At 43.5% G+C, this 120061-nt stretch overlaps 1 protein-coding gene and 87 non-coding genes across 88 annotated transcripts; 87 read left to right on the top strand and 1 right to left on the bottom strand.

Moving 5' to 3' along the window:
• The first annotated feature begins 20184 nt into the window (after window positions 1-20184).
• On the top strand, window positions 20185-20256 carry trnae-cuc (transfer RNA glutamic acid (anticodon CUC)). The gene has a single exon. It is a non-coding gene; the product is annotated as a tRNA-Glu (tRNA).
• Window positions 20257-20499: 243 nt separating this feature from the next.
• trnae-uuc (transfer RNA glutamic acid (anticodon UUC)) lies at window positions 20500-20571 on the top strand. The gene has a single exon. It is a non-coding gene; the product is annotated as a tRNA-Glu (tRNA).
• Window positions 20572-21030: 459 nt separating this feature from the next.
• trnae-cuc (transfer RNA glutamic acid (anticodon CUC)) lies at window positions 21031-21102 on the top strand. The gene has a single exon. It is a non-coding gene; the product is annotated as a tRNA-Glu (tRNA).
• A 459-nt stretch (window positions 21103-21561) lies between these two features.
• trnae-cuc (transfer RNA glutamic acid (anticodon CUC)) lies at window positions 21562-21633 on the top strand. The gene has a single exon. It is a non-coding gene; the product is annotated as a tRNA-Glu (tRNA).
• A 459-nt stretch (window positions 21634-22092) lies between these two features.
• Window positions 22093-22164, top strand: trnae-cuc (transfer RNA glutamic acid (anticodon CUC)). The gene has a single exon. It is a non-coding gene; the product is annotated as a tRNA-Glu (tRNA).
• Window positions 22165-22407: 243 nt separating this feature from the next.
• Window positions 22408-22479, top strand: trnae-uuc (transfer RNA glutamic acid (anticodon UUC)). The gene has a single exon. It is a non-coding gene; the product is annotated as a tRNA-Glu (tRNA).
• Window positions 22480-22938: 459 nt separating this feature from the next.
• trnae-uuc (transfer RNA glutamic acid (anticodon UUC)) lies at window positions 22939-23010 on the top strand. The gene has a single exon. It is a non-coding gene; the product is annotated as a tRNA-Glu (tRNA).
• Window positions 23011-23384: 374 nt separating this feature from the next.
• Window positions 23385-23456, top strand: trnae-uuc (transfer RNA glutamic acid (anticodon UUC)). Its single transcript has one exon. It is a non-coding gene; the product is annotated as a tRNA-Glu (tRNA).
• A 459-nt stretch (window positions 23457-23915) lies between these two features.
• trnae-cuc (transfer RNA glutamic acid (anticodon CUC)) lies at window positions 23916-23987 on the top strand. The gene has a single exon. It is a non-coding gene; the product is annotated as a tRNA-Glu (tRNA).
• Window positions 23988-24230: 243 nt separating this feature from the next.
• Window positions 24231-24302, top strand: trnae-uuc (transfer RNA glutamic acid (anticodon UUC)). The gene has a single exon. It is a non-coding gene; the product is annotated as a tRNA-Glu (tRNA).
• A 459-nt stretch (window positions 24303-24761) lies between these two features.
• trnae-cuc (transfer RNA glutamic acid (anticodon CUC)) lies at window positions 24762-24833 on the top strand. The gene has a single exon. It is a non-coding gene; the product is annotated as a tRNA-Glu (tRNA).
• Window positions 24834-25076: 243 nt separating this feature from the next.
• On the top strand, window positions 25077-25148 carry trnae-uuc (transfer RNA glutamic acid (anticodon UUC)). The gene has a single exon. It is a non-coding gene; the product is annotated as a tRNA-Glu (tRNA).
• Window positions 25149-25606: 458 nt separating this feature from the next.
• On the top strand, window positions 25607-25678 carry trnae-cuc (transfer RNA glutamic acid (anticodon CUC)). The gene has a single exon. It is a non-coding gene; the product is annotated as a tRNA-Glu (tRNA).
• Window positions 25679-25921: 243 nt separating this feature from the next.
• On the top strand, window positions 25922-25993 carry trnae-uuc (transfer RNA glutamic acid (anticodon UUC)). Its single transcript has one exon. It is a non-coding gene; the product is annotated as a tRNA-Glu (tRNA).
• A 1521-nt stretch (window positions 25994-27514) lies between these two features.
• trnae-cuc (transfer RNA glutamic acid (anticodon CUC)) lies at window positions 27515-27586 on the top strand. The gene has a single exon. It is a non-coding gene; the product is annotated as a tRNA-Glu (tRNA).
• A 773-nt stretch (window positions 27587-28359) lies between these two features.
• Window positions 28360-28431, top strand: trnae-cuc (transfer RNA glutamic acid (anticodon CUC)). Its single transcript has one exon. It is a non-coding gene; the product is annotated as a tRNA-Glu (tRNA).
• Window positions 28432-28674: 243 nt separating this feature from the next.
• Window positions 28675-28746, top strand: trnae-uuc (transfer RNA glutamic acid (anticodon UUC)). Its single transcript has one exon. It is a non-coding gene; the product is annotated as a tRNA-Glu (tRNA).
• Window positions 28747-30267: 1521 nt separating this feature from the next.
• trnae-cuc (transfer RNA glutamic acid (anticodon CUC)) lies at window positions 30268-30339 on the top strand. Its single transcript has one exon. It is a non-coding gene; the product is annotated as a tRNA-Glu (tRNA).
• Window positions 30340-32175: 1836 nt separating this feature from the next.
• On the top strand, window positions 32176-32247 carry trnae-cuc (transfer RNA glutamic acid (anticodon CUC)). Its single transcript has one exon. It is a non-coding gene; the product is annotated as a tRNA-Glu (tRNA).
• A 243-nt stretch (window positions 32248-32490) lies between these two features.
• Window positions 32491-32562, top strand: trnae-uuc (transfer RNA glutamic acid (anticodon UUC)). Its single transcript has one exon. It is a non-coding gene; the product is annotated as a tRNA-Glu (tRNA).
• Window positions 32563-34266: 1704 nt separating this feature from the next.
• On the top strand, window positions 34267-34338 carry trnae-cuc (transfer RNA glutamic acid (anticodon CUC)). Its single transcript has one exon. It is a non-coding gene; the product is annotated as a tRNA-Glu (tRNA).
• A 243-nt stretch (window positions 34339-34581) lies between these two features.
• On the top strand, window positions 34582-34653 carry trnae-uuc (transfer RNA glutamic acid (anticodon UUC)). Its single transcript has one exon. It is a non-coding gene; the product is annotated as a tRNA-Glu (tRNA).
• Window positions 34654-35111: 458 nt separating this feature from the next.
• trnae-cuc (transfer RNA glutamic acid (anticodon CUC)) lies at window positions 35112-35183 on the top strand. The gene has a single exon. It is a non-coding gene; the product is annotated as a tRNA-Glu (tRNA).
• Window positions 35184-35426: 243 nt separating this feature from the next.
• On the top strand, window positions 35427-35498 carry trnae-uuc (transfer RNA glutamic acid (anticodon UUC)). The gene has a single exon. It is a non-coding gene; the product is annotated as a tRNA-Glu (tRNA).
• Window positions 35499-35956: 458 nt separating this feature from the next.
• On the top strand, window positions 35957-36028 carry trnae-cuc (transfer RNA glutamic acid (anticodon CUC)). The gene has a single exon. It is a non-coding gene; the product is annotated as a tRNA-Glu (tRNA).
• A 2019-nt stretch (window positions 36029-38047) lies between these two features.
• Window positions 38048-38119, top strand: trnae-cuc (transfer RNA glutamic acid (anticodon CUC)). The gene has a single exon. It is a non-coding gene; the product is annotated as a tRNA-Glu (tRNA).
• A 243-nt stretch (window positions 38120-38362) lies between these two features.
• Window positions 38363-38434, top strand: trnae-uuc (transfer RNA glutamic acid (anticodon UUC)). The gene has a single exon. It is a non-coding gene; the product is annotated as a tRNA-Glu (tRNA).
• Window positions 38435-38892: 458 nt separating this feature from the next.
• trnae-cuc (transfer RNA glutamic acid (anticodon CUC)) lies at window positions 38893-38964 on the top strand. The gene has a single exon. It is a non-coding gene; the product is annotated as a tRNA-Glu (tRNA).
• A 774-nt stretch (window positions 38965-39738) lies between these two features.
• Window positions 39739-39810, top strand: trnae-cuc (transfer RNA glutamic acid (anticodon CUC)). The gene has a single exon. It is a non-coding gene; the product is annotated as a tRNA-Glu (tRNA).
• Window positions 39811-40053: 243 nt separating this feature from the next.
• trnae-uuc (transfer RNA glutamic acid (anticodon UUC)) lies at window positions 40054-40125 on the top strand. The gene has a single exon. It is a non-coding gene; the product is annotated as a tRNA-Glu (tRNA).
• Window positions 40126-40583: 458 nt separating this feature from the next.
• trnae-cuc (transfer RNA glutamic acid (anticodon CUC)) lies at window positions 40584-40655 on the top strand. The gene has a single exon. It is a non-coding gene; the product is annotated as a tRNA-Glu (tRNA).
• A 243-nt stretch (window positions 40656-40898) lies between these two features.
• On the top strand, window positions 40899-40970 carry trnae-uuc (transfer RNA glutamic acid (anticodon UUC)). The gene has a single exon. It is a non-coding gene; the product is annotated as a tRNA-Glu (tRNA).
• Window positions 40971-41213: 243 nt separating this feature from the next.
• Window positions 41214-41285, top strand: trnae-uuc (transfer RNA glutamic acid (anticodon UUC)). Its single transcript has one exon. It is a non-coding gene; the product is annotated as a tRNA-Glu (tRNA).
• Window positions 41286-41744: 459 nt separating this feature from the next.
• trnae-cuc (transfer RNA glutamic acid (anticodon CUC)) lies at window positions 41745-41816 on the top strand. The gene has a single exon. It is a non-coding gene; the product is annotated as a tRNA-Glu (tRNA).
• A 243-nt stretch (window positions 41817-42059) lies between these two features.
• Window positions 42060-42131, top strand: trnae-uuc (transfer RNA glutamic acid (anticodon UUC)). Its single transcript has one exon. It is a non-coding gene; the product is annotated as a tRNA-Glu (tRNA).
• Window positions 42132-42589: 458 nt separating this feature from the next.
• On the top strand, window positions 42590-42661 carry trnae-cuc (transfer RNA glutamic acid (anticodon CUC)). The gene has a single exon. It is a non-coding gene; the product is annotated as a tRNA-Glu (tRNA).
• A 243-nt stretch (window positions 42662-42904) lies between these two features.
• On the top strand, window positions 42905-42976 carry trnae-uuc (transfer RNA glutamic acid (anticodon UUC)). The gene has a single exon. It is a non-coding gene; the product is annotated as a tRNA-Glu (tRNA).
• Window positions 42977-43219: 243 nt separating this feature from the next.
• trnae-uuc (transfer RNA glutamic acid (anticodon UUC)) lies at window positions 43220-43291 on the top strand. The gene has a single exon. It is a non-coding gene; the product is annotated as a tRNA-Glu (tRNA).
• Window positions 43292-44065: 774 nt separating this feature from the next.
• trnae-uuc (transfer RNA glutamic acid (anticodon UUC)) lies at window positions 44066-44137 on the top strand. Its single transcript has one exon. It is a non-coding gene; the product is annotated as a tRNA-Glu (tRNA).
• Window positions 44138-44596: 459 nt separating this feature from the next.
• Window positions 44597-44668, top strand: trnae-cuc (transfer RNA glutamic acid (anticodon CUC)). The gene has a single exon. It is a non-coding gene; the product is annotated as a tRNA-Glu (tRNA).
• A 773-nt stretch (window positions 44669-45441) lies between these two features.
• Window positions 45442-45513, top strand: trnae-cuc (transfer RNA glutamic acid (anticodon CUC)). Its single transcript has one exon. It is a non-coding gene; the product is annotated as a tRNA-Glu (tRNA).
• Window positions 45514-45756: 243 nt separating this feature from the next.
• trnae-uuc (transfer RNA glutamic acid (anticodon UUC)) lies at window positions 45757-45828 on the top strand. The gene has a single exon. It is a non-coding gene; the product is annotated as a tRNA-Glu (tRNA).
• A 459-nt stretch (window positions 45829-46287) lies between these two features.
• Window positions 46288-46359, top strand: trnae-cuc (transfer RNA glutamic acid (anticodon CUC)). The gene has a single exon. It is a non-coding gene; the product is annotated as a tRNA-Glu (tRNA).
• A 773-nt stretch (window positions 46360-47132) lies between these two features.
• trnae-cuc (transfer RNA glutamic acid (anticodon CUC)) lies at window positions 47133-47204 on the top strand. The gene has a single exon. It is a non-coding gene; the product is annotated as a tRNA-Glu (tRNA).
• A 774-nt stretch (window positions 47205-47978) lies between these two features.
• trnae-cuc (transfer RNA glutamic acid (anticodon CUC)) lies at window positions 47979-48050 on the top strand. Its single transcript has one exon. It is a non-coding gene; the product is annotated as a tRNA-Glu (tRNA).
• A 2004-nt stretch (window positions 48051-50054) lies between these two features.
• On the top strand, window positions 50055-50126 carry trnae-cuc (transfer RNA glutamic acid (anticodon CUC)). Its single transcript has one exon. It is a non-coding gene; the product is annotated as a tRNA-Glu (tRNA).
• Window positions 50127-50369: 243 nt separating this feature from the next.
• On the top strand, window positions 50370-50441 carry trnae-uuc (transfer RNA glutamic acid (anticodon UUC)). Its single transcript has one exon. It is a non-coding gene; the product is annotated as a tRNA-Glu (tRNA).
• A 459-nt stretch (window positions 50442-50900) lies between these two features.
• Window positions 50901-50972, top strand: trnae-cuc (transfer RNA glutamic acid (anticodon CUC)). Its single transcript has one exon. It is a non-coding gene; the product is annotated as a tRNA-Glu (tRNA).
• A 243-nt stretch (window positions 50973-51215) lies between these two features.
• trnae-uuc (transfer RNA glutamic acid (anticodon UUC)) lies at window positions 51216-51287 on the top strand. Its single transcript has one exon. It is a non-coding gene; the product is annotated as a tRNA-Glu (tRNA).
• Window positions 51288-51745: 458 nt separating this feature from the next.
• Window positions 51746-51817, top strand: trnae-cuc (transfer RNA glutamic acid (anticodon CUC)). Its single transcript has one exon. It is a non-coding gene; the product is annotated as a tRNA-Glu (tRNA).
• A 243-nt stretch (window positions 51818-52060) lies between these two features.
• Window positions 52061-52132, top strand: trnae-uuc (transfer RNA glutamic acid (anticodon UUC)). Its single transcript has one exon. It is a non-coding gene; the product is annotated as a tRNA-Glu (tRNA).
• A 2535-nt stretch (window positions 52133-54667) lies between these two features.
• Window positions 54668-54739, top strand: trnae-cuc (transfer RNA glutamic acid (anticodon CUC)). The gene has a single exon. It is a non-coding gene; the product is annotated as a tRNA-Glu (tRNA).
• Window positions 54740-54982: 243 nt separating this feature from the next.
• On the top strand, window positions 54983-55054 carry trnae-uuc (transfer RNA glutamic acid (anticodon UUC)). Its single transcript has one exon. It is a non-coding gene; the product is annotated as a tRNA-Glu (tRNA).
• Window positions 55055-55513: 459 nt separating this feature from the next.
• Window positions 55514-55585, top strand: trnae-cuc (transfer RNA glutamic acid (anticodon CUC)). The gene has a single exon. It is a non-coding gene; the product is annotated as a tRNA-Glu (tRNA).
• Window positions 55586-55828: 243 nt separating this feature from the next.
• trnae-uuc (transfer RNA glutamic acid (anticodon UUC)) lies at window positions 55829-55900 on the top strand. Its single transcript has one exon. It is a non-coding gene; the product is annotated as a tRNA-Glu (tRNA).
• Window positions 55901-56358: 458 nt separating this feature from the next.
• Window positions 56359-56430, top strand: trnae-cuc (transfer RNA glutamic acid (anticodon CUC)). The gene has a single exon. It is a non-coding gene; the product is annotated as a tRNA-Glu (tRNA).
• A 243-nt stretch (window positions 56431-56673) lies between these two features.
• On the top strand, window positions 56674-56745 carry trnae-uuc (transfer RNA glutamic acid (anticodon UUC)). The gene has a single exon. It is a non-coding gene; the product is annotated as a tRNA-Glu (tRNA).
• A 2536-nt stretch (window positions 56746-59281) lies between these two features.
• trnae-cuc (transfer RNA glutamic acid (anticodon CUC)) lies at window positions 59282-59353 on the top strand. The gene has a single exon. It is a non-coding gene; the product is annotated as a tRNA-Glu (tRNA).
• A 243-nt stretch (window positions 59354-59596) lies between these two features.
• trnae-uuc (transfer RNA glutamic acid (anticodon UUC)) lies at window positions 59597-59668 on the top strand. The gene has a single exon. It is a non-coding gene; the product is annotated as a tRNA-Glu (tRNA).
• Window positions 59669-60127: 459 nt separating this feature from the next.
• On the top strand, window positions 60128-60199 carry trnae-cuc (transfer RNA glutamic acid (anticodon CUC)). Its single transcript has one exon. It is a non-coding gene; the product is annotated as a tRNA-Glu (tRNA).
• Window positions 60200-60442: 243 nt separating this feature from the next.
• On the top strand, window positions 60443-60514 carry trnae-uuc (transfer RNA glutamic acid (anticodon UUC)). The gene has a single exon. It is a non-coding gene; the product is annotated as a tRNA-Glu (tRNA).
• A 458-nt stretch (window positions 60515-60972) lies between these two features.
• trnae-cuc (transfer RNA glutamic acid (anticodon CUC)) lies at window positions 60973-61044 on the top strand. The gene has a single exon. It is a non-coding gene; the product is annotated as a tRNA-Glu (tRNA).
• A 243-nt stretch (window positions 61045-61287) lies between these two features.
• On the top strand, window positions 61288-61359 carry trnae-uuc (transfer RNA glutamic acid (anticodon UUC)). The gene has a single exon. It is a non-coding gene; the product is annotated as a tRNA-Glu (tRNA).
• A 459-nt stretch (window positions 61360-61818) lies between these two features.
• trnae-cuc (transfer RNA glutamic acid (anticodon CUC)) lies at window positions 61819-61890 on the top strand. The gene has a single exon. It is a non-coding gene; the product is annotated as a tRNA-Glu (tRNA).
• Window positions 61891-62664: 774 nt separating this feature from the next.
• On the top strand, window positions 62665-62736 carry trnae-cuc (transfer RNA glutamic acid (anticodon CUC)). The gene has a single exon. It is a non-coding gene; the product is annotated as a tRNA-Glu (tRNA).
• Window positions 62737-63510: 774 nt separating this feature from the next.
• On the top strand, window positions 63511-63582 carry trnae-cuc (transfer RNA glutamic acid (anticodon CUC)). The gene has a single exon. It is a non-coding gene; the product is annotated as a tRNA-Glu (tRNA).
• A 243-nt stretch (window positions 63583-63825) lies between these two features.
• trnae-uuc (transfer RNA glutamic acid (anticodon UUC)) lies at window positions 63826-63897 on the top strand. Its single transcript has one exon. It is a non-coding gene; the product is annotated as a tRNA-Glu (tRNA).
• Window positions 63898-64140: 243 nt separating this feature from the next.
• Window positions 64141-64212, top strand: trnae-uuc (transfer RNA glutamic acid (anticodon UUC)). The gene has a single exon. It is a non-coding gene; the product is annotated as a tRNA-Glu (tRNA).
• A 459-nt stretch (window positions 64213-64671) lies between these two features.
• Window positions 64672-64743, top strand: trnae-cuc (transfer RNA glutamic acid (anticodon CUC)). Its single transcript has one exon. It is a non-coding gene; the product is annotated as a tRNA-Glu (tRNA).
• Window positions 64744-65517: 774 nt separating this feature from the next.
• trnae-cuc (transfer RNA glutamic acid (anticodon CUC)) lies at window positions 65518-65589 on the top strand. The gene has a single exon. It is a non-coding gene; the product is annotated as a tRNA-Glu (tRNA).
• Window positions 65590-65832: 243 nt separating this feature from the next.
• On the top strand, window positions 65833-65904 carry trnae-uuc (transfer RNA glutamic acid (anticodon UUC)). Its single transcript has one exon. It is a non-coding gene; the product is annotated as a tRNA-Glu (tRNA).
• Window positions 65905-66879: 975 nt separating this feature from the next.
• On the top strand, window positions 66880-66951 carry trnae-cuc (transfer RNA glutamic acid (anticodon CUC)). Its single transcript has one exon. It is a non-coding gene; the product is annotated as a tRNA-Glu (tRNA).
• A 774-nt stretch (window positions 66952-67725) lies between these two features.
• trnae-cuc (transfer RNA glutamic acid (anticodon CUC)) lies at window positions 67726-67797 on the top strand. The gene has a single exon. It is a non-coding gene; the product is annotated as a tRNA-Glu (tRNA).
• Window positions 67798-68040: 243 nt separating this feature from the next.
• Window positions 68041-68112, top strand: trnae-uuc (transfer RNA glutamic acid (anticodon UUC)). Its single transcript has one exon. It is a non-coding gene; the product is annotated as a tRNA-Glu (tRNA).
• A 1704-nt stretch (window positions 68113-69816) lies between these two features.
• trnae-cuc (transfer RNA glutamic acid (anticodon CUC)) lies at window positions 69817-69888 on the top strand. Its single transcript has one exon. It is a non-coding gene; the product is annotated as a tRNA-Glu (tRNA).
• A 243-nt stretch (window positions 69889-70131) lies between these two features.
• Window positions 70132-70203, top strand: trnae-uuc (transfer RNA glutamic acid (anticodon UUC)). The gene has a single exon. It is a non-coding gene; the product is annotated as a tRNA-Glu (tRNA).
• A 715-nt stretch (window positions 70204-70918) lies between these two features.
• On the top strand, window positions 70919-70990 carry trnae-cuc (transfer RNA glutamic acid (anticodon CUC)). Its single transcript has one exon. It is a non-coding gene; the product is annotated as a tRNA-Glu (tRNA).
• Window positions 70991-73425: 2435 nt separating this feature from the next.
• trnae-cuc (transfer RNA glutamic acid (anticodon CUC)) lies at window positions 73426-73497 on the top strand. The gene has a single exon. It is a non-coding gene; the product is annotated as a tRNA-Glu (tRNA).
• A 468-nt stretch (window positions 73498-73965) lies between these two features.
• Window positions 73966-74037, top strand: trnae-uuc (transfer RNA glutamic acid (anticodon UUC)). Its single transcript has one exon. It is a non-coding gene; the product is annotated as a tRNA-Glu (tRNA).
• Window positions 74038-74496: 459 nt separating this feature from the next.
• Window positions 74497-74568, top strand: trnae-cuc (transfer RNA glutamic acid (anticodon CUC)). The gene has a single exon. It is a non-coding gene; the product is annotated as a tRNA-Glu (tRNA).
• A 243-nt stretch (window positions 74569-74811) lies between these two features.
• On the top strand, window positions 74812-74883 carry trnae-uuc (transfer RNA glutamic acid (anticodon UUC)). The gene has a single exon. It is a non-coding gene; the product is annotated as a tRNA-Glu (tRNA).
• A 459-nt stretch (window positions 74884-75342) lies between these two features.
• On the top strand, window positions 75343-75414 carry trnae-cuc (transfer RNA glutamic acid (anticodon CUC)). Its single transcript has one exon. It is a non-coding gene; the product is annotated as a tRNA-Glu (tRNA).
• Window positions 75415-75649: 235 nt separating this feature from the next.
• trnae-uuc (transfer RNA glutamic acid (anticodon UUC)) lies at window positions 75650-75721 on the top strand. Its single transcript has one exon. It is a non-coding gene; the product is annotated as a tRNA-Glu (tRNA).
• A 459-nt stretch (window positions 75722-76180) lies between these two features.
• On the top strand, window positions 76181-76252 carry trnae-cuc (transfer RNA glutamic acid (anticodon CUC)). Its single transcript has one exon. It is a non-coding gene; the product is annotated as a tRNA-Glu (tRNA).
• A 461-nt stretch (window positions 76253-76713) lies between these two features.
• On the top strand, window positions 76714-76785 carry trnae-cuc (transfer RNA glutamic acid (anticodon CUC)). Its single transcript has one exon. It is a non-coding gene; the product is annotated as a tRNA-Glu (tRNA).
• Window positions 76786-78101: 1316 nt separating this feature from the next.
• Window positions 78102-78173, top strand: trnae-cuc (transfer RNA glutamic acid (anticodon CUC)). The gene has a single exon. It is a non-coding gene; the product is annotated as a tRNA-Glu (tRNA).
• A 461-nt stretch (window positions 78174-78634) lies between these two features.
• trnae-cuc (transfer RNA glutamic acid (anticodon CUC)) lies at window positions 78635-78706 on the top strand. Its single transcript has one exon. It is a non-coding gene; the product is annotated as a tRNA-Glu (tRNA).
• A 4132-nt stretch (window positions 78707-82838) lies between these two features.
• On the bottom strand, window positions 82839-103717 carry rybpb (RING1 and YY1 binding protein b). The gene is made up of 5 exons (XM_053442282.1): window positions 103559-103717; window positions 102793-102918; window positions 86589-87065; window positions 86400-86498; window positions 82839-86070 (listed from the first exon to the last, which is right to left on the bottom strand). Exons 1-5 carry the CDS (start codon window positions 103582-103584, stop codon window positions 85821-85823), a joined length of 978 nt encoding a protein of 325 aa, XP_053298257.1. The 5' UTR covers window positions 103585-103717; the 3' UTR covers window positions 82839-85820.
• Between the last annotated feature and the right edge of the window lie 16344 nt (window positions 103718-120061).

Genomic DNA, 120061 nt, shown 5'->3' on the forward strand with positions numbered 1-120061 from the left:
AACATTTCCTAACACGTAATGGTTGCAAAACTGAAAAAAGAAACACTTCATAAGATAGAGGACATAAATTTGCAAGTTTTCAGAAGATTTATGAGTTTAATTTCGACATCTGTAAAAGCAGCAGCCACAGAGGTGCTGCAACTGTACATTGGCATCAATTTTCCCCCCCATATGGAAAAAGAGGAAAGGTCCTGTTTTCAGCACTTCATTATCTCATCTTCATCTCAAACACCCAACAGCGGAGTGGTCAAACTGTGTTCTTCGGGGCTCAGTATTCTTGTTGACGTGACGGAGAACATTTTAGAGAAACAGTTTGACCTCAGAGTGGATTCCTTTTGATCCACTATAAAATTGGAATTCCAAGGAAAGGGCGGGGGGGGGGGGGGGGGGAGAGATCCTCCTGCACTCCAGCATCGTCCAAGAGAATGAGTTCACGTTAGCCCAACTCCAGTTCCCTGGCTCACTCATTAGGAGCTTGGCACTCAGAGATTTGTTTGGATGGCTCCCAATTGGAAACACACGTTTGGAGCTGGGCCAAGCTGTCAGCCTCGCGCATGATTTCCAGCGTGAATGATGGCCGACTACTTGGATGGAGCTGTCCTCCGGGGCTGTCAGAGGAACAAACTTTGCATCCAACAACTTTGAGTCAATCACTCAGAGCAGCTTGTTCTGACTCAAGTGAGTGTTCAAATGTGACCCAAAAACAACATGTGAACATAAGGTTTTTCAAATACTGTAGGAGTTGTAGGAGTTGAGAAAAGCAATATCATAATTAATATGATAACAAATGCACATTTTCACTATTTAGAAGCCTGTTTAGAGCTAAGTCTGTATGCACATACAGACTCAGTAGAATGCATACCTCCACAAGTGTATAATCTTAATTGTCCACTTAAATTCAATGACGCGTCATCAAATTGCACAAATTAAGAGATATGACTCCCCTCAACATTCCAGTTTTTTTTCCATCAAGATTGATCAAATATTGCCTAATTATTCCCTGAGAAATCTTGGAAATTGTTAAAGGTAGTGGAGCAGGAACAGATTAAGTATCATATCAAATTTTACTTAAGTAAATTAACTTTCACGGAAAATCAACTATCTGAAGCCTTCAGTATATCATCTGTATTAGTTATCAGCAAGTCCCTCACGGATCACTATAGTTTCTGGTAACAGAATAAAAATGCTCATTAAACAGACATTTTGAACTGCAATTTTTGCAACAGCATCAAGGTTTCATGCAAAACTAACTAACTAATAACTCTTATTGAAATTCAGGGTTTATACTTGCTAACAGCTAATTCTGCACTCAGCATCGGTGGGGGCTGGATGGGGTTCCTCCTTTGAATACAGAATATTTTCCAGCATAACTTCTGAATATGTCAAGTGTATGACAAAAAAAAATTACTTCAGATTTTGATCTGCTGATAATAACACCTTTATATGACCCTTGTGCTAGGAATAAATACGTGGAATAGGTGGTTATTCCAACGAAAGTCATTTTATAATTCCATAAATTAATTTGAATTTTTTGTACAGGACAATGTATTGTTGTCTATCACATTTTTTGATAGGTGTCTTCCTGAGCTCTCGTTGCTTCATCTTGGCTTCATCCTCTTCCTCTCCTCTGACTGGGCTGTGAAACCGCAGTTATGGGAGCGCCAATTAAATGGATGATGCATCCAATGCAGTTTGGTCCTATTAATAATCAAGCAGGGCGAATATCGTACAGTTCACATACTTAAAACATGGAGTTCAGTGAGCAGGTCAAGACTGATTACAAAATGCAGGCTGACAGGCAGTGAGAAACCATTTGTTCAGCAGTAATTTGCCTAAATGATTAAGCAATGCAAGACAGAGGAGTTAGGAGGAAACTGAAAGAACCAAAACAACACATGCAGCAGCACAGATCCGAATTTAATTTTTGTATGGCATATTCTCCTCTATACTGTGTTTACTCTTGATGTTAGAAAATCAATCCTGAGTGGAAGAAAGACCCATCCAACCAAATAAACCTGTGGCAGTCCTGTTTAATCGATTCATGATCTAAGTATGATGTCTAAATGGTGTCAGAACACAGCTAGCAGGGCCCTGAGGGCAAGTTGTGACAGATATCAGAGGCTGAGTTTCTGACCTCTCAAAGCTCCAAGATTCATCAATAATTTACTGCACCGCCGGTGATGTTAACACCATCCTTACACATGCTCATTATGTAGGCTTCATCTATGCCCACATTCAACGTGCATGACCACACTCAGACATTTGTTTAATACACACACAGATAAACATACATAAACAGTGAGATACAGTTATAAAATAGCCCTCATTATCTTGAATCATCTTGACGAGCTACAGATAATAACAAATAGCTATTTGTATACAAATAGCTATTGCCATTTGTATTAAAAGTCAAATATTCCAAGATCTACAGGACTGTCTGAGGACAATTTCTCCATTTTTTGTTTAGCTCTTAACACAACATAGGAAGAAAATATGCAGCAGAGTGAAAGGTAAAAAGTCCTCCCACATACAGGCTGAAGAAAAAAAAGAGGTAGAGTTCTCCACAGAGATTTACTGTTCCACTTTATGAGCGCTGTGGCTGCTGCTCGATAAATTCTTTATCATTCTGTCTTGAAAGTTGCATATAGGCCTAAATTCCTTTTAACCATCAAAGACAAACATAAAGTGCTTAAGGTTGAACTGAATGACTGAGTGTCATTCTCAAACAGGAATGTTAATGTCAAAGAATGTCATTCTCGAACGGTATTTTGCCTTTGTAACGTTAAGTGTCGAGAATGCGGATGCGCAACTTATGTGGAGCCAAGGAGGACCTGTTCTTCCAGGCTGAAGTCATCAAAACGATCACTGAAGTTTCCAATCAGTTTGTGTATGAACTCAACATGAGAAGAAATATCTCTCTCACCCTGAATTTGCTTCATTGCTGGAAAATGTGTAAAGTTCTCTTAGAGATCCACTTTGAAAATCTCCAACTTCCGCTGGAGAGACGGGACAGCTGCTGGCCAATCACACACAGAGTTGATCATGCCCTGCAGTTTTAAATTGAGGTCATTTAGGTGTGAGGTTATGTCAACTAAGTAGGCCATAAACCTTTTTTTCTCTCTCATCTTCCAAAAACAGCTATCTAACTGGCTTTATGATTCTTCTGTGGTTCCAGGAACATTTTTATTTCATTTCGAATGGCCCAAACGCGTGCTGTAACTCTGCCTTTGCTCAACCATCTAACATTGCAGTGTAGCAGTAGGTCATTTGAATTTGCACCAACTTCCGTCAGGAATTCTCGAAGGAGGCTATGTTTATGTAATGACGATACCCTGAGAAAGTTGATAAGTTTCATCACAGTATTCATAACCTCTGCATAATGTTCTGAAAGAGTACAGAACAGACTGGTGGATAATGCAGTGGTATGAGGAGAGGTCTGGATTGTCCTCTCTCATTCGAGTTACTGCTCCTTTTTCTTTATCCGTCATAGAAGGAGCTCCATTGGTGGTGATGGACAAATCCTTCATACTGATACCTCTCTGTGTTAACATTTATTTTATAGCGAAGTATATGTCTTCCCCTCTGGTGTGCGTTGTAAGTACTGTGATGCCTAAAATGTCCTCATAAAAATCGTTCCTCTCTGCGTGGTAAAATCTGACATATACCAAAAGTTGAGCATTGTCACTAATATAAGATGATTAATTAACTGCTAAGGCTATGCAAGGTGCACTCATAATAGCAGCAGTGAGCTGTGACTGAACATCCTCTCCTAATATTTCTGTGCGTCTTCTGGCTGAGAGGGTGATTTGTTGAATTTTTTCTGTCAGTTCACGTCTTTCTTTTCCATCCAGAAGTGTTTGGGACACAGCATTCATGCACTCTTTAACGACGCTCCCATCTGTGAAGGGCTTTTTATTGATCCCAAAATCCACTGTTTTCTCAGTGAACACTCGTTTGTCCGCTGTTGTGCGGAGAGGGAATGAGAGAGGACCTGCATAGATCGCTCATATTAGGCTTTGAGCTCATTTATTTTCCGCGTCCTTACCTCGGACTGCTGCGGGTACGAGTCTTCAAAGTGTCTGTGTTTAGTTTCATAATGGCGTTTTATATTGCCACTTTTGACAGCCACAATAGACTCAAAGCAAATGAGACGCACCGGTCTTGTTGAGCTCACTGCAGGAAGAACAAACACATACTTTTCTGTCCACACTGGTCGGAAGACTCTGTTTTCAACGTCAATTTTCCTAACTTTTGATAAAGCCATATTTCACTTTCATCCGTGTGTCTCTGTCTGCGTGCTTCTCTCTACCTAGCAACCTGGCTACACAGTATAGGATAGCAACACATAGGACCCAAGTGGCTCCAATGGGTTGGCGTCATTATGCCTGATTAAAAGTCTCTTAAAAGTCAAACAAGGCCGCCGATGTATTTATACTTTTTTCTTTTTAATGGATTTGGACTAGAGTCTGCCAGTTGGTGACCCCTGATTTAGAGTATCAGGTCTACTTGCTGGATGTTTCAAGCATATACAGAATCCTTGATTGCTGCCTTCCAGTGGTCACAGTTGAGAACTAACTGTATTAAAATGATTTATTTGTATTATTTTGGATTTTTATTATTCATCTTTTTTCAGTGTCAAGGAAGGCATAACAGTTATAATTCTTAGAATAATGTAACCATGGAGGTCTGTAATGAATATTTTAATCACAGATTAATTGAGAAAATAAGTGGCAATAAATCAACAAGTAAATCCATCAGTAAGCAAATTCTGTGACTTGTAAATAAGTCTTAGAAAATAGTAAAAGCGCCCAATAGATTTTAAGAGCCCAAAATTAGATCTTAAAGCTGTTGATCGGTAAATCCAACACAGAAAAATTACCTGTGTGAATACAATGAAGCGTGTGAACAGGGATATCAGCAGACAGGAATCCACACGGTGTGAAAACCCCTTTGATTTCTTTCATCATCCTCTGAAAGTGTTTTGGTAAGGTGAGCTGGCTATTTGTGCCATTGCATCAAGTCTTTTGTGCCATTGCTGGCAAACATCAATTTTTCAAGCCACCTATCCTTTATAAAGTCACAATCAGAATAATTATTCATCTGAAGCTTTACTACAGCAATTAACATTAAAGACGCTAATTAAATCATCAGTAATCATTATCTTCTTTCCTGATGGAACACAGAGATGAAGAGTGCGAGGAGGAGCTGGCAGAGAACTGCTTTTAAAAGCTCCAGATGCTGCCACTGTCAGGGGCTGGCAGAAGTGGCAGGCGTGGACCCAAATGCACGACACAGAAGCAGACTTGGATTAAGCAAAGTTCTTGGTTTATTACTAAGCAGAGGTCAGGATCCAGGCAGACAGTCCCATGCAAACAAAACCAATAGGGAGTAGACGAAAGCGGAATCCAGAAAACAGAGCCGAGGTCAGGAGCCAGGTGGTCAGTCCAAAGCAAACAATGTCCGACAGGGAGTAGGCGAGAGGAAGGTCCAGAGAACAGGCAGGTAAATCACAAGGAGGTCAGGCAGGCGATCAGTAAGGAGGGTAACGCTGGAAGGTAAGGTACTAAACACTAACGATCTGGCAGAGGGCAAAGGAAACTAGCAGGCAGATATACAGGGGAGAACTAATGAGTAGATAGAAGGCAGGTGTGTATGTGGGTGGAGCCGATGCAGAAGTGCAGAGCAGGAAGGGAGTGGCCGAACTCTGAAATGACACAAGAATTAGTAATTGAAAATATGACAAGTGAAAACATTAATAGGAGGGTTAATTTGTGACAGAACCCCCCCCCCCCCCCCCCCCCTAGGGACGGCCCCTGACGTTCCCCCAGGCTGGTCAGGATGGGACCTATGGAACTCTCTGATCGGACATGAGCTCCGCCGTCTCCTTGGCAGATGGCAATTTAGGTAATGGAATAAAATGGGCCGATTTGGAGAACCTATCAACAACAGTGAGTATGGTGGTGTTACCGTCAGATGATGGAAGTCCAGTGACGAAGTCCAGGGAGATGTGCGACCAGGGGCGAGTGGCTGGAGCAGACCAGCAGGGGCGTGACGGGCACTCTTGTGCTGACTACGGCAGGCAGCGACAAACTCCTTTGTGTCCTCTTCCATGGACCCCCACCAGAAACGTTGCCTCACCAGAGCTAAGGTGCGCCTGACCCCTGGGTGGCAGGCAAGGCGGGAAGAATGTCCCCACTGGAGAACTTGAGAGCGCAGGTTAGCAGACACAAAGAGGCGATCTACAGGACAGGCACTAGGTGCTGGGTGATTAGCCTGACCCTGTCTCACCTTATCCTCGATGTCCCAGGTGACAGCGCAGATGACCAGCTCGGAGGGGAGGATACTTTCGGGTACAGAGGGCCCACCGTCTGCATGGAACTGCCGGGACAGGGCATCAGGCTTGATATTGTTAGATCCTGGGCGGTAAGATAAGGCAAAATCAAAGCGGTTAAAAAAAATAGAGCCCACCTGGCTTGACGGGAATTCAACCGCTTGGCAGACCGGATATATTCAAGGTTCTTGTGGTCGGTCAAGACCACAAACGGTTGCTCCGCCCCCTCCAGCCAGTGTCTCCACTCCTCCAAAGCCATTTTTACCACCAGCAGCTCTCTGTTCCCAATGTCATAATGCTGCTCGACAGGTGACAGCTTACGTGAAAAAAAGGCACACGGGTGCATCCTCTGATCCTCTGCCGACCGCTGAGAGAGGACTGCTCCCAACCCCGGAGTCCGATGCGTCCACCTCCACCAGAAACTGACGCACCGGATCTGGAAAAACGAGAATGGGAGCAGACGAGAATCTAGATTTCAATTCACAGAATGCCTTATCAGCAGCAGAGGACCACTGAAAGGTGAGTCTAGGAGAGGTGAGAGCAGTAAGGGAGGCAGCTACAGAACTATAATTGCGGATGAAGCGCCGATAGAAATTAGCAAACCCCAGGAACTGCTGCAGCTTCTTCCGATTGGTGGGGATTGGCCAATCGGCCACTGCTTTAACTTTAGCGGGGTCCATCAGGATCTGACCAGGTCTGATGATTAAGCCCAGAAAAGTGACCTCAGAAGCATGAAATTCACATTTTTCTGCCTTCACGAAGAGCTGATTCTCCAGGAGCCTCTGGAGAACACTCTGTACATGCTGGACATGCTCTGATTCAGACTTAGAAAATATTAGGATGTCGTCCAGGTATACGAATACAAAGCTGTTGAGGAAATCCCGGAGAACATCATTAACCATGGCCTGGAAGACAGCAGGAGCATTAGTGAGACCAAATGGCATAACACGATATTCATAATGTCCACTGGGTGTGTTGAATGCCGTCTTCCATTCGTCCCCCTTCCGGATACGAACCAGGTGATAGGCGTTACGGAGGTCAAGCTTAGTAAAGATTGTCGCCCCTTGCAATAGTTCAAAAGCAGATGAGATGAGTGGAAGGGGATACCTGTTCTTAACGGTGATGTCGTTCAGCCCTCGGTAATCAATGCAGGGGCGGAGGGTCTTGTCCTTCTTGTCCACAAAGAAGAATCCTGCTCCTGCAGGGGATGACGACGGCTGGATAATACCCGCCGCCAACGAGTCATTGATATATCTCTCCATGGCCTTGGTCTCAAGAGCAGACAGGGAGAATAATCGCCCTCTGGGTGGTGAGGTCCCAGGAAGGAGATCGATAGCGCAATCATACGGGCGGTATGGAGGAAGCGAAGTGGCTCGTGATTTGTTAAACACGCCCTGTAAAGCCAAGTAGTCAGATGGAACTCCTTTAAGATCCGTAACAACATTAGACTGAGCGGGGCCGGAGGCAAGCTATGATGCAGACCTGAGGCAGACAGCATGACAGTAATTACTCCACTGAAGAACGGAACCAGAAACCCAGTCAATATGTGGATTATGTCTCTTTAGCCAGGGGTGCCCCAGGATAATAGGCTGTTGAGGTGTATGAATGAGGTGAAATGTGAGACGCTCAGCGTGGTTACCTGACATGCCCAGGTGGAGAGGAACGGTGCGGTGGGTTACCGTGCATAGGAGACGGCCATCCAGGGCAGTGGCTTTAATAGGCTGGCACAGGAGCTCCTGTTCAATGCCAAGCTGTTCAGCAAGCTCATGGTCCATGAGGTTAGTGTCGGCCCCAGAGTCAATAAGGACAGAAACAGTGTTAATCTGTCCCTTGTAGAAGAGCTGGGCGTGAATAAGGGGCCGAGAGGGCTTTTCTGAACTTGTAATGTGACTCACCAGCGCCCTCGGAATCTCTGGTGAGCCTGATCTTTTTACCGGGCACGATGACACAAAGTGACCTCCCTGGCCACAGTACATACAACAGTTCTCCACCAGGCGCCGCTGTCGCTCCACCGATGACAGCCGGGTCCTGCCGAGTTGCATTGGCTCTGCTGGGGTGCTGCGTGCGCTCGGGATAGATGCCGGGGAGAATTCTGGCGGTGGTGAAGGTAAACGGCCACCTTGACTGCTCGTCCCCGTCCGCTCGTGTCTCCGTTCCTGGAGGCGCCCATCAATGCAGATAGCAGTAGCAATGAGCGTGTCCAGATCCGCCGGAGGATCACGTGCCGCCAGTTCATCCTTGATAACATCAGAGAGCCCGTTGTGGAAAGCGTCTCTCAGTGCGGAGGCATTCCACTCGCTCCCCGCTGCCATCGTCCGGAAGTCGATGGAATAATCCACCACTCGTCGAGTCCCCTGAGACAGGTTGGGAAGGCCCCGAGCCGCCTCACGGCCGGGGGTAGCATGGTCGAACACCTTCCGGAGCCCCTCAGAGAAGGCAGAAACGGAAGAGCAGATCGCCGACTGCTTCTCCCACTCGGCGGTTCCCCACTCCCGTGCTCGTCCCGACAGCTGGGTGATCATGCACGCCACTCTCGATCTCTCGGTGGGATAAGTGAGCGGCTGTAACTCAAAAGTCAGGGAGCAGAGTGTGAGAAAGGATCGGCAGGTACCGGGAGCTCCAGAGAATCGGTCGGGAGCGTTCAGACGAGGTTCCGGACCGGCAACAGCACGAGCAGGAGGACTGGCCGGCTGCGACACCGCCGGTGGTTGACAGATCTGAACCAACTGCTGGACCTGGTCGTTGATGGCCTCCAGACGTTGTTCGTGGCGTGTGGCAGAAGCTTGAACGGCCTCCGCCATGGAGGTGAGTTGTCACTCCTGTTGTTTCAGTGCATTGGCGTGTGCAACCACCTCCTGGTAGAGTCTCTGGGCGTCGGCTGGGTCCATTGTTGGCCAGATCGTTCTGTCAGGGGCTTGCAGAAGTGGCAGGCGTGGACCCAAATGCACGACACAGAAGCAGACTTGGATTAAGCAAAGTTCTTGGTTTATTACTAAGCAGAGGTCAGGATCCAGGCAGACAGTCCGATGCAAACAAAACCAATAGGGAGTAGACAAAAGCGGAATCCAGAAAACAGAGCCGAGGTCAGGAGCCAGGTGGTCAGTCCAAAGCAAACAATGTCCGACAGGGAGTAGGCGAGAGGAAGGTCCAGAGAACAGGCAGGTAAATCACAAGGAGGTCAGGCAGGCGATCAGTAAGGAGGGTAACGCTGGAAGGTAAGGTACTAAACACTAACGATCTGGCAGAGGGCAAAGGAAACTAGCAGGCAGATATACAGGGGAGAACTAATGAGTAGATAGAAGGCAGGTGTGTATGTGGGTGGAGCCGATGCAGAAGTGCAGAGCAGGAAGGGAGTGGCCGAACTCTGAAATGACACAAGAATTAGTAATTGAAAATATGACAAGTGAAAACATTAATAGGAGGGTGAATTTGTGACAGCCACACTATCTTCACATTATCAGTCTGATAAAAACGAAGCTGATCACGCACATCCGTATGGGGAGCAAAAGTGCTGCACAGAACAGCTATTCCAAAGAGAAGGCTAGTAGAGCAGAGGTACAATCTAGAATTATTTATTATAGTGCATTTATCAGCTGCTGACAAGATGGGAAAAAAAGCATGGCCTTTAATCCAGTCTTTCAAAAAAAAATCTAAAAGTGCATCGAACCGAAGGCACTGAAAAAAAAAAGTTTCAGTTTGATAAAGAGGGTACACCCCTCCCCAAGCTGCGGATTAAGGTGCGCGCTGTAACTGTTTTTAGCTTTCGCCCCGTGCAACACCCTCCAATGGAGGTCTGCTGTCCGTCTTTTCATGGCCATCTTGCACCAGGACCGCCAGCCACCTTCCGGAGAAGCTTCTGACTCCAACAGCCAGTCCACCTCGACTCTCCCATCCCTTCCAGAGAGGGCAGATAGCGAACCTTTACACCGGTCTGATACACCGAAGGTTTCATCCAGGAAACTGTTTATCTCTTCCAGCGTATAGAGAGAGGTACTCCTAGCTGGGGTCCCAACAGAAGATACACTCTCTATATCTGACTCATCCTCCAAATCTCCACATGCAGCCTGACTGCCTGACTGACCCTGTCCCTCACTGATGTTATCAATGTGCTCTGTGGCATCTGAGGGACCTGCCTCCTCAACGTGTTCTCCTGCCTGTGACAATTCTGCAGCTGCAGACTGGGAGAATTTTTTTACCTCCTCAATCACACTTGATTTCCTTTTCTGACCCTGCATCTCTTAAGTCTCACCTCCAGGCTTTGTATCTTCCCCCCCACTCAAGGCATCCCCACCACTCAAAACTCTACCGCAAGTGGACTGTGCCACTTCGGCGCGAGGAGCGTCCACCGATGCGGTGGGAGCAGACTCCTCCACCTCAGCGCTATGGGCAGCCGCCGGTTCGGCGCCGGGCTCTGCCGCGGCACTTGAGCCGCTGAGTGCAGCCGCAGTATCTGCGCTAGGCGCTGCCGCTGCCCCTGAGCCCTTAAATACAATTGCCGGTTCGGTGCTATGCGGACCTGCCGCCTCTTCGCGAGCGGCAGCGGCAGCCGATCCGCTGCCGTCACCTGCCGCTTCACCTGATCGCTGCTTATGCGGGCATGAGGAACGTTTCTGCCCGACATCCCCGCATTCAAAGCACTTGAGGCTCCCGGAGCTGGCGTACACCATGTAGTGGCCGTCCCCGTGCTTCACTCTGAAGGAGACCTCCAGAGTGTTCGTGGGGGACTCCAGGAACATGAACACCTGCCGCCTCAGGGACTGCACATGCCTCAATTTAACATCTTTGCAGCCCAAACTTAACGTTCTGAACCCGCTTGAAAATTTACCAAACCTACTGAGCTCGGCTCTTAATAAATCATTCGAAATAAAAGGCGGAACTCCGAATACCGTGATCCGAGTTGCGGGGACCGACAGCGGGTTCAATTGTACGAAGCGGTCCCTAATGAACAGGCCACTCTCAATTAACTGGTGGACCTGGCGTTCCTCTTTCAAAAAAAACACCACCGCTCTGCTCATTCTTGAGGCGCAAAGTAATCAAAATATGCGCGACATGCAGAACACTGCACAGGGAGCCACTGCAGAGCGGCTGAAGAGCCGCGGGTTGTCGACCCCTGGCTACTGCGAAAGAGCGCTTTGTTTACTGCTCCGCCGTTAAAGAGATGCGGACGTCAAAACATTAGTTCGGCTATAATATTAGTTCCACCTCGCATTTTCCCCTCCCGGTCGCGTGTGGTGATTTTCCACAAAAAGGGAATTGTAACTTTCGAACGTTATTTTGCCCTGTAAGACTGCTTTATTTTCAAATAGACACAACAACGATCGCAACGACTTGGTGCAATTTAGACAGCGGCTCTCCTCCAGAGAAGGAAAACATTCCGTAACGTTTTAGCTAGATAATACCTCAGATAATATGAACATGTTCACCGTTCAAATTCATTATTTGTCATTAAGTTGCGTTCAGTTCAACGTTCTCATAAAAATGAACGTGTTTAATGAACGTGTTTAATGAACGCGTTCTTTTCGAACAACACTGCCTGAAACTCAATAGCCTACTGGCCTACCTGCCTCGGCCGCCTGCAAGCGACTCTTCGGCTGTGCTGGATGCTGTTCACTGCTGTTCAAACTCAACAAGAGTTTGTAGACTAGTGCTCTAAAGGTGGACCAAAGTTTAACCAAAAGTTTAAATATGCAGTGGGACAGCGGCATTTTAACTTTTTTATTTTAGCATGTGGTTCATGTCTTGACATGTCCTCCCAGAACTTCTTAAATGTTGTGTTGCCATGTTAAATGTTTAGTGTTTGACATTTTTTATGTCATTGCACTTATATATGTAAAGATTCTCCTTTAATTAAAAATAACTGTTTTTGGATTGGATTTATGACCCCTTGTCCTTTTTGCACTGTATAGGAGCGGCCTCCATCAAGTTGTTGGAAGTAACTAAGTAACTTTTACTTAAAGTACATTTTAAATGAACTACTTTTTACTTTTACTTGTACTTAAGTAAAATTTCATCAAAGTAAAGGTACTTTTACGTGGGTACAATATTTCAGTACTTTTTACATTTCTGTGGTTCACACACATGGACATTCAAATAAAATCAGTGTGGGTTAGCAAATGGCAGATTCCTACATTCGGGGTCCCAAGGTGGCTGCTCTGATGATGACAACGATGAGGATGGTCAGTGTCAGCACCATTGACAGGAAGGACATCTGTTGTTTTTTTTTTTAAACTAGCAATTTAGTAGCACTTAAATGGCACTTAATTATAGCACTATGTAGTTTCGCTCAATTTTTGAAGAAATTGTACTTTCTTGATTCTTGTTGTTCGGGGTTTGTACCCTCGGGTACCCTTGAATGCATTGATTGTAAACCGCTTCGGATTAAAGCGTCAGCTAAATGAATTGTAATGTAATGGACTATTGCCCACTGTATTGTACTTCTCAGTTTAGACACTAGGTGGCGCCCATCTCACCCCTGACCTGCCAGCTGTCCCTCAGAACGCCGCCATGCCCCCTGCCTTGAGCGACGCAATCGAGGCGCACTGTCAACGGTCCGCTCCAGGGCAGGGGGGCGTGGCAGCGTAAGTGGCCCAGACCTTCGAATTTTTTTCTGTACGTGGCCCTCGGGATAAAAAGTTTGGACACCCCTGACCTAAACACTGCCGGCCTAAATCCTATTATTTCAACACTGTATCCAACTAGTGCTAATTCAGCTGACCTCTGGGAAATAGGTTGTACTTACTTGATGCCAAAATATGGATAAATGCAAGTACAATTAAAGTTATTGGAGGATTTATTAAAGGATTCTTCTATGAAGCTGTTAATAAAAATAGAAAGACCTTCTGTGCAGGCACGCAAACGATTAAAGAATAAGGAAGGAGCTGCAAATATTGTGTAAGCTACAGACAGAAAAAAACAAGTTTCTCACAATGAGAAATGCTGTTTGCCTTCAAATAATGAAATGCTTGCATCAAATGATAGAAAAAGGATATTTTAATACTTGTTTATATTTTTCCATACATAGCTGAAAATATAAGGAAACTAGAGATCAACATCAGATTTCATTTTTTGTTTCCCTAAACAAATTCCTGTATTGATGAGTTTATTGGTATATGTGTTTAATGTCCACACTGTATTGACAAGGGGTATCACCAATACCACTCGTCCTCCGGGGCTGGACCGTCCAGCAGCTCCTTCGAACTGGTTCCCCTGGTCAACGGAACAGGCTGAGAAAAAGCAGGCGCATTGTGCAGCAGATTGTAGAGGCGATTCCTGCGATTCCTGTTCTTATTGCCTCTTCTGCGTGGGGGACGAATAAACAAAGAGTCAGGAAGGATGGCAGTGTAAATGAGAAACTCTGAATATCAAGCTTTTCCACCAATTTGGAACCTACTACAAATTATTATCACTGACCTAAACAGATGCAAAACAAAACCCTAATAACAGAACTGATTTATTTTTGAATTAATGGATTCTAGTTAATCAAAGTTAAAATATCCTGCTAGCAGAAAAGATAAATATCAAAATCACAGAGACACTCCTCAAGTTTCAGAGAAACCTAACACCAACAGGATCCTTCAAATCAGACAGCGTTGTCATCTCATACCTTCCGTCGAAGTCTGCCTTCTCTTGAGCAGGGGTGGAGGGTTGTGGTGAGGGGCTGGACTGCAGCGCTGAGAAGCAGTTGAGGGCCGCAGAGATGAAACGTTAAAAGAGAGAAAAGTGAAAAATAACGATTGTGGGTGATCAGAGTCAAGGTCCAGTCATTAAGAGGAAGATGCTTCACCTGACTCCGTGTACAGGATATGCTGTAAGTTACTGTTGTATATCAGGGTTTCATCAAGTTAAATTTAAAACCTTTTAAAGAACATAATGAAGGAAATTCTGGTAAAATGTAATAGATATGAAAGACTATCAGACTCTCAGATTTCTAACAAGCTTCATATCTTAGATGAATCAGTGACAACTACAGCTAAACAGAGCGGAGCAGCCGAAACATTGTGAAGTGAGTGACACCCTTTCAGGTTTGAAAGTCATGTGGTGTGACCTCACCTGAGTCACCGACCTTGGCTCCTCCACCCCAGCCCTTCACCAAAGAGACCTGAGCCCAGGGGCCCTGCTGGATCTTCTCGTCCATTTGAGGCTGCACTTTTCTCGGCTCCTCCTTCTCTTTAATCTTTGCCTCCTTGTGGACAATGGTGATCGGACCCTGCTCGGGTCCTCTGGACACCCAGTTGTTCTGAAAAAAAAAAATAAAATACAGAACCACATAATAACTCCTTAACAACAGCAGTGTAGATATTCACTGAACAGAATATGTAGTATCATGTTCCTGGTCATCAGACAGATCGGGGGGAAATAAATCTCTGTGGTAAAAATCCATCTTACTTCGAAGAATTTGAATGTTGGACTCTTTACAATTGTGCAAATGAAAGAAAAATCGCAAAGACCAACTCACCAATCTCAGTTCTATGATATCCTGCAACATGACCCGTATCCGAGTCGCTATCTTCCCCTCTCTGACGATTTTTTTAATCTGTTTAAAATACTGATCCATCCAAGGCTGGTGAGAGGGAGAGAGATGGTTAATTTGAGACATGAAGTTCATGTTCAGCATGTCTCCATTCAATCTACCAGACAGCAGGTTGCAGATATTATTATTCTACAGAGTTGACCAATTGTCCAGTTTATCACTTGGAACAGTCCCGACCGCCCGAGATGAACTTTTCTCTTTTATGTCTTGGAAACTGTGTCCATGTAAATCAGAATCAGCTCTTAAATCACTTATTGGACACTTTCAGAAGAATACATCTTGGTGGGATGAAAGCAGAGACATGAACTGATCTTCGGCGGCACTAATGTCAAAAACACTGCTATTGAAATGTTCACATCACATCTTCATCCCTGCAAACAACGCATTTCTCTTAATATTTAGTTTTAGAAAGGGAAACAAGACGCATATTATCCTCTAGATTATATTCTAAGCTTTCAATCTGCAGCCCTTCAGACCTTTTCTAAAACTGTAATAAAAGAAATGTAAGATTTATGTCAAATGTACTACTTCCAGCTCACCTTGGCCTCCTCTAAGTGAAGGACCTTGCCCATGGTGGTGAGCAGGCTGCACAGACACTCTGTAGACTCTTCGTCTTGGTGGTTCAGCAGCCTGACCACGCAGTCATGCATGATGGCCGCGGTTTGCATCTTGAGCTCGAAGATTTTGCCGATGAACTTGATGTTTCAAACGAAATGCCGCCGGATAATGTCCTCGGCCTTCTGCAGATTAATCAAAAGTCGGGGACGATCCGTGTAATGGGACCAAGGAATCAAACCTATGGACAGAGTTGAAACCAAAACTAAAAGACGTTTCGGGAAAGATCCGGCGTCACACTTAAGTCAGGTAAATCAGGCTTGAAACAATCATTGAAACATTTAGTGTAACCAATGACACTGACACGATATGCAGATCTAGTTGCTTTCAGCAAAGTACATGAGAACTGAAATGTCTGTGTCAGTTGCTACGGACACTGTCTGGAACTTTTCCAACCGGTTCCTGAGGAAAATGTGCAGAAATGTTGATGACGTTTCTAACATGAAAAACATATATACAAGTCAGGATGCAAAAGAAATGTAATAGACGTGGAAGACGCCATTAAAGACATCAGGGCCAAAGCCTGTGCTGTGTCGTTTCTTGATATATCACTCAGCCCTTGGACTTAAGTGGATAAAGATCAGAGCCAAAGTTTGCAAATAGAACAGGGAGCTAGGCAATAAAACGATATCAATAATTATCATTATATAATTCTCATCAATAGCTGAATAAGTAAAGTCAGTCCCTTATATCTTTATCTTCTAACACTGGGAAAATGTACGGTTACACAGACAAAGGGGTGGATCCAGGGAGTTATTTTGTCACTGTCTTTTCACATTGTGGGATAGGATTTTTTAAAAGTTTTACCAATAACCAGGGAATAATTTGTGGATCAGGGCTTCAAATCAGAGACTTTAGGCCCCTGGTGAAGCCTTTTTTGCAAGCAGGTACCAGCAAACTATTATGATGATGATGATGGTGGAAGAAGAGAAGCAGGAGGGAACATACAGTTGGGTGAATTACCTGATGATGCGTCTGTCTCGGCTCCGTAGCAAACTTGTGGGTTTTGAGGAGATGTCCAGCAAGGTAAGAGAGGAGGGATGACAACTAAAGGTCAAGAACTTCAAAGCACATTATAGGACCGGAGCATCACTCATTTTGATTAAAGGCATTAAATCTCCCTTGAAACCATTGCGCAACATCCTGGAAAAGCTGCAGTCCACTGTATGGCCACTAGTGGCCGGCTCCATGTTAAAAAGCCTGAATTAATATTCAAGGTGATAATCTCCCACAGAGCTGTTGATAACAGTCCACATCATGTCTCTCCACTTCTCTGTGAAAACATAATTATATAATGAATAATAATAATAATAAATACACCTGTGTATTGATTTTTGTGAAGATCGGTCAATGTGAACACGTTCCGGGGTCTCGGGGTGCACCATTCAGACATTTTGTGACACCCATTGAAAATTCCTCCAGAATAAGTACATTTTCACCACAGACGTAATGCTACTTTAAACAGCTGCTCTTAAAATGCAGATGTGACTTTAAATACTCACGTTTCAGTTGATCACAGTAAATCTGTTTCTGCAGAATAATAATCTGTGTAACGTAGTCAAGTCAAATGGTTTGGCTTGACTACTATCATTAGATATCTTACGTGGTGGAGCGTATCCTCCAAACACACTCAACTCTAACACTTTCCCCCGCTGGGTGGACCGGATCATGTTGGTTCATGTCGGGTCAATAACTCCGTACGGTCCCGTTAGCATCGCCTGCAGGCTAGCGGAGCTAAACTAGCAAACCATGTACAGGTACCTGCTCATCACTACTAACACATAAATACTAGGGATGCACCGATATGGAAATTCTTGGCCGATACCGATACCGATATTTAAAATAACAATCTGGCCGATAGCCGATACCGATATTTGTTTATTTTCTTTTTGTTGTTATTTATTCACCCTTTTTTGCCAGAAAAATAATTATATCATTATTTAGAAAGCACTATTTAAAAAAATTTCAGCCCTTCATCACTCTTATCTTTTAATGAGCACAGATTGAATCAGATTTATGAAACAATCTTTGATTTAACTAAACTTTATTTAACAGAGACATATTATGCCCATTTTACCGCAAGTTGAAATGGTTCCTTGGGATCTTAATGAAATGACTGTAACATATTTTGGTCAAAATACCACAAGGGTAATTTAAAACAGTACCTTTTCACCCTGTCTAAAACAGCCCTGTTAAAGTATCATTATAGAGAACGCTCTTCTCACTGATTTACGGTAGCAGTATTGCCCGTTTATTAGATGTGTTACGGCTTCTGTGTGTATGACATATGTTGTCAATTCCCTTGTTACCTGTGCATGAGAAGGATGAATAGAGCCGGTGCACATGAGAATAAAGTACTTAAACAGACGCTACGCTCATACTTTTTACACCAAGTTACACTGCGTGAGTCAAGATGACTTAACAAGCCCTCCTCAGTTTTACCTGTTTTGAGTGTCGGGCAGAAATCACATTGCGTCAACACCCACGCAATGAGACCGGGCCTCACGTCACACCGGCCCTACGTCTTTGCGTGTGTCTTGCAGCTATAAGAGAAATAATACAATTTTTTTTTTTTTATTATTATTATTACTGCGCAATAGTCTTCTTTTTCTTCTCCTTCTCCTTCTCCTTCTCCTTCTCCTTCTCCTTCTTCTCATCACCGAGCAAGAACAGGCTCGAGTACGCGACACTGACAGCCGGGTCGGTCCAGTCTAAGGGTCTAAGGGGACCCCGACCGACAAGCGACCGGCCTCATGTCACACCGGCCCTACGTCTTTGCGTGTGTCGTTCAGCTATAAGAGAAATAATAAAAATGTGTTTCTTTTTTATTATTATTATTACTGCGCACGAGTCTTCTTTTCTTCTTCTTCTCCTTCTCCTTCTCCTTCTTCTCCTTCTTCTTCTTCTTCTTCTCATCACCGAGCAAGAACAGTCTCGAGTGCACGACCCTGGCAGCCGGGTCGGTCCAGCCTCGCGAGTCATTCAGCTATAAGAGAAATAATACAAATGTGTTTCTTTTTTATTATTATTACTGCGCAGGAGTCTTCTTTTTCGCCATCTTCTCATTCTTCTCACTCTTTTTCTTCTTCTTCTTCTTCTCCTTCTCATCACGGAGCAAGAACAGGCTCGAGGACACGTCGCGGGTATCCGGACAGGCCCGGCTCCGTGAGTCTCAGGGTCACAGGGACACCGATGGGAGAGACGGCCCTCAACGCGAGCGGCCGCGCAAGCCCCTCAGCGCGAGCCTTCGGGTCTCAGAGACCCAGGTCGATGAGACTCGCCAACGCGGGCATCCCAGGGGTCCTACGTCACACCGGCGCGCAACTTGGAGCGGGTGTGACAAATACATCTGCAAGGGCTGTTCGCTTTTCTATTGCCCTTCGTGCGCGTGCTGATGTGTGGTGGGCTGTGCGTGTGCACGAGTGCGCGTGCGTCTGTGTGTTTGAAGCAGGGTATCGCAAACAAGCGTTAGTCAAATCGCTACCCAAACGCTCACAGCCAACACTATGGGGAAGCAGGGACAACACGAGGTTTAAGTCAAGCTGTGAAGGGCTGATGATTGCTGTAAGTCATAGACCTATCCTGCTTTTTTATGAGAAATTAGGTCCACAGAAGTTGCAGTGTAGATGTTTTGTGAGCTGAATTGGGAGACAACACAACAGTGCTTGCCTGTAGCTTGATGAAAGTCCATGTCTTAAACAGGCTCCTCTTTTACATGTTGTTATATCAGGTCAACAAAGATGGCCTCTTTCACTCCCTGCTTCAAACAATCTCTCTTCTCGTTAGTACTTCTTTAACTCATCAGATGATGGTACTTCAACTCCTGTTCATTTTAAAGGCGTGAGAATCCTGACCAGGTACCTTTCGAACATGTCCCCGATTGTCTAGTGGCTAGGATTCGGCTCTCTCACTGCCGCGGCCCGGGTTCGATTCCCGGTCAGGGAACTAAACTATTAAAAACTGTCAATTGGAACCAGATTTGTGTACATAGGAGAGTATCATGTTGAGAATCAATCAGACGGAGGATGTTACACAATCCAAATCAGTTCAGTTAAATATGCTGGTCCTGAGTCAAGCTATGAATGGCTGATGGTACTTCTTTGAGTCATGAGATTGTGCGCCTTCATTTCCTGTTCCTTTTAATGGCCATGTGCCTTCCAAACCAGGATAAATGTCCCTGATGGTCTAGTGGCTAGGATTCGGAGTTTTCACCGCCGCGGCGGGGGTTCGATTCCCGGTCATTGAACTGTTCTATTGAAAAATCTAAATATGTGCCAGATTTATTTCCATATGAGAGCATCATATTGAGAATGAATCAGACAGAGATTGTTACACATTCCATATCAGTTCCATCAAATAGGCTTGCCTTAAGTCACGCTGTGAAGGGCTGATGATTGCTGTAAGTCATAGACCTATCCTGCTTTTGTATGAGAAATTAGGTCCCCAGAAGTTGCGGTGTAGATGTTTTGTGAGCTGAATGGGGAGACAACACAACAGTGCTTGCCTGTAGCTTGATGAAAGTCCATGTCTTAAACAGGCTGCTCTTTTACATGTTGTTATATCAGGTCAACAAAGATGGCCTCTTTCACTCTCTGCTTCAAACCATCTCTCTTCTCGTTAGTACTTCTTTAACTCATTAGATGATGGTACTTCAACTCCTGTACATTTTAAAGACGTGTGAATCCTGACCAGGTACCTTTCGAACATGTCCCTGATGGTCTAGTGGCTAGGATTCGGTGCTCTCACCGCCGTGGCCCGGGTTCGATTCCCGGTCAGGGAACTAAACTATTAAAAACTGTCAATTGGAACCAGATTTGTGTACATAGGAGAGTATCATGTTGAGAATGAATCAGACGGAGGATGTTACACAATCCAAATCAGTTCAGTTAAATATGCTGGTCCTGAGTCAAGCTGTGAATGGCTGATGGTACTTCTTTGAGTCATGAGATTGTGCTCCTTCATTTCCTGTTCCTTTTAATGGCCAGAATTCCCTGAACATGTGCCTTCCAAACCAGGAAAAATGTCCCTGATGGTCTAGTGGCTAGGATTCGGCGTTTTCACCGCCGCGGCCCGGGTTCGATTCCCGGTCAGGGAACTGTTCTATTGAAAACTCTCAATATGTGCAAGATTTATGTTCATAGGAGAGCATCATATTGAGAATGAATCAGACAGAGATTGTTACACTTTCCATATCAGTTCTGTTAAATAGGCTGGGGTTAAGTCAAGCTGTGAAGGGCTGATGATTGCTATAAGTCATAGACCTACCCTGCTATTGTATGAGAAATTAGGTCCACAGAAGTTGCGGTGTCGATGGCTTGTGAGCTGAATGGGGAGAGAACATTACAGTGCATTTTAGCTTGATGAAAGTCCATGTCTTAAACAGGCTCCTCTTTTACATGTTGTTATATCAGGTCAACAAAGATGGCCTCTTTCACTCCCTGCTTCAAACAATCTCTCTTCTCGTTAGTACTTCTTTAACTCATTAGATGATGGTACTTCAACTCCTGTACATTTTAAAGCCGTGTGAATCCTGACCAGGTACATTTCGAACATGTCACTGATGGTCTAGTGGCTAGGATTCGGCGCTCTCACCGCCGCGGCCCGGGTTCGATTCCCGGTCAGGGAACTACACTATTAAAAACTGTCAATTGGAACCAGATTTGTGTACATATGAGAGCACCATATTGAGAATGAATCAGACAGAGATTGTTACACATTCTATATCAGTTCCATCAAATAGGCTTGCCTTAAGTCACGCTGTGAAGGGCTGATGATTGCTATAAGTCATAGACCTACCCTGCTATTGTATGAGAAATTAGGTCCACAGAAGTTGCGGTGTCGATGGCTTGTGAGCTGAATGGGGAGAGAACATTACAGTGCATTTTAGCTTGATGAAAGTCCATGTCTTAAACAGGCTCCTCTTTTACATGTTGTTATATCAGGTCAACAAAGATGGCCTCTTTCACTCCCTGCTTCAAACAATCTCTCTTCTCGTTAGTACTTCTTTAACTCATTAGATGATGGTACTTCAACTCCTGTACATTTTAAAGCCGTGTGAATCCTGACCAGGTACATTTCGAACATGTCACTGATGGTCTAGTGGCTAGGATTCGGCGCTCTCACCGCCGCGGCCCGGGTTCGATTCCCGGTCAGGGAACTACACTATTAAAAACTGTCAATTGGAACCAGATTTGTGTACATATGAGAGCACCATATTGAGAATGAATCAGACAGAGATTGTTACACATTCTATATCAGTTCCATCAAATAGGCTTGCCTTAAGTCACGCTGTGAAGGGCTGATGATTGCTATAAGTCATAGACCTACCCTGCTATTGTATGAGAAATTAGGTCCACAGAAGTTGCGGTGTCGATGGCTTGTGAGCTGAATGGGGAGAGAACAATACAGTGCATTTTAGCTTGATGAAAGTCCATGTCTTAAACAGGCTCCTCTTTTACATGTTGTTATATCAGGTCAACAAAGATGGCCTCTTTCACTCCCTGCTTCAAACAATCTCTCTTCTCGTTAGTACTTCTTTAACTCATTAGATGATGGTACTTCAACTCCTGTACATTTTAAAGCCGTGTGAATCCTGACCAGGTACCTTTCGAACATGTCCCTGATGGTCTAGTGGCTAGGATTCGGCGCTCTCTCCGCCGCGGCCCGGGTTCGATTCCCGGTCAGGGAACTAAACTACTGAAAACTGTCAATTGGAACCAGATTTGTGTACATAGGAGAGTATCATGTTGAGAATTAATCAGACGGAGGATGTTACACAATCCAAATCAGTTCAGTTAAATATGCTGGTCCTGAGTCAAGCTGTGAATGGCTGATGATACTTCTTTGAGTCATGAGATTGTGCTCCTTCATTTCCTGTTCCTTTTAATGGCCAGAATTTCCTGAACATGTGCCTTCCAAACCAGGAAAAATGTCCCTGATGGTCTAGTGGCTAGGATTCTGCGTTTTCACCGCCGCGGCCCGGGTTCGATTCCCGGTCAGGGAACTGTTCTATTGAAAACTCTCAATATGTGCAAGATTTATGTTCATAGGAGAGCATCATATTGAGAATGAATCAGACAGAGATTGTTACACATTCCATATCAGTTCTGTTAAATAGGCTGGGATTAAGTCAAGCTGTGAAGGGCTGATGATTGCTATAAGTCATGGACCTACCCTGCTATTGTATGAGAAATTAGGTCCACAGAAGTTGAGGTGTCGATGGCTTGTGAGCTGAATGGGGAGAGAACATTACAGTGCATTTTAGCTTGATGAAAGTCCATGTCTTAAACAGGCTCCTCTTTTACATGTTGTTATATCAGGTCAACAAAGATGGCCTCTTTCACTCCCTGCTTCAAACAATCTCTCTTCTCGTTAGTACTTCTTTAACTCATTAGATGATGGTACTTCAACTCCTGTACATTTTAAAGCCGTGTGAATCCTGACCAGGTACCTTTCGAACATGTCCCTGATGGTCTAGTCGCTAGGATTCGGCGTTTTCACCGCCGCGGCCCGGGTTCGATTCCCGGTCTGGGAACTGTTCTATTGAAAACTGTCAATTGGAACCAGATTTGTGTACATAGGAGAGTATCATGTTGAGAATGAGAATAGTGGCTAGGATTCGGCGCTCTCACCGCCGCGGCCCGGGTTCGATTCCCGGTCAGGGAACTAAACTATTGAAAACTGTCAATTGGAACCAGATTTGTGTACATAGGAGAGTATCATGTTGAGAATCAATCAGACGGAGGATGTTACACAATCCAAATCAGTTCAGTTAAATATGCTGGTCCTGAGTCAAGCTGTGAATGGCTGATGGTACTTCTTTGAGTCATGAGATTGTGCTCCTTCATTTCCTGTTCCTTTTAATGGCCAGAATTTCCTGAACATGTGCCTTCCAAACCAAGAAAAATGTCCCTGATGGTCTAGTGGCTAGGATTCGGCGTTTTCACCGCCGCGGCCCGGGTTCGATTCCCGGTCAGGGAACTGTTCTATTGAAAACTCTCAATATGTGCAAGATTTATGTTCATAGGAGAGCATCATATTGAGAATGAATCAGACAGAGATTGTTACACATTCCATATCAGTCCCGTTAAATAGGCTCGGGTTAAGTCAAGCTGTGAAGGGCTGATGATTGCTATAAGTCATAGACCTACCCTGCTATTGTATGAGAAATTAGGTCCACAGAAGTTGCGGTGTCGATGGCTTGTGAGCTGAATGGGGAGAGAACATTACAGTGCATTTTAGCTTGATGAAAGTCCATGTCTTAAACAGGCTCCTCTTTTACATGTTGTTATATCAGGTCAACAAAGATGGCCTCTTTCACTCCCTGCTTCAAACAATCTCTCTTCTCGTTAGTACTTCTTTAACTCATTAGATGATGGTACTTCAACTCCTGTACATTTTAAAGCCGTCTGAATCCTGACCAGGTACCTTTCGAACATGTCCCTGGTGGTCTAGTGGCTAGGATTCGGTGCTCTCACCGCCGCGGCCCGGGTTCGATTCCCGGTCAGGGAACTAAACTATTCAAAACTGTCAATTGGAACCAGATTTGTGTACATATGAGAGTAACATGTTGAGAATCAATCAGACGGAGGATGTTACACAATCCAAATCAGTTCAGTTAAATATGCTGGTCCTGAGTCAAGCTGTGAATGGCTGATGGTACTTCTTTGAGTCATGAGATTGTGCTCCTTCATGCCATGTTTTTTTTAATGGCCAGAATTTCCTGAACATGTGCCTTCCAAACCAGGAAAAATGTCCCTGATGGTCTAGTGGCTAGGATTCGGCGTTTTCACCGCCGTGGCCCGGGTTCGATTCCCGGTCAGGGAACTGTTCTATTGAAAACTCTCAATATGTGCCAGATTTATGTCCATAGGAGAGCATCATATTGAGAATGAATCAGACAGAGATTGTTACACTTTCCATATCAGTTCTGTTAAATAGGCTGGGGTTAAGTCAAGCTGTGAAGGGCTGATGATTGCTATAAGTCATAGACCTACCCTGCTATTGTATGAGAAATTAGGTCCACAGAAGTTGCGGTGTCGATGGCTTGTGAGCTGAGTGGGGAGAGAACATTACAGTGCATTTTAGCTTGATGAAAGTCCATGTCTTAAACAGGCTCCTCTTTTACATGTTGTTATATCAGGTCAACAAAGATGGCCTCTTTCACTCCCTGCTTCAAACAATCTCTCTTCTCGTTAGTACTTCTTTAACTCATTAGATGATGGTACTTCAACTCCTGTACATTTTAAAACCATGTGAATCCTGACCAGGTACATTTTGAACATGTCCCTGATGGTCTAGTGGCTAGGATTCGGCGCTCTCACCGCCGCGGCCCGGGTTCGATTCCCGGTCAGGGAACTAAACTATTGAAAACTTTCAATTGGAACCAGATTTGTGTACATAGGAGAGTATCATGTTGAGAATCAATCAGACGGAGGATGTTACACAATCCAAATCAGTTCAGTTAAATATGCTGGTCCTGAGTCAAGCTGTGAATGGCTGATGGTACTTCTTTGAGTCATGAGATTGTGCTCCTTCATTTCCTGTTCCTTTTAATGGCCAGAATTCCCTGAACATGTGCCTTCCAAACCAGGAAAAATGTCCCTGATGGTCTAGTGGCTAGGATTCGGCGTTTTCACCGCCGCGGCCAGGGTTCGATTCCCGGTCTGGGAACTGTTCTATTGAAAACTCTAAATATGTGCCAGATTTATGTCCATAGGAGAGCATCATATTGAGAATGAATCAGACAGAGATTGTTACACATTCCATATCAGTTCCGTTAAATAGGCTCGGGTTAAGTCAAGCTGTGAAGGGCTGATGATTGCTATAAGTCATAGACCTACCCTGCTATTGTATGAGAAATTAGGTCCACAGAAGTTGCGGTGTCGATGGCTTGTGAGCTGAATGGGGAGAGAACATTACAGTGCATTTTAGCTTGATGAAAGTCCATGTCTTAAACAGGCTCCTCTTTTACTTGTTGTTATATCAGGTCAACAAAGATGGCCTCTTTCACTCCCTGCTTCAAACAATCTCTCTTCTCGTTACTACTTCTTTAACTCATTAGATGATGGTACTTCAACTCCTGTTCATTTTAAACCCGTGTGAATCCTGACCAGGTCCTTTCGAACATGTCCCTGATGGTCTAGTGGCTAGGATTCGGCGCTCTCACCGCCGCGGCCCGGGTTCGATTCCCGGTCAGGGAACTAAACTATTGAAAACTGTCAATTGGAACCAGATTTGTGTACATAGGAGAGTATCATGTTGAGAGTCAATCAGACGGAGGATGTTACACAATCCAAATCAGTTCAGTTAAATATGCTGGTCCTGAGTCAAGCTGTGAATGGCTGATGGTACTTCTTTGAGTCATGAGATTGTGCTCCTTCATTCCATGTTTTTTTTAATGGCCAGAATTTCCTGAACATGTGCCTTCCAAACCAGGAAAAATGTCCCTGATGGTCTAGTGGCTAGGATTCAGCGTTTTCACCGCCGCGTCCCGGGTTCGATTCCCGGTCAGGGAACTGTTCTATTGAAAACTCTCAATATGTGCAAGATTTATGTTCATAGGAGAGCATCATATTGAGAATGAATCAGACAGAGATTGTTACACATTCCATATCAGTTCTGTTAAATAGGCTGAGATTAAGTCAAGCTATGAAGGGCTGATGATTGCTATAAGTCATAGACCTACCCTGCTATTGTATGAGAAATTAGGTCCACAGAAGTTGAGGTGTCGATGGCTTGTGAGCTGAATGGGGAGAGAACATTACAGTGCATTTTAGCTTGATGAAAGTCCATGTCTTAAACAGGCTCCTCTTTTACATGTTGTTATATCAGGTCAACAAAGATGGCCTCTTTCACTCCCTGCTTCAAACAATCTCTCTTCTCCTTAGTACTTCTTTAACTCATTAGATGATGGTACTTCAACTCCTGTACATTTTAAAGCCGTGTGAATCCTGACCAGGTACCTTTCGAACATGTCCCTGATGGTCTAGTCGCTAGGATTCGGCGTTTTCACCGCCGCGGCCAGGGTTCGATTCCCGGTCTGGGAACTGTTCTATTGAAAACTCTAAATATGTGCCAGATTTATGTCCATAGGAGAGCATCATATTGAGAATGAATCAGACAGAGATTGTTACACATTCTATAGCAGTTCCATCAAATAGGCTTGCCTTAAGTCACGCTGTGAAGGGCTGATGATTGCTATAAGTCATAGACCTACCCTGCTATTGTATGAGAAATTAGGTCCACAGAAGTTGCGGTGTCGATGGCTTGTGAGCTGAATGGGGAGAGAACATTACAGTGCATTTTAGCTTGATGAAAGTCCATGTCTTAAACAGGCTCCTCTTTTACATGTTGTTATATCAGGTCAACAAAGATGGCCTCTTTCACTCCCTGCTTCAAACAATCTCTCTTCTCCTTAGTACTTCTTTAACTCATTAGATGATGGTACTTCAACTCCTGTACATTTTAAAGCCGTGTGAATCCTGACCAGGTACCTTTCGAATATGTCCCTGATGGTCTAGTCGCTAGGATTCGGCGTTTTCACCGCCGCGGCCAGGGTTCGATTCCCGGTCTGGGAACTGTTCTATTGAAAACTCTAAATATGTGCCAGATTTATGTCCATAGGAGAGCATCATATTGAGAATGAATCAGACAGAGATTGTTACACATTCTATAGCAGTTCCATCAAATAGGCTAGCCTTAAGTCACGCTGTGAAGGGCTGATGATTGCTATAAGTCATACACCTACCCTGCTATTGTATGAGAAATTAGGTCCACAGAAGTTGCGGTGTCGATGGCTTGTGAGCTGAATGGGGAGAGAACATTACAGTGCATTTTAGCTTGATGAAAGTCCATGTCTTAAACAGGCTCCTCTTTTACATGTTGTTATATCAGGTCAACAAAGATGGCCTCTTTCACTCCCTGCTTCAAACAATCTCTCTTCTCCTTAGTACTTCTTTAACTCATTAGATGATGGTACTTCAACTCCTGTACATTTTAAAGCCGTGTGAATCCTGACCAGGTACCTTTCAATCATGTCCCTGATGGTCTAGTGGCTAGGATTCGGCGCTCTCACCGCCGCGGCCCGGGTTCGATTCCCGGTCAGGGAACTAAACTATTGAAAACTGTCAATTGGAACCAGATTTGTGTACATAGGAGAGTATCATGTTGAGAGTCAATCAGACGGAGGATGTTACACAATCCAAATCAGTTCAGTTAAATATGCTGGTCCTGAGTCAAGCTGTGAATGGCTGATGGTACTTCTTTGAGTCATGAGATTGTGCTCCTTCATTTCCTGTTCCTTTTAATGGCCAGAATTTCCTGAACATGTGCCTTCCAAACCAGGAAAAACGTCCCTTATGGTCTAGTGGCTAGGATTCTGCGTTTTCACCGCCGCGGCCCGGGTTCGATTCCTGGTCAGGGAACTGTTCTATTGAAAACTCTCAATATGTGCAAGATTTATGTTCATATGAGAGCATCATATTGAGAATGAATCAGACAGAGATTGTTACACATTCCATATCACTTCTCTTAAATAGGCTGGGGTTAAGTCAAGCTGTGAAGGGCTGATGATTGCTATAAGTCATAGACCTACCCTGCTATTGTATGAGAAATTAGGTCCACAGAAGTTGCAGTGTCGATGGCTTGTGAGCTGAATGGGGAGAGAACATTACAGTGCATTTTAGCTTGATGAAAGTCCATGTCTTAAACAGGCTCCTCTTTTACTTGTTGTTATATCAGGTCAACAAAGATGGCCTCTTTCACTCCCTGCTTCAAACAATCTCTCTTCTCGTTACTACTTCTTTAACTCATTAGATGATGGTACTTCAACTCCTGTTCATTTTAAAGCCGTGTGAATCCTGACCAGGTCCTTTCGAACATGTCCCTGATGGTCTAGTGGCTAGGATTCGGCGCTCTCACCGCCGCGGCCCGGGTTCGATTCCCGGTCAGGGAACTAAACTATTGAAAACTGTCAATTGGAACCAGATTTGTGTACATAGGAGAGTATCATGTTGAGAGTCAATCAGACGGAGGATGTTACACAATCCAAATCAGTTCAGTTAAATATGCTGGTCCTGAGTCAAGCTGTGAATGGCTGATGGTACTTCTTTGAGTCATGAGATTGTGCTCCTTCATTCCATGTTTTTTTTAATGGCCAGAATTTCCTGAACATGTGCCTTCCAAACCAGGAAAAATGTCCCTGATGGTCTAGTGGCTAGGATTCAGCGTTTTCACCGCCGCGTCCCGGGTTCGATTCCCGGTCAGGGAACTGTTCTATTGAAAACTCTCAATATGTGCAAGATTTATGTTCATAGGAGAGCATCATATTGAGAATGAATCAGACAGAGATTGTTACACATTCCATATCAGTTCTGTTAAATAGGCTGAGATTAAGTCAAGCTATGAAGGGCTGATGATTGCTATAAGTCATAGACCTACCCTGCTATTGTATGAGAAATTAGGTCCACAGAAGTTGAGGTGTCGATGGCTTGTGAGCTGAATGGGGAGAGAACATTACAGTGCATTTTAGCTTGATGAAAGTCCATGTCTTAAACAGGCTCCTCTTTTACATGTTGTTATATCAGGTCAACAAAGATGGCCTCTTTCACTCCCTGCTTCAAACAATCTCTCTTCTCCTTAGTACTTCTTTAACTCATTAGATGATGGTACTTCAACTCCTGTACATTTTAAAGCCGTGTGAATCCTGACCAGGTACCTTTCGAACATGTCCCTGATGGTCTAGTCGCTAGGATTCGGCGTTTTCACCGCCGCGGCCAGGGTTCGATTCCCGGTCTGGGAACTGTTCTATTGAAAACTCTAAATATGTGCCAGATTTATGTCCATAGGAGAGCATCATATTGAGAATGAATCAGACAGAGATTGTTACACATTCTATAGCAGTTCCATCAAATAGGCTTGCCTTAAGTCACGCTGTGAAGGGCTGATGATTGCTATAAGTCATAGACCTACCCTGCTATTGTATGAGAAATTAGGTCCACAGAAGTTGCGGTGTCGATGGCTTGTGAGCTGAATGGGGAGAGAACATTACAGTGCATTTTAGCTTGATGAAAGTCCATGTCTTAAACAGGCTCCTCTTTTACATGTTGTTATATCAGGTCAACAAAGATGGCCTCTTTCACTCCCTGCTTAAAACAATCTCTCTTCTCGTTAGTACTTCTTTAACTCATTAGATGATGGTACTTCAACTCCTGTACATTTTAAAGCCGTGTGAATCCTGACCAGGTACCTTTCGAACATGTCCCTGATGGTCTAGTCGCTAGGATTCGGCGTTTTCACCGCCGCGGCCAGGGTTCGATTCCCGGTCTGGGAACTGTTCTATTGAAAACTCTAAATATGTGCCAGATTTATGTCCATAGGAGAGCATCATATTGAGAATGAATCAGACAGAGATTGTTACACATTCTATAGCAGTTCCATCAAATAGGCTTGCCTTAAGTCACGCTGTGAAGGGCTGATGATTGCTATAAGTCATAGACCTACCCTGCTATTGTATGAGAAATTAGGTCCACAGAAGTTGCGGTGTCGATGGCTTGTGAGCTGAATGGGGAGAGAACATTACAGTGCATTTTAGCTTGATGAAAGTCCATGTCTTAAACAGGCTCCTCTTTTACATGTTGTTATATCAGGTCAACAAAGATGGCCTCTTTCACTCGCTGCTTCAAACAATCTCTCTTCTCGTTAGTACTTCTTTAACTCATTAGATGATGGTACTTCAACTCCTGTACATTTTAAAACCATGTGAATCCTGACCAGGTACATTTCGAACATGTCCCTGATGGTCTAGTGGCTAGGATTCGGCGCTCTCACCGCCGCGGCCCGGGTTCGATTCCCGGTCAGGGAACTAAACTATTGAAAACTGTCAATTGGAACCAGATTTGTGTACATAGGAGAGTATCATGTTGAGAATCAATCAGACGGAGGATGTTACACAATCCAAATCAGTTCAGTTAAATATGCTGGTCCTGAGTCAAGCTGTGAATGGCTGATGGTACTTCTTTGAGTCATGAGATTGTGCTCCTTCATTTCCTGTTCCTTTTAATGGCCAGAATTCCCTGAACATGTGCCTTCCAAACCAGGAAAAATGTCCCTGATGGTCTAGTGGCTAGGATTCAGCGTTTTCACCGCCGCGTCCCGGGTTCGATTCCGGGTCAGGGAACTGTTCTATTGAAAACTCTCAATATGTGCAAGATTTATGTTCATAGGAGAGCATCATATTGAGAATGAATCAGACAGAGATTGTTACACATTCCATATCAGTTCTGTTAAATAGGCTGAGATTAAGTCAAGCTATGAAGGGCTGATGATTGCTATAAGTCATAGACCTACCCTGCTATTGTATGAGAAATTAGGTCCACAGAAGTTGAGGTGTCGATGGCTTGTGAGCTGAATGGGGAGAGAACATTACAGTGCATTTTAGCTTGATGAAAGTCCATGTCTTAAACAGGCTCCTCTTTTACATGTTGTTATATCAGGTCAACAAAGATGGCCTCTTTCACTCCCTGCTTCAAACAATCTCTCTTCTCCTTAGTACTTCTTTAACTCATTAGATGATGGTACTTCAACTCCTGTACATTTTAAAGCCGTGTGAATCCTGACCAGGTACCTTTCGAACATGTCCCTGATGGTCTAGTCGCTAGGATTCGGCGTTTTCACCGCCGCGGCCAGGGTTCGATTCCCGGTCTGGGAACTGTTCTATTGAAAACTCTAAATATGTGCCAGATTTATGTCCATAGGAGAGCATCATATTGAGAATGAATCAGACAGAGATTGTTACACATTCTATAGCAGTTCCATCAAATAGGCTTGCCTTAAGTCACGCTGTGAAGGGCTGATGATTGCTATAAGTCATAGACCTACCCTGCTATTGTATGAGAAATTAGGTCCACAGAAGTTGCGGTGTCGATGGCTTGTGAGCTGAATGGGGAGAGAACATTACAGTGCATTTTAGCTTGATGAAAGTCCATGTCTTAAACAGGCTCCTCTTTTACATGTTGTTATATCAGGTCAACAAAGATGGCCTCTTTCACTCCCTGCTTAAAACAATCTCTCTTCTCGTTAGTACTTCTTTAACTCATTAGATGATGGTACTTCAACTCCTGTACATTTTAAAGCCGTGTGAATCCTGACCAGGTACCTTTCGAACATGTCCCTGATGGTCTAGTCGCTAGGATTCGGCGTTTTCACCGCCGCGGCCAGGGTTCGATTCCCGGTCTGGGAACTGTTCTATTGAAAACTCTAAATATGTGCCAGATTTATGTCCATAGGAGAGCATCATATTGAGAATGAATCAGACAGAGATTGTTACACATTCTATAGCAGTTCCATCAAATAGGCTTGCCTTAAGTCACGCTGTGAAGGGCTGATGATTGCTATAAGTCATAGACCTACCCTGCTATTGTATGAGAAATTAGGTCCACAGAAGTTGCGGTGTCGATGGCTTGTGAGCTGAATGGGGAGAGAACATTACAGTGCATTTTAGCTTGATGAAAGTCCATGTCTTAAACAGGCTCCTCTTTTACATGTTGTTATATCAGGTCAACAAAGATGGCCTCTTTCACTCGCTGCTTCAAACAATCTCTCTTCTCGTTAGTACTTCTTTAACTCATTAGATGATGGTACTTCAACTCCTGTACATTTTAAAACCATGTGAATCCTGACCAGGTACATTTCGAACATGTCCCTGATGGTCTAGTGGCTAGGATTCGGCGCTCTCACCGCCGCGGCCCGGGTTCGATTCCCGGTCAGGGAACTAAACTATTGAAAACTGTCAATTGGAACCAGATTTGTGTACATAGGAGAGTATCATGTTGAGAATCAATCAGACGGAGGATGTTACACAATCCAAATCAGTTCAGTTAAATATGCTGGTCCTGAGTCAAGCTGTGAATGGCTGATGGTACTTCTTTGAGTCATGAGATTGTGCTCCTTCATTTCCTGTTCCTTTTAATGGCTAGAATTCCCTGAACATGTGCCTTCCAAACCAGGAAAAATGTCCCTGATGGTCTAGTGGCTAGGATTCAGCGTTTTCACCGCCGCGTCCCGGGTTCGATTCCCGGTCAGGGAACTGTTCTATTGAAAACTCTCAATATGTGCAAGATTTATGTTCATAGGAGAGCATCATATTGAGAATGAATCAGACAGAGATTGTTACACATTCCATATCAGTTCTGTTAAATAGGCTGAGATTAAGTCAAGCTATGAAGGGCTGATGATTGCTATAAGTCATAGACCTACCCTGCTATTGTATGAGAAATTAGGTCCACAGAAGTTGAGGTGTCGATGGCTTGTGAGCTGAATGGGGAGAGAACATTACAGTGCATTTTAGCTTGATGAAAGTCCATGTCTTAAACAGGCTCCTCTTTTACATGTTGTTATATCAGGTCAACAAAGATGGCCTCTTTCACTCCCTGCTTCAAACAATCTCTCTTCTCCTTAGTACTTCTTTAACTCATTAGATGATGGTACTTCAACTCCTGTACATTTTAAAGCCGTGTGAATCCTGACCAGGTACCTTTCGAACATGTCCCTGATGGTCTAGTCGCTAGGATTCGGCGTTTTCACCGCCGCGGCCAGGGTTCGATTCCCGGTCTGGGAACTGTTCTATTGAAAACTCTAAATATGTGCCAGATTTATGTCCATAGGAGAGCATCATATTGAGAATGAATCAGACAGAGATTGTTACACATTCTATAGCAGTTCCATCAAATAGGCTTGCCTTAAGTCACGCTGTGAAGGGCTGATGATTGCTATAAGTCATAGACCTACCCTGCTATTGTATGAGAAATTAGGTCCACAGAAGTTGCGGTGTCGATGGCTTGTGAGCTGAATGGGGAGAGAACATTACAGTGCATTTTAGCTTGATGAAAGTCCATGTCTTAAACAGGCTCCTCTTTTACATGTTGTTATATCAGGTCAACAAAGATGGCCTCTTTCACTCCCTGCTTCAAACAATCTCTCTTCTCGTTAGTACTTCTTTAACTCATTAGATGATGGTACTTCAACTCCTGTACATTTTAAAGCCGTGTGAATCCTGACCAGGTACCTTTCTTTTTTTTTTTTTTTTATATTTTTTTTATTTACATTTTCCATTTAAAGAAAAAACAGACATAACAAAAACAACAACAATAATAACACCCCGGCTCAGACATGTAAAATGAAATTGAAAAAGAAAAACAGCTGTGACTTTTGTAAGCACACATACACAGAGATGAGTGCATAGACAAATATACAGTAAGGCTACCAGTTACTTGTCATCTGTCCTGGTTTCGTCCAGGTAGGCAAGGAAGTGGCCCCAAATGGCCAAAAATTTTCCAATTGAATTAGTCCTTGTGAACCTGAGTCTTTCCATTTGTATGGTTGATGCCATGTCAGCCAACCACCTCCGAAAGCAAGGGGGAGACATCGACTTCCACTCCAGTAAGATTAGCCGTTTTGCAACAATCATCCCCAGCATCAGAGACTGCTGCATTGCTGCAGGTAGGCACGCTGTAGTCTGTGAGCAGCCAAAGACTGCAAGTTCAGCCTCCGGTTGGAAGAGTCTCTTATAGGCCTTGGAGAACCAGTCAAATATCTTGTTCCAGAATTCAGTCAACAAGGGACAGAGCCAGAAGGCGTGAGACAGTGTGCCCTCCGACCCCCTACACCTGTCGCACAGCGGTGAGACAGAGGGAGCGATCCTGTGCAGTTTGACTTTGCAGTAATGAAGACGGTGAACAACTTTGAACTGAATCAGCTGATGTCTGCTGCTACCAGGTCCCTTTCTAACATGTCCCTGATGGTCTAGTGGCTAGGATTCGGCGCTCTCACCGCCGCGGCCCGGGTTCGATTCCCGGTCAGGGAACTAAACTATTGAAAACTGTCAATTGGAACAAGATTTGTGTACATTGCAGAGTATCATGTTGAGAATCAATCAGACGGAGGATGTTACACAATCCAAATCAGTTCAGTTAAATATGCTGGTCCTGAGTCAAGCTGTGAATGGCTGATGGTACTTCTTTGAGTCATGAGATTGTGCTCCTTCATTTCCTGTTCCTTTTAATGGCCAGAATTTCCTGAACATGTGCCTTCCAAACCAGGAAAAATGTCCCTGATGGTCTAGTGGCTAGGATTCGGCGTTTTCACCGCCGCGGCCCGGGTTCGATTCCCGGTCAGGGAACTGTTCTATCGAAAACTCTCAATATGTGCAAGATTTATGTTCATAGGAGAGCATCATATTGAGAATGAATCAGACAGAGATTGTTACACATTCCATATCAGTTCCGTTAAATAGGCTCGGGTTAAGTCAAGCTGTGAAGGGCTGATGATTGCTATAAGTCATAGACCTACCCTGCTATTGTATGAGAAATTAGGTCCACAGAAGTTGCGGTGTCGATGCCTTGTGAGCTGAATGGGGAGAGAACATTACAGTGCATTTTAGCTTGATGAAAGTCCATGTCTTAAACAGGCTCCTCTTTTACATGTTGTTATATCAGGTCAACAAAGATGGCCTCTTTCACTCCCTGCTTCAAACAATCTCTCTTCTCGTCAGTACTTCTTTAACTCATTAGATGATGGTACTTCAACTCCTGTACATTTTAAAGCCCTGTGAATCCTGACCAGGTACCTTACTACATGTCCCTGGTGGTCTAGTGGCTAGGATTCGGCGCTCTCACCGCCGCGGCCTGGGTACGATTCCCGGTCAGGGAACTAAACTATTGAAAACTGTCAATTGGAACCAGATTTGTGTACATTGCAGAGTATCATGTTGAGAATCAATCAGACGGAGGATGTTACACAATCCAAATCAGTTCAGTTAAATATGCTGGTCCTGAGTCAAGCTGTGAATGGCTGATGGTACTTCTTTGAGTCATGAGATTGTGCTCCTTCATTTCCTGTTCCTTTTAATGGCCAGAATTTCCTGAACATGTGCCTTCCAAACCAGGAAAAATGTCCCTGATGGTCTAGTGGCTAGGATTCTGCGTTTTCACCGCCGCGGCCCGGGTTTGATTCCCGGTCAGGGAGCTGTTCTATTGAAAACTCTCAATATGTGCAAGATTTATGTTCATAGGAGAGCATCATATTGAGAATGAATCAGACAGAGATTGTTACACATTCCATATCAGTTCCGTTAAATAGGCTGGGGTTAAGTCAAGCTGTGAAGGGCTGATGATTGCTATAAGTCATAGACCTACCCTGCTATTGTATGAGAAATTAGGTCCACAGAAGTTGCGGTGTCGATGGCTTGTGAGCTGAATGGGGAGAGACATTACAGTGCATTTTAGCTTGATGAAAGTCCATGTCTTAAACAGGCTCCTCTTTTACATGTTGTTATATCAGGTCAACAAAGATGGCCTCTTTCACTCCCTGCTTCAAACAATCTCTCTTCTCGTTAGTACTTCTTTAACTCATTAGATGATGGTACTTCAACTCCTGTACATTTTAAAGCCGTGTGAATCCTGACCAGGTACCTTTCGAACATGTCCCTGATGGTCTAGTGGCTAGGATTCGGCGCTCTCACCGCCGCGGCCCGGGTTCGATTCCCGGTCAGGGAACTAAACTATTGAAAACTGTCAATTGGAACCAGATTTGTGTACATAGGAGAGTATCATGTTGAGAATCAATCAGACGGAGGATGTTACACAATCCAAATCAGTTCAGTTAAATATGCTGGTCCTGAGTCAAGCTGTGAATGGCTGATGGTACTTCTTTGAGTCATGAGATTGTGCTCCTTCATTTCCTCTTCCTTTTAATGGCCAGAATTCCCTGAACATGTGCCTTCCAAACCAGGAAAAATGTCCCTGATGGTCTAGTGGCTAGGATTCAGCGTTTTCACCGCCGCGTCCGGGGTTCGATTCCCGGTCAGGGAACTGTTCTATTGAAAACTCTCAATATGTGCAAGATTTATGTTCATAGGAGAGCATCATATTGAGAATGAATCAGACAGAGATTGTTACACATTCCATATCAGTTCTGTTAAATAGGCTGGGATTAAGTCAAGCTGTGAAGGGCTGATGATTGCTATAAGTCATAGACCTACCCTGCTATTGTATGAGAAATTAGGTCCACAGAAGTTGAGGTGTCGATGGCTTGTGAGCTGAATGGGGAGAGAACATTACAGTGCATTTTAGCTTGATGAAAGTCCATGTCTTAAACAGGCTCCTCTTTTACATGTTGTTATATCAGGTCAACAAAGATGGCCTCTTTCACTCCCTGCTTCAAACAATCTCTCTTCTCCTTAGTACTTCTTTAACTCATTATATGATGGTACTTCAACTCCTGTACATTTTAAAGCCGTGTGAATCCTGACCAGGTACCTTTCGAACATGTCCCTGATGGTCTAGTCGCTAGGATTCGGCGTTTTCACCGCCGCGGCCCGGGTTCGATTCCTGGTCTGGGAACTGTTCTATTGAAAACTCTAAATATGTGCCAGATTTATGTCCATAGGAGAGCTTCATATTGAGAATGAATCAGACAGAGATTGTTACACATTCTATATCAGTTCCATCAAATAGGCTTGCCTTAAGTCACGCTGTGAAGGGCTGATGATTGCTATAAGTCATAGACCTACCCTGCTATTGTATGAGAAATTAGGTCCACAGAAGTTGCGGTGTCGATGGCTTGTGAGCTGAATGGGGAGAGAACATTACAGTGCATTTTAGCTTGATGAAAGTCCATGTCTTAAACAGGCTCCTCTTTTACATGTTGTTATATCAGGTCAACAAAGATGGCCTCTTTCACTCCCTGCTTCAAACAATCTCTCTTCTCGTTAGTACTTCTTTAACTCATTAGATGATGGTACTTCAACTCCTGTACATTTTAAAGCCGTGTGAATCCTGACCAGGTACCTTTCTTTTTTTTTTTTTTTTATATTTTTTTTATTTACATTTTCCATTTAAAGAAAAAACAGACATAACAAAAACAACAACAATAATAACACCCCGGCTCAGACATGTAAAATGAAATTGAAAAAGAAAAACAGCTGTGACTTTTGTAAGCACACATACACAGAGATGAGTGCATAGACAAATATACAGTAAGGCTACCAGTTACTTGTCATCTGTCCTGGTTTCGTCCAGGTAGGCAAGGAAGTGGCCCCAAATGGCCAAAAATTTTCCAATTGAATTAGTCCTTGTGAACCTGAGTCTTTCCATTTGTATGGTTGATGCCATGTCAGCCAACCACCTCCGAAAGCAAGGGGGAGACATCGACTTCCACTCCAGTAAGATTAGCCGTTTTGCAACAATCATCCCCAGCATCAGAGACTGCTGCATTGCTGCAGGTAGGCACGCTGTAGTCTGTGAGCAGCCAAAGACTGCAAGTTCAGCCTCCGGTTGGAAGAGTCTCTTATAGGCCTTGGAGAACCAGTCAAATATCTTGTTCCAGAATTCAGTCAACAAGGGACAGAGCCAGAAGGCGTGAGACAGTGTGCCCTCCGACCCCCTACACCTGTCGCACAGCGGTGAGACAGAGGGAGCGATCCTGTGCAGTTTGACTTTGCAGTAATGAAGACGGTGAACAACTTTGAACTGAATCAGCTGATGTCTGCTGCTACCAGGTACCTTTCTAACATGTCCCTGATGGTCTAGTGGCTAGGATTCGGCGCTCTCACCGCCGCGGCCCGGGTTCGATTCCCGGTCAGGGAACTAAACTATTGAAAACTGTCAATTGGAACAAGATTTGTGTACATTGCAGAGTATCATGTTGAGAATCAATCAGACGGAGGATGTTACACAATCCAAATCAGTTCAGTTAAATATGCTGGTCCTGAGTCAAGCTGTGAATGGCTGATGGTACTTCTTTGAGTCATGAGATTGTGCTCCTTCATTTCCTGTTCCTTTTAATGGCCAGAATTTCCTGAACATGTGCCTTCCAAACCAGGAAAAATGTCCCTGATGGTCTAGTGGCTAGGATTCGGCGTTTTCACCGCCGCGGCCCGGGTTCGATTCCCGGTCAGGGAACTGTTCTATCGAAAACTCTCAATATGTGCAAGATTTATGTTCATAGGAGAGCATCATATTGAGAATGAATCAGACAGAGATTGTTACACATTCCATATCAGTTCCGTTAAATAGGCTCGGGTTAAGTCAAGCTGTGAAGGGCTGATGATTGCTATAAGTCATAGACCTACCCTGCTATTGTATGAGAAATTAGGTCCACAGAAGTTGCGGTGTCGATGCCTTGTGAGCTGAATGGGGAGAGAACATTACAGTGCATTTTAGCTTGATGAAAGTCCATGTCTTAAACAGGCTCCTCTTTTACATGTTGTTATATCAGGTCAACAAAGATGGCCTCTTTCACTCCCTGCTTCAAACAATCTCTCTTCTCGTCAGTACTTCTTTAACTCATTAGATGATGGTACTTCAACTCCTGTACATTTTAAAGCCCTGTGAATCCTGACCAGGTACCTTACTACATGTCCCTGGTGGTCTAGTGGCTAGGATTCGGCGCTCTCACCGCCGCGGCCTGGGTACGATTCCCGGTCAGGGAACTAAACTATTGAAAACTGTCAATTGGAACCAGATTTGTGTACATTGCAGAGTATCATGTTGAGAATCAATCAGACGGAGGATGTTACACAATCCAAATCAGTTCAGTTAAATATGCTGTTCCTGAGTCAAGCTGTGAATGGCTGATGGTACTTCTTTGAGTCATGAGATTGTGCTCCTTCATTTCCTGTTTCTTTTAATGGCCAGAATTTCCTGAACTTGTGCCTTCCAAACCAGGATAAATGTCCCTGATGGTCTAGTCGCTAGGATTCGGCGTTTTCACCGCCGCGGCCCGGGTTCGATTTCCGGTCTGGGAACTGTTCTATTGAAAACTCTAAATATGTGCCAGATTTATGTCCATAGGAGAGCATCATATTGAGAATGAATCAGACAGAGATTGTTACACATTCTATATCAGTTCCATCAAATAGGCTTGCCTTAAGTCACGCTGTGAAGGGCTGATGATTGCTATAAGTCATAGACCTACCCTGCTATTGTATGAGAAATTAGGTCCACAGAAGTTGCGGTGTCGATGGCTTGTGAGCTGAATGGGGAGAGAACATTACAGTGCATTTTAGCTTGATGAAAGTCCATGTCTTAAACAGGCTCCTCTTTTACATGTTGTTATATCAGGTCAACAAAGATGGCCTCTTTCACTCCCTGCTTCAAACAATCTCTCTTCTCGTTAGTACTTCTTTAACTCATTAGATGATGGTACTTCAACTCCTGTACATTTTAAAGCCGTGTGAATCCTGACCGGGTACATTTCGAACATGTCCCTGATGGTCTAGTGGCTAGGATTCGGCGCTCTCACCGCCGCGGCCCGGGTTCGATTCCCGGTCAGGGAACTAAACTATTGAAAACTGTCAATTGGAACCAGATTTGTGTACATAGGAGAGTATCATGTTGAGAATCAATCAGACGGAGGATATTACACAATCCAAATCAGTTCAGTTAAATATGCTGGTCCTGAGTCAAGCTGTGAATGGCTGATGGTACTTCTTTGAGTCATGAGATTGTGCTCCTTCATTTCCTGTTCCTTTTAATGGCCAGAATTTCCTGAACATGTGCCTTCCAAACCAGGAAAAATGTCCCTGATGGTCTAGTGGCTAGGATTCTGCGTTTTCACCGCCGCGGCCCGGGTTTGATTCCCGGTCAGGGAGCTGTTCTATTGAAAACTCTCAATATGTGCAAGATTTATGTTCATAGGAGAGCATCATATTGAGAATGAATCAGACAGAGATTGTTACACATTCCATATCAGTTCCGTTAAATAGGCTGGGGTTAAGTCAAGCTGTGAAGGGCTGATGATTGCTATAAGTCATAGACCTACCCTGCTATTGTATGAGAAATTAGGTCCACAGAAGTTGCGGTGTCGATGGCTTGTGAGCTGAATGGGGAGAGACATTACAGTGCATTTTAGCTTGATGAAAGTCCATGTCTTAAACAGGCTCCTCTTTTACATGTTGTTATATCAGGTCAACAAAGATGGCCTCTTTCACTCCCTGCTTCAAACAATCTCTCTTCTCGTTAGTACTTCTTTAACTCATTAGATGATGGTACTTCAACTCCTGTACATTTTAAAGCCGTGTGAATCCTGACCAGGTACCTTTCGAACATGTCCCTGATGGTCTAGTGGCTAGGATTCGGCGCTCTCACCGCCGCGGCCCGGGTTCGATTCCCGGTCAGGGAACTAAACTATTGAAAACTGTCAATTGGAACCAGATTTGTGGACATAGGAGAGTATCATGTTGAGAATCAATCAGACGGAGGATGTTACACAATCCAAATCAGTTCAGTTAAATTTGCTGGTCCTGAGTCAAGCTGTGAATGGCTGATGGTACTTCTTTGAGTAATGAGATTGTGCTCCTTCATTTCCTCTTCCTTTTAATGGCCAGAATTCCCTGAACGTGTGCCTTCCAAACCAGGAAAAATGTCCCTGATGGTCTAGTGGCTAGGATTCGGCGTTTTCACCGCCGCGGCCCGGGTTCGATTCCCGGTCAGGGAACTGTTCTATTGAAAACTGTCAATTGGAACCAGATTTGTGTACATAGGAGAGTATCATGTTGAGAATCAATCAGACGGAGGATGTTACACAATCCAAATCAGTTCAGTTAAATATGCTGGTCCTGAGTCAAGCTGTGAATGGCTGATGGTACTTCTTTGAGTCATGAGATTGTGCTCCTTCATTTCCTGTTCCTTTTAATGGCCAGAATTCCCTGAACATGTGCCTTCCAAACCAGGAAAAATGTCCCTGATGGTCTAGTGGCTAGGATTCGGCGTTTTCACCGCCGCGGCCCGGGTTCGATTCCCGGTCAGGGAACTGTTCTATTGAAAACTCTCAATATGTGCAAGATTTATGTTCATAGGAGAGCATCATATTGAGAATGAATCAGACAGAGATTGTTACACATTCCATATCAGTTCTGTTAAATAGGCTGGGATTAAGTCAAGTTGTGAAGGGCTGATGATTGCTATAAGTCATAGACCTACCCTGCTATTGTATGAGAAATTAGGTCCACAGAAGTTGAGGTGTCGATGGCTTGTGAGCTGAATGGGGAGAGAACATTACAGTGCATTTTAGCTTGATGAAAGTCCATGTCTTAAACAGGCTCCTCTTTTACATGTTGTTATATCAGGTCAACAAAGATGGCCTCTTTCACTCCCTGCTTCAAACAATCTCTCTTCTCGTTAGTACTTCTTTAACTCATTAGATGATGGTACTTCAACTCCTGTACATTTTAAAGCCGTGTGAATCCTGACCGGGTACATTTCGAACATGTCCCTGATGGTCTAGTGGCTAGGATTCGGCGCTCTCACCGCCGCGGCCCGGGTTCGATTCCCGGTCAGGGAACTAAACTATTGAAAACTGTCAATTGGAACCAGATTTGTGTACATAGGAGAGTATCATGTTGAGAATCAATCAGACGGAGGATATTACACAATCCAAATCAGTTCAGTTAAATATGCTGGTCCTGAGTCAAGCTGTGAATGGCTGATGGTACTTCTTTGAGTCATGAGATTGTGCTCCTTCATTTCCTGTTCCTTTTAATGGCCAGAATTTCCTGAACATGTGCCTTCCAAACCAGGAAAAATGTCCCTGATGGTCTAGTGGCTAGGATTCTGCGTTTTCACCGCCGCGGCCCGGGTTTGATTCCCGGTCAGGGAGCTGTTCTATTGAAAACTCTCAATATGTGCAAGATTTATGTTCATAGGAGAGCATCATATTGAGAATGAATCAGACAGAGATTGTTACACATTCCATATCAGTTCCGTTAAATAGGCTGGGGTTAAGTCAAGCTGTGAAGGGCTGATGATTGCTATAAGTCATAGACCTACCCTGCTATTGTATGAGAAATTAGGTCCACAGAAGTTGCGGTGTCGATGGCTTGTGAGCTGAATGGGGAGAGACATTACAGTGCATTTTAGCTTGATGAAAGTCCATGTCTTAAACAGGCTCCTCTTTTACATGTTGTTATATCAGGTCAACAAAGATGGCCTCTTTCACTCCCTGCTTCAAACAATCTCTCTTCTCGTTAGTACTTCTTTAACTCATTAGATGATGGTACTTCAACTCCTGTACATTTTAAAGCCGTGTGAATCCTGACCAGGTACCTTTCGAACATGTCCCTGATGGTCTAGTGGCTAGGATTCGGCGCTCTCACCGCCGAGGCCCGGGTTCGATTCCCGGTCAGGGAACTAAACTATTGAAAACTGTCAATTGGAACCAGATTTGTGGACATAGGAGAGTATCATGTTGAGAATCAATCAGACGGAGGATGTTACACAATCCAAATCAGTTCAGTTAAATTTGCTGGTCCTGAGTCAAGCTGTGAATGGCTGATGGTACTTCTTTGAGTCATGAGATTGTGCTCCTTCATTTCCTCTTCCTTTTAATGGCCAGAATTCCCTGAACGTGTGCCTTCCAAACCAGGAAAAATGTCCCTGATGGTCTAGTGGCTAGGATTCGGCGTTTTCACCGCCGCGGCCCGGGTTCGATTCCCGGTCAGGGAACTGTTCTATTGAAAACTGTCAATTGGAACCAGATTTGTGTACATAGGAGAGTATCATGTTGAGAATCAATCAGACGGAGGATGTTACACAATCCAAATCAGTTCAGTTAAATATGCTGGTCCTGAGTCAAGCTGTGAATGGCTGATGGTACTTCTTTGAGTCATGAGATTGTGCTCCTTCATTTCCTGTTCCTTTTAATGGCCAGAATTTCCTGAACATGTGCCTTCCAAACCAGGAAAAATGTCCCTGATGGTCTAGTGGCTAGGATTCGGCGTTTTCACCGCCGTGGCCCGGGTTCGATTCCCGGTCAGGGAACTGTTCTATTGAAAACTCTCAATATGTGCAAGATTTATGTTCATATGAGAGCATCATATTGAGAATGAATCAGACAGAGATTGTTACACATTCCATATCAGTTCTGTTAAATAGGCTGGGGTTAAGTCAAGCTGTGAAGGGCTGATGATTGCTATAAGTCATAGACCTACCCTGCTATTGTATGAGAAATTAGGTCCACAGAAGTTGCGGTGTCGATGGCTTGTGAGCTGAATGGGGAGAGAACATTACAGTGCATTTTAGCTTGATGAAAGTCCATGTCTTAAACAGGCTCCTCTTTTACATGTTGTTATATCAGGTCAACAAAGATGGCCTCTTTCACTCCCTGCTTCAAACAATCTCTCTTCTCGTTAGTACTTCTTTAACTCATTAGATGATGGTACTTCAACTCCTGTACATTTTAAAGCCGTGTGAATCCTGACCAGGTACCTTTCGAATATGTCCCTGATGGTCTAGTGGCTAGGATTCGGCGCTCTCACAGCCGCGGCCCAGGTTCGATTCCCGGTCAGGGAACTAAACTATTGAAAACTGTCATTTGGAACCAGATTTGTGTACATAGGAGAGTATCATGTTGAGAATCAATCAGACGGAGGATGTTACACAATCCAAATCAGTTCAGTTAAATATGCTGGTCCTGAGTCAAGCTGTGAATGGCTGATGGTACTTCTTTGAGTCATGAGATTGTGCTCCTTCATTTCCTGTTCCTTTTAATGGCCAGAATTCCCTGAACATGTGCCTTCCAAACCAGGAAAAATGTCCCTGATGGTCTAGTGGCTAGGATTCGGCGTTTTCACCGCCGCGGCCCGGGTTCGATTCCCGGTCAGGGAACTGTTCTATTGAAAACTCTCAATATGTGCAAGATTTATGTTCATAGGAGAGCATCATATTGAGAATGAATCAGACAGAGATTGTTACACATTCCATATCAGTTCTGTTAAATAGGCTGGGATTAAGTCAAGTTGTGAAGGGCTGATGATTGCTATAAGTCATAGACCTACCCTGCTATTGTATGAGAAATTAGGTCCACAGAAGTTGAGGTGTCGATGGCTTGTGAGCTGAATGGGGAGAGAACATTACAGTGCATTTTAGCTTGATGAAAGTCCATGTCTTAAACAGGCTCCTCTTTTACATGTTGTTATATCAGGTCAACAAAGATGGCCTCTTTCACTCCCTGCTTCAAACAATCTCTCTTCTCCTTAGTACTTCTTTAACTCATTAGATGATGGTACTTCAACTCCTGTACATTTTAAAGCCGTGTGAATCCTGACCAGGTACCTTTCGAACATGTCCCTGGTGGTCTAGTGGCTAGGATTCGGCGCTCTCACCGCCGCGGCCTGGGTACGATTCCCGGTCAGGGAACTAAACTATTGAAAACTGTCAATTGGAACCAGATTTGTGTACATAGCAGAGTATCATGTTGAGAATCAATCAGACGGAGGATGTTACACAATCCAAATCAGTTCAGTTAAATATGCTGGTCCTGAGTCAAGCTGTGAATGGCTGATGGTACTTCTTTGAGTCATGAGATTGTGCTCCTTCATTTCCTGTTCCTTTTAATGGCCAGAATTTCCTGAACATGTGCCTTCCAAACCAGGAAAAATGTCCCTGATGGTCTTGTGGCTAGGATTCAGCGTTTTCACCGCCGCGGCCCGGGTTTGATTCCCAGTCAGGGAGCTGTTCTATTGAAAACTCTCAATATGTTTAAGATTTATGTTCATAGGAGAGCATCATATTGAGAATGAATCAGACAGAGATTGTTACACATTCCATATCAGTTCCGTTAAATAGGCTGGGGTTAAGTCAAGCTGTGAAGGGCTGATGATTGCTATAAGTCATAGACCTACCCTGCTATTGTATGAGAAATTAGCTCCACAGAAGTTGCGGTGTCGATGGCTTGTGAGCTGAATGGGGAGAGAACATTACAGTGCATTTTAGCTTGATGAAAGTCCATGTCTTAAACAGGCTCCTCTTTTACATGTTGTTATATCAGGTCAACAAAGATGGCCTCTTTCACTCCCTGCTTCAAACAATCTCTCTTCTCGTCAGTACTTCTTTAACTCATTAGATGATGGTACTTCAACTCCTGTACATTTTAAAGCCCTGTGAATCCTGACCAGGTACCTTACTACATGTCCCTGGTGGTCTAGTGGCTAGGATTCGGCGCTCTCACCGCCGCGGCCTGGGTACGATTCCCGGTCAGGGAACTAAACTATTGAAAACTGTCAATTGGAACCAGATTTGTGTACATTGCAGAGTATCATGTTGAGAATCAATCAGACGGAGGATGTTACACAATCCAAATCAGTTCAGTTAAATATGCTGGTCCTGAGTCAAGCTGTGAATGGCTGATGGTACTTCTTTGAGTCATGAGATTGTGCTCCTTCATTTCCTGTTCCTTTTAATGGCCAGAATTTCCTGAACATGTGCCTTCCAAACCAGGAAAAATGTCCCTGATGGTCTAGTGGCTAGGATTCGGCGTTTTCACCGCCGTGGCCCGGGTTCGATTCCCGGTCAGGGAACTGTTCTATTGAAAACTCTCAATATGTGCAAGATTTATGTTCATAGGAGAGCATCATATTGAGAATGAATCAGACAGAGATTGTTACACATTCCATATCAGTTCTGTTAAATAGGCTGGGATTAAGTCAAGTTGTGAAGGGCTGATGATTGCTATAAGTCATAGACCTACCCTGCTATTGTATGAGAAATTAGGTCCACAGAAGTTGAGGTGTCGATGGCTTGTGAGCTGAATGGGGAGAGAACATTACAGTGCATTTTAGCTTGATGAAAGTCCATGTCTTAAACAGGCTCCTCTTTTACATGTTGTTATATCAGGTCAACAAAGATGGCCTCTTTCACTCCCTGCTTCAAACAATCTCTCTTCTCCTTAGTACTTCTTTAACTCATTAGATGATGGTACTTCAACTCCTGTACATTTTAAAGCCGTGTGAATCCTGACCAGGTACCTTTCGAACATGTCCCTGGTGGTCTAGTGGCTAGGATTCGGCGCTCTCACCGCCGCGGCCTGGGTACGATTCCCGGTCAGGGAACTAAACTATTGAAAACTGTCAATTGGAACCAGATTTGTGTACATAGCAGAGTATCATGTTGAGAATCAATCAGACGGAGGATGTTACACAATCCAAATCAGTTCAGTTAAATATGCTGGTCCTGAGTCAAGCTGTGAATGGCTGATGGTACTTCTTTGAGTCATGAGATTGTGCTCCTTCATTTCCTGTTCCTTTTAATGGCCAGAATTTCCTGAACATGTGCCTTCCAAACCAGGAAAAATGTCCCTGATGGTCTTGTGGCTAGGATTCAGCGTTTTCACCGCCGCGGCCCGGGTTTGATTCCCAGTCAGGGAGCTGTTCTATTGAAAACTCTCAATATGTTTAAGATTTATGTTCATAGGAGAGCATCATATTGAGAATGAATCAGACAGAGATTGTTACACATTCCATATCAGTTCCGTTAAATAGGCTGGGGTTAAGTCAAGCTGTGAAGGGCTGATGATTGCTATAAGTCATAGACCTACCCTGCTATTGTATGAGAAATTAGCTCCACAGAAGTTGCGGTGTCGATGGCTTGTGAGCTGAATGGGGAGAGTACATTACAGTGCATTTTAGCTTGATGAAAGTCCATGTCTTAAACAGGCTCCTCTTTTACATGTTGTTATATCAGGTCAACAAAGATGGCCTCTTTCACTCCCTGCTTCAAACAATCTCTCTTCTCGTCAGTACTTCTTTAACTCATTAGATGATGGTACTTCAACTCCTGTACATTTTAAAGCCCTGTGAATCCTGACCAGGTACCTTACTACATGTCCCTGGTGGTCTAGTGGCTAGGATTCGGCGCTCTCACCGCCGCGGCCTGGGTACGATTCCCGGTCAGGGAACTAAACTATTGAAAACTGTCAATTGGAACCAGATTTGTGTACATTGCAGAGTATCATGTTGAGAATCAATCAGACGGAGGATGTTACACAATCCAAATCAGTTCAGTTAAATATGCTGGTCCTGAGTCAAGCTGTGAATGGCTGATGGTACTTCTTTGAGTCATGAGATTGTGCTCCTTCATTTCCTGTTCGTTTTAATGGCCAGAATTTCCTGAACTTGTGCCTTCCAAACCAGGATAAATGTCCCTGATGGTCTAGTCGCTAGGATTCGGCGTTTTCACCGCCTCGGCCCGGGTTCGATTTCCGGTCTGGGAACTGTTCTATTGAAAACTCTAAATATGTGCCAGATTTATGTCCATAGGAGAGCATCATATTGAGAATGAATCAGACAGAGATTGTTACACATTCTATATCAGTTCCATCAAATAGGCTTGCCTTAAGTCACGCTGTGAAGGGCTGATGATTGCTATAAGTCATAGACCTACCCTGCTATTGTATGAGAAATTAGGTCCACAGAAGTTGCGGTGTCGATGGCTTGTGAGCTGAATGGGGAGAGAACATTACAGTGCATTTTAGCTTGATGAAAGTCCATGTCTTAAACAGGCTCCTCTTTTACATGTTGTTATATCAGGTCAACAAAGATGGCCTCTTTCACTCCCTGCTTCAAACAATCTCTCTTCTCCTTAGTACTTCTTTAACTCATTAGATGATGGTACTTCAACTCCTGTACATTTTAAAGCCCTGTGAATCCTGACCAGGTACCTTTCGAACATGTCCCTGGTGGTCTAGTGGCTAGGATTCGGCGCTCTCACCGCCGCGGCCTGGGTACGATTCCCGGTCAGGGAACTAAACTATTGAAAACTGTCAATTGGAACCAGATTTGTGTACATTGCAGAGTATCATGTTGAGAATCAATCAGACGGAGGATGTTACACAATCCAAATCAGTTCAGTTAAATATGCTGTTCCTGAGTCAAGCTGTGAATGGCTGATGGTACTTCTTTGAGTCATGAGATTGTGCTCCTTCATTTCCTGTTCCTTTTAATGGCCAGAATTTCCTGAACTTGTGCCTTCCAAACCAGGATAAATGTCCCTGATGGTCTAGTCGCTAGGATTCGGCGTTTTCACCGCCGCGGCCCGGGTTTGATTCCCAGTCAGGGAGCTGTTCTATTGAAAACTCTCAATATGTGCAAGATTTATGTTCATAGGAGAGCATCATATTGAGAATGAATCAGACAGAGATTGTTACACATTCCATATCAGTTCTGTTAAATAGGCTGGGATTAAGTCAAGCTGTGAAGGGCTGATGATTGCTATAAGTCATAGACCTACCCTGCTATTGTATGAGAAATTAGGTTCACAGAAGTTGAGGTGTCGATGGCTTGTGAGCTGAATGGGGAGAGAACATTACAGTGCATTTTAGCTTGATGAAAGTCCATGTCTTAAACAGGCTCCTCTTTTACATGTTGTTATATCAGGTCAACAAAGATGGCCTCTTTCACTCCCTGCTTCAAACAATCTCTCTTCTCCTTAGTACTTCTTTAACTCATTAGATGATGGTACTTCAACTCCTGTACATTTTAAAGCCGTGTGAATCCTGACCAGGTACCTTTCGAACATGTCCCTGATGGTCTAGTCGCTAGGATTCGGCGTTTTCACCGCCGCGGCCAGGGTTCGATTCCCGGTCTGGGAACTGTTCTATTGAAAACTCTAAATATGTGCCAGATTTATGTCCATAGGAGAGCATCATATTGAGAATGAATCAGACAGAGATTGTTACACATTCTATAGCAGTTCCATCAAATAGGCTTGCCTTAAGTCACGCTGTGAAGGGCTGATGATTGCTATAAGTCATAGACCTACCCTGCTATTGTATGAGAAGTTGCGGTGTCGATGGCTTGTGAGCTGAATGGGGAGAGAACATTACAGTGCATTTTAGCTTGATGAAAGTCCATGTCTTAAACAGGCTCCTCTTTTACATGTTGTTATATCAGGTCAACAAAGATGGCCTCTTTCACTCCCTGCTTCAAACAATCTCTCTTCTCGTTAGTACTTCTTTAACTCATTAGATGATGGTACTTCAACTCCTGTACATTTTAAAGCCGTGTGAATCCTGACCAGGTACCTTTCTTTTTTTTTTTTTTTTATATTTTTTTTATTTACATTTTCCATTTAAAGAAAAAACAGACATAACAAAAACAACAACAATAATAACACCCCGGCTCAGACATGTAAAATGAAATTGAAAAAGAAAAACAGCTGTGACTTTTGTAAGCACACATACACAGAGATGAGTGCATAGACAAATATACAGTAAGGCTACCAGTTACTTGTCATCTGTCCTGGTTTCGTCCAGGTAGGCAAGGAAGTGGCCCCAAATGGCCAAAAATTTTCCAATTGAATTAGTCCTTGTGAACCTGAGTCTTTCCATTTGTATGGTTGATGCCATGTCAGCCAACCACATCCGAAAGCAAGGGGGAGACATCGACTTCCACTCCAGTAAGATTAGCCGTTTTCCAACAATCATCCCCAGCATCAGAGACTGCTGCATTGCTGCAGGTAGGCACGCTGTAGTCTGTGAGCAGCCAAAGACTGCAAGTTCAGCCTCCGGTTGGAAGAGTCTCTTATAGGCCTTGGAGAACCAGTCAAATATTTTGTTCCAGAATTCAGTCAACAAGGGACAGAGCCAGAAGGCGTGAGACAGTGTGCCCTCCAACCCCCTACACCTGTCGCACAGCGGTGAGACAGAGGGAGCGATCCTGTGCAGTTTGACTTTGCAGTAATGAAGACGGTGAACAACTTTGAACTGAATCAGCTGATGTCTGCTGCTACCAGGTACCTTTCTAACATGTCCCTGATGGTCTAGTGGCTAGGATTCGGCGCTCTCACCGCCGCGGCCCGGGTTCGATTCCCGGTCAGGGAACTAAACTATTGAAAACTGTCAATTGGAACAAGATTTGTGTACATTGCAGAGTATCATGTTGAGAATCAATCAGACGGAGGATGTTACACAATCCAAATCAGTTCAGTTAAATATGCTGGTCCTGAGTCAAGCTGTGAATGGCTGATGGTACTTCTTTGAGTCATGAGATTGTGCTCCTTCATTTCCTGTTCCTTTTAATGGCCAGAATTTCCTGAACATGTGCCTTCCAAACCAGGAAAAATGTCCCTGATGGTCTAGTGGCTAGGATTCGGCGTTTTCACCGCCGCGGCCCGGGTTCGATTTCCGGTCTGGGAACTGTTCTATTGAAAACTCTAAATATGTGCCAGATTTATGTCCATAGGAGAGCATCATATTGAGAATGAATCAGACAGAGATTGTTACACATTCTATATCAGTTCCATCAAATAGGCTTGCCTTAAGTCACGCTGTGAAGGGCTGATGATTGCTATAAGTCATAGACCTACCCTGCTATTGTATGAGAAATTAGGTCCACAGAAGTTGCGGTGTCGATGGCTTGTGAGCTGAATGGGGAGAGAACATTACAGTGCATTTTAGCTTGATGAAAGTCCATGTCTTAAACAGGCTCCTCTTTTACATGTTGTTATATCAGGTCAACAAAGATGGCCTCTTTCACTCCCTGCTTCAAACAATCTCTCTTCTCGTTAGTACTTCTTTAACTCATTAGATGATGGTACTTCAACTCCTGTACATTTTAAAGCCGTGTGAATCCTGACCGGGTACATTTCGAACATGTCCCTGATGGTCTAGTGGCTAGGATTCGGCGCTCTCACCGCCGCGGCCCGGGTTCGATTCCCGGTCAGGGAACTAAACTATTGAAAACTGTCAATTGGAACCAGATTTGTGTACATAGGAGAGTATCATGTTGAGAATCAATCAGACGGAGGATATTACACAATCCAAATCAGTTCAGTTAAATATGCTGGTCCTGAGTCAAGCTGTGAATGGCTGATGGTACTTCTTTGAGTCATGAGATTGTGCTCCTTCATTTCCTGTTCCTTTTAATGGCCAGAATTTCCTGAACATGTGCCTTCCAAACCAGGAAAAATGTCCCTGATGGTCTAGTGGCTAGGATTCTGCGTTTTCACCGCCGCGGCCCGGGTTTGATTCCCGGTCAGGGAGCTGTTCTATTGAAAACTCTCAATATGTGCAAGATTTATGTTCATAGGAGAGCATCATATTGAGAATGAATCAGACAGAGATTGTTACACATTCCATATCAGTTCCGTTAAATAGGCTGGGGTTAAGTCAAGCTGTGAAGGGCTGATGATTGCTATAAGTCATAGACCTACCCTGCTATTGTATGAGAAATTAGGTCCACAGAAGTTGCGGTGTCGATGGCTTGTGAGCTGAATGGGGAGAGACATTACAGTGCATTTTAGCTTGATGAAAGTCCATGTCTTAAACAGGCTCCTCTTTTACATGTTGTTATATCAGGTCAACAAAGATGGCCTCTTTCACTCCCTGCTTCAAACAATCTCTCTTCTCGTTAGTACTTCTTTAACTCATTAGATGATGGTACTTCAACTCCTGTACATTTTAAAGCCGTGTGAATCCTGACCAGGTACCTTTCGAACATGTCCCTGATGGTCTAGTGGCTAGGATTCGGCGCTCTCACCGCCGCGGCCCGGGTTCGATTCCCGGTCAGGGAACTAAACTATTGAAAACTGTCAATTGGAACCAGATTTGTGGACATAGGAGAGTATCATGTTGAGAATCAATCAGACGGAGGATGTTACACAATCCAAATCAGTTCAGTTAAATATGCTGGTCCTGAGTCAAGCTGTGAATGGCTGATGGTACTTCTTTGAGTCATGAGATTGTGCTCCTTCATTTCCTGTTCCTTTTAATGGCCAGAATTTCCTGAACATGTGCCTTCCAAACCAGGAAAAATGTCCCTGATGGTCTAGTGGCTAGGATTCGGCGTTTTCACCGCCGCGGCCCGGGTTCGATTCCCGGTCAGGGAACTGTTCTATTGAAAACTCTCAATATGTGCAAGATTTATGTTCATAGGAGAGCATCATATTGAGAATGAATCAGACAGAGATTGTTACACATTCCATATCAGTTCCGTTAAATAGGCTGGGGTTAAGTCAAGCTGTGAAGGGCTGATGATTGCTATAAGTCATAGACCTACCCTGCTATTGTATGAGAAATTAGGTCCACAGAAGTTGCGGTGTCGATGGCTTGTGAGCTGAATGGGGAGAGAACATTACAGTGCATTTTAGCTTGATGAAAGTCCATGTCTTAAACAGGCTCCTCTTTTACATGTTGTTATATCAGGTCAACAAAGATGGCCTCTTTCACTCCCTGCTTCAAACAATCTCTCTTCTCGTTAGTACTTCTTTAACTCATTAGATGATGGTACTTCAACTCCTGTACATTTTAAAGCCGTGTGAATCCTGACCAGGTACCTTTCGAATATGTCCCTGATGGTCTAGTGGCTAGGATTCGGCGCTCTCACAGCCGCGGCCCAGGTTCGATTCCCGGTCAGGGAACTAAACTATTGAAAACTGTCATTTGGAACCAGATTTGTGTACATAGGAGAGTATCATGTTGAGAATCAATCAGACGGAGGATGTTACACAATCCAAATCAGTTCAGTTAAATATGCTGGTCCTGAGTCAAGCTGTGAATGGCTGATGGTACTTCTTTGAGTTATAGATTGTGCTCCTTCATTTCCTGTTCGTTTTAATGGCCAGAATTTCCTGAACTTGTGCCTTCCAAACCAGGATAAATGTCCCTGATGGTCTAGTCGCTAGGATTCGGCGTTTTCACCGCCTCGGCCCGGGTTCGATTTCCGGTCTGGGAACTGTTCTATTGAAAACTCTAAATATGTGCCAGATTTATGTCCATAGGAGAGCATCATATTGAGAATGAATCAGACAGAGATTGTTACACATTCTATATCAGTTCCATCAAATAGGCTTGCCTTAAGTCACGCTGTGAAGGGCTGATGATTGCTATAAGTCATAGACCTACCCTGCTATTGTATGAGAAATTAGGTTCACAGAAGTTGAGGTGTCGATGGCTTGTGAGCTGAATGGGGAGAGAACATTACAGTGCATTTTAGCTTGATGAAAGTCCATGTCTTAAACAGGCTCCTCTTTTACATGTTGTTATATCAGGTCAACAAAGATGGCCTCTTTCACTCCCTGCTTCAAACAATCTCTCTTCTCCTTAGTACTTCTTTAACTCATTAGATGATGGTACTTCAACTCCTGTACATTTTAAAGCCGTGTGAATCCTGACCAGGTACCTTTCGAACATGTCCCTGATGGTCTAGTCGCTAGGATTCGGCGTTTTCACCGCCGCGGCCAGGGTTCGATTCCCGGTCTGGGAACTGTTCTATTGAAAACTCTAAATATGTGCCAGATTTATGTCCATAGGAGAGCATCATATTGAGAATGAATCAGACAGAGATTGTTACACATTCTATAGCAGTTCCATCAAATAGGCTTGCCTTAAGTCACGCTGTGAAGGGCTGATGATTGCTATAAGTCATAGACCTACCCTGCTATTGTATGAGAAGTTGCGGTGTCGATGGCTTGTGAGCTGAATGGGGAGAGAACATTACAGTGCATTTTAGCTTGATGAAAGTCCATGTCTTAAACAGGCTCCTCTTTTACATGTTGTTATATCAGGTCAACAAAGATGGCCTCTTTCACTCCCTGCTTCAAACAATCTCTCTTCTCGTTAGTACTTCTTTAACTCATTAGATGATGGTACTTCAACTCCTGTACATTTTAAAGCCGTGTGAATCCTGACCAGGTACCTTTCTTTTTTTCTTTTTTTTTATATTTTTTTTATTTACATTTTCCATTTAAAGAAAAAACAGACATAACAAAAACAACAACAATAATAACACCCCGGCTCAGACATGTAAAATGAAATTGAAAAAGAAAAACAGCTGTGACTTTTGTAAGCACACATACACAGAGATGAGTGCATAGACAAATATACAGTAAGGCTACCAGTTACTTGTCATCTGTCCTGGTTTCGTCCAGGTAGGCAAGGAAGTGGCCCCAAATGGCCAAAAATTTTCCAATTGAATTAGTCCTTGTGAACCTGAGTCTTTCCATTTGTATGGTTGATGCCATGTCAGCCAACCACATCCGAAAGCAAGGGGGAGACATCGACTTCCACTCCAGTAAGATTAGCCGTTTTCCAACAATCATCCCCAGCATCAGAGACTGCTGCATTGCTGCAGGTAGGCACGCTGTAGTCTGTGAGCAGCCAAAGACTGCAAGTTCAGCCTCCGGTTGGAAGAGTCTCTTATAGGCCTTGGAGAACCAGTCAAATATCTTGTTCCAGAATTCAGTCAACAAGGGACAGAGCCAGAAGGCGTGAGACAGTGTGCCCTCCAACCCCCTACACCTGTCGCACAGCGGTGAGACAGAGGGAGCGATCCTGTGCAGTTTGACTTTGCAGTAATGAAGACGGTGAACAACTTTGAACTGAATCAGCTGATGTCTGCTGCTACCAGGTACCTTTCTAACATGTCCCTGATGGTCTAGTGGCTAGGATTCGGCGCTCTCACCGCCGCGGCCCGGGTTCGATTCCCGGTCAGGGAACTAAACTATTGAAAACTGTCAATTGGAACAAGATTTGTGTACATTGCAGAGTATCATGTTGAGAATCAATCAGACGGAGGATGTTACACAATCCAAATCAGTTCAGTTAAATATGCTGGTCCTGAGTCAAGCTGTGAATGGCTGATGGTACTTCTTTGAGTCATGAGATTGTGCTCCTTCATTTCCTGTTCCTTTTAATGGCCAGAATTTCCTGAACATGTGCCTTCCAAACCAGGAAAAATGTCCCTGATGGTCTAGTGGCTAGGATTCGGCGTTTTCACCGCCGCGGCCCGGGTTCGATTTCCGGTCTGGGAACTGTTCTATTGAAAACTCTAAATATGTGCCAGATTTATGTCCATAGGAGAGCATCATATTGAGAATGAATCAGACAGAGATTGTTACACATTCTATATCAGTTCCATCAAATAGGCTTGCCTTAAGTCACGCTGTGAAGGGCTGATGATTGCTATAAGTCATAGACCTACCCTGCTATTGTATGAGAAATTAGGTCCACAGAAGTTGCGGTGTCGATGGCTTGTGAGCTGAATGGGGAGAGAACATTACAGTGCATTTTAGCTTGATGAAAGTCCATGTCTTAAACAGGCTCCTCTTTTACATGTTGTTATATCAGGTCAACAAAGATGGCCTCTTTCACTCCCTGCTTCAAACAATCTCTCTTCTCGTTAGTACTTCTTTAACTCATTAGATGATGGTACTTCAACTCCTGTACATTTTAAAGCCGTGTGAATCCTGACCGGGTACATTTCGAACATGTCCCTGATGGTCTAGTGGCTAGGATTCGGCGCTCTCACCGCCGCGGCCCGGGTTCGATTCCCGGTCAGGGAACTAAACTATTGAAAACTGTCAATTGGAACCAGATTTGTGTACATAGGAGAGTATCATGTTGAGAATCAATCAGACGGAGGATATTACACAATCCAAATCAGTTCAGTTAAATATGCTGGTCCTGAGTCAAGCTGTGAATGGCTGATGGTACTTCTTTGAGTCATGAGATTGTGCTCCTTCATTTCCTGTTCCTTTTAATGGCCAGAATTTCCTGAACATGTGCCTTCCAAACCAGGAAAAATGTCCCTGATGGTCTAGTGGCTAGGATTCTGCGTTTTCACCGCCGCGGCCCGGGTTTGATTCCCGGTCAGGGAGCTGTTCTATTGAAAACTCTCAATATGTGCAAGATTTATGTTCATAGGAGAGCATCATATTGAGAATGAATCAGACAGAGATTGTTACACATTCCATATCAGTTCCGTTAAATAGGCTGGGGTTAAGTCAAGCTGTGAAGGGCTGATGATTGCTATAAGTCATAGACCTACCCTGCTATTGTATGAGAAATTAGGTCCACAGAAGTTGCGGTGTCGATGGCTTGTGAGCTGAATGGGGAGAGACATTACAGTGCATTTTAGCTTGATGAAAGTCCATGTCTTAAACAGGCTCCTCTTTTACATGTTGTTATATCAGGTCAACAAAGATGGCCTCTTTCACTCCCTGCTTCAAACAATCTCTCTTCTCGTTAGTACTTCTTTAACTCATTAGATGATGGTACTTCAACTCCTGTACATTTTAAAGCCGTGTGAATCCTGACCAGGTACCTTTCGAACATGTCCCTGATGGTCTAGTGGCTAGGATTCGGCGCTCTCACCGCCGCGGCCCGGGTTCGATTCCCGGTCAGGGAACTAAACTATTGAAAACTGTCAATTGGAACCAGATTTGTGGACATAGGAGAGTATCATGTTGAGAATCAATCAGACGGAGGATGTTACACAATCCAAATCAGTTCAGTTAAATATGCTGGTCCTGAGTCAAGCTGTGAATGGCTGATGGTACTTCTTTGAGTCATGAGATTGTGCTCCTTCATTTCCTGTTCCTTTTAATGGCCAGAATTTCCTGAACATGTGCCTTCCAAACCAGGAAAAATGTCCCTGATGGTCTAGTGGCTAGGATTCGGCGTTTTCACCGCCGCGGCCCGGGTTCGATTCCCGGTCAGGGAACTGTTCTATTGAAAACTCTCAATATGTGCAAGATTTATGTTCATAGGAGAGCATCATATTGAGAATGAATCAGACAGAGATTGTTACACATTCCATATCAGTTCCGTTAAATAGGCTGGGGTTAAGTCAAGCTGTGAAGGGCTGATGATTGCTATAAGTCATAGACCTACCCTGCTATTGTATGAGAAATTAGGTCCACAGAAGTTGCGGTGTCGATGGCTTGTGAGCTGAATGGGGAGAGAACATTACAGTGCATTTTAGCTTGATGAAAGTCCATGTCTTAAACAGGCTCCTCTTTTACATGTTGTTATATCAGGTCAACAAAGATGGCCTCTTTCACTCCCTGCTTCAAACAATCTCTCTTCTCGTTAGTACTTCTTTAACTCATTAGATGATGGTACTTCAACTCCTGTACATTTTAAAGCCGTGTGAATCCTGACCAGGTACCTTTCGAATATGTCCCTGATGGTCTAGTGGCTAGGATTCGGCGCTCTCACAGCCGCGGCCCAGGTTCGATTCCCGGTCAGGGAACTAAACTATTGAAAACTGTCATTTGGAACCAGATTTGTGTACATAGGAGAGTATCATGTTGAGAATCAATCAGACGGAGGATGTTACACAATCCAAATCAGTTCAGTTAAATATGCTGGTCCTGAGTCAAGCTGTGAATGGCTGATGGTACTTCTTTGAGTCATGAGATTGTGCTCCTTCATTTCCTGTTCGTTTTAATGGCCAGAATTTCCTGAACTTGTGCCTTCCAAACCAGGATAAATGTCCCTGATGGTCTAGTCGCTAGGATTCGGCGTTTTCACCGCCTCGGCCCGGGTTCGATTTCCGGTCTGGGAACTGTTCTATTGAAAACTCTAAATATGTGCCAGATTTATGTCCATAGGAGAGCATCATATTGAGAATGAATCAGACAGAGATTGTTACACATTCTATATCAGTTCCATCAAATAGGCTTGCCTTAAGTCACGCTGTGAAGGGCTGATGATTGCTATAAGTCATAGACCTACCCTGCTATTGTATGAGAAATTAGGTTCACAGAAGTTGAGGTGTCGATGGCTTGTGAGCTGAATGGGGAGAGAACATTACAGTGCATTTTAGCTTGATGAAAGTCCATGTCTTAAACAGGCTCCTCTTTTACATGTTGTTATATCAGGTCAACAAAGATGGCCTCTTTCACTCCCTGCTTCAAACAATCTCTCTTCTCCTTAGTACTTCTTTAACTCATTAGATGATGGTACTTCAACTCCTGTACATTTTAAAGCCGTGTGAATCCTGACCAGGTACCTTTCGAACATGTCCCTGATGGTCTAGTCGCTAGGATTCGGCGTTTTCACCGCCGCGGCCAGGGTTCGATTCCCGGTCTGGGAACTGTTCTATTGAAAACTCTAAATATGTGCCAGATTTATGTCCATAGGAGAGCATCATATTGAGAATGAATCAGACAGAGATTGTTACACATTCTATAGCAGTTCCATCAAATAGGCTTGCCTTAAGTCACGCTGTGAAGGGCTGATGATTGCTATAAGTCATAGACCTACCCTGCTATTGTATGAGAAGTTGCGGTGTCGATGGCTTGTGAGCTGAATGGGGAGAGAACATTACAGTGCATTTTAGCTTGATGAAAGTCCATGTCTTAAACAGGCTCCTCTTTTACATGTTGTTATATCAGGTCAACAAAGATGGCCTCTTTCACTCCCTGCTTCAAACAATCTCTCTTCTCGTTAGTACTTCTTTAACTCATTAGATGATGGTACTTCAACTCCTGTACATTTTAAAGCCGTGTGAATCCTGACCAGGTACCTTTCTTTTTTTCTTTTTTTTTATATTTTTTTTATTTACATTTTCCATTTAAAGAAAAAACAGACATAACAAAAACAACAACAATAATAACACCCCGGCTCAGACATGTAAAATGAAATTGAAAAAGAAAAACAGCTGTGACTTTTGTAAGCACACATACACAGAGATGAGTGCATAGACAAATATACAGTAAGGCTACCAGTTACTTGTCATCTGTCCTGGTTTCGTCCAGGTAGGCAAGGAAGTGGCCCCAAATGGCCAAAAATTTTCCAATTGAATTAGTCCTTGTGAACCTGAGTCTTTCCATTTGTATGGTTGATGCCATGTCAGCCAACCACATCCGAAAGCAAGGGGGAGACATCGACTTCCACTCCAGTAAGATTAGCCGTTTTGCAACAATCATCCCCAGCATCAGAGACTGCTGCATTGCTGCAGGTAGGCACGCTGTAGTCTGTGAGCAGCCAAAGACTGCAAGTTCAGCCTCCGGTTGGAAGAGTCTCTTATAGGCCTTGGAGAACCAGTCAAATATCTTGTTCCAGAATTCAGTCAACAAGGGACAGAGCCAGAAGGCGTGAGACAGTGTGCCCTCCGACCCCCTACACCTGTCGCACAGCGGTGAGACAGAGGGAGCGATCCTGTGCAGTTTGACTTTGCAGTAATGAAGACGGTGAACAACTTTGAACTGAATCAGCTGATGTCTGCTGCTACCAGGTACCTTTCTAACATGTCCCTGATGGTCTAGTGGCTAGGATTCGGCGCTCTCACCGCCGCGGCCCGGGTTCGATTCCCGGTCAGGGAACTAAACTATTGAAAACTGTCAATTGGAACAAGATTTGTGTACAGTGCAGAGTATCATGTTGAGAATCAATCAGACGGAGGATGTTACACAATCCAAATCAGTTCAGTTAAATATGCTGGTCCTGAGTCAAGCTGTGAATGGCTGATGGTACTTCTTTGAGTCATGAGATTGTGCTCCTTCATTTCCTGTTCCTTTTAATGGCCAGAATTTCCTGAACATGTGCCTTCCAAACCAGGAAAAATGTCCCTGATGGTCTAGTGGCTAGGATTCGGCGTTTTCACCGCCGCGGCCCGGGTTCGATTTCCGGTCTGGGAACTGTTCTATTGAAAACTCTAAATATGTGCCAGATTTATGTCCATAGGAGAGCATCATATTGAGAATGAATCAGACAGAGATTGTTACACATTCTATATCAGTTCCATCAAATAGGCTTGCCTTAAGTCACGCTGTGAAGGGCTGATGATTGCTATAAGTCATAGACCTACCCTGCTATTGTATGAGAAATTAGGTCCACAGAAGTTGCGGTGTCGATGGCTTGTGAGCTGAATGGGGAGAGAACATTACAGTGCATTTTAGCTTGATGAAAGTCCATGTCTTAAACAGGCTCCTCTTTTACATGTTGTTATATCAGGTCAACAAAGATGGCCTCTTTCACTCCCTGCTTCAAACAATCTCTCTTCTCGTTAGTACTTCTTTAACTCATTAGATGATGGTACTTCAACTCCTGTACATTTTAAAGCCGTGTGAATCCTGACCGGGTACATTTCGAACATGTCCCTGATGGTCTAGTGGCTAGGATTCGGCGCTCTCACCGCCGCGGCCCGGGTTCGATTCCCGGTCAGGGAACTAAACTATTGAAAACTGTCAATTGGAACCAGATTTGTGTACATAGGAGAGTATCATGTTGAGAATCAATCAGACGGAGGATATTACACAATCCAAATCAGTTCAGTTAAATATGCTGGTCCTGAGTCAAGCTGTGAATGGCTGATGGTACTTCTTTGAGTCATGAGATTGTGCTCCTTCATTTCCTGTTCCTTTTAATGGCCAGAATTTCCTGAACATGTGCCTTCCAAACCAGGAAAAATGTCCCTGATGGTCTAGTGGCTAGGATTCTGCGTTTTCACCGCCGCGGCCCGGGTTTGATTCCCGGTCAGGGAGCTGTTCTATTGAAAACTCTCAATATGTGCAAGATTTATGTTCATAGGAGAGCATCATATTGAGAATGAATCAGACAGAGATTGTTACACATTCCATATCAGTTCCGTTAAATAGGCTGGGGTTAAGTCAAGCTGTGAAGGGCTGATGATTGCTATAAGTCATAGACCTACCCTGCTATTGTATGAGAAATTAGGTCCACAGAAGTTGCGGTGTCGATGGCTTGTGAGCTGAATGGGGAGAGACATTACAGTGCATTTTAGCTTGATGAAAGTCCATGTCTTAAACAGGCTCCTCTTTTACATGTTGTTATATCAGGTCAACAAAGATGGCCTCTTTCACTCCCTGCTTCAAACAATCTCTCTTCTCGTTAGTACTTCTTTAACTCATTAGATGATGGTACTTCAACTCCTGTACATTTTAAAGCCGTGTGAATCCTGACCAGGTACCTTTCGAACATGTCCCTGATGGTCTAGTGGCTAGGATTCGGCGCTCTCACCGCCGCGGCCCGGGTTCGATTCCCGGTCAGGGAACTAAACTATTGAAAACTGTCAATTGGAACCAGATTTGTGGACATAGGAGAGTATCATGTTGAGAATCAATCAGACGGAGGATGTTACACAATCCAAATCAGTTCAGTTAAATATGCTGGTCCTGAGTCAAGCTGTGAATGGCTGATGGTACTTCTTTGAGTCACGAGATTGTGCTCCTTCATTTCCTGTTCCTTTTAATGGCCAGAATTCCCTGAACATGTGCCTTCCAAACCAGGAAAAATGTCCCTGATGGTCTAGTGGCTAGGATTCGGCGTTTTCACCGCCGCGGCCCGGGTTCGATTCCCGGTCAGGGAACTGTTCTATTGAAAACTCTCAATATGTGCAAGATTTATGTTCATAGGAGAGCATCATATTGAGAATGAATCAGACAGAGATTGTTACACATTCCATATCAGTTCTGTTAAATAGGCTGGGATTAAGTCAAGTTGTGAAGGGCTGATGATTGCTATAAGTCATAGACCTACCCTGCTATTGTATGAGAAATTAGGTCCACAGAAGTTGAGGTGTCGATGGCTTGTGAGCTGAATGGGGAGAGAACATTACAGTGCATTTTAGCTTGATGAAAGTCCATGTCTTAAACAGGCTCCTCTTTTACATGTTGTTATATCAGGTCAACAAAGATGGCCTCTTTCACTCCCTGCTTCAAACAATCTCTCTTCTCCTTAGTACTTCTTTAACTCATTAGATGATGGTACTTCAACTCCTGTACATTTTAAAGCCGTGTGAATCCTGACCAGGTACCTTTCGAACATGTCCCTGGTGGTCTAGTGGCTAGGATTCGGCGCTCTCACCGCCGCGGCCTGGGTACGATTCCCGGTCAGGGAACTAAACTATTGAAAACTGTCAATTGGAACCAGATTTGTGTACATAGCAGAGTATCATGTTGAGAATCAATCAGACGGAGGATGTTACACAATCCAAATCAGTTCAGTTAAATATGCTGGTCCTGAGTCAAGCTGTGAATGGCTGATGGTACTTCTTTGAGTCATGAGATTGTGCTCCTTCATTTCCTGTTCGTTTTAATGGCCAGAATTTCCTGAACTTGTGCCTTCCAAACCAGGATAAATGTCCCTGATGGTCTAGTCGCTAGGATTCGGCGTTTTCACCGCCTCGGCCCGGGTTCGATTTCCGGTCTGGGAACTGTTCTATTGAAAACTCTAAATATGTGCCAGATTTATGTCCATAGGAGAGCATCATATTGAGAATGAATCAGACAGAGATTGTTACACATTCTATATCAGTTCCATCAAATAGGCTTGCCTTAAGTCACGCTGTGAAGGGCTGATGATTGCTATAAGTCATAGACCTACCCTGCTATTGTATGAGAAATTAGGTCCACAGAAGTTGCGGTGTCGATGGCTTGTGAGCTGAATGGGGAGAGAACATTACAGTGCATTTTAGCTTGATGAAAGTCCATGTCTTAAACAGGCTCCTCTTTTACATGTTGTTATATCAGGTCAACAAAGATGGCCTCTTTCACTCCCTGCTTCAAACAATCTCTCTTCTCCTTAGTACTTCTTTAACTCATTAGATGATGGTACTTCAACTCCTGTACATTTTAAAGCCCTGTGAATCCTGACCAGGTACCTTTCGAACATGTCCCTGGTGGTCTAGTGGCTAGGATTCGGCGCTCTCACCGCCGCGGCCTGGGTACGATTCCCGGTCAGGGAACTAAACTATTGAAAACTGTCAATTGGAACCAGATTTGTGTACATTGCAGAGTATCATGTTGAGAATCAATCAGACGGAGGATGTTACACAATCCAAATCAGTTCAGTTAAATATGCTGTTCCTGAGTCAAGCTGTGAATGGCTGATGGTACTTCTTTGAGTCATGAGATTGTGCTCCTTCATTTCCTGTTCCTTTTAATGGCCAGAATTTCCTGAACTTGTGCCTTCCAAACCAGGATAAATGTCCCTGATGGTCTAGTCGCTAGGATTCGGCGTTTTCACCGCCGCGGCCCGGGTTCGATTTCCGGTCTGGGAACTGTTCTATTGAAAACTCTAAATATGTGCCAGATTTATGTCCATAGGAGAGCATCATATTGAGAATGAATCAGACAGAGATTGTTACACATTCCATATCAGTTCCGTTAAATAGGCTGGGGTTAAGTCAAGCTGTGAAGGGCTGATGATTGCTATAAGTCATAGACCTACCCTGCTATTGTATGAGAAATTAGGTCCACAGAAGTTGCGGTGTCGATGGCTTGTGAGCTGAATGGGGAGAGAACATTACAGTGCATTTTAGCTTGATGAAAGTCCATGTCTTAAACAGGCTCCTCTTTTACATGTTGTTATATCAGGTCAACAAAGATGGCCTCTTTCACTCCCTGCTTCAAACAATCTCTCTTCTCGTTAGTACTTCTTTAACTCATTAGATGATGGTACTTCAACTCCTGTACATTTTAAAGCCGTGTGAATCCTGACCAGGTACCTTTCGAACATGTCCCTGATGGTCTAGTGGCTAGGATTCGGCGCTCTCACCGCCGGGGCCCGGGTTCGATTCCCGGTCAGGGAACTAAACTATTGAAAACTGTCAATTGGAACCAGATTTGTGGACATAGGAGAGTATCATGTTGAGAATCAATCAGACGGAGGATGTTACACAATCCAAATCAGTTCAGTTAAATTTGCTGGTCCTGAGTCAAGCTGTGAATGGCTGATGGTACTTCTTTGAGTCATGAGATTGTGCTCCTTCATTTCCTCTTCCTTTTAATGGCCAGAATTCCCTGAACGTGTGCCATCCAAACCAGGAAAAATGTCCCTGATGGTCTAGTGGCTAGGATTCGGCGTTTTCACCGCCGCGGCCCGGGTTCGATTCCCGGTCAGGGAACTGTTCTATTGAAAACTGTCAATTGGAACCAGATTTGTGTACATAGGAGAGTATCATGTTGAGAATCAATCAGACGGAGGATGTTACACAATCCAAATCAGTTCAGTTAAATATGCTGGTCCTGAGTCAAGCTGTGAATGGCTGATGGTACTTCTTTGAGTCATGAGATTGTGCTCCTTCATTTCCTGTTCCTTTTAATGGCCAGAATTTCCTGAATATGTGCCTTCCAAACCAGGAAAAATGTCCCTGATGGTCTAGTGGCTAGGATTCGGCGTTTTCACCGCCGTGGCCCGGGTTCGATTCCCGGTCAGGGAACTGTTCTATTGAAAACTCTCAATATGTGCAAGATTTATGTTCATATGAGAGCATCATATTGAGAATGAATCAGACAGAGATTGTTACACATTCCATATCAGTTCTGTTAAATAGGCTGGGGTTAAGTCAAGCTGTGAAGGGCTGATGATTGCTATAAGTCATAGACCTACCCTGCTATTGTATGAGAAATTAGGTCCACAGAAGTTGCGGTGTCGATGGCTTGTGAGCTGAATGGGGAGAGAACATTACAGTGCATTTTAGCTTGATGAAAGTCCATGTCTTAAACAGGCTCCTCTTTTACATGTTGTTATATCAGGTCAACAAAGATGGCCTCTTTCACTCCCTGCTTCAAACAATCTCTCTTCTCGTTAGTACTTCTTTAACTCATTAGATGATGGTACTTCAACTCCTGTACATTTTAAAGCCGTGTGAATCCTGACCAGGTACCTTTCGAACATGTCCCTGATAGTCTAGTGGCTAGGATTCGGCGCTCTCACCGCCGCGGCCCAGGTTCGATTCCCGGTCAGGGAACTAAACTATTGAAAACTGTCAATTGGAACCAGATTTGTGTACATAGGAGAGTATCATGTTGAGAATCAATCAGACGGAGGATGTTACACAATCCAAATCAGTTCAGTTAAATATGCTGGTCCTGAGTCAAGCTGTGAATGGCTGATGGTACTTCTTTGAGTCATGAGATTGTGCTCCTTCATTTCCTGTTCCTTTTAATGGCCAGAATTTCCTGAACATGTGCCTTCCAAACCAGGAAAAATGTCCCTGATGGTCTAGTGGCTAGGATTCAGCGTTTTCACCGCCGCGGCCCGGGTTTGATTCCCAGTCAGGGAGCTGTTCTATTGAAAACTCTCAATATGTGCAAGATTTATGTTCATAGGAGAGCATCATATTGAGAATGAATCAGACAGAGATTGTTACACATTCCATATCAGTTCCGTTAAATAGGCTGGGGTTAAGTCAAGCTGTGAAGGGCTGATGATTGCTATAAGTCATAGACCTACCCTGCTATTGTATGAGAAATTAGGTCCACAGAAGTTGCGGTGTCGATGGCTTGTGAGCTGAATGGGGAGAGAACATTACAGTGCATTTTAGCTTGATGAAAGTCCATGTCTTAAACAGGCTCCTCTTTTACATGTTGTTATATCAGGTCAACAAAGATGGCCTCTTTCACTCCCTGCTTCAAACAATCTCTCTTCTCCTTAGTACTTCTTTAACTCATTAGATGATGGTACTTCAACTCCTGTACATTTTAAAGCCGTGTGAATCCTGACCAGGTACCTTTCGAACATGTCCCTGGTGGTCTAGTGGCTAGGATTCGGCGCTCTCACCGCCGCGGCCTGGGTACGATTCCCGGTCAGGGAACTTAACTATTGAAAACTGTCAATTGGAACCAGATTTGTGGACATAGGAGAGTATCATGTTGAGAATCAATCAGACGGAGGATGTTACACAATCCAAATCAGTTCAGTTAAATATGCTGGTCCTGAGTCAAGCTGTGAATGGCTGATGGTACTTCTTTGAGTCATGAGATTGTGCTCCTTCATTTCCTGTTCCTTTTAATGGCCAGAATTCCCTGAACATGTGCCTTCCAAACCAGGAAAAATGTCCCTGATGGTCTAGTGGCTAGGATTCGGCATTTTCACCGCCGCGGCCCGGGTTCGATTCCCGGTCAGGGAACTGTTCTATTGAAAACTCTCAATATGTGCAAGATTTATGTTCATAGGAGAGCATCATATTGAGAATGAATCAGACAGAGATTGTTACACATTCCATATCAGTTCTGTTAAATAGGCTGGGATTAAGTCAAGCTGTGAAGGGCTGATGATTGCTATAAGTCATAGACCTACCCTGCTATTGTATGAGAAATTAGGTCCACAGAAGTTGAGGTGTCGATGGCTTGTGAGCTGAATGGGGAGAGAACATTACAGTGCATTTTAGCTTGATGAAAGTCCATGTCTTAAACAGGCTCCTCTTTTACATGTTGTTATATCAGGTCAACAAAGATGGCCTCTTTCACTCCCTGCTTCAAACAATCTCTCTTCTCCTTAGTACTTCTTTAACTCATTAGATGATGGTACTTCAACTCCTGTACATTTTAAAGCCGTGTGAATCCTGACCAGGTACCTTTCGAACATGTCCCTGATGGTCTAGTCGCTAGGATTCGGCGTTTTCACCGCCGCGGCCAGGGTTCGATTCCCGGTCTGGGAACTGTTCTATTGAAAACTCTAAATATGTGCCAGATTTATGTCCATAGGAGAGCATCATATTGAGAATGAATCAGACAGAGATTGTTACACATTCTATAGCAGTTCCATCAAATAGGCTTGCCTTAAGTCACGCTGTGAAGGGCTGATGATTGCTATAAGTCATAGACCTACCCTGCTATTGTATGAGAAGTTGCGGTGTCGATGGCTTGTGAGCTGAATGGGGAGAGAACATTACAGTGCATTTTAGCTTGATGAAAGTCCATGTCTTAAACAGGCTCCTCTTTTACATGTTGATATATCAGGTCAACAAAGATGGCCTCTTTCACTCCCTGCTTCAAACAATCTCTCTTCTCGTTAGTACTTCTTTAACTCATTAGATGATGGTACTTCAACTCCTGTACATTTTAAAGCCGTGTGAATCCTGACCAGGTACCTTTCTAACATGTCCCTGATGGTCTAGTGGCTAGGATTCGGCGCTCTCACCGCCGCGGCCCGGGTTCGATTCCCGGTCAGGGAACTAAACTATTGAAAACTGTCAATTGGAACCAGATTTGTGTACATAGGAGAGTATCATGTTGAGAATCAATCAGACGGAGGATGTTACACAATCCAAATCAGTTCAGTTAAATATGCTGGTCCTGAGTCAAGCTGTGAATGGCTGATGGTACTTCTTTGAGTCATGAGATTGTGCTCCTTCATTCCATGTTTTTTTTAATGGCCAGAATTTCCTGAACATGTGCCTTCCAAACCAAGAAAAATGTCCCTGATGGTCTAGTGGCTAGGATTCGGCGTTTTCACCGCCGCGGCCAGGGTTCGATTCCGGGTCAGGCAACTGTTCTATTGAAAACTCTCAATATGTGCAAGATTTATGTTCATAGGAGAGCATCATATTGAGAATGAATCAGACAGAGATTGTTACACATTCCATATCAGTTCCGTTAAATAGGCTCGGGTTAAGTCAAGCTGTGAAGGGCTGATGATTGCTATAAGTCATAGACCTACCCTGCTATTGTATGAGAAATTAGGTCCACAGAAGTTGCGGTGTCGATGGCTTGTGAGCTGAATGGGGAGAGAACATTACAGTGCATTTTAGCTTGATGAAAGTCCATGTCTTAAACAGGCTCCTCTTTTACATGTTGTTATATCAGGTCAACAAAGATGGCCTCTTTCACTCCCTGCTTCAAACAATCTCTCTTCTCCTTAGTACTTCTTTAACTCATTAGATGATGGTACTTCAACTCCTGTACATTTTAAAGCCGTGTGAATCCTGACCAGGTACCTTTCAATCATGTCCCTGATGGTCTAGTGGCTAGGATTCGGCGCTCTCACCGCCGCGGCCCGGGTTCGATTCCCGGTCAGGGAACTAAACTATTGAAAACTGTCAATTGGAACCAGATTTGTGTACATAGGAGAGTATCATGTTGAGAATCAATCAGACGGAGGATGTTACACAATCCAAATCAGTTCAGTTAAATATGCTGGTCCTGAGTCAAGCTGTGAATGGCTGATGGTACTTCTTTGAGTCATGAGATTGTGCTCCTTCATTTCCTGTTCCTTTTAATGGCCAGAATTCCCTGAACATGTGCCTTCCAAACCAGGAAAAATGTCCCTGATGGTCTAGTGGCTAGGATTCGGCGTTTTCACCGCCGCGTCCTGGGTTCGATTCCTGGTCAGGGAACTGTTCTATTGAAAACTCTCAATATGTGCAAGATTTATGTTCATAGGAGAGCATCATATTGAGAATGAATCAGACAGAGATTGTTACACATTCCATATCAGTTCTGTTAAATAGGCTGGGATTAAGTCAAGCTGTGAAGGGCTGATGATTGCTATAAGTCATAGACCTACCCTGCTATTGTATGAGAAATTAGGTCCACAGAAGTTGAGGTGTCGATGGCTTGTGAGCTGAATGGGGAGAGAACATTACAGTGCATTTTAGCTTGATGAAAGTCCATGTCTTAAACAGGCTCCTCTTTTACATGTTGTTATATCAGGTCAACAAAGATGGCCTCTTTCACTCCCTGCTTCAAACAATCTCTCTTCTCCTTAGTACTTCTTTAACTCATTATATGATGGTACTTCAACTCCTGTACATTTTAAAGCCGTGTGAATCCTGACCAGGTACCTTTCGAACATGTCCCTGATGGTCTAGTCGCTAGGATTCGGCGTTTTCACCGCCGCGGCCCGGGTTCGATTCCTGGTCTGGGAACTGTTCTATTGAAAACTCTAAATATGTGCCAGATTTATGTCCATAGGAGAGCTTCATATTGAGAATGAATCAGACAGAGATTGTTACACATTCTATATCAGTTCCATCAAATAGGCTTGCCTTAAGTCACGCTGTGAAGGGCTGATGATTGCTATAAGTCATAGACCTACCCTGCTATTGTATGAGAAATTAGGTCCACAGAAGTTGCGGTGTCGATGGCTTGTGAGCTGAATGGGGAGAGAACATTACAGTGCATTTTAGCTTGATGAAAGTCCATGTCTTAAACAGGCTCCTCTTTTACATGTTGTTATATCAGGTCAACAAAGATGGCCTCTTTCACTCCCTGCTTCAAACAATCTCTCTTCTCGTTAGTACTTCTTTAACTCATTAGATGATGGTACTTCAACTCCTGTACATTTTAAAGCCGTGTGAATCCTGACCAGGTACCTTTCTTTTTTTTTTTTTTTTATATTTTTTTTATTTACATTTTCCATTTAAAGAAAAAACAGACATAACAAAAACAACAACAATAATAACACCCCGGCTCAGACATGTAAAATGAAATTGAAAAAGAAAAACAGCTGTGACTTTTGTAAGCACACATACACAGAGATGAGTGCATAGACAAATATACAGTAAGGCTACCAGTTACTTGTCATCTGTCCTGGTTTCGTCCAGGTAGGCAAGGAAGTGGCCCCAAATGGCCAAAAATTTTCCAATTGAATTAGTCCTTGTGAACCTGAGTCTTTCCATTTGTATGGTTGATGCCATGTCAGCCAACCACCTCCGAAAGCAAGGGGGAGACATCGACTTCCACTCCAGTAAGATTAGCCGTTTTGCAACAATCATCCCCAGCATCAGAGACTGCTGCATTGCTGCAGGTAGGCACGCTGTAGTCTGTGAGCAGCCAAAGACTGCAAGTTCAGCCTCCGGTTGGAAGAGTCTCTTATAGGCCTTGGAGAACCAGTCAAATATCTTGTTCCAGAATTCAGTCAACAAGGGACAGAGCCAGAAGGCGTGAGACAGTGTGCCCTCCGACCCCCTACACCTGTCGCACAGCGGTGAGACAGAGGGAGCGATCCTGTGCAGTTTGACTTTGCAGTAATGAAGACGGTGAACAACTTTGAACTGAATCAGATGATGTCTGCTGCTACCAGGTACCTTTCTAACATGTCCCTGATGGTCTAGTGGCTAGGATTCGGCGCTCTCACCGCCGCGGCCCGGGTTCGATTCCCGGTCAGGGAACTAAACTATTGAAAACTGTCAATTGGAACCAGATTTGTGTACATAGGAGAGTATCATGTTGAGAATCAATCAGACGGAGGATGTTACACAATCCAAATCAGTTCAGTTAAATATGCTTGTCCTGAGTCAAGCTGTGAATGGCTGATGGTACTTCTTTGAGTCATGAGATTGTGCTCCTTCATTTCCTGTTCGTTTTAATGGCCAGAATTTCCTGAACATGTGCCTTCCAAACCAGGAAAAATGTCCCTGATGGTCTAGTGGCTAGGATTTGGCGTTTTCACCGCCGCGGCCCGGGTTCGATTCCCGGTCAGGGAAATGTTCTATTGAAAACTCTCAATATGTGCAAGATTTATGTTCATAGGAGAGCATCATATTGAGAATGAATCAGACAGAGATTTTTACACATTCCATATCAGTTCTGTTAAATAGGCTGGGGTTAAGTCAAGCTGTGAAGGGCTGATGATTGCTATAAGTCATAGACCTACCCTGCTATTGTATGAGAAATTAGGTCCACAGATGTTGCGGTGTCGATGGCTTGTGAGCTGAATGGGGAGAGAACATTACAGTGCATTTTAGCTTGATGAAAGTCCATGTCTTAAACAGATTTATGTCCATAGGAGAGCATCATATTGAGAATGAATCAGACAGAGATTGTTACACATTCCATATCAGTTCTGTTAAATAGGCTGGGGTTAAGTCAAGCTGTGAAGGGCTGATGATTGCTATAAGTCATAGACCTACCCTGCTATTGTATGAGAAATTAGGTCCACAGATGTTTCGGTGTCGATGGCTTGTGAGCTGAATGGGGAGAGAACATTACAGTGCATTTTAGCTTGATGAAAGTCCATGTCTTAAACAGGCTCCTCTTTTACATGTTGTTATATCAGGTCAACAAAGATGGCCTCTTTCACTCCCTGCTTCAAACAATCTCTCTTCTCGTTAGTACTTCTTTAACTCATTAGATGATGGTACTTCAACTCCTGTACATTTTAAAGCCGTGTGAATCCTGACCAGGTACCTTTCGAACATGTCCCTGATGGTCTAGTGGCTAGGATTCGGCGCTCTCACTGCCGCGGCCCGGGTTCGATTCCCGGTCAGGGAACTACACTATTTAAAACTGTCAATTGGAACCAGATTTGTGTACATAGGAGAGTATCATGTTGAGAATGAATCAGACGGAGGATGTTACACAATCCAAATCAGTTCAGTTAAATATGCTGGTCCTGAGTCAAGCTGTGAATGGCTGATGATGCTTCTTTGATTCATTAGATTGTGCTCCTTCATTTCCTGTTGCTTTTAATGGCCAGAATTTCATGAACATGTTCCTTCCAAAACAGGAAAATGTCCCTGATGGTCTAGTGGCTAGGATTCGGCGCTCTAACCGCCGCGGCCCGGGTTCGATTCCCGGTCAGGGAACTACACTGTTGAAAGCTGTCAATTGGAACCAGATTTGTGTACATAGGAGAGTATCATGTTGAGAATCAATCAGACGGAGGATGTTACACAATCCAAATCAGTTCAGTTAAATATGCTGGTCCTGAGTCAAGCTGTGAATGGCTGATGATACTTCTTTGATTCTTTAGATTGTGCTCCTTCATTTCCTGTTGCTTTTTTTTTTTTTAAACTTTGTTTTTATTGAAGAGAAACACAAACATTCCTTGACAACATCACAGATCATACATGACAGACTGATTGGTGAAAAATAATAAATAAATAAAAGGACAGTTAAGACATTCCATCGTACCACAGGATTCCCCTCAATTAGAGAGGTATCCTGCAATAGGTAGCCATCTCCTCACAAAAACATCAGACTTTAATTGCAATTGAGCCGTTAGAGCCTCCATTGCATACACCTCCCTCAGCTTCTGTTTCCACTGTGCCACTGTAGGTGGCTGTGGATTCAACCATTTTATTGTCACCATTTTCCTAGCAGTCATCAAGAGTATATGCAACAAGTGCTCTTGGTCTCTTGTGTACATGCCTTCAGGAGCCAGATCGAAAAGAAACTGACTTGGGGTGAATAGTATATTAATTCCCAGAACTTTATTTATCTCGCTCTTTATCCCCTTCCAAAAAGGAAGCAACATTGGGCAATCCCAAAATATGTGTGAGTGGTCGCCAACCATTCCACATCGTCTCCAGCAGTATATTGCTGCTGGATTATCTGCAAATTTAGAGACCACGGAGGGCGTCTTAAAGAACCTAGTCTTCATCTTCCAATCAAACTCCTTCCACATGTTACTATTAATACCTTTATGACATCCAATGCACATTGTTTCCCACTCCCCGTCCTCAATTATAGTATTTAACTCCAGCTCCCATTTGTTTTTGATATAAAAAGTGTTGTCTGATGTATCCAGTAACAGATTTCTGTATATATGGGAAACATGCTTTTTACTGGGTAATTGATGTTTAGTTATATTAATAAAGTAAATTTCCATGTTCGTTGGAGCATTTTTGATTATATTCCAATCTGTATGGTTTGTAATGTAATTTCTTATCTGAAAATACCGGAACATATCACTTTGGGGTAAAAGGAATTTGTCTTGTAGATAGGAGAATGGCTGTATACCGGTGTCACAAAGCAACTGGTCAATAACCCTCAGGTTTCTGCCTGCCCACCTCTTAAAAGTGATATCTGTTGTTGAGGGGGGGAAATCTGGGTTTCCATTAATCTGCATAGCCCTTGAGAGGGCAACTGATCCTCTAATTTTCTTCTGGACTGCCGACCATACTTTCAAGGTGTGTTTTACCCATACATTTTTTATTTCAAATTTCATCTGGGATTGCTTGTTTAGAAACACTAATGTGGATAAAGGTATTGCTGGCACTGAGCTCTGCTCTATGTTCACCCATCCTGATTCTAAGTCATTGTTAATCCAAGCTACCACTGCTGTTAGTTGTGCCGCCCAGAAATAGTATTTTAAATTAGGGAGGCTGAGTCCACCCCTGTCCTTCCCAAGAGTGAGCGTTTTAAGTCTCACTCTTGGTCTCTTGTTTTGCCATATGAATTTAGAAATGAGCTTGTCCAGCATATTGAAGGCTGATGTTGGGATCCCGATTGGGAGAGACTGAAACAAAAACAAAATTCTGGGAAGTAGATTCATTTTAACAGCTTCTACTCTACCCAGAAGGGATAATGGTAGCACATCCCATCTTGCCAATTCATTTCTAAATGTCCCAAATATTTTTTTATAATTCGCCTGGTATAGCTGTGTTACCTGGGGAGTGAGTATGATCCCTAAATATCTGAAACCCTGTTTAGATCTGCGGAAGTTTACTATATCATCAAGCTGACTAGGACATGTCCCAGACACCATCATTGCTTCTGATTTACTAGGATTAACTTTATAACCTGATACTAAACCATATTCATTAAGATTTTGTAGAAGAGCCGGGACTGACTGAACGGGATTTTCAATAAACACTAATATGTCGTCCGCATATAGGGCTATTTTATGTTGTTCTCCACTCTCTTTCCTGTTGCTTTTAATGGGCAGAATTTCCTGAACATGTTCCTTCCAAAACAGGAAAATGTCCCTGATGGTCTAGTGGCTAGGATTCGGCGCTCTCACCGCCGCGGCCCGGGTTCGATTCCCGGTCAGGGAACTACACTTTTGAAAACTGTCAATTGGAACCAGATTTGTGTACATAGGAGAGTATCATGTTGAGAATCAATCAGACGGAGGATGTTACACAATCTAAATCAGTTCAGTTAAATATGCTGTTTCTCAGTCAAGCTGTGAATGGCAGATGAGTGCTCTAAGTCAAAGACCTGTCCTGCCATTGTATGAGAAATTAGGTCCCTGGAAGTTGAGGTGTAAATGATTTGTGAGCTGAATGGGGAGAGTACACGACAGTGCACTGTAGCTTGATGAAAGTCCAGGTCTTAAACAGGCTTATCTTTTACATGATGGTTATATCAGGTCAACCAAGATGGCCTCTTTCATTCCCTGCTTCAAACAATCTGTCTTCACCTACGTACTTCTTTGAGTCATTAGATTGTGCTACTTCATTTCCTGTTCCTTTTAATGGCCAGAATTTCCTGAACATGTGCCTTCCAAACCAGGAAAAATGTCCCTGATGGTCTAGTGGCTAGGATTTGGCGTTTTCACCGCCGTGGCCCGGGTTCGATTCCCGGTCAGGGAACTGTTCTATTGAAAACTCTCAATATGTACAAGATTTATGTTCATATGAGAGCATCATATTGAGAATGAATCAGACAGAGATTGTTACACATTCCATATCAGTTCTGTTAAATAGGCTGGGGTTAAGTCAAGCTGTGAAGGGCTGATGATTGCTATAAGTCATAGACCTATCCTGCTATTGTATGAGAAATTAGGTCCACAGATGTTGCGGTGTCGATGGCTTGTGAGCTGAATGGGGAGAGAACATTACAGTGCATTTTAGCTTGATGAAAGTCCATGTCTTAAACAGGCTCCTCTTTTACATGTTGTTATATCAGGTCAACAAAGATGGCCTCTTTCACTCCCTGCTTCAAACAATCTCTCTTCTCGTTAGTACTTCTTTAACTCATTAGATGATGGTACTTCAACTCCTGTACATTTTAAAGCCGTGTGAATCCTGACCAGGTACCTTTCGAACATGTCCCTGATGGTCTAGTGGCTAGGATTCGGCGCTCTCACCACCGCGGCCTGGGTTCGATTCCCGGTCAGGGAACTAAACTACTGAAAACTGTCAATAGGAACCAGATTTGTGTACATAGGAGAGTATCATGTTGAGAATCAATCAGACGGAGGATGTTACACAATCCAAATCAGTTCAGTTAAATATGCTGGTCCTGAGTCAAGCTGTGAATGGCTGATGATACTTCTTTGAGTCATGAGATTGTGCTCCTTCATTTCCTGTTCCTTTTAATGGCCAGAATTTCCTGAACATGTGCCTTCCAAACCAGGAAAAATGTCCCTGATGGTCTAGTGGCTAGGATTCGGCGTTTTCACCGCCGCGGCCCGGGTTCGATTCCCGGTCAGGGAACTGTTCTATTGAAAACTCTCAATATGTGCAAGATTTATGTTCATAGGAGAGCATCATATTGAGAATGAATCAGACAGAGATTGTTACACATTCCATATCAGTTCTGTTAAATAGGCTGGGGTTAAGTCAAGCTGTGAAGGGCTGATGATTGCTATAAGTCATAGACCTACCCTGCTTTTGTATGAGAAATTAGGTCCACAGAAGTTGCGGTGTCGATGGCTTGTGAGCTGAATGGGGAGAGAACATTACAGTGCATTTTAGCTTGATGAAAGTCCATGTCTTAAACAGGCTCCTCTTTTACATGTTGTTATATCAGGTCAACAAAGATGGCCTCTTTCACTCCCTGCTTCAAACAATCTCTCTTCTCGTTAGTACTTCTTTAACTCATTAGATGATGGTACTTCAACTCCTCTACATTTTAAAGCCGTGTGAATCCTGACCAGGTACCTTTCTAACATGTCCCTGATGGTCTAGTGGCTAGGATTCGGCGCTCTCACCGCCGCGGCCCGGGTTCGATTCCCGGTCAGGGAACTGAAAACTGTCAATTGGAACCAGATTTGTGTACATAGGAGAGTATCATGTTGAGAATCAATCAGACGGAGGATGTTACACAATCCAAATCAGTTCAGTTAAATATGCTGGTCCTGAGTAAAGCTGTGAATGGCTGATGGTACTTCTTTGAGTCATGAGATTGTGCTCCTTCATTTCCTGTTCGTTTTAATAGCCAGAATTTCCTGAACATGTGCCTTCCAAACCAGGAAAAATGTCCCTGATGGTCTAGTGGCTAGGATTCGGCGTTTTCACCGCCGCGGCCCGGGTTCGATTCCCGGTCAGGGAAATGTTCTATTGAAAACTCTCAATATGTGCAAGATTTATGTTCATAGGAGAGCATCATATTGAGAATGAATCAGACAGAGATTGTTACACATTCCATATCAGTTCTGTTAAATAGGCTGGGATTAAGTCAAGCTGTGAAGGGCTGATGATTGCTATAAGTCATAGACCTACCCTGCTATTGTATGAGAAATTAGGTCCACAGAATTTGCGGTGTCGATGGCTTGTGAGCTGAATGGGGAGAGAACATTACAGTGCATTTTAGTTTGATGAAAGTCCATGTCTTAAACAGCCTCCTCTTTTACATGTTGTTATATCAGGTCAACAAAGATGGCCTCTTTCACTCCCTGCTTCAAACAATCTCTCTTCTCCTTAGTACTTCTTTAACTCATTAGATGATGGTACTTCAACTCCTGTACATTTTAAAGCCGTTTGAATCCTGACCAGGTACATTTCGAACATGTCCCTGATGGTCTAGTGGCTAGGATTCGGCGCTCTCACCGCCGTGGCCCGGGTTCGATTCCCGGTCAGGGAACTAAACTATTGAAAACTGTCAATTGGAACCAGATTTGTGTACATAGGAGAGTATCATGTTGAGAATTAATCAGACGGAGGATGTTACACAATCCAAATCAGTTCAGTTAAATATGCTGGTCCTGAGTCAAGCTGTGAATGGCTGTGAGTGCTGTAAGTCATAGACCTATCCTGCTTTTGTATGAGAAATTAGGTCCCCAGTAGTTGCGGTGTAGATGTTTTGTGAGCTGAATGGGGAGACAACACAACGGTGCTTGCCTGTAGCTTGATGAAAGTCCATGTCTTAAACAGGCTGCTCTTTTACATGTTGTTATATCAGGTCAACAAAGATGGCCTCTTTCACTCCCTGCTTCAAACAATCTCTCTTCTCGTTAGTACTTCTTTAACTCATTAGATGATGGTACTTCAACTCCTGTTCATTTTAAAACCGTGAGAATCCTGACCAGGTACCTTTCAAACATGTCCCTGATGGTCTAGTGGCTAGGATTCGACGCTCTCACCGCCGCGGCCTGGGTTCGATTCCCGGTTAGGGAACTAAACTATTAAAAACTGTCAATTGGAACCAGATTTGTGTACATAGGAGAGTATCATGTTGAGAATCATTCAGACGGAGGATGTTACACAATCCAAATCAGTTCAGTTAAATATGCTGGTCCTGAGTCAAGCTGTGAATGGCTGTGAGTACTGTAAGTCGTAGACCTATCCTGCTTTTGTATGAGAAATTAGGTCCCCAGAAGTTACGGTGTAGATGTTTTGTGAGCTGAATGGGGAGACAACACAACAGTGCTTGCCTGTAGCTTGATGAAAGTCCATGTCTTAAACAGGCTGCTCTTTTACATGTTGTTGTATCAGGTCAACAAAGATGGCCTCTTTCACTCCCTGCTTCAAACAATCTCTCTTCTCGTTAGTACTTCTTTAACTCATTAGATGATGGTACTTCATCTCCTGTTCCTTTTAATGGCCAGAATTTCCTGAACATGTGCCTTCCAAACCAGGAAAAATGTCCCTGATGGTCTAGTGGCTAGGATTCTGCGTTTTCACCGCCGCGGCCCGGGTTCGATTTCCGGTCAGGTAACTGTTCTATTGAAAACTCTCAATATGTGCAAGATTTATGTTCATAGGAGAGCACTATATTGAGAATGAATCAGACAGAGATTGTTACACATTCCATATCAGTTCTGTCAAATAGGCTTGGGTTAAGTCAAGCCGTGAAGGGTTGATAATTGCTGTAAGTCATAGACCTATCCTGCATTTGTATGAGAAATTAGGTCCCCAGAAGTTGCGGTGTAGATGTCTTGTGAGCTGAATGGGGAGAAAACATGACAGTGCATTGTAGCTTGATGAAAGTCCATGTCTTAAACAGGCTCCTCTTTTACATGTTGTTATATCAGGTCAACAAAGATGGCCTCTTTCACTCCCTGCTTCAGAAAATCTCTCTTCTCATTAGTATTTCTATAAGTCATTAGATGATGGTACTTCAACTCCTGTTCATTTTAAAGTCGTGAGAATCCTGACCAGGTACCTTTCGACCATGTACCTGATGGTCTAGTGGCTAGGATTCGACGCTCTCACCGCAGCGGCCCGGGTTCGATTCCCTGTTAGGGAACTAAACTATTTAAAAACTGTCAATTGGAACCAGATTTGTGTACATATGAGAGTATCATGTTGAGAATGAATCAGACGGAGGATGTTACACAATCCAAATCAGTTCAGTTAAATATGCTGGTCCTGAGTCAAGCTGTGAATGGCTGATGATACTTCTTTGAGTCATGAGATTGTGCTCCTTCATTTCCTGTTCCCTTTAATGGCCAGAATTTCCTGAAAATGTGCCTTCCAAACCAGGAAAAATGTCCCTGATGGTCTAGTGGCTGGGATTCGGCGCTCTCACTGCCGCGGCCCGGGTTCGATTCCCGGTCAGGGAACTAAACAATTGAAAACTGTCAATTGGAACCAGATTTGTGTACATAGGAGAGTATCATGTTGAGAATGAATCAGACGGAGGATGTTACACAATCCAAATCAGTTCAGTTAAATATGCTGGTCCTGAGTCAAGCTGTGAATGGCTGTGAGTGCTGTAAGTCATAGACCTATCCTGCTTTTGTATGAGAAATTAGGTCCCCAGTAGTTGCGGTGTAGATGTTTTATGAGCTGAATGGGGAGACAACACAACGGTGCTTGCCTGTAGCTTGATGAAAGTCCATGTCTTAAACAGGCTGCTCTTTTACATGTTGTTGTATCAGGTCAACAAAGATGGCCTCTTTCACTCCCTGCTTCAGACAATCTCTCTTCTCGTTAGTACTTCTATAAGTCATTAGACGATGGTACTTCAACTCCTGTTCATTTTAAAGCCGTGAGAATCCTGACCAGGTACCTTTCGAACATGTCCCTGATGGTCTAGTGGCTAGGATTCGACGCTCTCACCGCCGCGGCCCGGGTTCGATTCCCGGTTAGGGAACTAAACTATTAAAAACTGTCAATTGGAACCAGATTTGTGTACATAGGAGAGTATCATGTTGAGAATCAATAAGACGGAGGATGTTACACAATCCAAATCACTTCATGCTGGTCTTGAGTCAAGCTGTGAATGGCTGATGATACTTCTTTGAGTCAAGAGATTGTGCTCCTTCATTTCCTGTTCCTTTTAATGGCCAGATTTCCTGAACATGTGCCTTCCAAACCAGGAAAAATGTCTAGTGGCTAGGATTCGGCTTTTTCACTGCCGCGGCCCGGGTTCGATTCGAGTCAGGGAACTGTTCTATTGAAAACTCTCAATATGTGCAAGATTTATGTTCATAGGAGAGCATCATATTGAGAATGAATCAGACAGAGATTGTTACACATTCCATATCAGTTCTGTTAAATAGGCTGGGGTTAAGTCAAGCTGTGAAGGGCTGATGATTGCTATAAGTCATAGACCTATCCTGCTATTGTATGAGAAATTAGGTCCACAGAAGTTGCGGTGTCGATGGCTTGTGAGCTGAATGGGGAGAGAACATGAGAGTGCATTGTAGCTTGATGAAAGTCCATGTCTTAAACAGGCTCCTCTTTTACATGTTGTTATATCAGGTCAACAAAGATGGCCTCTTTCACTCCCTGCTTCAGACAATCTCTCTTCTCTTTAGTACTTCTTTAAGTCATTAGATGATGGTACTTCAACTCCTGTTCATTTTAAAGCCGTGTGAATCCTGACCAGGTACCTTCGAATATGTCCCTGATGGTCTAGTGGCTAGGATTCGGCGCTCTCACCGCCGCGGCCCTTAGTTATGCTGCTATAGATCTAGAATGTGTGGGGCCACATGACACATGGAGCTTCTTTTACTATTCTCCCTCATTATCGCATCAATATATCAATGAGTTGACTCTGAGCCCTTGTGCAGATCCAGGACCTCAGTTGCGGCCACATTGTGGATCTTGATGGTGGATAGCGAATCAGAGATCGCGACCGTATTGGTGGAACATGTTGGAAGCTAATTGTGGACCCTTATTTTCAACAAGACTGCTTGATTTATAATATGCCTACTTATTTTGCTGATTTCCCAGTAACACCTTGCACCTCTGTCTGTCCTGGGAGAGGGACCTCTCTGAGGTTTCTACGTTTTCCCCCATGTTAAAAGTATTTTTTTGGGTAGTTTTTCCTGACTCTTTTTGGGGGTTGACAGAGGATGTCCCACCTTCTTAAGGCCTATGAGACAAATTGTGATTCGTGAATATGTCCTATAGGATTAAATTTGATTGATTTATTGACATCTAGTTTGAAACTAGCAGGAAGGATTTTAACTATGACAATGGAATTAGTCTTCCCTCTTTCTATACTCAATAAAGTTTTAAATAGTTTACTGATTTCTTATTTCCTAACACTGGCTGCATGTGCAGTGTTTGACAGCTGCGCCGCTGATCTGCTGAATATCACAGGCATCCGTTGTTCACACAGGCAGTAAGTATTCTGCGTGCCTTCACCGGAGAGACGACTGGGGCGTCTCTCAGGGTGATGGGGGTGGGTTCTTTCTGAAGTCCACAACAATCTCCACTGTTTTCAGAGCATTGAGCTCCAGGTTGTTCTGATCACACCAGGTCACCAGATGGTCAATGTCCCACCTGTAGGCGGACTCATCCCCATCAGAGATGAGCCCAATGAGGGTGGTGTCATCCGCGAACTTAAGGAGTTTGACGGACTGGTGACTGGAGGTGCAGCTGTTGGTATACAGGCAGAAGAGAAGAGGTGAAAGAACACAGCCTTGAGGGGAACCGGTGCTAGTGGATTTGAATTAAGAGACATACTTACTCAGCCTCACGCGTTGCCTCCTGTCAGATGGAAGTCTGTGATCCACTGATCAATGGAGTCCAATGCAATAAATATGGTCCAAACAGACGCTGACGTAGCATTTTAACTATGTGGTTTTGACCACTGTCCAGTTTCTCACCTGGTCCGTCTTGCTCCTGCTCTCTCTCTCGTTTCTCTCCAAGTCCATCCTCCTCTCTCCCTGTCTGTACTGACACACACAATCACACATGCACACAAACACACACGCACACACATACACACACACACAAAAAAAACAAGCTCAACTAAAACAATGATATATAGTCAGTGTTGGACAGTAACTAGGGACATTTACTCAAGCACTATATTGAACTACAAATTTAAGGTACTTTACTTAAGTATTTGTATCTAATTTTTATTTATTTTATGAAATTATTTACATTTTAAGTGAAATTGTTAAAGCAGGGAGTGTAGTGTGTTTTTTGTAGTGTAGTATCTTACAGTGTGATATAGTAGGTAGGAACTGAATAATATGTGCACCTCTGCCATGATCTGATAAATAGTAAATGGTCTGTATTTGTATAGTGCTTTTCTAATCCTGATGAACACTCAAAGCACTTTACAGTACAGTTTTACATTACATATATTGCTTATATTCAGTAAATAGATGTCAGAGGATTGTCAGAATCCACACTTGAGAGCAGTATATAAATTCACAGCGCGCTAAGTAGTGAAATCGCTGATCGGTCCACTGTATGGAATCTGCTGTGAATGTGGTCTTCTCTTATTTCTCACCTGCTTCTTCTTGCTCTCTCTCTCTCTGTAGAGTTCATCCTGCCATCTCTCCCTCTTATCCCTGTCAACCAAACAGATAATTTATAATCTAATAATAGTATAATAGTATAAATGGATCCACATCGATTTATAACATTATTCTAATGGAATACTGGGTTTCTGTGGGCAATCCTTTCAATCTGACCCTCTCACCTGAACCTGGCTGTTTCCTCTCATAAACATATGTCCATGGAAAAAGAAACATTTCCAGTGAGTGAGGGTTCGTTGGAATGTTTCAGTACATTGTCTATTAATGTAATAAATAAATGGCATAAAGAATAAGACATATTGGGAATACTCTAACTAGAATAATTAAGTATTCAGTTAGCTTGTTGGCTACCAGTGCAAGGAGACAATCTATGAAAGCTCATATTAGCTGATAATGTTCAATGAACTACGTTAGCTTGTGACACACTGTGGAGCTGTAACAAAACATTTTCTGACTTTAAAATAACCAACAGTTTTCTCTAAGTTTTCCAACTTACATTGGTTCACACCGCTTTGAGATCAAGTTTCTTCTACTAGTTGGTGCTAAAAGCCTGGTGATTATGATGCCATAGCGCCACCTATTGGTATAATATAAGACTGTAATTCATATGATTTTTAGGGCAGGGGCTTTTTGGACACTGCAGGTCCCTGGTATTGTGCTTGGCTCACATTAAAGGGTGCCTGCCCGAGCACCCTAAAAAGTTCCTAAAGTCACCCCTGGGGCCAGATTCATTCATAGCTTTCCAAATAATCCACAAAAGATTTATTACTCACCCCCCTGCTCTGTTCAGATGTGCTCTCACAATGTTTGAGAAAAGACTGAAATGCACCTTATATGTTGAAAACATTGGATGCTTCACTTCTATCAATAAACTTTCGCCATCTGCTAAAAACCCACATCAGTCAAACCCCACACAACAAGTTTGTAGTGCAGGGAATGTACATAGGACCAAGTCATATACTGTGACAGTCCAAATCCACCTGACTTATTTTGAAATATTCATTAATGATATTCATTGATGATATTCAAACTACATTTTGCAATGACAGCCAATAAAAGATGAAGCCACAGAGCTGTTCTTCGGTACAAGAGGATGGAGCGGATAAATGCATCAACCGGAGAGAAACACGATCAGCCATGCTGACTTGGAGGATAACATCAAGACCGCAGTGACTCTGCACTTAAAACATTAACTATTCTCTTTTGCTTACTTTCATGTAAGCATGGAATATTAGTGACAATAGAAGACTGCAGTCATCCGTCGGAGCTTTTAGGCAGCACATTAGTGGGCTGCAAACCAACTCCTGGAGGGAGACATGATTGAGAGCTGTTGTCAATGTGAGGGCTCCCTCATGTTGTGTGTCGCTGCACTGTAGAGGCTTCCTCTCCCTGGGACATCTCAATCAATGGTCTGCCATCCCCAGATACATGCACACTTTCTGTTTGCAAAGTACATGTGAACAAACGGCATCAATGAAGGACACAGAGCAGCCAGGAAATAGGTAACTTTAACAATTTTATTTGTGAAAAACTACAAGCAAAATTCATAAATAGACATTTCTATTTGAAGCAGAGGAAAATGATCAGGGTAGCCTATAAGCGAAAAGTCGTGCACATGCCAGAAACATGTAGTATTTTAACATTATAAGCTAGACAAGGAGCTGTGATCTGCTGAAAATGCTGCATACATTTCCACACCAGGAACATAATGTGACCATTTCACAAGGGGAAACAATGACACATCAGCTATAAGTAAACAAAAAGTAAAACTGGATGAAACAGAATGGATTATTGTACTGTCCCTACATTTTTTTCCCCATTTTAATTTTTAAACCGAGCAATAACTTTAAAAGCATTGTACAAGACATTGTTATAGGAAGAAATGAGTTTGTATAATACACTTAATTGGAAATTCACGGTTAAGGTTATACAGTCATTAAAACAAGCATTCTATATTTGGGTCTCTGACAAACAAAGCTAAAAAATGTAACCATCTTTACACAGTAAATTAAGGTTACTGGTCGCACACAAGAACAGAACTGCTTGCGCGGAAAGGAAACAGGAACAAAAGACTTCAGCTCTGATGCCATTATTCATAGTGTTTGCTTTTGCACCTTTTTAGAATTCTATTTACAAGCAATAATTCATATACTCAGCAAATGGCAATTTATCAATAATTTAACAATGAATCCTTCTGGTTCGAGTACTCAGTCAAGTGAACGGTTGCAGATAAGGCAGGTGAAGAGATGGCTTCTCAGGCCCAATTCTAACAGATTGCATCACAAAGCAGAGTTTCATTCTCATTAAAACTCAGACAGAACATTTTCCCCTTTTGACTGTTTTTTTTTTTTACTTGTATTCACATTGCTTTTCCTCACTTTGAACACTGATTCCATATTTCTATGCAATAAAGTACATAATTACACAGATAATCATCAGTATAAGAGCAGAACAAAAGTTATGAACAGAAACCTCCTGGACATTCCTTACAACACAGGTGATTATCATCCATACGTGTGAAACTGCAGGGCTGTATTTCTAATGTCAAAACAGATCAAATCCTGTCGCTCAGGAGTTTTCTGGGGTGCGTTTTCCTCAACTAACCTGGTTTTTGATGCTCTGGGAGCCTGTGTTACTCAGGGGCGGCGACATGTGCTGTGGTGGTCCAGCAGAGTGAAGAGATTTGCTGAGGCTTCAACTCAGCGGCACCAGACCGCTCCTCATCTTCCCACCCACTCACACACTCAGTCTGCTCCACATCACCTGCACGACGAGGCCACGGCCACCACTGAGAGCAGAGCCCAGAGTTTTCTTAACTCTGCTCTGACCCTTCTCTGTCCAGATTTAGCCTCGCACAGAGACAAGCTGACAATAAGAACACCATTTACATGGATTATATTAGTCTTTATTTAAACTGTTATTCATCTCACACATTAGATAATTGCATTTCAAATTGTTATTCATCTGTCTATGTATCATGTCATTATGAAATTCCTTTGGTCCTTCAATAAATAAAACTAAGATATCATATACACATTTATTCTTTATACAATTTCATACAGTAAAAGAAAATTATATTGGTCTCGTATCAGCTAATGTGGAAGTGAATTAAAACCCTTAAATAAGCCTTGCTGTTCTAAAAATTGAAAAGAGCAATTAAGTTGTATTAACTACTGCAACATTATTTTTTTGCCTTCAATGAGAGGAGTCTTAAATTAATAAAAAAATAAACACAAGTCAATTGAATTGTCAATCTTTGTAACTTGTTTGTGGCTTTGTACTTGTTTTGAGGGATTTATCAGGTTGAAAAAGTGAGGATTCAAAGTCCTCTTCAGAACCACCCAAAAAATTTAAAATGAACTCGATTCACAACAGCTTGACACAACAGGTCTGTTTTTACAGTTCAATATGGTTTGACCAAGTGGAACTACGCGGAACCCTCCTTCAGTCACAACTGAATAAAACCGTCTGGCTCCAGAGATGAGAGAATAGCTCTACCTGCTGCCAGGAAACTCAATATGTAAGTATGGGATGCAGAAAAATATCAACAGCTTTTAGTGTTTTACACAACAGCCTACACTGTACAGTTAAGGACATAAGATACTGTATAAGAGATCTGCTATAGCATACTAAATCATAGACAGTCTAGTTGAAAACGTCAGGTGGTTTTCTTCTGACTCACATTGACCTGTACAGAACAAGCAGACGGACCTGATGGAGGTCCAGACAGTGTTCAGAGTGAGACAGTGTTGTAGAGAAAAGTGAATGAGAATTTGATTCATCAGCACTTTGTCACATTGAGTGAATGGGCAGTCCCAGATCTGCAAAACCGCTTCACAGTGTATCTAGCACCAGTGTGTGTGTGTGTTTGTGTTTGTATGTGTGTCTGTCTGTGACTCGAGTCATGTCCTATCATTTTCAAACTGTAAGAAAAACACCAGAGGAACGATCGATCGGCAGAGCTACACAGCAAAGCATCAACATAAAAAGGAGAATATCAAAGTATACAGGTGCAACAGGTAATAAATAAGGGTAATAATAGTTTAAAGTTATTAAAATGATGGTGGTTATTGTGCCCAGCGAAGAATTCTTCTTTACAAAAACAACAAAAAAAGTCGACTTGGCCTCACATCCACATACAAATATAAAACAATACATACAAGTGTCTGGATGCTACCGCAGGGGGGGTGTTTGGGATGGGGGCATTACTCTTTGTAGAGCAACTCTCCTTGCCTGTGCCAAGGTTGTAACCACGAGGGAAGTCCTCCAAGCAGAGCGTTTGTTTTCCCTGACAGAAGCATCGCACTGTTCCTCTCAGGCAACCAGATCCTCTCTGCATCCAGGGGTGGCTCATGAGATGGAGGCAGGGCAGCAATGGGAAAAGGTGAAATCTCCCCCTATGGGATCCATAGTGTCCAAAACGTGGGGGGGAAAAGGGGTAGTGGCGCAGGGTGAAGACTGTGGGGAAGGAATGAGGCGGGACCCTCAGAATGACTCGTCATGCCCCACAGAGAGATCCCCTTTAGGCGTAGAGGCGCGTGACGAGCTCTTGTCCATGCTCTCGGAGCCGGAGCTCTGGTGCTGCTGTTCAGAGCCTGCGCTGGACGTGATGGTGGATGAGGATGTGGAGGAGGAGCGGGTCTTCTCCTTAAAGTCTGTTATAATAACCGTCACATTCCCTACGGTAATGGCCAACTGCTGGGCTGTGCTCCGGTCGATGTTCTTCAGTTTGGGTCTGAGCGGCACAGACAAGAAGAGAGAAAAACAAGAAAACAAAAATGAATGGCCAAAAAGGCCAACCACAATATGTGTGTGTTTCAGCAACAAGACAGAGGCTGCCAGCACTGTGGAGGTGGTTACACTAAATTGCTAAATTCATTGTGTGACACATGAACAGTCAGAACAAGTGTATATAAAGTGAGAGTGGGTGTTTAGTGTAAAAGATCATTTGTGAATCATTTGAGGTTTCCCACCAGCCTAGTGCTATATGAGTGTCTCTATACAGAGGTGCTGAGAAGCCATAGATGTGAAAGTGTGTGTTCTTTGAGAAATGCTGCTACACACCTGGAAATGTGAGAGTTCTTGTTGGTCTTGGTTGCTGATTTTCCAGACTGTATGCTGTGTTTGTCACTGGGTGGGCTCTGGTGGTTGTCTGATTTGGGTCTGGAAGAAAACAACATACACAACAGGTAAAGACAAAACCAACACAAGGGACAAGATCCAGATAAATGAAAGTTTGACATTTCCGCTGACCTGGTCTTTTTGCTGCTGGGCTTCTTCGTGATTGCCGGGATGATATCCTTCTCTCTGTCGGGTTTGTCTTTGATTGGCTTTTCCATGTCGCTCTTGTCCTTCTCAGGGGTGTCTCCCTCAGGTCTCACGTTCTCTGGACGCTCGTTCCCCGGACGCTCTCTCTCCAGACACCCCTCGCCATTGGCACGCAAGCCCTCTGGACGCTCGCCCTCTGGACGCTCGCCCACTGGACGCTCGCCCACTGGACGCTCGCCCACTGGACGCTCACACTCCGGATGCCCTTCGCCAATGGCATGCTCGCCCTCCGGACGCTCACCCTCAGGACGCCCCTCGCCATTGGCACGTTCGCCTTCTCCGTCTGGTTGCTCCTTCTCTGTGCGCTCGCTTCTCTCCCTCCGTTCCTTCTTGGGTGGGGGAGGCATCGGGTATTGCTGAGCCACCTGCTGGGCAACCAACTGGGAGTTGATCCGGGGTTTCCTGTGGAGGGAATCCAAGGCACAAACATGGATTAGCCTCATAGCAGAGCTGCAAGGTGCCAGTGGTGACGCAGTGACACAGTTAAACGACGGCTGACAAAGAGACGACTGAACCTAGAGGAGGGCTGCACCCAGCTGCTGCTGAGGTAGCTTTATGCGGCCGCTTCCTGATGGAGCAGCTCTGTTTTGAGGGCTAATCTCATTAGTTCACTGCTGTAATAAAATGAATGCACAGGATCACAAGGTGGGACATTTGCAGCACGTCATTTAGGTCCTCTAATCTGATTACGGCAGGGTTGGCCCCATTCGTCACAGACTGAGATTCAGGTTGACATGGTGAAGCTGCTCTACACACTGAGCTCACCAGAAACCACAGATCCATCCTGTCTTCCCTGTTCAAACACATACACTAACAAAAACAAACCATAACCTCTTTTGAGTTTGATCCGTCTTACTCAGTAATGACAATAAATGCCAGGAAGATTAAGGTCAAATGAAAGTTTTAAAAGAATGCCACAGATTTCCTAAAAAACTGGCAGTTCACATAAATCTATCGTTTTATATGGTCTGTCACCCCTGAACTGAGGCAGACATGCAAGCAAGAACAGCATCTTGCTCTATCAGCTGTGCAGATGAACAGAGCCTGAAGTTTTGAGGCAAAATGCTAAATCAAAGTCCAACCACCTGAGCATAAACACACACGCGCACGTACACACACACCTACAGTATAAGGAAAACCAGCTGGCAGCATCCAGGAGGGAAACCGAGGACCTTGGAGAGAGAGAAGGATGACTGCAGTCTTCCACAGACTCAGACGAGACCTAACTGTAGCCAGCAACATGGATGATCACAGGCCATTGCTGGGCAGGCATGAAGAGGACTACACCACAAGTGTGCTCACACACACACACTTGAAAAGATTAGTGTGCAAGCACACAGCCTTGCATGGCTCGATGGCCACTCAGGAGGCCTTTCAAGAGGAACACAACAAGTTATACTCGCTAGCTGAGCATAACTCAATCCTTGCAAAAACCAATTCCAGTTTTGGCAGGAGGATATTTAGTGATATCCCATCAGTGAAGTAGTGGGCTCTTGATCCCGAGGACTGCTCTATGAGGCCTGTGGTCAAGTGAGAGTTATGAAACTTGTAGAAACTCTGGCAGTCTGAGCTTCAGGATTTAACACTTAACACATCAGCATTTAACACTTGTTTATCTGCAAGTGTTAAATGCTGATAAATGAAGCTCTACAAGAGAAAACAAATGTTTTTGGCTTTGCCGTAGGAATGGGCCACTATAGAGTAGAGTTTAAAATCAAATGTGTGTGGCAAACACTGTCGAGGCTCAAAGCTGTGTCAGACTGATACATGTAGATATCAATGACTTGCTAGGGAGATTGGTTTTCTTGCCAAGGCTCCTAAATCTTCTCAAATCTTTTAGAGTTCACTCTCCAGTCTCTCTATCTTTTAGTAACCACACACTTTAAAACTAGGGCTGCAACTAACGACTATTCTGATAGTCGATTAGTCATTGATTATTGAAACGATTAATCGGATTATGAACGACACAAATTCTCAATTGCTCTTATTTAGCCAACAGCTTTTAAATTTAGCTTGAGGTTGTTTGAGGCATGTGATGACTGAAAATAAAGACAATAAAGATCGATACTTCATTCAAAATGTCTTTTAATAAACTTTGCTGCATATAAGGGTACTGCTGACACAAAAGCAAAGAAAAATCAAGTTGTCCATTTAAAACCAAGAACAGGCCAAGTGCTGATACTAAAATTAAATAAAAAAATCAAGTATCCATTTTTCCTGTTAACAAAAAGGACAGGGAAAGTATCAGCAATAAAAACATAAAAAAAAAAAAACTTCAGTCTTCTTTGGACTGCATAACTGTGATTAAAAAAGACGTTTGTCAGGCAATAGGATAACATTACGCTTTTTAACTCGTAAAAAAAAAGTTTGAAACATATATAGGTATATAAGTGTATATAGCAGGCTAGCTAGCAGGCTATCTTACCGAGGCGAGTCCGCATCGTTTACATTACGAACCTCCTCCTCAAATGCGCGTGTCCTGCTTCCATGGAGAGCATGTCCGCCCGACAGATATTGCACCTAGGTTTTTTGGGGCTATGTTGAAGGTGAAGTTCTCCTCACGATGCTGTGGCAGCGGACGCCGCCATTGGTCCATGTTTTGTCGCTATTGCACATGCGCGACTTTCAGAGATAGGAAGGAAGCGAGATGGCTCACTCCTCAGCTTCTTCCATTAGCACCTCCGGTAAATCAACATTTAGTTCAGCTGCACGGCACGAAAAACACGCGCTATGACGTAACCAACGCCTCGTCGACGAGTAAATTCGTCGGCGACTATTTTTGTCATCGATTGTTGTCGACGACGCCGACTAATCGTTGCACCCCTATTTAAAACTAACATTTTCTCTCCAGTTTCAGAATAATTATTTTACAACTTTCTGTGCTGCTCCATCACTCATTCAGTGTCCTCCTGCAGCAGCCTATTACAGACTGAGAGAAGCTGTCCTTGAGAAGGGGGTTGGGTCGCACAGCCGATCAGAGAGCACTCAATCGGGCCATAATAATGCGTCATGTCGTAATGCTTGCACTACATTCCAATCAATAGACCAGCTGTGGCAAATGCAATGAGCCCCGGACTGTTGATGATGTATCCATTAGCGGTCATGGTTCTCCGGAGCCTTGGGATATTTCTACCTGCTGCACTTGTGTTTGGCACCTTCTGGGGCATGGAAGAAAGTGAGAATTAAGTGGGTGATGTGGGAGCGAAATTTTCCTCCCATCCCAACTTAGCGTCATAATTGCCCGTTCCCATCAATTTGATCCCAATTCCATTTCAATCTAGAATAATTAGTTCCCCGGCTGAGTTCCACAGGGAACAACAGTGCTCTCTTCTTTGCTGTTCACCATATAGACATCGGACCTCAGACCCAACACAGACAACTGTCATCTCCAGAAGTTCTCTGATGACACTGCCATCGTTGGTCGTGTATCGGAGGGTACAAGTGGAGTATAGGGGGGGTCGTCCCTGACTTTGTCCATTAGTGTGAACTGAATCACCTGGACATCAACACCACCAAGACAAATAAGATAGTAATAGACTTTGGCAGGAAGTCGCACCAGACTCCAGGGAACATCCAGGATGTGGAGATTGAGTGGGGCTGCAGATACCTGGATGCTGACCTCAACAACAAACTGGACAGGTCCACCAACACAGGCGTCCTGTACAAGGGGTCATCTCGATCTGCTGCGGAGACTGAGGTCCTTCAGAGGGTGCAAGATATTATTAAGGACTTTTTATGACACTGCAGTGGCTTCTGCAGTGTTCTACGCTAATGTCTGCTGGGTTTGTGTCATCTGCAGATCACAATATGCTGCATTTTACTTCAGAAGATTTCTATATAAGCCACTACAGTGAGAGGTGTATATTATGTTCATACTCTGCATTTTCTATTAAATGTTTTATTCTATGGCCTTTTGAAATTCTCATGTCTACCTCAATCTGACCTGTCTGCTGTTGTCACAACTGCCTTCTCCCAGTGTGTGAATCACGAGCAAAGATATTTTATAAAATGTTGTTGGCGGATATCAATTTAAATTCTTCCAAACTCATAAACTTATTAGCCAAGGATTTCCATGTGCTGTCCTTCTGCCAATACAGTCAGCCCCATGGGAATCCGTGTCAACAGGCAACTGAAGCACTGTGACAAAGAATTCAAGTTTTGGGTGAGCAGTTTGATCTACATGAGAAATCTACCAGTGATCAAAACTAAAATAATGACATTTGCTCACCCACATAAACCCATCAAGAAAAAAATATTTGTGTCTCTAACCCACAGTCATGAGCAAACAGATTCTGAACACATACGCCATTCAGAGAGACCGGAAATCTTTTGTTTGGCAGTGATAGCTATTAGCCAAGGAAGCAGAAGAAATGATTGACTAATGGAAAAGATCCACACCTCCTCTGCCTGCGCTGGAGCTGGGGCCCTGGTCAGGGCCTGAGATTTGTGTCAGTGGCAGCAGAAGAGGTGGGCATGGCGTCAGAAGCAGCCCCGGTAATTTAACTAAGATTCAGTGCCAGCAGTAAGTCCGCCATGAGGTGCTGCTGGCATGATAGAGCCAATACTGTCTTTGCCCAATTATTTATTTACTGCTCAAACATCATGGCTTTACACGGCACTGCTCTTAGGCCCATTAACACACATGGAGATAGCATGACGATGCGTGCCTGTGCACACGACCCTACTGATTAAACTGTTGTGGCCCTAAACAGCTGGCAAAGTCTCCCCAGTCCTGAAAATAATAAACTTAAGATATAAAATGTATTATAGATCATATTAAAAGTCTGCACATTAGGGCTGAACGATTTGGGGAAATAATCGAATTGCGATTTCCCCCCCAAAATATTGCGATTTAATATGTGATTTTTTTTATTTTAACATCTTTTCCCCCCCCCAAAAAAAACGTAATGAATGATTTAAATATAATCAACACAATATTACATACATTTAGTGTAAAATATTTCACCAGCTCGTCCGCCGAAGACTTGAGGTCCCTGTAGGTGATGTGGGCCCGCTTCGCTATCTTCTGGATCAGAGTAGTTTTGTTGTGCCGCCGCATTCTGGCTGCGGGTGAGGACAGCAGCCCAGTGCCATACTTGTTTTCGCACGTTGTAATCGCGCACATTGCGATTAGAAAACCGCGTGTTATCATATCGGGATTTTATCGCAAATGCAATAATCGTTCAGCCCTACTGCACATTGTTAAGCATACAATATACCAATTACTACAACATTGTTTAAATTCACTACAAATTAATAATAGTGTGCAAACAGCGATCTAGTGTATTTACAAACAGGTAATGGAAATGACACTCGGAACAGGACCAGGAGTGAACCCCTGGGTCCAATTGTGAAAAGCTGCTCCAACCTCCAACTGCTGCCAATATATTACCGGGGTATGTGTGTGTTGGTGTGCATGTGTGTGTGTCAAGTGTATAAAGCCTTCTGTTGAATCATTTCCTACTGTGAGGGCTTACAGCATATTACCTCCTCTGTGTGCAACAATAGGCTGTGATTGACAGCTCCCCCTATGCATGCCCCTCAATTCCACCTTCTAGAGGAAGGAGGGGTTAGGAGACTCCCTCCACAGGATGCCCAGAAATAACTATCATCATGCTTAAAAGCTCCTAATTCAGTCAGACTGACACCCATAGTTAGACTGCTCTGCCTGAACCATCGCAGGAACAGACACACCTCCGCCGAGCTGGTGCTCTGCTTCTCTAGCCAGGAAAACTTGTTGATGCCGCTATCACCAAGAAGCTGCTGCTTCAGACTGAACAATGTCTACAGACAACCAAAAACAATGAGGTCTAACACGTCATGGAGATACAGAGCAATAAAGACAATGAGTGAGTGATGGAGGGTGAGAGAGAGAGAGAGAGAGAGAGAGAGAGAGAGAGAGAGAGAGGTGGAGGAAAGCCCTCATTAACCCAGCTCTTTTATGTGAAGCACTGTGTGGAGGACAAGCAATTATTTCCTGCCAGGCTGATGGAATGCAATGACAAACAGCTGAGGGGAGAGGAGAGAGAGAGAATGAGAGAGAGGGTGAGACAGCAACCGAAGAGCTCCAGCTATTACCATCACCCACTCGCTCATTTAGACTCTATATATAACACAGTATGAACGTGGGCTCCTTGTGCTCAGTGGCATAAAGCGCTGTTGGGAAACATGAATCCGCTATTCACGTGCTTTGCCAGTGACACGCTGTGACCTCCATCACAACCTCTGCTTTGAGCACATCCCTCAGATTCAACATGTGAGAATGCCACAGGGCTAATGTTTGATCATGACGCCCCTCTGTGAAACGCTGTCAACCATGTAACTGATGATCTATGTGCACACTTGTTTTACACCCTTATTATTATGTAGAAACATGTGATATCTGCCACCCCTCCCTCACAGCAAGTATGGGGGTTGATGGAGCAGAGGCCAGTGCTGCATGCATGGGCTGCCTCATGTTTGTTGACCAGTCAGAGGCATTCATACATACAGATGTATGATCTATTGTTGTTTTGTTAAATGCTGAATGACTAAGCATGTCTGAGAAGAGCACCACACAGCCCCTGCCTGACAGTTTTTCATTGGGATGTGAAAATTAACAGGTGGCAATAGGGATGCAGGATATGGATATTTCTGGCCAATACTAATAACCGATAATAAAATGCTTCAGATGGCCGATACCGATAATTTCACGTTTCTTAAAAAGAGGTTCATAGCCTTAAGTTTATGCACACCTACGGGTAAATAAATAAATAATAGTAAAAAATTCTCATTACCGTACCGATATATGTCGTGCATCCCCAGTTGGCAAGTTTAACACCTCATAGAATATTAAGTTGCCAGGGTAGTCCGTGTTACCGGTGATACAAGGTGTTCAGGCTCACACAGCAGAAGAGCGAGGCTGCAGACACCAAAACCTATCATTGAAGATCGCAGCAATGTTTCAACTCAAGATACTATGCCAACATGATCTGTTCTTGTCAAATGCTAGTAATACCATGTTGTCACTACTTTATTACACAGAGGGTGAATTTCAACACCGTGCCATCCATAAAGCTATTTTCAGATATGCAATGAATTTTGAAAATTTCCAGAGGTGCTTTGAAATTGTAATGTGAGAATGAAAATGTTAGAGTCAGATACGCAAGATATTTTCCATAACTTTTCCTGCCCCCCATAGTAATGTCCGTGCTGTGAATAGGGTTGCAAAGGGGCGGAAAATTTACGGAAACTTTCCATGGGAAGTTAAGCATACATTTGCAAATACTGTGCAAAGACCTATGTTAAGAATGACACTAAGATGCAGAAGCATATAGTCAAGTGCCCAAAGTTATCTCAGGGCTCAAATCAGCCTATGACAAAACAAAATGTTTATATATATATATATATATATGTCTGTATATGACAAGGTAAATATATATAAAAATATATACCATTTACCATTGGAATCATCATTATGGAGGATGCCGTTTGTGGTTCTGTTGAACTGCATTCTGTTATGTTGACATGTCTACTCTTTACTAGGGTGATTAATGTCACACCTCTTTGTAGAATGCAATCCACTTCAACATCTTTAACACGGCTGTTCACATATTTGAAGACCTGTTGTATTAGACTGGATTAGTGTAATCAAGGTGTTCCTAATAAACTGAGGAGTGACTGCAGATTTCCTGTGGGAACATTCTTGATCATGTGAGCCTGGCATGACTGAAGTGGTGTTGTCACCTCTAGCCATCCATGGGTAAAGCAATCTGTGTGAGTGAGTGTCTTAGGGAGGTTGAATGAGGATAACACCCGAAGAGCCGCCTGGGGCTATAGTGCTCCTCAATTCATTCCCACTGCCCACCAGAGGCATTAAGCATTCATTCTTTCATCTTTCCCTTCCAGTCAGGATTTTGAGGGCTTAACGTTACTGTCACTTCTCCCCCCCTTTAACCACCTCTCCTTACTCCCCTTGTGGGAGTCTTTGGATCTCCTACAATGTATCCATCAAATTTCTATAGGTAGTCAGCGTTTCCCCAGGATTTTTTAGCAGCAGCAGTCTTGCCCATATACACTAAGGATGTGTGGTAAAAAAAACTCTGATTATAGCCATCACAGTGTCCAGGTGGCCCTGCAGGCAGTGCCACTGCATTGATGTGCAATACTCAGCGTCAGCCAACAAGTGATTCTGCGCCTCTGCTCATTTCTAATCACTCACACGTAGAGCCCATCATTAGAAAAACCTGCTGTATTCATTTTGATGTTCATGAATATAAGAGGCTTCGTTTTCCTACCACATTGAAGTTAATACACTACGTTGTTTCATAATCTGTTGAAGAACTTCTCTCCTGTCTGCAGGAGTGCGTGTCTGCTCGTTTCTGTTGCTAACAAAAACAATCACATGTACTTAGTTATAAATCGATCGATAATTGTTGGATCATGAATCTGGATCTGTCCAGTCACTTTAAGCCTGATGTCCTGTCTTTGCGCGTCAATTCTCTTGTCGAGTGAACTGTACAAATATGTTGCATTTTTTTAATGATCATTTTCAAACAAAAACGTAGTAGTATGGATTTAGCACGAGTTTCTCTACATTTGAGAGGGACAGAGCAAGAGGAAATTGAGGAATTTATAGAGAAAATGTGTAAAAAACATTTCATATCCACACTCCCAACTCCTCCCATTCCATGTCAGAGCTTTCAGGCTATGAACTGCCTGGCATCGGGTAGACTGACAGTGAAGTCACTGCAAAGGCACGAAGCACGTATAAGTTACTTCCATCAGCAGCACTGTGTGACATTGCTCGTTATCACTCATTTGTTTTCCTCCTCTATATTGCCTTTCCATCATTCTTCAGGTCTTCACTTTATAACTGCACATTATCCCCCTCCCACCATCGGCCTTTCGTAAATCCTGCCGGCTTTAAGTAGGTCTCTTCTTCACCTCTCTTCACCCTCTATCCTGCTGCTTGCCTGTGGTGGGCATGAGTTATCCGTCAAGCTCTGTCTTGCTGCTGTCCACTCATTTTTCCTGCCCATTTGATTAACTGTGTTAACTCGGCCAGGTTTAAATTTATTCAGCAAATCATCCAGCAGCACTGTTAAAGGGCTATGATTACACAAAAACATCTATTGAAATCAATCATTTATATTATGAGCTTGTAAAAGGGGCAGAGTCCTATTGTTACAGCGTTACATTTTAGGCCTATATTTATTTTGCAAATATAGCCAAAAAGTGTGTACAAATATAATTCTTATATGAACAATCCATTATTTCATATTGTTATATGCTTAATTGCAAAAATTTCACACAGGTTCTAAAAGGGGAAAAATAACCACATGTGTAAAAGTCCTTCATTTGTTGAAAAAAAAATTGAAAATGAAATGAGAAAGGAGTCCTGCCATGTGGTCATTTTTTAACACTATAACTATTAACTGACATTAGAATAAATGAACTATATAGTGATATGCACCATTATCTGGAAATAATAAGGTGATAACAGGACATGGGATATTGGTTATATTGCAGAGCCTTACTATGTAACTGGGTGGTCCTATGGACCGCACCTCAATACCAAAGCTCTACCTCCTGATCACTATGACGTCACTATGGCTGCTCGATTATGGAAAAAAATCATGATCACGATTATTTTTGATAATATCGAAATCACGATTCTTCAAACGATTATTAATATGTGCCCTTATTCTGAAGTCTAGGCTTTATTCTTTAAATGACTGGAGCGTGCGAAATACAGTGAATCACTTCCTGTTCAGGTAAACACCGGTGACGGCTGCGCGCTTATTCCTCCGTGAAACCAGGATATCGGTGCCCGGTTATTCAAACCCTTAATGATGGCAACCCTAACACTCTCTGACCGGCTGACCAGCGGAGAAATGCGGGTCCAGTGTGACCGGTCTGAACAGCCAGGCGGGAGCGCGCTTGAGAATAGCGGTGCATGGCGCGGCCGCTAAATGGTGTGCTGCTGCTCGAACTTTTTCGACCCTTTTTGTCGATCAGACAGGGCTCCCCTCCCTGCTTTTCCACTCGCGCTGTTTTTTTCACCGCCAGTCACCACACACACAACTCGCCTCCTTCACTTTACAGCTGCTTGAGAATGAGTGCCAGTCAGCTGGGCCGCTGAATGCTTTGGGAAGGACTGAATTGCGAATGTGCGTCTCTTTTGAAAAAAATGCCAAATATTCGTTTCAACTCGGTTATAGTAGTTTGGAGATCGTTTGACCCAATAATCAAAATCACGATAAAATTTTGATTAATCGAGCAGCCCTAGACGTCACTATAACAATATGGCAGCATATGCATCGAGACTATTTTGGGTCCATTTTGTACAGTGAGGGAAAGTGGTGATGCATCATTTATCCTTATATAGACAATGTTCTACACATAAAGCCATCAAACAGCAAGTGGGAAACCTGAGAGCCAAAACGGTAGCCAAGATTCAAATTTACCAAACCAAGTTTTTCTGGACGTTAACTTCTCAGTAACATTTAAAATAACCCTGGTCAACTAGATTTAAAACTGCACTGAGGATCAATGGCATGAAAACGCTTGAAATTACAAGTTAAAGTCTTGTTCTCATTTGTAGCAAATGGCACGTTGAATGCTTCTGTTCTTTTGCCATGCATGGATGGTGGTGCTGGTAGAAACAGACGAGGCTGTCCAGTCACCCCCTCCCTGAGTAATGATGTGCTTCGCTCTGCTTTAGCCCCTGGAGACTCTTGGCTGAGTGAGCACATCCCCCTTACAGCCATCCATAGCCCCCCTTCCTTCAACACACACACATAAATGTCCACACGCTACACTCCTCTCCGTCGCTTTACCACTCTGTTTCTTTCCTTGTCCTCTTTTGCCCTCTTCCTCTTCTGACTCCTTAGCTCGCTGTGACTGCATGCTTAACAACTCCCTCGTTCCCTTCCTCCTTGTCCTCATGTGCTTTCTTCCCCTGTAGTTTTCTCTCTCTCTCTCTCCCTCTCTGTCACACTCATTTACTTGCCTCATCTTTTTCCTGAATGGGAGGAGCCCAATTCAACAACTCTCTAAACATTTCTCTTGTTTTGTCAGATTGCCAAATTGGCTATTGTATTTAATCACTCACACTCTGCCAAATCCCATGAAGTAATTAAGAACTTTTCAATCCCGCAATTAACGTAAAGATTAGGGCTAACCGCTCGTGCTTAGGGTTTTAATGCAGATGCTGATAATGCTGGATAAGCAAAAGCAGTTTCCTCTGAGCAGGGGCTGCTGTAGGGGCAAGGGGTGGGCGAGGAAGTGCAGATAAAAATTGAGCGCCAGCATGTACCTCTTATGTAATTCCATTATCCAAGACAATTTGCCTTAATGTGACAGTGGGAGAATCCACTGATTATAATGACTCTATCCCATCATTTTCACACACACACACACACACACACACACACACACACACACACACACACACACACACACACACACACACACACACACACACACACACACACACACACACACACACACACACACACACACACACACACACACACACACACACACACTAACTTTTTTTTTTTCTGGCCCAAATACTAACCCCTTCTTTATGGCTAAGTGTCCCTTAGATTCTATCCATTCTGACTCTACTTATCAATCCTGCTTCAACCATTCATAATCTGGGGATTGATGAGTTGCCCATTTGGTCTCACTATAAAGCCACAGACTAAATGCAAAGCAAATTTACTTAAGCACATTAACATCTGTAAATATCCACTGAGTCATGGACAAGTGACAGTAACTGTCTATGGTTGACTTATTTAGGTTTGCCACAGTGATCACAGCGTTTCTCCTGGGATGGAATTATAGCAGTGGAGATGAAGCGCATGCGTGCGAAAATTCTTTAGTGTGCTTGCAAAGCGCACCCTGCTGGGGGGTTTCTTTGCATCTGCCCGCACCAGAAGGGCGCTTTAGGCCTGAGTACATACAGAACCTTTGCGGACAGTAATGAAAAGAGGAAATGTGTGTCTAGCTAGCTAACAGGCATTCATTCTTCCAATTACTCATTGTTAGCTGTTCTTTTATCCAGAATTCACTTGCAGTACCACACCGGTATGTTAACATTTAAGTGCTAATTTAATTAAATGTAATGCTAGAATACACCGACAACATTTCATAGCGAATCCTATCCACATATTATGTAATGATAACAAACCTCTGTGAGGGAATCTGTATATTGTCTTCGAGTTTAACAGCATTTGCATATTACAGTGGCCCTTGCACAAAGTAAAGACCCTCACAAGGAATACCTCGTATCTTTGTACCAAGCTGGATCTTTCAAATTTGTTTATGTCAGAGATTAAGTGCATAAATCCTTGTGTGCTCCTATCAAGTGAGTGTGTTTGCTCTAACTCTACTGAGCGATACTCCTGTTAAGTTGCAGTATTGTTTTCTAAATCTGTTATGAGCATTGCTCACTTCATTGTTGACATCTGACGATGCTTGTTGTTCTAGACGTGGTGCAAAGTGTTACATTCACATGCTTAACTCACAGGCGTGAGAATTGAAGGGAATATGAAGCATTCATGGGAAATGTTGTTTATTTCTAGAGGAATGAGAGTCCTCTCCACTCCTCACATTTTTAAACCCATTTAAACCTTTTAAGAACATTTTCTACTTGTCTTATTCTCAAAACCTATACAAATAACCCTTGTATATCATACTGCTATAGACACGGCATATCAGTTGTTTTGGTTGTGTGTATGCCGGCAGCAGTCTGGACCATATACATTTATTCATTCAAGTCAGAGTGCTGGATTTTGCGAACAAGTGAGAGACACCCATTTATTCTGTTTTATATAGGGCACATATTGAAGCTACTTGAAATGGTTGACAACAGAGCAACAGTGAACAGATAACCGTGCAGCAGTCAAAGACTGAGGTACCTCAAGACTTCCTGTGATCCCCACCATCAATCAACTTTAGAGGGCTCCTAATGGTTTCTCCCTGGGCCCCGGGCTGCCAGAGGTGCATACCAAACACCACCACAAAGCAAACTGATGTACAGCAACAAGGTGTCACGTTCACACACTGATCAGGTTCAGATGCCAGAAACATTTAAATATGATAGCATGTGCGTCACAGGGGATGCCAATACGACCCCTTCTCTAATTACCAAAGAAGTCAGCCCTGAATGCAGAGGCTGAACACTTTGGCTACTTGGACTTGTAGAATAACTGCGAGGTCAGGTGCAAAAAGCAATGTCCTTTCTTGTTTAAGAGTCAAGAGTGGCAGAAGCTAGATTTAGCCTACTTGGGTATCATGTTACATCACTGAGCTGGACTGGGTCAACAGGTTCATTAGGCTGCACTCGGCTGGGGAGAGTGGGGCCTCTCTCTGCATGTTGATGCCACAGCTCTCGTTAACATATTCTTGCCTCCAGTAGCACAAATCAAAAACGGCATGACTCACAGTTATCTAGCTTACCTACCGCTAGTAGGGGACCAGGTGTGATTCAAGTCTTGTCAAGTGTAAACCGTTATCTGTAAATTACAATTGTTTGTGTTAACTGTATATTCTCAAACAACACTGGTGGCTACAGCTAGTATCTCAGCGGTCCTGTTCCTACCTGGCATTCATAAGGGCCTTGGATAATCCAATCACAAGTGAAGAGCTCTTAGTATGTCAGTTCACACCTGGCATTAGTATGCGTTACCATGTGCTGTTCAATATGCAAATAAATTCACAAGTTCTGTTTTTTTGCAAAAACAATTGTGTTTCAAAAAGGCAGGTGGCAGCACTGCACTTCCTTTGCCTGTCTGCCAGAAATTATAAGAAGTAGAAACAATGAAGACCTGGTCTATTGCTTTGAATTTCTCAGGCAGACCACATCGCCCAAGATATGGTCCACGCTCATAACACACAGAATCCAAGCGGGCGTTTTTGAAAATACTTCAGCTTGTGCAGAGGGCATCAGGTGAGTAGGTGGTCTTTCACTTTGGCCCAGGACACATTTGCATCCACAAGAGTGTGAACATATGCATCCCAGGCCACCGCAGAAAGTGGCCTGAGTGATCTGAGGTGAGCCACTTGTGACCAGACTAATACCAGGTAAGAGCAGGATCAATTACCCCGAGCAGACTGTAAATTATGGATGTATCGATCGTAAGGGGATGGAAATATTCATCTGATTTAGATTTCACTTAAGTGAGGTAGGTTATAACCCTGTATGACTCAAAAGTGCAGCTAGAAACCACATTAATGCGCTACCGTCTGCTGGCTGCAACCCAGTATTTCTGCTACATACAATTTGCAGCAGCAGCCTGCCGGAGGGAGAGCAAAATAGAAGCAAGGGAAAGGTAATTTAACTAACCCACCTAAATGTTAAACATTATGTTAAATATATATTCTATTATCTATTGATATTCAGGAATGCACACGACACCATCGTTCCCAGAATGGCCAAGGGGCACGCTGGGACAACTAATGTAGGTCATCACTACTGCAACTTGTTGTACCAACAGCTTTTCCACAATATATGAATATGTGACTGATCATGTTTTTGCCCTAAACTTCTGCTACATCAACATTCTTCTTACTACAGTCAGCTGCTACATCCAATACTAGCTGACCATTAATCAAAGGTTAACAATTCAGATCAAATAGTGACTTGCAAAAAACCCTCCAGTGATGTCATGTGCTCCCATTTACAAAATACAGGCAACTGGGCTGTTGCCAAAAGCCCAGTGGCAGGATGGCTACGACTTGTCTCCGCTTCCTGCTTTCGCGCAGCGAGCTCAGCCTGCATCATCAGCTGTGGTCTTAAGCTACACGCTGCTGGGAAAGGCTCATAGGGGGAGGGGAGCCACACAATTAGGATTGAGCTGGATCTTTAGGATTCTCTGTACAGCAGTGCCAAGTATGCTTCCCCCCCGTTTTTGCAGTGCACCATGGGTGTCAGTCGAGCCACTCATTGTAAAACCACAGCTGGAAAGGTTAGAGTGTAGGAGACTTGTCAGCAAACCCACAGATGACTAATCTATGTCTCCACTTCTTCATACAACTGATGATGTGAGAAAACAAACTCACACCGTGACACACACAACTTATCATCAAACACCTTCCCCAGAACAGAAGGAGGAGGCGTCAGTATACACTAAAACCGAAAGGGAATCCCGTCATGATATTCAGGTTACATGCTGATTTCATCTTAGTTTCCCATAAGACGCTGTCTTTGAGTGACATCACAACATTTTGTTAGAGTTGAGCTCAGGGGAATTGTCTGGAACATAAAAGCCACCTGTTACTATAAATGCCCAAAAATTCACTTCAAGGAACAAAGCAAATTTGTAGCAGATTTTAATTATGAAAGTTATTAATAATCGCCTAATATATATTACTAATAGGAATTAACAAAAACATTTAAGTATTTTTTACATTTGAAAACAATTTAGTGAACCTCCTCTAAACACAGTCACATAAGGTTGGGTACAAAATGACACCGGCTTAAAATACACAGCACAAGAGAAATATAAAATGACAGCGTGTGGAGTTGGTGTCTCTGATCCAGCCTACAGCCACTTTCCCTGCCCTAAGAAACACAATCATTCCTTCGCTGTGCAGCAGCTCCAGGCACAATAAATCTTACTTGTCAGCCCAATCTATGTAGGAAAAAATCCTGTACACTCCTACAGGTAACTCAAATGCCCATGCATACATTTACCTCATTTCACTCCATGGACGAAAAGAAGGAGGGAGGCAGCCAGTCGCTCTCGCTGCTGCTGCTCTTGTTGATGCACTGTAGCTGTACAGACATCATGAAGTATGGTCCCTCTTCCCCACCCCTACCCAGCTCACCTCCCCCCTCTCTGGCTAGTGAAGCAGCCAGCCTACCTAGACCAATGCACAGAGGCAACGCAGTGCTTAAAAAAAAAACTGTGGATTTATCCAGATAACGGTTTAGGGAGATGTCTTTTTTTTGTCAATCAACAAGTCCCTGTTAGCTCGCAGACAAATAAGCTGTCGATCAAAGTTGTCATCCCCTTAAATTGCGATGCAACGCTGCTGCAGCCAGCCAAGCGGGGGGGGGGGGGCTCAGACTGGAGGAGAAAGAGAGAGAGAGGGAGGGAGATTGAGAGAGAGAGAGCTGGAGAGAGAGCTACGTTACCTTGTGGATGTGCCCTTCCTCACATCGCAGATGCTGCATTTAAAAGCCTCGGCGGTGTTCCTGAAGGTGCACACGCTACAGTCCCAGTATCCATCGTCTGCGGTCTGTTTGGCTTGTCTTTTTGGCCTTTGCAAAAAAAAAATCATAAAATAAATGACACAGGCGTTAAGGTCAAGTTAGTTGAACAAAATGTCAAGAACGTTTCTCTCCGCGAATTTACAAGAAACGTGGTGGTGACAAACATAACCTGTTGTGCGACATAAAAGCCACTCTCCTGCACAAAGCATGCTGGAGTTGTCATTAATATTGGGTTCGAGTCCCGGTTAATGGAGCTCCTTGGTTCTGATGTGTCCCCCTCCTCAGCGGAGGAGCGGACGACCATCCACACCGTCCGACTGTATCGCCAGGCTACGAGCTAGCAGGCAGGCGAGCGCTGCTAAAAATTTCGGCATTGAAGCTTAGCATGTCGGCTAACGAAACGGATATCACACCGTGTCCATTTCGACAGTGACCCTCCGAAAGGCTTCTCGGAGACGGAAGAGCGTTCCGGGGAATGTCAGGCGTCTCCGCCGAAAAAAATCCCTTTGTCTGTTAAGTGACTGGGCTGCGAGAGAAGCCGCCATAGTGACTGCACTATTCTAGCTAGCTGTGGCATACCAACTGAAAAAGGGAGAAACGATCCCCGTGAAGCGGAGAAACGCATCCGAATGTCGAGCCGCGAAGACGCACGGAACGGCTCGAAATCGACAGCCGGCGGTCGCATTACCTGGTAGGGCTCTTCTTGTCGCCCATGGTGGAGAGTGGTCCTCGGGAATAAGAAGAAAAAGCGGCCTCCTGTTTAATTGTCAGTGAGTGTAGTAGGATCCAGATCGAGCCGCTGCTGAGGCTGTTGGCAGACAGGCTCCACTCAGCGCTGGCTCCAGGCACCGCACAGCGACTGACTGCACCGCCCCACGTGGCCCGCTGCCGCCCAATCACAGCGCGCCTCGGTTTAAAAGTCCGGACACTTATTTAGTGGCTTTTTTTAATGAGCAAAACCAGAGGTTCTTCATAGAGATCACCTCGACCCACACACACACACCCACAGGCAACAAGTGGCTCATATTGATGACATTTAAAACAATAATTTCAGCTCTTGAGGCAGGTGGAGATCTGTTGATAAAAAAACATCTCTTTTGGATTCTCAACTTTATCTGGAAGAAACACAAGATCACTATTCCAGCTCATTTAAATCAATACCTCACACCACTCCTCGTTCATCTTCTTCAAGATGCTACTGTGGCTCAGGGGGTAGAGAGGATCGTCCTTTAACCAAAGGTTCAGCGATTCGATCCCAGTCTCCCAACAAGCATTACATCACAAGGTTCTACTGGGTTGCTCCCCCATTCTGCATGCCGAAGTGTCCATGGGCAGCCCTAAATTGTGTGTATGTGATGAAGAAGGTGCTGCTCATAGATGTGCTGTACGAATGTGTGTGTGAATGGGTGAAGCACTGTAAAGCACTTTCATCAAGACTTGAAAATCACTATATAAATACAGCCCTCCATAACCTGGCTCCCACATACCTGTTGGACCTTCTTCATCTTCCTGTGCCCTGCGCTCTTCCTCAGCGGCTCTTCTCTCTGACCCCATATTAAAACTCAGCACTGTGGGTGGCAGAGCCTTTGGACATCCCTGCCACCTCACATCTTCCAGCCGGACTGTTCAAATCCGAACTAAAAACACATCTTCTTTGATCAGTCAACATAAAATCTTATTTGTCCCCTACTTATCAGTTTCTAAGCCCTGGTCTTAATTTTAGTCCCTCTTGTGTTCACATGTGATGTACTGTTAGTTGTCTTTGCCTCTAAACCTGGGTCTTTGATCTTGGTTTAACTTCCAACCATTCTTGTGTCACACATATTGTGATGTCCCAATGGATGCCTAAAAAGACGCAGTGAAATGATAGTGACATTATTATTATTATTGTTAATCTATGGATAATAATACCAACTTTTTTAATTATTATTGTGTTATACAGTTATCCATGATGGACCACTTACATTTCTGCAGCGTCTTCTACTTGTTGAACCTGATGACCCCTTGAAGCACTTTTACAGTCCCCTCCATACAAACACATACAAACAGTGCATTTGGGGTTCTGCATCTTGCCTTCAGCATGTGGAAAGGGGGAGACTGGGATCGAAGCCCTGACCCTCTCGTTAGTGAACGACCTGTTCTACCTCAGGACCGACTAAATGATCTGATAGTGCAGATCAGTTAGGCAATGCCTCTCACATCTTTACTCAGTAATTCATTTGAATTTTAAAACCACAACATACATTATCTTAAGGCACTTAATATGGTAAGGTCGAGACCTAACCATATTAAAAAGAAAACCAAACAACCGTTTTTTTTATTTGTCCCATTTAAATCCTAAAGCAAATTAGGTCTATCTGCTCAGATCATCACTTGTCTGCAGTGTAAATAGTTATTCTCAACAAAATTACCCCTTTAAAACCACAAGCAGGTTTTCTTCTGAGCTCTCTGCAACATCAGGTTGAATGGGGGAAGATGGAGTCTTGGTGTTAGGACACATTGTCCTGCTCTGTTTAATGAAATAAACATGTCCACAATGTCCAGATCAATTCAAGATTCTAATAAGATGCAGGAAAAAAAGCTTTCATTCACCTCAGCATTTGCTAGAGAAACTTTTAATCGCCCCCTTTACCCTCCTGGCTCTGACAGGCTGCGTCGTGGAATGTGTTGGAGCAAAAAGTGCACCTCTTGTGCGCCTCCGCTCTGCCCAGGACAAGGCTCTCTGTGGGGGAGACCAAGCGTGAATCATGTAGGCTCATTAGCTGCTCTCCACGGCTCCAGGTCCTATTGTGAATCCCTGGCTTTTTTCTGTTCAGAGTGAATATCCGTGCCTCCACATAAGTCTGCCCTCCGCCCAGTGATTACCTCTGCTTAGCTCATAGCATGCTGCTCTAATTGAGCCTCATCACGGTGGCCTACTGATAACTACAATTCAGTCAAAACAACATTAAGTCCTGCCTCCCTGCTTCTGTAATGAGTTCCTGGGAAAACTGTGATTTTTTTTGTTTTAACTTGCGAGTTATGACATAGAGTTAATTTATATTCATATGTGGGATGAGTCCTTGGAGCTACATCTATTTTTTCTTTTTTTTCAGAGAGACCACAATATCTGCAGACTGGTTAATTTATTGATACCACAGGGACGAAGATCATATTAAAAGAGGCATTTCACTGAGGTGAGAGACGTGCACTTGTGGAGTGGATTCTCCCCTCATCAACTGCACCCTTGAGCAAGGAGCTTGCGTTACTCGCAGACGACTTCACAAGACAAACAGTTCGTCCTCATTCATTATGTATGAGAGGTGAGCAGCTGAGTTTGAACAGCATGACATTAAGATGGAGGAACTTATCAGGGGCGAGATGTGCTGAAACAACTTTGAGGACTCTTTATGATGCAAAGGAGGATGACAGTCGTGCCAATCATGTTTGTGCGGGGAAAAAAAATCTCTCCAGTGGACTCAAGGAAAGTGAGTCACTGTCAGGTTGATGTTTACCCACAACATAAAAACTGTTCAGACTCAATCTGACTGCATCCTTCGTCAGTCAGCAGCAGTTTGTCTGAAGCACGTAGCAGCCTTGAATTGCAATAACTCCAGAGGGCTGCTCGGCCCCTGACAGTAGAAGATTGAGGTTGTACTGCTTCTGGGCATGAATGTGTAAAAACTAAGTAATTTTCGGTGTGTAGAAAAATCACAGATTCGACCACAGCAGTAGCCAATATTCCCATCAAACAGTAGCCAATATTCCCATCAAACAGTAGCCAATATTCCCATCAAACATCATCCTCGCAGTGTGGCAGGATATACACATTCCAGTATAGGAATCATGTCCATGGGTGAATTATGTACGTCTAGTGTCACTACAGGAAGCAGTGAGCTCTTTGTGTAAAGAAGGGGGGATGTTGTGTTACACTAGCCTCTTTCACACAGAGATCCAGCTGCATTGCCGTTACTAAGAGCTTTTGTTGCTCCTCCTTTGCCTTTTTTTACATGGAACCCAACAAGTCGGCATATTGCTATTCCTGTGTTTGATTTGACAAACTGTATCATGCCAGCATTCCGGGATCAGCGGCGTGAACTGTGGCACAACAGTGTCTGTGTTTGTCCCCAGGGTTCTAAATCTCCCTTGTACACAGACATCGATTCGGCTCGGTGACTACATCAACAGGCAGCACAAAGGTATAACCATAATTCCCCAGCTTTCTTTGCTTGTGCGGGTCTACACAGGAAGCACTCGGTTGTTTGTTGCAGAAAGAGCTAGGCTACAAACAAGAAGCAGCAATGGCATGAAGGGAAATCTAGAGTTTAACTGCACACAAGTTTAACTTAGTGAAGACAACAGGGTCAGCAATGCTTGTAATTGATAATCCATTTTGTGTTCTGCACTGGTAGCCGAGGTTGTTTTCTGCAAAAAGGGGTTAATTTGATTGGAGCCTGAAGAATCAGCAAAGACTATGTCGTGACAGAAAAGACTCGATCAGCAAGTGGTTGTGCGTGTCTATGTCATTGTTTCAAAACATATCCATCTTGGACCTTCATTCAAGACTAAAATGCAGCCAGGAAGATTTTAGACAAAAATGGGGCAAGCAGCATTTCCAAACATTTCTGTTGTAGTAGCTCTAAAACTCTGGTGTAGTGTGGACGCCAACTCTGGTGTAGTGTGGACGTAGTGTGGACGCCAACTCCTCTGCATATCTGCAGAGGAGTTGATACGTTTCCAAATTAAACATATGGATGTGGCCTGATACAGAGATCTTGCAATATTGCAGTTGAGAAGACCCCTTAATATATATATTTTTTCACTGAAACACAAAGCCTGGTGAGTTACCTAACACATCAAGCCAATGCACCAGAATCAGGGGCATGGCTTTAACATAACAGCGTTGGTGTCTGTCTTGTCGATCAGGCTATGTGACCATCTCTTCTACTGGCATAATGACGGAACCACAATTGCCTACCAAGCCGTATTGTACCCTTTATACAGAATGGCATGCATAACAAAAGGAGGAGGGGGGTTTCTGAAGCCAACCATCAGAGAACCCGTTCTGATGAAGCACACTGGCTGTTTCAGGGCCGGACTTAACTCTATGAGACCCAGATGGTAAAACATGTTGTCCAACCACATCAGAAATCATTCGTTGCAGTTTTTTCTATTGAAAAGCCGATAGAGAGGGGGGTTGCAGTTACTTAAAAAAATGTAGCGTAGGTTTTCTGACAGTCATTCCTGGAAACCGTCATACTGTTGCACTTGGTTGTTCACATGAAAAGTGTCAGAGTCAGTGGAAAAATAATGACTCTTTTCTCACCTCGGCACAGCTGCTCAATCATGGCGTGAACTGGTTGTGAATGTCGGGAATTCACTTTTCACTTTTGATTAACCGTAACCACAATCTCTAACCTGTTCTGTTGCCTAACCCTAACCACACCTTAACCATATTTCATTTGACATAACAATTTTTTTGGCAAAACCTCATTGTTGTCTCAACATGACTTGGGGGAAAAGTATTTTTAACTGTTCCGAAGAGCCCCCTTAAAGCTGACCATCATAGCAACAGGTGACACATGGTACTTGTACAGCTGGGGGTAGCAGCGCACACTTGGCAAAATTGGCTTTGGCCGGATATTTTAGAAAGCAATGTTAATTAATTCATGTACCTTTGCAGGGCTTTACAGACTAGGTAGGGTGAAGGGTTAAGGCAAATTCCTGGTTTCCGCTTCTGCCAGTGTGAAGGGGTTCAGTATGGTCTTCATCATGCAAATGTCGTCTTCCAATCAAAGGTTTTGACCGTCTTAAATACAGTGCCTTGCATAAGTATTCACCCCCTTTGGACTTTTCTACATTTTGTCATGGTATAACCACAGATTAAAATTTATCATTTGGAAGTGGGGGGAAATATTACATGGATTTCACAATTATTTACAAATAAAAATCTGAAAAGTGTTGAGTGCATATGTATTCACCCCCTTTACTGTGAAACCCCTCACAAAGATCTGGTGCGACCAATTGCATTCACAAGTCACATTTGCAAGTCACATAATTAGTAAATAGGGTCCACCTGTCTGCAATTTAATCTCAGTATAAATACACCTGTTCTGTGACAGACTCAGAGTTTGTTGGAGATCATTACTGAACAAACAGCATCATGAAGACCAAGGAGCTCACCAAACAGGTCAGGGATAAAGTTGTGGAGAAATACGAAGCAGGGTTAGGTTATAAAAAAATATCCAGAGCTTTGAACATCTCTCTGAGCACCATAAAATCCATCATAAGAAAATGGAAAGAATATGGCACAACCGCAAACCTACCAAGAGGAGGCCGTCCACCCAAACTGAAGAGTCGGACAAGGAGAAAATGAATCAGAGAAGCAACCAGGAGGCCCATGGTTACTCTGGAGGAGTTGCAGAGATCCACAGCTGAGGTGGGAGAATCTGTCCACAGGACAACTATTAGTCGTCTACTCCACAAATCTGGCCTTTATGGAAGAGTGGCAAGAAGAAAGCCATTGTTGAAAGGGATCCATAAAAAATCCCGTTTGGAGTTTGCCAGAAGCCATGTGGGAGACACAGCAAACATGTGGAAGAAGGTGCTCTGGTCAGATGAGACCAAAATTGAACTTTTTGGCCTCAATGCAAAACGCTATGTGTGGCGAAAACCCAACACTGCCCATCACCCTGAGCACACCATCCCAACAGTGAAATATGGTGGTGGTAGCATCATGCTGTGGGGATGCTTCTCTTCAGCAGGTACAGGGAAACTGGTCAGAATAGAGGGAAAGATGGATGGAGCCAAATACAGGGAAATCCTTGAAGAAAATCTGATGCAGTCTGCAAAAGACTTGAGACTGGGGCGGAGGTTCATCTTCCAGCAGGACAATGACCCTAAACATACAGCCAGAGCTACAAAGGAATGGTTTGGATTAAAGAATGTTAATGTCTTAAAATGGCCCAGTCAAAGCCCAGACCTCAATCCAATAGAGAATCTATGGCAAGACTTGAAGATTGCGATTCACAGACGGTCTCCATCCAATCTGACTGAGCTTCATCTTTTTTGCCAAGAAGAATGGACAAACCTTTCCATCTCTAGATGTGCAAAGCTGGTAGAGACATACCCCAAAAGACTTGCAGCTGTAATTGCAGCGAAAGGGGGTTCTACCAAGTATTGACACAGGGGGGTGAATACTTATGCACCCAACAGATGTCAACTTTTTTGTTCTCATTATTGTTTGTGTCACAATAAAATTTATTTTGCACCTCCAAAGTACTATGCATGTTTTGTTGATCAAACGGGAAAAAGTTTATTTAAGTCTATTTGAATTCCAGTTAGTAACAGTACATAATGGGAAAAAGTCCAAGGGGGGTGAATACTTATGCAAGGCACTGTATATGCATCCACTGCGCATGCTCCAGGTAAAATATAGGAATGGGATGTATGGTCAGGGTCTCATGAGTGTAACCACAGACTGACGCAGACCCTCAACCGTGGCCATGTGCGTGTGACAAGAAATGTCTCCCATGATGTGAGGGTTGGTTGGGGGGCTGTATGATGATTAGAAAATGAGGCTGGAACTACTTGATTAAACTTAATGTAATCTTTTGACTTGTAAAATGTAATATGATATCAGAAATTGAGACAAATTCATGAAATCCAACCACTTTGTGTATACTGATTGAGTGTATTTAAATTGATGGTCAGTTTAATCAAGCAGCATCGAATGGTCATTGTGGATGACTCTCTTAGAGACTTAATTGTCATGACACAAAAACAAATTACATTTCCTCAAAGACCTTATTTAATTCAGTAGGAGACAAGAAAAAACAGTTATATGGCAACTAAAGATCAAGTTAATCTGTACTTGCTTCAAGTACCTTGGTTTGTATTGAGCATCCTACAGCTCAAAACAACTCTGCAGCCTCACCGGAGGAGCTTACTGTGTTATTTCAATATGGCACTGAATCATTTATGTGGGCACACAAAAAAGAAGCCATGCAACGTACATGCCTGGTGAGCACAACCACCTTGGAAAGGGAAGGGAGTAGAGAAACGTCTGTCTGGGGCATTTCACTCTGTGTACTCTACCTTCCAAAACCTTCAGAAACGGAGGAGGGCAGATAAGATGTGAAGTGGGAGAATTGGCTGCTAAAAAGGCGACGGCACGGCAGATTGAGGACATACCCTCTCTGCCTCTCTCTCCCTGGCACTGATCCATTACGCACAGGGGAGAAAAGTGACTTATGATTAATCATCTCTTGCAGAATTCTCCAATAAAATTCCCCGATCGATATGCCGCGCATGCCAGGGGAGAGAGCACGGAGCCTATAAATACGATCTTGAATGATTTAAAGCCTACTATTGTGCCTTGTTTACTTGCTTGAATCCCAGTTTTTGTCTGACTTTTGTAGAGAATCAGTCCCTTGAGGTTGCTTCCTTCTAAACCTCCTAATTACACACTTTAGTCTTTCTTCCCAGTAAGGCTGCCTTTGTCATCGAGACTCATTTCTCCGTGGTGTCATGATGACACAGAGGCTGCTGTTGCGTCGGTTCCAGTTCCACTGTATTACCGCGATTAGAACTACTTGACCTTCCACATGCAGATGATGCCGATGTGAGTCTGTGCCTATTGTTCTTTTTGCTCCGCATCTCGCCACATGACCTGCCGTCTGCCTTTCAAAGAGCGCTCCCTGCGATGTTAAACAACTCTTCTACCAGGCACATAACAGCCCTCCAACAGCTCGCTCAGTGCTCTTCACACTGATGTTTGCTTTTCAACTGAAGCTTTTATAGATTTCCAATAAAAAAACAACCAGCACAAGCACCTCTCAAACAACTTATGGTTAAGTGTGGTGAGCAAGCACGCTAAAGAGTTTTCTGTTCAACAGTCGGACTCCCATTCCAAAGCCAAAGTTCTGACATTTCTCTATAAAAAACTTAATTTCAGTTCTTTTTGTTGACTGAAACGTCCCCTTCTCATTTTCATGCAGTCAACCCCATGCACACGTTTCCTCTGTTCTTGTCATACGCTCTTTCTCACACTATTTTGGTTTGCTTATGTCACACACACGGTCGCACAGCCATCTTCATTGCCATGTCCATGGCTGTAATGAATGGCTGCATATCCCGTGCCCGCTCTTGTTTCGTCTGTGGATGTTTGTGCGTGCTACCCCGGGATGTGTACAAGCGTCCAGTGGGGATTTGAAAAAGAGGGGAGGGCGGTTGAGGACACCGTTTCCTTCAACAGTGGAATGTCTTCATGCGTGTTCCTGTTTGGAGAGGCTGCTCACGGCTCCCAGAAATTGGCAGGAAACCACATGCTTCTAACACTGGGGCCGATAAGACGGAGAAGGGGGTGGGAGGGGAGGAGAAGAAGTGGGGTTGTGCGGTTGGAAGGGAGGAAGGGAAGGGTGCTTTATAGCGAACCTCCAGGAAGGTAGATTATCCCACGAAATGCTGGCAGGGCTTCAGCCTTTGTGCATGCCTGTGTGTGTATGTGCATGTGTGTGTGTGTGTGTGTGTGCATTCCTGTGTGTGTATGTGCACGTATGTGTGTGCATGCCTGCGTGTGTTGAGGAGAGAATAAGGGTGTGTGACAATAAAAAAAGCAGCTCTTCCAGCTCACTCAGCAGTGGAGAGTTTCAATGAATCCGGGACAGAATCCACAAAGAGCTGCTGAACAAAAGGCCTGCAAGCTGAGAATGTGCAGCATGGAGGCACGGCCCAATCTTCTGCTTCGTTAACCCTCAAACATAACACTGCATAAAGACTAAGGCAATCACGCCTCACTTGTCTATCACGTGTGTGCCTGTTGATTATAAGCCTGACGGCGCAATGCCTCCGACTCATGCACTGGGATTCATGTTTGACTCCTGCTGTTCCTGTAATGCAGGATAACTGTGCCCTGTATTCATGGGAGTTAAATTTATGACTCAATTTTTGAAAAGGCCACAGGTTGTTTTAGGCAAATTTTGTTCAGCCGGAAAAGTTATATTTAGCAGAGAAATTGTGATCAGGTAAAGAATTGATGATTAAGAGCAAACAAAAGACAATTCTCTGCTCTCTAAATTTATCAGCATTTCTGGTGTTTATGCACGTAATTGCACAGTAATAACCTTCAGTAAGATCTTTCAGTGTCACAGTGTGCTCTCTGACATAACACAGGCAGGTTTTTGAAATGTCTTCTTAAATAAAAGTCTTGCAATTCAAAAGTCTACTTAGCAAAAGATGTACTTATAGGTCAAAAGTAAAAGTATGCATAATACCATGGCGTTCTAGTTTCATTGTGAGCGATACCTCAGTGTCGTGGTTGGAACTAATTCTCCACATAGTGTTTATTATGTTTATTATGTTGTACGAGTACATTATAAGATGATCAACAGAAAACGAAAATCAATCATAAAATGGAACTACTCAAGTAAAACTGCAGTAACTCAAATTTCTAGAAAAGAACAGCACTTGGTTTTAGCTAATCAGAGAACTTTGAGGATACCAAACCCTTAAACTGGAGGATAAACAGTGGATCACCATGGTCAACAGTTTCCACTTCACAATGCTGCTTTTAAGAAGATGGTCGGACGAACAAAACTGGCAGAGAAGCACAACGTAGTTCAGATCACGCTTCTCTATGGGAATGATCCTTTTTACGCCCTTTAATAGTACTGCATGGGCTGAGCCCCACATGTCCATCCACAGTCTAGTAATTCCCACAAGTGCACGCACACACAATCCAAGGGATTATAAATCACAGGCACTTGGGAAAGGGTTCCGCTGACTCCGGCTGGTGTTTATGGCTCTCAATGACTGAATCCAGCTGTTCGGAGCGGCACAATACTCCGCGAGGTGCAGTCAATTTGGAAGATTAGCGTATTGACAGATGGCGCTCCATCCATCCAGCGATCAATGTTTTATTTTATTCCTTCAAATGTTTACTCGAGTACAGAGACACAGAACCCCTTTCTTCCCAGGCGGCAGTGGCTATTGTACAGTCTCCACTCTCCTATTACACCCCCCTCTCACCCCTCCATCTTTCTCCTTCTCTGCCTGGAAGGACTCTCTGGCCGTCCGTGCGAAAAGGAACACTCCCTTGCAATGAGATATGCCCCCCCCCCCCCCCCCCCCCCCTCAAGTAGGGCACACAAATTGAGCAATCAGACAACACATCCATCACTATCCTGTGGGGTGGAGTAAATGACCTTGATGCCGTCTTCACACTCAATTTCAGATACCCTTGGGCTCCATTATGGGGAGATTTAAGCATCGAGACAGTGGCCGGCCTTCACATTTGATTCTGACGATACTAGATGTGATAAGTGTGTGATCCGGCTCAGAGAAAGAGAGTAATAAGGAAGGTACAGCTAAGGGTAAGGGGGGGGGGGGGGGGACACAGCTGATGGAGAGCGTGAGTCAGCAGGGGATGAAAGCACAGCGCAAAATTAAGATGGAGTAAGAGGGCTCCGGGAGATGAGAAGAGGAGATGGTGGACACCAGTTGGAAGAGCCAGCAGGTAGAAGGTGGTTGTAGATGGAAGAGGATAAATTGCTTTTCAAGGATTTTCTAACCCCCCCCCCCCCCCCCCCCCCCTTCTACTCTCGGCTCTTCACTGCACTAGAGCTGCTGAAAAAGAACGGTTTAGAAACCAGCACTTATCCTCCCCCTCCCCCCCTCATCTCAACTCTGGTGGGAGAAAAAAAAAGAAAGAGCACAGATGAGCACTCTCAAATGGAAACATGTTTGCATACCAACAACACTTTGATGCCAAGACACATCTATCCTGACAGTGCCACAAAAAAATGACTCAGAATGAAGAAGAAAGAAACAAAAGACAGCGAGCCCCCGTTGAGTTTTGATGTAAAGTGGTTTGGACAATGGATTCCTATTCAGTTTCACTTTTTTCCCTTTAATTGAGTGTGTGTTCTTCCTTCCTCTTGTCTGGAGGGGAGAGCTGCTTACGCGGAGGCAGCAGCAGCAGCAGGAACGCACGCAGCTCCCACGGGAGTTTATTTGAGAAACACCACCTGCAGGTTTGAGTGGCATCATTAACAAAGGTCAGATGTGCTCACTGTGAAATTATACACACATGAATTTCTCAATGACTTGTTTATACACCTGATTTCCTTGCCCTGGGCGACAGTTTGCCCTTTGCTGTCTGCCAGGGGTGGAGTAAGACGGGAGTGCACCACGTGGGCGCCGTGCATTTGATTTAACTGAGAGGCTGCTGATAACACTTTACACTTGAGTTACACGAGCATGCAAATTAAATCAACATCATTAACGAACCAAGTGGCAAAACGAATCAATATGTGTTATCCAGTGTGTACACTGGACTGTGGAGCTTTAATCCTCGTCTGAGGCTGCGTGTTCACATGTGTCTTTCAGGAATCGAGTGGATATGCTTTGGAGATGAGATAATATTTGCTCTGTGGTTAATGTTAAAACGCAATTATTTGGGGGATTTTGTGTTCTAAACAAAAAGATAGAGTGAAGGTAAATCATTTGGACCTTTTATAGTTCAATCAGAAAATATTCAGTCACTTTGTTTTTCCTCTCATTTTATGTTGAAATAGAAAAAAAAAAGCTTAGTTAACAGTTTAAATAAAACTAAACAATATTACAAATTTGCTAAAAAAGAAACAATGCTAAATCACATTGATTTAAATATCCAGAACCTTTGTGGCTCAGGGGCCACCTCTCTTGATCATCATTTAGATATTTCTGTGCCTTGATTAGAGTTCATCTGTAGTGAGTTCAATTGAAAGACAAACAACTGTTTGTGAGGTCTCACACTTGACAGTGACCATATTCAATGGCTTATTCATATCTGGAAATGCCTTCGTGTGGTTTCACCCTGAAAAGCAATGATCCAGCTAACTGGGAAAAAGCCGCAGATTTGATTTTAACAGCTTGTTGCTCTGATAACAGAGCCACAAAAGCTTTGAACCAGCCTCAGAGAACTAGACAGGACTGTTGAAACCTTGTCTACCCAGGGGAGCATTGAGACTGACATTCAGACTGCTTACATTTTACCTGTGTATCTGTGACCTGAAGAGTGCAATGCTACAGGGATTATGCACTGGCCATTGACCAAATGCAGGTGACCTATACTAAATAATGTGCCTGAATGCTTCCTCTGTAGGCACAAACAGGGCTCAAGCTGCCGTTGTGCAGTGCTTTTACTATCAAGTCTTACTAGAAAGAGCTAAAGGTATAAAGTCGCACCGGCACTTTATGAGACTATGCACGTTGGCATGATGGAAACTGATGGTAATTGTCAAACTAACCCCTTTCCCGTTTCAAGAAATATCAGGGGAATCTGAATGTCCATCCACACAGAGAGAGCATTCAAACAGACAAGTAGGTTCAGAGCCAGGACCCTTTCGCTGTGAGGTGACAGTATCTGCACCATCATGCTACCAAGGAAATACTAACATTTGTGTGAAATCAATTGCTGTCAACACATTTAACTAAAAACATAAATGTAAAACACATTTTGATTTATTCCCTGTGCAGCATAAATATCTGTCACAAATATCATTGGTCATTGTACTGACAGTTGTTAAACCATTTTAGTGACATTTTTTATTCCGCTGCAGAGATCAAGTGTTTTTGTTTAAGGTGCAACAAACAAGCCCTTGTCAAATCATCAACAATAATATCAAGCTAACTCTGTTATCCACATCTAAATCCCTAAACTATCTGCAGTGAGCTACTGCTTCTGCTGATTTAATGCAAGAGAAACACCCCAATAAGCCACCATGCCTTCATATCACCCACATACAGCATATCACCAGACAGGCCAAAGAAGCACTTCCAGAAATGAATCTTATATGTGCATCTCTCTAATGGTCCCACATAACATGAACAATTTGCCTTCATAACATTGTGAGAAGCGCTGTCATGTGAGTGGAAACACACCATTAAGAGTCAAGCAGCTGTGTCAGATCAGACTTTTACACAGCCCGCTGCTTTGTCATGTCAGAGAAGGTTGCAGCTTGTCCTTGTCCACTGAAGCGAGTGTTTGCACAGTGGAAACCGGCCCAAGGCAGGTTATCCGTGCTGCGCTCATCCATGTACTGTAACTGCAACATATAAAACACTACACAGTGCTCCTACTTTTCTGCCTTGTGGTGTTAAACGTAACATGTTCGAGGCTCATGAGGCTGAGATGTAATCACGGTAACGCAGCGGAACCAGGACAGACGCAGTAGTGCCGCGTGTCGCTCTGACGAAGCTTTTGTTGGGTGCAGGAAACATGACGACCTGCAGAAGACAAGAGATGAAACTGTCGCAAGGGAGATAAAACTGCCTAATTAGAACATGTCATAATCATAACAAGGTAAATATGGGGGCTCATCTGAGAGCAGGTGAAGCAAAGAGCTTCACTAATACAGTATTTTTCGAGTTGACTTGGAAGTTTTACACAATTCTCCTGTTCATTATCAAATAAAAAAATGTGAATCTGTAGGTCTAATTAAAATAAGAACCATATAAAACTATAAATGTAAAAACTAGATCCTTTCTTTTATTCATTAGCAATAGTTTTCTCTTCATGGTCTGTTACTTCCCTTTCTCATCTATCTCATACATAATATAATTGTGAGTGTTGAAAAGTCTATTATCCTTCAGAAAGAATCATGTTTTCTAGTCTTTCATCTTTTTCGGATGATTTGAGATATATTTCCACTTTCCCTGAAACATTTAGGATAATTAAATTAATCACACAAAATACAAGGGATTCGCATTGGAACATGGATTGTTGATTAATGACTTAACACGCTGAATGTCATCAATGCATTCTGATTTAAATGATCAATTAAGAGCTTTACTTGGTATTGATGCTAATCGTTGCTTTCAGGAACAATGGACCTCGGACATTGTAAGAATTGTGTTATATCACTTTAAATTCCTTTAGAGGTAGATATAGATTTGTATGAAGAACCAGCCACTTGGCCAACCTTGCTGCTGTGTTGTTGTGTTTCTGAGTCAACCAGTTATGACAACAGCTTATTCCATTTCAATATTCAGAATTTAGCTTTATAATAAATGTAGCCATTTCTGATTAAAGGTCCCCTAATAGAAAATCAGTTTTCAATTTCTTTTTCAGAAATGGGTGTTCTGTAAATAGAATGAGATAATCAAAGCTTTCAAGCCACAGAGAAACGCACACAGGCGGTTTCCTTTAGAAACTGTGGCTTAAAAAGGGCTGTAAGGACTTCTGGAACTTTTGATGTCACAAAAAACACTTTCAGACCGAACTGCATTTCAAACATTCTCCTGATATTACCATAACCATGCTTTCCACCATCCAATCTTGAAGGATTTGGTTCCTGCAAGTGTTTACCTGACATCCCCCATATTGTTATTTAATCTCCATTACAGACTCGGTTGGTTTCAGCTTTTAATCCTTTTAGTCCTGCTCTTCTACGCATTGTTGTATCACTTTAATTTTTTTCTCTTTCATCAGTCGTATTGTTTCTTGATTTACAGTTGGACTAAAAACCAGCTGCAGCAAACTTGCTTACTCACAGTTAAGGGATGACATCCACTGCCTGGAGTTGGAGCTCAAGAAGATAAGCTGCTTCATGGCTTTGTCTCTGCAGCTGCGACGCCGGCAAAGCATATTTCCGCCATAAATTCCCTTTAAAATGATGTCACACCACCGCTGGTCCCATACATGTCAACATCACTGCCATCTCAATCAATCCCATTCAAAAATACATCCTGTCTGGTGGTGACAGAAAGGTTAACTGCTCCTTCTCCTTGCCCTGGTAATCCAATTGCCATATTCCATGCTCGTCCCAGCTGTCCAGACTCCCACCTCCCTGATGTCCCTGAGGGGGATCAGACTCTGCAGCCACACACACTCCTCTGGTTGGCCTCAATGCACACTGCTACTGCGCCAGTCCGCCCAGATCTATATGTCCCATCCTGAATATATGTCTATATTGGGGTTATTAAAGGATTTTGCCTCACACGGCCTCCTGTCTGTTTACAGTCAGCTGCACATTTTTGTGTTGTAAACAAACCAACTAAGTTGAAGAACAAAGTGCTGAGTTGCAACAAAGGTTTCACCCAATGAGCAGCATGCCAGCAGTTTGACAAGAGGGGACCATCCTCCAGAGGGCAATAAAGTTTGAGAGGGAGTAGTGATATGGGGGCTTTTATCTTACAGGAGATGCTTTTTCTATTTTTCTTTCCTCCAGTGTGTTATACATATTTTTTGAGAACCTAAAACTTCTGCAAAGTTAAAAGGTCCAAGGTCAGAGATAAAGGCAGCACCTCCACAGAAAACACTGCTCCTGAAACTGCTGACTATTCGTTGGCAGTCCGACGGATACTTCCACATAATCGGCATGTGACACAGCTTCACAGTACAACACTTTGCATAATGCACACCTGGAGACTAGTCTGGCTCGCCTTCAAACAAAACCAGGTTAGGTGAAAGCGAAGGCCAACATTTCCTTCACACGCTGGAAACAGTTGACCAATAAAATATAGTGGGCCAGCTGGCCAATCAGGGCAGACTGGGTGTTATTGGGATGGGTACCATAAAGAGACGGGAGCTAAAACCAAGTGTGTCAGACAGAGGCTGAAAAGAGGAGCTGCAGCAATGGACAGTATGAGCAGGAAAGTTATATTTTTACTGAACATCCGAACCTGTAAACCTTTTTAAGTAATGACCCAAAGTAAAATGATGAATCTGACTATGAGCATAATATGTGTCTTTTCTTCTATGTATGAACGGCTGCATGGGAATATTAGTGGAATAATCATACTCATTACCAACATACAGCTTAGTAGGAATTGTGTTTTGGGGAATAAGGACAGAAACTGGAATATTTTGTTCTTATGGATACAGTGAATGGAATACGGTTGGGCAGAGGACAAAGGAAACAAGAGAAAGTACACATTGGACAGACATCGCACAACCTTTTGAAAGACCACAAAACACAAAGAAACACTGATGCCAAACAGACAAAACAATTGTTAACAAGTTGACATCATACTTCTCCTAATAGTTTCAGTTTGGAGGATGACAAGATGTTTGTTTTCTCTGAGAAACTGGTGTCCACAATCGAGGTCTGTTCTGGATTAGAGCCTGTCAAAACAACTGCTGTCACATTTGATCACATTCTTGCATCCTCCAACAAGCTGCCCGGCTGAGACTGCCAAGCTGTGCATTTCCAGGAATGAGACTTTTGGG

The sequence above is a fragment of the Pleuronectes platessa genome, chromosome 2, assembly GCF_947347685.1.
Source record: "Pleuronectes platessa chromosome 2, fPlePla1.1, whole genome shotgun sequence".
Lineage (NCBI taxonomy): Eukaryota > Metazoa > Chordata > Actinopteri > Pleuronectiformes > Pleuronectidae > Pleuronectes > Pleuronectes platessa.

Coding starts and splice junctions, on each gene's coding strand:
- rybpb (XM_053442282.1), bottom strand. CDS start 103,584: ATGGGCGACAAGAAGAGCCCTACCAG. Junction 102,919..103,558: donor GACAAGAAGAGCCCTACCAG/GTAATGCGACCG, acceptor TTTTTTGCAAAG/GCCAAAAAGACAAGCCAAAC. Junction 87,066..102,792: donor AGGAAGGGCACATCCACAAG/GTAACGTAGCTC, acceptor TTCCCTCCACAG/GAAACCCCGGATCAACTCCC.